Source organism: Polypterus senegalus, chromosome 4 (assembly GCF_016835505.1).
Source record: "Polypterus senegalus isolate Bchr_013 chromosome 4, ASM1683550v1, whole genome shotgun sequence".
In the NCBI taxonomy this organism is placed as follows: Eukaryota; Metazoa; Chordata; class Cladistia; order Polypteriformes; family Polypteridae; genus Polypterus; species Polypterus senegalus.
This window is the reverse complement of record NC_053157.1, coordinates 69,400,937-69,540,369: the sequence shown is the minus strand read 5'-3', so window position 1 is coordinate 69,540,369 and position 139,433 is coordinate 69,400,937. Positions and strand designations below refer to the sequence as shown.

The 139,433-nt window shown below is 37.9% G+C and overlaps 29 non-coding genes across 29 annotated transcripts; all 29 read right to left on the bottom strand.

The window, feature by feature from the left end:
• Positions 1-24,322: 24,322 nt before the first annotated feature.
• Positions 24,323-24,394, bottom strand: trnaf-gaa. Its single transcript has one exon. It is a non-coding gene; the product is annotated as a tRNA-Phe (tRNA).
• Positions 24,395-34,412: 10,018 nt separating this feature from the next.
• On the bottom strand, positions 34,413-34,485 carry trnaf-gaa. Its single transcript has one exon. It is a non-coding gene; the product is annotated as a tRNA-Phe (tRNA).
• Positions 34,486-35,364: 879 nt separating this feature from the next.
• Positions 35,365-35,437, bottom strand: trnaf-gaa. The gene has a single exon. It is a non-coding gene; the product is annotated as a tRNA-Phe (tRNA).
• Positions 35,438-36,314: 877 nt separating this feature from the next.
• trnaf-gaa lies at positions 36,315-36,387 on the bottom strand. Its single transcript has one exon. It is a non-coding gene; the product is annotated as a tRNA-Phe (tRNA).
• Positions 36,388-37,266: 879 nt separating this feature from the next.
• On the bottom strand, positions 37,267-37,339 carry trnaf-gaa. Its single transcript has one exon. It is a non-coding gene; the product is annotated as a tRNA-Phe (tRNA).
• Positions 37,340-38,217: 878 nt separating this feature from the next.
• Positions 38,218-38,290, bottom strand: trnaf-gaa. Its single transcript has one exon. It is a non-coding gene; the product is annotated as a tRNA-Phe (tRNA).
• Positions 38,291-39,169: 879 nt separating this feature from the next.
• On the bottom strand, positions 39,170-39,242 carry trnaf-gaa. Its single transcript has one exon. It is a non-coding gene; the product is annotated as a tRNA-Phe (tRNA).
• An 875-nt stretch (positions 39,243-40,117) lies between these two features.
• Positions 40,118-40,190, bottom strand: trnaf-gaa. The gene has a single exon. It is a non-coding gene; the product is annotated as a tRNA-Phe (tRNA).
• An 879-nt stretch (positions 40,191-41,069) lies between these two features.
• Positions 41,070-41,142, bottom strand: trnaf-gaa. The gene has a single exon. It is a non-coding gene; the product is annotated as a tRNA-Phe (tRNA).
• Positions 41,143-42,970: 1,828 nt separating this feature from the next.
• Positions 42,971-43,043, bottom strand: trnaf-gaa. Its single transcript has one exon. It is a non-coding gene; the product is annotated as a tRNA-Phe (tRNA).
• Positions 43,044-43,922: 879 nt separating this feature from the next.
• trnaf-gaa lies at positions 43,923-43,995 on the bottom strand. The gene has a single exon. It is a non-coding gene; the product is annotated as a tRNA-Phe (tRNA).
• Positions 43,996-44,873: 878 nt separating this feature from the next.
• trnaf-gaa lies at positions 44,874-44,946 on the bottom strand. Its single transcript has one exon. It is a non-coding gene; the product is annotated as a tRNA-Phe (tRNA).
• An 879-nt stretch (positions 44,947-45,825) lies between these two features.
• On the bottom strand, positions 45,826-45,896 carry trnaf-gaa. Its single transcript has one exon. It is a non-coding gene; the product is annotated as a tRNA-Phe (tRNA).
• Positions 45,897-46,775: 879 nt separating this feature from the next.
• Positions 46,776-46,848, bottom strand: trnaf-gaa. Its single transcript has one exon. It is a non-coding gene; the product is annotated as a tRNA-Phe (tRNA).
• An 878-nt stretch (positions 46,849-47,726) lies between these two features.
• trnaf-gaa lies at positions 47,727-47,799 on the bottom strand. Its single transcript has one exon. It is a non-coding gene; the product is annotated as a tRNA-Phe (tRNA).
• An 877-nt stretch (positions 47,800-48,676) lies between these two features.
• trnaf-gaa lies at positions 48,677-48,749 on the bottom strand. Its single transcript has one exon. It is a non-coding gene; the product is annotated as a tRNA-Phe (tRNA).
• An 880-nt stretch (positions 48,750-49,629) lies between these two features.
• trnaf-gaa lies at positions 49,630-49,702 on the bottom strand. The gene has a single exon. It is a non-coding gene; the product is annotated as a tRNA-Phe (tRNA).
• An 878-nt stretch (positions 49,703-50,580) lies between these two features.
• On the bottom strand, positions 50,581-50,653 carry trnaf-gaa. The gene has a single exon. It is a non-coding gene; the product is annotated as a tRNA-Phe (tRNA).
• An 879-nt stretch (positions 50,654-51,532) lies between these two features.
• On the bottom strand, positions 51,533-51,605 carry trnaf-gaa. Its single transcript has one exon. It is a non-coding gene; the product is annotated as a tRNA-Phe (tRNA).
• An 878-nt stretch (positions 51,606-52,483) lies between these two features.
• On the bottom strand, positions 52,484-52,556 carry trnaf-gaa. Its single transcript has one exon. It is a non-coding gene; the product is annotated as a tRNA-Phe (tRNA).
• Positions 52,557-54,380: 1,824 nt separating this feature from the next.
• trnaf-gaa lies at positions 54,381-54,453 on the bottom strand. Its single transcript has one exon. It is a non-coding gene; the product is annotated as a tRNA-Phe (tRNA).
• Positions 54,454-55,331: 878 nt separating this feature from the next.
• Positions 55,332-55,402, bottom strand: trnaf-gaa. Its single transcript has one exon. It is a non-coding gene; the product is annotated as a tRNA-Phe (tRNA).
• Positions 55,403-56,279: 877 nt separating this feature from the next.
• trnaf-gaa lies at positions 56,280-56,352 on the bottom strand. Its single transcript has one exon. It is a non-coding gene; the product is annotated as a tRNA-Phe (tRNA).
• An 879-nt stretch (positions 56,353-57,231) lies between these two features.
• Positions 57,232-57,304, bottom strand: trnaf-gaa. The gene has a single exon. It is a non-coding gene; the product is annotated as a tRNA-Phe (tRNA).
• A 4,157-nt stretch (positions 57,305-61,461) lies between these two features.
• trnaf-gaa lies at positions 61,462-61,534 on the bottom strand. The gene has a single exon. It is a non-coding gene; the product is annotated as a tRNA-Phe (tRNA).
• An 864-nt stretch (positions 61,535-62,398) lies between these two features.
• On the bottom strand, positions 62,399-62,471 carry trnaf-gaa. The gene has a single exon. It is a non-coding gene; the product is annotated as a tRNA-Phe (tRNA).
• An 878-nt stretch (positions 62,472-63,349) lies between these two features.
• On the bottom strand, positions 63,350-63,420 carry trnaf-gaa. Its single transcript has one exon. It is a non-coding gene; the product is annotated as a tRNA-Phe (tRNA).
• An 874-nt stretch (positions 63,421-64,294) lies between these two features.
• On the bottom strand, positions 64,295-64,366 carry trnaf-gaa. The gene has a single exon. It is a non-coding gene; the product is annotated as a tRNA-Phe (tRNA).
• Positions 64,367-65,241: 875 nt separating this feature from the next.
• trnaf-gaa lies at positions 65,242-65,314 on the bottom strand. Its single transcript has one exon. It is a non-coding gene; the product is annotated as a tRNA-Phe (tRNA).
• Positions 65,315-139,433: the final 74,119 nt, after the last annotated feature.

Genomic DNA, 139,433 nt, shown 5'->3' with positions numbered 1-139,433 from the left:
TGATCGAGTGGCATAGCGTGTTGGAGAAACTTGAAAGCTCACATTCACAAAATCGCACAGTGCCGGAAATAAAAAAGAAGTCACATATCAAAGTTGCCGTGAAAAGAAGAGTTGTAAGCCCACTGTCTGAGTGTCATATGAAAGTCTATTAGGGTACAGAGAAAAAAGGCACGCGGTGGGGAAAAAGCACGAAATGTCAACTTCAATCTCGACATTTCCACTTTAATCACGTAGTTTATTTTGTCATTTAGTAGAACATTATAAACTTCATCTTAAAATCGTTTAATTAACCAGTTTCTCAAATCACATCGTAATTAAAGTAGCACGTTAAATGCTTTGTTTTGTATTTGATCTTCTACTGTATGTGCTCTATGTGTGTGAATCACTACTTGCTTCTTAAACTGGCTCTCTTCCTCCAACTGGACACAGAATCCATTACATTCGTGATATTACAGCTCTCTGAATAACTAAAATACTGAGATGTATACGTGATATCATTTTCATGATGATAGGAGTTAAAGCACGTTATTAAACATGTGTTTCACTTCATGAAATAATTTATTGTCGAAATTTGTCGCTGCGTTTTTAGCTGTGTTGTTATTTTCTCTTTCTGTTTTATATTCAATATATATTGGCGTAGCCGCACTGCAGTCAGTGCTTTTCTTTCCCCAAGTAACCGATCGCCACACAATCAGCTCTGTAATAGACGTTAAGCCATCTGTAAGCTTAGCGCCGATTCTTCAAAACGCGTTAAAGAACATTGAAATATCTTCGTAGTACATGTTTAATTATTCTATCCTTCACGACACTCCCAGTGAAGAATATAGATTATTTAAATGAAGTTAAAGTTTTATCTGTATAATTTAACAAACATATTTTTCTGCATTTCACCTTAAAATGATATCGTCATCATATGTAAATACGCTTTATAAAGTGGCTCAGGTTGTGAGATATTATAACTGTAGTGCAAGTTTACAGTGGGGTGATTGTACTTATAAGTACAAACCGTTCTACAAGGAGCAATTGATTGAGTGCATTTAAAGTTCTTGGGATGAAACTGTTTCTGAGCCGCGAGGTCTGTACAGGAAAGGCTTTAAAACGTTTTTGCAGTGGCTGAGACAGCGTGTCCTTAAAGCTGTATACCGATAATTCTCTTTCCGATCAGCTGCTGCTGTGATTCATACTCAGATACAGTGATATAAATACTCTGAGTGGTGCAGTAAGAGAAATATGTAAAAAGATGATCCGCTGTGGCAACTCCTAACGGGAGGAGCTGAAAGAAGAAGAAGAAGAAGAAGAAGGAGAAGTGAGAGTAACAACGCTAAAGCAGTTATGGTATTTGGAATACTATGGCTGTTCCCTGAACCATTATATTGTTACGAGTTAATTACAATCAGATGCATTACACTAATAAACAATATGCGGTTAGTTTCTGTGTATTTATAAAGCCGCGTCATGAAAATAATGAGTAATCACACAGGAACAGTAGCACTGCTTTGACGCTGGGTGCCGCCAGTTTGCAAAACCGAGCGGAGAACTTGCGTACGACAAGGCATGAGGTACCGTGGAAAAGTGCGTGGCTTTACGCCAAGTGTAGGTTTTATACATCGCAATTTGAACGTGGAAAAGTTCTTACGCAACATTTCTGTGCGTACGCACTGTTTATACATGAGGCCCCTGGTGTGTCATTGTGGGTGAAGGTTTTCACTCTAACCCTTTTCCTAATCAGTGTCCAGTTTTCACTGCTAATTGACTCCTTTTCCCTTCATTTTAATAGCCCTGTTTTTAAGGTTTCAGTCCTCTGAATGGATTCGATTCTTTATTAAATGGCAGCCAAACAGAAATGAGACCTGAAACAAGCCAAACGATGACCAGCTAAACTGGGATTTCAAACTCCAACCAGTTTCACTCCAACCAGTTTCTTAATGAGAAGCCAGTATTGGCTGTTAATTAAAGTTGTTATTGAATATCATGACTTGTTGCTGCTCTTATTCTGCCACAGCAGACTGTTGATTTTGTGTTTTTTCTAAGACCACTGTCAAGATGTTTTGGTGACCTGAGCAGACCAACATGACCGAGACCTTCACCCTTCTTTATTTTCAGGTTAGCTGGTTATATGGCGGCTTGTTTTGTGTCTCATTATTGTTTGGCTGCTCATTAAGGAAAAAGAAACGACTAAGGGGTCTGAGTCACGTCAATTAAAACTAAGGCAAAACAAGTTAATCAGCAGCAGAAACAGCTTACTAATTAAAGAAGATGGTTAGAATGAAAACCTGCAGCCACTGTGACCCACCAGGACTGAAGCTGGAAAACCCTGTGTTACATGAAACCGATCCATGGTGCAAAAAAGGTTGACTTCTGATTTAAAGTATTGTTTTAAAAAACTATAAACACCATTTTGTTTTTTGTTGTGTCTGTCACATCTTTATGAATCCTGTTGACAAAACACTACTCCTTGTTGCTAGGGGTGTGGTTGCGGAGGTGGTTATCTTTGACGTTATTAATTTCATAGGGTTTTAAAGGTAAGCACAGACAGCCTGGTTTTATCCAAGTTTGTGGATAACTTGCTTAAAGGAATAATATCTCTATGATTTTTGAAGTTACTCTTTGGTTTTTGCTGTCACCTAAGACTTTGACCATAAAATACATTCCAGATTTGATGATAAATTTATTTTGACCTTTGCTTCTGACCCTTGCTTGGTTGTTGACTACAAATATAGCCTATCCATTTCCTTTACTTTTCTCTCAGCCTGCTTCAACTTTGCATAACAAAAACATGAAATAACTAACAGAGCCTCCTTACACAATACATATATGTATGGTGTAATTAAACATGCAAAGTTAGAGCTGCTGTAATTTGACATTAAGTTCAGATTTTGTGTTAAAATGTTTTATGTATTTTTGATTCTGTACACTAATCGTTTACAAATTTTTTGTATATATGTACAGAATGTGTGTAAGAGCCATTTTCCTAGTTATATAAGATTCATGAATATTTTACTAGATGACAATGGATAATCTATGGAAGGTTCGTAAAACCCCCATAAGTGGAATTGTATTGGTATATTCTTGCCATTTCTAATAGCTCTGAGTAAACATTCAGTTAGTGACAGCCTTGCCATGTGTAAGGTGCAGAGGCATACGGTTTTAAACCATGACAGTGCCTGAGGGCCTACGGGCTCTTTGAGTGTGTGAAATAACTCTAAAAAAACAATGCTTATTTGAATACTGTACGCTGTACGCTTAAGGCATACAGAAGAAGAAATTAAGAACCTTTAAGTATAGAAATAACTAAAGTTCCTCAAGAAAAGCTAAGTTTTGACAAGATACATTTTTCTTTTTTTTGCTTTTTATTCTACTCGTGTAGCTATTTTTTCTGTTATTCTTGTGTGGATTATTTGCTTTTAACTTTCACTAAATATTTTTAAAACAAACTTTTGGACTGAGAGATTTCTTTCGTTATGCGTTGTACCCATGCTTGATCTTGCCTTACACTTCGGCGGCTACAATGTGGTTATTTACAGTATGCAGAACCAGTTTTCAAAATTGTCACTGACCATGAATGCAGAGAAAGTTGTTTCTAAAATTTGATAAATTATATCTCATTTAAATTTGTAGCCTAATCAGTGTTTATGTAGTTTGCATTTTATGCTTGCATCTACATAAGTTTCCTTAGATTGGTCCCAAAATGTTAAGATTTATTTGTAGCTCAAAACCTAGGCTAATATGACTGAGCATTAATAAGCTGTAGAGATTGTTCTGTAATAGACAAGTGTCCAGTTGAATATTGGTTTCCGGTGAGTACCTGATACTACTGGGATCAGTTCAGCTCTCTACTACAAACCTGTAAAATAAGAAATTATATCAGAAAATCGAACCATTGAGAAAACTGCAGTATGAATGTTTAAATATGAACAATTATAAGAAATGTTTCTAAATTACAAATCCAGTATTATAGACAAAGTATGTGCTCATTATGGATAGACCAAATGATTCTTGAGTCAGCAGCACTTTCCTACTGAGTACATTTATAGTCTCAAATGACATAATATACATGTCTTTGGGATGTACAGTACATGGAATACTGGAATACCAAGAGGAAAACACATGTAAATGTACAACTTACTGCGAACAGCAGAAAGACATTGACCTGCCTGAGATTTAAACTTTTGTCTATTTACCTCACTAAACACTATATCATAAAAAACTTTTACAACACGAGATATTACTCTGTGGGTAATTTTGTATAATGTACTTTCTATGAAGTAGATCATACTTAGACTTTGTACAGTATATGGTAAAGCCCAAAGGTAAACGCATCAAAAGGTCAAACAGTGTGTGAAAATAAATGATTTTTAAAGTTTGCTTGTAATATAATTTGAATACTCAGATCATTTTAAGCTGTTACCCTTAACCCCTTTAAACAGGGCTCTGAGGTTAAAAACAATTTGTTGCCCAGAGCCTTGATGTTAAAGTTTGTGTGTCATTATGTCTATTGTCTACCCCATCTCCTTTCCTTATCCTAACCCCTTTAAACAGGTCCCTGAGGTTAAAAACAACATTGTTGCCCAGGGCCCTGATGTTAAAGTTTGTGTTTCTAATGTTGGATTGTCTTCCCCATCCCCTTCCCTTATTTTAACCCCTTTAAACAGGGCCCTGAGGTTAAAGATGGATTCATCACTCAGGTCCCTGATGTTAAAGTTTTGTTTCTTGTCTATTGTGTATTTGTAATATTTTGTAGTTATTGTATGTTAGTTTCTAGTGTTTTTTGATTTATATTTTTATGACAGGGAACCTATGATGGCCTTCAGGGGTAATAAAGACAAATATTTATTTTTAGTGTTTAGGGTTTTATTAAAAATAGTATTATAATTTTAGGGAGTTTAGTCTGCTGCTTTTGTTTTTTTATATCTATTTTGAAAAATATTTTTAGATGTCCATATTTATTACTAGTTTTAAATATTTTAGTTTTGATTAATGGGGGGAATTATTTATTATTTTAACTCTCTATTAAAAAACTGAAAATTTAAATAATTTATTTTAGTAATTTATTGGACACATTTTGTAACTTTTAGATGGATATTTTAGAACAGATTTATAGACTTATTTATTTAAATTATGATTTTTACAATTGGTAGGAAGGGTGGGGATTGTAAAATAAAAGATTTATAATTGGGGTGATGTGTGCCAATGCAATTCTGATGTAGCCTTCGGGCTATTATCCCCTACCCTAAACCTAACCTTTCTTTCAATAGTTAACAGTTCTTTACTGTTTTATGTAAATTTTATTACTGACAGAAACCACCAGCACTCCCATCATCTTCATGCAAGGAGTGGTGAAAAGAGTGCAAATGTGAGCTTTCTACTTAGTCAACTTAGTCATCACTTTACTTTTGTAATATGGGAATATGGGACTTCATTGCAAACCTATTTCAGAGCTTAGTGTACAACATTGTAAATAGAAACAAAACCGGAAAGCACTGTCAAAGGCGGGGAATGCAAAGCTACAAAATTTATGTCAAGAGAAATTTGTATTTTTTTATTTCTTAACAAATAATTATATTTGCTTTTTCATTCCTTTACATAATGAAAAATATCATATACAGTAATCCCTCCTTGATAGTGGGGGTTATGCTCCAGAACCCCCGCGATAGGTGAAAATCCGCAAAGTAGAAACCATATGTTTGTTTGGTATTTTTATATATTTTAAGCCCTTATAAACTCTCCCACACTGTTCACAGTATTAGAGCCCTCTAGACATGAAATAACACCCTTTAGTCAAAAGTTTAAACTGTGCTCCATGACAAGACAGAGATGACAGTTCTTTCTCACAATTAAAAGAATGTAAACATATCTTCTCTTCAAAGGAATGCGTGTCAGGAGCAGAGAATGTCAGAGAGAGAGAGAATGTGACAGAAATGCAAACAATCAAAAAATCAATACGTGCTGTTGGGCTTTTAAGTATGCGCACTGCGATAAAGCAGCCGCAAAGAAGAGAGCAATGTGAAGGTAGTCTTTCAGCATTTTTTAGAGTAGCATCCGTATCTTCTGTGCAAACAGCCCCTCTGCTCACAGCCCCTCCGTCAGGCACAGAGAATGTCAGAGAAAGTGAGAGAGACCGAGAAAAGCAAACAATCAAGCACCGCTCAGGAAGCACATCGTATATCATTGAGGAGTTTTATTTAATACGTAATACATGCTCTGATTGGGTAGCTTCTAAGCCATCCGCCAGTAGCGCCCCTGTATGAAATCAACAGGGCAAACAAACTGAGGAAGCATGTACTTTAAATTAAAAGACCAATTGTCCGCAGAAATCCGCGAACCAGTGAAAAATCTGTGATATACAGTATATTTAGATATGCTTACATTTAAAATCCGCGATGGAGTGAAGCTGCGAAAGTCGAAGCACGATATAGCGAGGGATCACTGTATCATATATCATAAAACACCAGGATAAATATGTGAATATATCTTACAAAATAATTTGTTTTAAATTGAGATTTGTATTATATCCATCCATCCATTATCCAACCCACTATATCCTAACTACAGGGTCACGGATGTCTGCTGGAGCCAATCCCGGCCAATACAGGGCGCAAGGCAGGAAACAAACCCTGGGCAGGGCGCCAGTCCACCGCAGGATTTGTATTATATTTGAAATATAATGAAATAGATACTGTATATTCCATAGTATCTTAACAAACACATTTCCAGATGTATGGTGTATGAGTTATACAATACACTGTGTCTCCAGAGCTATAATTCAGCCAGATCATTCACTTGAGCCAATGTCACATTACATGACTTAAAGTAGTTTGGTATGTCAAACTTGCTGATTGAAATCGCTGATCTTATTATTCATTCTAATGGCCATAAGGCCACACTGTCACTACTAAAGCAATGTAAACAGTCAGCAGTCGTTACGACTTTAGATCGTTTATGATATATATTAGTAGTTTACCTCTACACCAAACAAATTTTATTGTCACAATAGCAGCACTGATGTAAACAGAATACATTGTTGCTTCATGTTGAGTATTTTGTATTGCAGCCCTGGTAAGATCTTAGCAGATGCATCATTTCTTGACTTAATGTTTCTTTATAGAAATAGCTGCAGAACATTCTGAGACTTTTTGTGGTTAATTCTCCCTCTTGCCTTCTTTCACAAGTGGAATGCATTAGATTTCATACCATCTATCCATCCCACTATATCCTAACTACAGGGTCATGGGGGTCTGCTGGAGCCAATCCCAGCCAACACAGGGTTTAAGGCAGGAAACAAACCTCAGGCAGGGCGCCAGCCCACCACAAGGAACATGCAAACACACACCCCAAGGACAATTTAGGATCGCCAATGCACCTAACCTGCACATTATTGGACTGTGGGAGGAAACCCACGCAGACATGGGGAGAACATGCAAACTCCGCGCAGGGAGGACCCGGGAAGTGAACCCAAGTCTCTCTACTGTGAGGCAGCAGCACTATCACTGCGCCACCTCGCCACCTTGCCACCCTAGAGCTTATACCTCTTTTGCTATACCTATATTAGGCAGAAATTCTTTAAATTAATTAACAGTAGACTTCTAGACAGATAATTTCAACAGAACTTTTCATAAGTATTTGGCAAATAAAAGCTGTTTCATTTTACAAGCTTTCCTTTTTATTTTTTCAGCCTTTGCCATATAAGAATTAATCTTCTGCTCAAGTCTGGATCTCCAGCCTTTTACCTTAAATTAACATCAAACCTCAATAACAATAATTCAAAAGGTGAGTTTCCTTGTGGAAATGCTACAACAAGCCTCTCTCTGTTAAGAATAATTTGGATTTCTCTGTCTGATATCACAATCAAACAACAGTCTTTTAAGCATAATTCAAACAACAAGCATCAGTGGTCACTTTAAGGCACATTTGTCTATTTAGTTGGACAAGTCTGTATACATTTCTTCAACCAAAAACTAATCAACAGCAAAATGTCCTCATGTTCCTTTGTAAGTGTCAAGTGAAGCTCTCTGCCTGAGCTCGGCCTGGGCTCAACTTCTGCTATCAGTAACAGACTCAACACTGCCTAGAGATTGGCACATAATAAAAGCTTGAATACTACTCTGATCAAAGGGGATCCTCAGCAGCAGATTACAGCTGTAATGGAGTTGGGTATCAGACACACACAGAGTCCAGCATTGCAAAAAGACAGTGCACAAGCCAGATAAACTATATGTAAAAACAATATGTTTTACTCATTGATGAGAAAGAGTGCAGTAACTTTCAGCATACACATTTAATGCTAGCAGTACAGTAGAATGTTCAGTGAAACCAATAGACTGGAGCAACGGAACATAAAGCGTAATCTTCCTCCACATGCGCCAGTGAAAACTTCTCTATGGGCCCTGAACACTTCAGAAAAGGCATCACCTTTTCTGCTGAGAAGAGGTGATACTGATGTGCTGAGGAGACATGATGACATTCTGATGTCATCCTTGCAAACAAAAGAGAAGCAGCTGAGAGTTTTTTCTGTGGTGTGAGAGTTAATTAAAAATGCATTTTGCTCCTTAAAACTTTGTATTTTGGTTGCTGATAAGTAAAGATGCAGGAATTTTTAAATCTTTTTTTCCTTTTAGAAGGGTTTTTTCCTTTTTTTTTCACCCGCACAAGAGCCAAAGCAGCAGGGTGTTTGGGGGTGCGTTTGGAAAGGTTACTTATTACATGTACTTGTTCTTGTTTTAGTATTCATACTTGCATCAGCAAGACAGGGTAGTAAACAGTAGTTGACACCAACATCTCTTTAAGTAAATAAGTGGCATCATAGCGACAAATAGAAACAGTAATAGAAACAACGATTCCTTAGTGGGGAAAAAATGCAGTAACGGGAAAGGTTCTGCACATAGCACAAAGACAGACGACTAGTGTTAAAATGCTGATCATGCACAAAAGGCTGTAGGAGCAGACAGGATAGTAAGAAATGAACTAGCAGCAGATATTCATTAAGCAAGTTTTCTAGATTTGAACAGTTCTTATCGGTCTGGAAAGTAGGGCAATTAAGATGTTGACAGTGTAAGGGTTCATTATTACAAAGGACTTTCAAATGGTGCAAGTGGAGAGCTTTTAAAGAATAAGAGGAGCGCATGGTTAGGAGAGAAGTTAACGAAAAGTAAAGTTAACCTAACCTAATAGAAGAACATACAGCAAGCAGTTGAAGGGGAGAATATTACAGGAACTTGAGTGTCACAAGGTGTAAAATACCTGTAGTTATTTTATTTTTTTGGCTTAACTTTTGGCATTTAAGTTAAATCGTTTAAATTTAATACAAAAAAGTTGAGGAGTTTTAGTAACCAGTGTGCATCCCTAAGGTGCCGCGGGAGGAGACTCCAGACAGGTAGAGATAGGTGTGTCACGGTTACAAGGTGCAAGGTAAAGGTTACACACTCTATGTGGGCATCAAACCTAGAAATGGAAGTGTCAAACTGTTTTCCGGTCCTTGCAGAGCTGAATGGCATTTTTGAAGATTCTGAGGTGGTAGGTAGGCATGAGCAGCTCCAACGGACCACCTCAAATACAGTTACCAGAAAGAGAGGAGTAGTGATAGTTGGGGACTCAGTCATTAGGGGGACTAAAGCACAGGTTTGCTGCAGAGACAGTGTCTTGCATGGTGTGTTACCTTCTGGGTACATGGGTGAGACATCTCTGTGGAAGGGTAGATAAGCTCTTGGCCAGAGCGGGGGTGGTTGCAGTTGTCATTTTCCACATTGGAACAAATGATATACATAGGGGTAGTTTGTCTATTCTGTGACCTATATTTAAAGAGTTAGATGCTGTGCTGAGGAGCAGAACTGACAAGGTAGTCCTCTCTGAAGTTCTGCCTGTGCAACTCACCAGTCCAGGTAAAACTGAGGAGATTATAAGGCTTAACGCATGCCTCAGATCTTGGTGTAGGGTTGAAGGGTATAGGTTTATGGAGCATTGGAACTCCTTTTGGAACAGATGGGATCTATTTCTCTACGACGGGTAACATCTGAAGTGGAGGGGCACCAATATGTTTGGGAAGCATATGAGTGGGTTAGTTGACGATTGTTTAAACTAGGGTATAGAAGGGCAGGGACTTTAGGACAGGCCTTGTTTTAGAACTGTTCATGGAGGAGCAAACAGTAGTGTAAAAATAAAAATGCACATGAATGGAAATTTAAACCCAATATTTAAATGCAAAAGTAAAACAAGTAACACGTTAAAAATAGAGTGCCTTAGTACTGTAAGTATCAGAAAGCTAAATAACAAATATGGGAATAGTATAATATAGAGGGATACACATTTTTAGGAAGGACAGACCGAACAGCAAAAGAAGTGGAGTTGCTCTTTGTATCAAACAGAATTTCAATGCAAGTCCTATTCAGTTGGATGATGAGTCCCATCTAAGTGAGGCTTGGCTTCACCTGGAAAGCATTAAGGAAAGAGGTCTTCTTGTAGCTGGGTTTTACAGACCACCCAATGCAGACAGTAATTTCAATGTAGATCTTTTTGCCAATATTAAAAAAGCAAGTGTACAGGGGGATATTATAGTCATGAGGGACTTTTACTACCTGAATATTAACTAGGATAACCTTGCAAATAGTGGAGCACAAGAGCGAGATTTTTTTAGACGTATTCTGTGAATGTTTTGTAACACGGTATGTTAAAGTACCAACGCAAGGAGACGCCTGTCTGGATTTAGTATTTTGTAATAATCAGGATAGAATTAAGGGTGGAGAGGTGATGGAATCAATGGGGTCAAGTGAACATAATATAACACAGTTCTCAGTGTTTTGGAAGAGTGTATATGCAAAGACAAAAGCTGTGAAGTTTAACTTTGGTAGGGCACAATTTGAGCAGACGGGGAAAAATTTAAGGAGGATAGTCTGGGATAAGTTTAAGTGTGATGAAGTGGAACAGGCTTAAAAATGTTTTACATGTAATGCAGCAGAGGTATATACCCAAATGTGGAATTAGTAGGAAATTAAAAAAAAGCTCTGCAGGTTAGTAAAGAGTTAAAAGAGAAGCTGCAAAGGAAAAACAGATGTATATGCATATAAGAGTAATAAATTCAATGTGAATCGTAGGGCAGATGAGAACATTAGGGCAGCCATTAAGAAGAATATTAGGGAGGCTAAAAGACAGAGTGGAATATAGCAGATAAGGCAAAAGATGGCCCAAATAGATTCTTTCAATATATTAGTAGTAAAAGAACAGTCAAGGAGGAGGGGAAGAAAAAAAAACAGGTATAGTGAAGAGGAATTTAAAAAAATACAGTGAAATAGTGAATGCTCTAAACTGTCATTTTTCTGAGGTCTTCACTTGTGAGGAAGTAGATAACCTCCCAGAGGTAAAAGAAACAAGTAAGAAGATAATGCATGATTTAGATATTGTAGAGGGAGAAGTAGTGCTTAGATTAACTCTAGAATCTCTGAAACCTATGAAAAATCTCGTAATCCCTGCCCACCTTAAATTCCTTCACACCTCTCAATTAGCATCTTTTGTTTTGTAAAGCAGCAAGCAGCCTGCTATCCCACAAATGACGGAGCTCAGCTCAGGCAAAAAGCTCTCCCAGCTCAAGCCTTGTTTATCTCAGTGTGAGGTGCTTAGAGTTGTATAGGGTAAATAATACAGTATATCATTATTTGCAAATATGCATTTCATGTGTGTTCCATGTCTACAAAGATCTGTGTAAATGTAGGATGAAATGCGAGGCAGGAGTTGTTGACCACATAACTAAAAAAGAAACATTTTTCATATTTTAGTAATAATTGACAAAATGTAGACATGAAGTGTATAATGTGTGATTACTGAAGTCCAAATATCAAACACTTTCACAAATGGTACAAGTATAACAAAACAAGTGTGCTTTTATTCAAGTATATAACCGTACAAAAAGAAATCGGGTTAGGGTACAATACTGATCTGACCTCTTGTGTGGTGCAACGGTATGAATTACTGACTCATAAGCAAGAGGTTAAGGGATCGATTCCAAGCTTCTCCGTTTTGAGTAGTGAGCTGCTCTTATTTTTACTATTATAGAATAAAAACATACATTTGATTTGAGTCTGTAACAACCAGTGTAAATTTATAGTAACTTGTAAAGGTTAGCATTTTTTTTATTCAGTTTTACTCTCTCAGTCTCTGACACTGCTGTTTTCACAGAAACATGTGCTATAACAGAAGTGAACTCAAATGAGGATGAGGTTCTACTTTGGAGAAAGAGAACAGAAGAAACATCAACTCACACATAAGAACAATGCTGCTGCACCAGGCGTAAAGGAGAAAGATGGCACCGTTTGGATGCAGCAAGAGGTTGGGTGTTGCCCTGTAGGTCAAACTGCCGCGCATGTCCTTCAGAGAAAAAGTAGTGCTTACACAGATCGCCAAGGTATCGTGCAAAGTACTGTTTGTGATTATGTTTTGTGATGGTCTTTATATGAAAAACATGTATATGTTACTTATATAAAAGGCAGATCAAATGTTATTTACCTATTTAACTTGATTTATTTACTTTTCTTTTTACAGCGTTAAGTCACAAGTATACTGCAGAGCTTCCTGTGTTTGATCGACACGGGCATGCTGACAAAGTACATGTCTACTGAAGTGACTTTAACTGCAGGTGGAGGCTCTTGATGCACTTTACGCAACTGTTGTTATGGTTCTGCCATTGTCCTGAAACGGCTCTATAAGCTTTATGACCACAGTCTCGAAAAAACTTTCTCCAGTGGGATGACTGGGATCTTTTCCAAAATAAGGAGTGGCATTGCACATGTCTAGTGTTAAATAGGCTGAAATCACACAAATCTCTTGAACCAGTGTCCATGACACTGAAGCCTACGAAAATTATAATCCTGAGGCCGCTTAAATTCCTGTGCACCTCTCCATTAGTGTCATTTGTGTTGCAGATGTGTCGATCAGCATAAGAAGCAAGCATCCTGCTATCCATCCCCTCACAGTTCAAGTCGCAAAGAAGATTCATAAAGCTAAAATGTATTTATCTGGGTGTGAGGTGCCCAGAATTGTAGAGGGTAAATAATATATCGTTATTTGGAATACATACATTTCATGTGTGTTCTGTGTCTACAATAATCTATGTAAATGCAGGATGACAGGAAATGTGAAGACTGAAGACAAGTCCAAATACCAAATACACACAAATAAGTGCGCTTTTATTCAAGAATTTAACAAAAGAAAAAGAATTGGCTTAGGGTACAATGTAGATATGTCAGCTTGGTTGGTGCAGTGGTAACAACTGATGTCTCCTAATCAAGAGGTTGTGACTTTGATTGCTGAGTCCTCCAATTTCCATTTTGAGTAGTGAGCTGCTATTTTTATTACTATTACATAATAAAAACATACATTTGATTTGAATCTGTAACAGCTGGAGTAAATTTATGGTAGTGAGCTTTTTTTCAGTTTTATTCTCTCAGTCACATTCACACTCCTCCCCCCTGATCTGACACTATTAGTTTTCAAATAAAGATATGGTATAACAAACTTGTTTTGCTACACCACCTCTTTATTTGAAAACAGTTTCAGATCTTGTTTGTGAATGAGACTAGGACACGGAAAATTGTGGACGCGGGTGTGAGAGGTGTACGTGACTGGAAATAACTGTGGATGTGAGTGCTGTTTTGAGACAGTGAAACTGGAAATTCTCTGATGTGCAGGGATAAAAGCTGACACAGAAACGTAGGTGAATCATGCCTTCTTGGTATCCTGTTGTCACTTGAATTTTTTTTTATTCAGTTTTTTTCTTGAGTGTTCCTGCTCATGCTAAATTAGTATGCATCTTCTGGTTCATGCTGTCAAAGACATAGGTGTACAGTAATCCCTCGCTATATCGCGCTTCGACTTTCACGGCTTCACTCTATCGCGGATTTTAAATGTAAGCATATCTAAATATATATCACGGATTTTTCACTTTTAATCTATGGTACATGCTTCCTCAGTTTGTTTGCCCAGTTGATTTCATACAAGGGACGCTATTGGCGGATGGCTTAGAAGCTACCCAATCAGAGCATGTATTACATACAGTATTAACTAAAACTCCTCAATGATATAAGATATGCTTCCCGCGCGATGCTTCTGTTTGCTTTTCTCGTTCTCTCTCACCCTCTCTGACAATCTCTGTGCCTGACGGAGGGGGTGTGAGCAGAGGGGCTGTTTGCACAGAGGCTGTTTGCCTAGAGGATACGGACGCTCCTCTACAAAATGCCGCTTTATTGCGGTGCATCGGCATACTTAAAAGCACGTATTGACTTTTTGATTGCTTTTCTTATCTCTCTCTCTCTCTGACATTCTCTGCTCCTGACGGCGCTCCTTTGAAGAGAAGATATGTTTGCATTCTTTTAATTGTGAGAAAGAACTGCCATCTCTGTCTTGTCATGGAGCACAGTTTAAACTTTTGACTAAAGGGTGTTATTTCATGTCTAGATTAATGTTAACACTGTGGGAGAGTTTATAAGGGCTTAAAATATATAAAAATAACCATACAAACATATGGTTTCTACTTCGCGGATTTTCACGTATTGCGGGGGGGTCTGGAACGCAACCCCCGCGATCGAGGAGGGACTACTGTATATGAGATTTGGAATAATTCATTTTATGACCTGTATAATACATTTTGGAAAACATTGTGGCACTGACACAATGTTATATTAATTTGCATACCTTCATGCAGTTGTAGTCAGTGACCGTATTTGTTTTTTTTTCCTGATCTTGCCCAGTCTCCACATTTGGTGTATGGTGGTGTTTCTTATGTACTCCAGGACATACAGAGGAAAGAATACCTGTAGTACAGAGAGGTCAGTTCCACACTATATATAATCATCAAATTCAAATGTTAACAAGTTACCACACAGCCAAGGACCGTCCTTCCTGCATTTACGACATGTGTACCTGTTGCAATGTACACACCTCTCTATGCTGTGGTTCCTATTATATTGAAGGAGCATCCTTGGAACTGAAGCTTGTCGATGTTGCATCCCCTTTTCTTTTTCCATCGCCTTTGATTGTAAGAAGCAACGCCAAAGTTCCTCTGCAAGGTGAGCCAAGAACACTCTTCTTTTCTCAATGGACCCCGTTCATGCCTTGTACAGTATATGTGCGTTCATCGCTGCCTGGTCAAGTATGTTGTAAAACACAGCAAACTGCCACCTGCGTGTTCCAGTTTGCACTGAATAAGATGATGTCAATGCCGCACTGGGGGAAAAAAAGAAAGAGACAAATATATGTCACATTTTGGAGAAATCATTTTATGACCTGAATAGTACCAATCAGAAAACATTTTTGCACTAATGCAATATTATTTGAAAACTAACAGTGTCAGATCAGGTGTAAATTTATGGTACTTGTATAAGTTAGCTTATTTTTTTCAGTCACTGTACACCATTCACACCCACATCCATAGTTCATGCACAAGATCTGACAATGTTTTCAAATAAAGAGGTGGTATGGCAAAACTGCATGTTTTTGTATCTCCCAGCTGCTGTCATTCTGCCACCAAAAGTGGATTGCAACCCAGTGGTTGAGAAACACTGTCTTAGAGTACATCTTTTTATCTCATTTTGGAATGTGCTTAGACACATTGCATTAACAAATCTGGACCCTTTTCTGAAAAAAGTGTTGCCAAAACCAGTATGTACAGTGTTGTCAAACTCTTAAAGAACAAATTTCCTTTCTTTGTTTCTACACCCCCAACCTCAAAAAAACTTTTAAAAACTTCCAAACCCAAATAGCAAGTTTCACTATTGCAAATTCACAAATGAAATGTATCATATTCAAAAAGAAACTCAGCTGTTATGCTCATCATTACCTATTACTATTGCATTCAACAATTTATGACTCAAGATTCAGGAAGCTGGATAGTGGCAGTATGATTTACTTGGCCATATATGCATTTCATTTTACTGTGTACATCATATGCGACAATATGAGTTAAACTGATACCTTTTTATCCATGCGTAGCCATGTTTTTATGTAAAAGCCAACACTGTTGTCCACCTTCATATCCTCATTAACTTCACCATACAAATAAACTATCAGCATTAAGACATTTTTGAGGTAAAAAAAGCCTCAACAAAATAACTGATGGAACCAAGTCATGATTGCATAGAATGAAGTATGTTTTTTTTTTTTTGTATAGCTGATGAAGATACAGTTTTTTAGAATGTGATAGGAGAATGTGATAAAAGTATAGGAGGGTGCTTTTGGGGGAGTAAAAGCAATTAGTAACTTTTTTTTTTTTCTTTTTTTTTTTGAACAGATATTTATTAAAATCCACTGTGTACTGAGGCAGTACTAATTTTAGGCTTCAATGCTAACGGAGAGTCAATGTTCATTTCTAGCATTATTTTATAGTCTTGGTGTCATTTTAAAAATGTTAATTTATGTTATCTTAATTTTTTAAGTTTACCCTATACTGTTTCAGCTCCTGTTGCATGACGACAATTGTTGCTGTGCCAATGTGATGACATAAATATGGTAGTGGTCTCTTATGATTTCATCACTTGGATAAAACTTTATTGGTGCAATGTTTCTTATGTCATTTACCTTAACTTTCAAAGATCAATTAATGGAGCCAATTTCATGTTCTAATTTTTCTTCATCAGGCTTTTACTTTTGGTTCCTTCTCTTGAATACTGCACACTTTTCATTCTTTATTGCTTTGAACTTTGCGAGTCTGATTATGTCCTGTTACAGTTCTTCATTAATTATCTGCAGTTCTTTTTCCAGCTCAAAATAATCCTTAGGTACACTTACTTGCCTATAACTAGTCTAATCTTGATGTGTGCTGATAAAAGAAAACAACATACATGTGAGTACACTTTTAAAGGATTAAGTTGGTCAAGACAGTCAAACCATCAGTCTTTCTGTAGATTGCTGTGTCATGGTCCAAGCACTTGTGCCATGGTCAATACCAGATTCATCTTTGACTGTTGTCAGATAGTGACGGTGAATCTAATTACTGGTAGGAAGCCAACCAAAGAATTCAAGCCCTTATTATAATATAACAAAAAATTGTATGTTCATTTTAGCAAACATTTCATTGTTTGGGGTTTTTTTCTAATAAGCATATTTTCATAATGATAAATTGCAACTAATTATTATTAAAATGAATTTCTAGTGTTCAGTATCCATTAACACAATGTAGCAATCGGCTATGGGTGGGACACTAGTTCACTGCTGGATGGACACGCACACACACTAAGCTAATTTAAAGTGGTTTTACAACATAGCAATTTAGCTTTTTTCAGTTTTTTATTAAAATTGTAGCCTTATAGATTGCATACCATGCACACTATATCCAACTGGCGAAATTGTTCCCAGGATGCAGAAACTGCCTTAACAAGTGCTTTCAAGAACATGGTGATTTCCTCAAGTAGGCCACAGAGTATGGTTATTGCTAAGGTTAGGTATCGCCCATGATATTATTAAGCATATCATTTTATTCCACAGTCTTGACAAATATTTTCAACTGTCAGTCAATGTTCTTATGTGGTTTAGTTCACTCAATTATTTTTATTCAACATGACAGAAGTGCAACCAAGTTTAAGTGGATTATCATAGGAGCAGTCAACGAAGCAAAAGTCAATAACAAGTATCAAAAAATTAGAATTTCAAAGCCAAAGCAACAACCAGAAAATTAAGTCCAAGAACAAAACTAAAAGATCTGTCCACCCAAAACTTTTTTAGAAAGTTGTTTATTCTTTGTCATGCTTTGATTTTGCTTCTAGCTAATTTGGATAGTAAATGGTACTATCTTGTACTTGAATTATGGAGTTTTTGAGGTTGAGGATTCTGTTGCTGTCATTAGTTGCTAGAAATTCCTAATATGTCGAATAGGGGATTACTTCTTTATCCAATCTGTAGATACAAAAACCTTTCCTAAAAGTCTTCTGCAGAGTTTCATTCAATTTTGACTTCTCTGCTGTATATTTTGACGATGAATTTTGTCTCAAGCTTTGGATTTGGTTTTTCTTTTTGATTTCTCAGTTTTGATTCTTTTTTCTGTCTACGCACATTTCCAGGTTCACTTCTAAAGTTTACCTGCCAGTTTTCTCTCAGGACATTATTTTGGCTAAAGACTTTCCTTTATTAAATAAAGAATGCACATTGAAGTGGCAACATGATTATATTATTTCATTATTTAAATTCAGTCTAAGAACCTTTTGCTCTAACATTCTGTAGTTTTATTAGAGCTTCTGGCTCAGCTTTATATAAAGCAAAACCATCTGTTGGTAATTTGTCTAAAACAGAATTGTGTCTTTCATCATTAACATCTTTTACTGTCTAAACTAAAACTAAGACATTTTCTTTTCGGTTTCTTCTTTGGCACCTGGTGTAGCTATTAACATTTTCAAGCTGTTACTCGTGGCAATGGAATAAGATATTTGATTGATTTGAAACCTGTGGCATTAGTAGTTACAGACACAGCATCAAACCTTTGTATGATTATATAACAGTTATGCACTTCAATATTTATTGTATAATACTTTAGGATACTCTGGATGGGGAAGCCTAGCACCCCAGACTCTCTCTCCTCCATTTCAACTCACTCAATTTCATGTTAATATGACAGCCAGCAGAATGACTGCTTATATTTGGAGAGAGAGGTGCCAGCTACCTGGAGTAAGATTAAACTTTCTAGAAAAAGTCAGTCTTCTCTACAGTCTCTGGGAGGTTCAGTGAGGGGGTTTTAAATAGTTGAGACACCATATAGGATGGTTGAGAGTATGCTTTGTCAAAAAGAGACTTTATGGATCTCAAAGAGTAGACCATGAAAAGCAGGTGTGCTAGGTACTGTGATCAAGATCATTCGAAACGAATGTGACTTGTGGTCAGGGCTGGAGTAATGCACAGGCTTACCTGGGCTTATACCCAGAGGTTTAAGAGATAAAAAAAAAATCATGATTTCTTTTAATGTTTTGTAATGTATTTCCGAATGATGAACATAAAAAGGCGTAGCACTTTAATTTAAAAGAACTAATAAAACATCTGGTCTAACTTGATAGCTCTATGGGGGGCACAGTGAAAGTGATCTGAAGAGGCTCAGTTTTTTTGTGAATATAGTATGTAATAAAACGTTGTAATAGTACACAGTGCTTCAGTAATATCTTGTTGCTTTAACAGTTTTATTCTGCCAGTTTGTAGATACGTATGTGTTATATTCATTACAGCCATTAGTTTGTTCAAAACCACATCCTCACTCATTCTTGCAAAAATCCTTTTATACATTTGAATTAAAAAGGAAAAGTGACTCATATTAACAAAAAATCACGAGAAACATTATATGTGAATTTTTAAGTGACAAATAAAATATTTGTCGCTCATGGCAGTTCAAAACCTGTTAAACCTAAGAGACTTTTAAAAACAATGCAACTTACACATAATAAAAAAAATACAATTCTCTTGCCATAAGGACAGCCAACTGCATGGTCAGTGGTAAATCATAACTAAAGAAAGGAAAACTTCTGATAAAGCACAAATGGCGTAGTTAATAGCAAAATGCAAAACAGTGCTTTGCACAATTCATGAGAGTCTTGTTCCTTCAGCTGCAGTTTGAAACGAGTAATGTCATGCATAGTGATAATTTCTTTGCCAGCATGAAAAATAAATCACCCTTTCTGAAGTTTGTTGGTGATATAAATTGAAGACTTGGCACACAGCATTAATGGTCAGTTTGTTAAACTAATTTTGTATGGTGCCCAGCTGCTTGTATTTGTGAAATACTGCTTTGATAAATTTTAGTTTGCATAGTTGTTAAAAGAAATGATGTATAATGGTAGTTGGGGTGCTGGTGGCAGCCATTTATGACTTTTATGTTACATGGGGGCACTAAACTTGAGAACCATTGATCTAACTGACCAAAATATTAGCAAACTGTCCAATTCTTTCTCCTTTGAGCATCTTGAAATCAAAAAGTTGTATGTAGTTTGCAAAGTGGAATGCGTTTTGTTTTGTTTAGTTTTGGGCTCCACAATTTCTTTGTTTCATTTGTACATTTTATCTGTAATGTGTGGTGGTCGGCTGGGGGTGGTGCCCAGTCGCCATGCCTGGACGGACCAGGAGATGGACTGTGCCTTCCCAGAATCACAAGAGGGCAGCCTCCCTGCCTAGTATGTGGGCCACAGGGTTTGAGCATAGAAGCTCAACCCTATGAGGGCCCGTGGTCCCCGCCAGGAGGCGCCTGGACGATTGTACAGCCTCTGGGTGCTCAGACGGCACTTCCACCACACCAGGAAGTGCCTGAGAATGTCAATCATGCAGCACCTGGAGCATGTCCAGGTGAGAATAAAAGGGGCTGCCTCCCTCTAGTCGTGACCTGCAGTCGGGAGGAAGAGGATAGAGCTTGGTGGAGAGGAGTGGGGGCGGTGCAGGACCGTTGCAGGGCCCTCAAAGAGGGTATGTGGTGCAGGGGCACCGTGTGCTGTGTGGACATTTTAAAATAAACGTGTGCTTTTTGTAGACATTCAGGTGTCTGTCTGTGTCCGGGGCTTGCTTCCACAAATGTGAATGCTATTGTCTTGTTTTGTTTTGTTTTTTGTCCCATTATGTTATTTTTCCCCCACTTACCTGTTCTTTTACCAAATTGGGGTGGTGGTAGGGCATACTTAGCAGCCAAAATACTAGGAAAGTTTTTTATATACCCCAGTGCTGGATATTTGTCTTTGTTCACTTAAATAATACTTACACCTACATTACAGGGCTGAACTGCTATGTCTGTTTCATCTCAGTGTTCGATACATCATTGTGATATTCTATTTTTTTTTTTAACCCCTAAATGGATATTTTTGCATACGTAAGTAAATGTTATATAGCTTTATGTTTTTCCCTTATTCTTGATTTTTTTTTCAGTAATTCTGTTATCTGAGGTTATATAAACAACTGAATTATGCCTTCTGCTTGTAACAGTGAGAATAAGCAACAGTACAATTGGTGGCACTTTCGAGTGCAATCATTATTGATTCCTTGGGTGTCCTAAGGGACCTGCCTGCCACTATCATTCTACAGCCCTTTGGGGGCATTTACTGTATATGCTTTATACTCGGAACAACCCAAGGATACTCCAAAGGGAAAATGCTCCTATTATACTTTAATATGTTGCCCTGTTCACTTTTAATGATAAAGTCTAAATCCAAGCAAACTTACCGTGATATGCCACTCTGTCTATACTATGAATGCCTTTCCAATTTATATCCATCTTAGAAACATGACATGGGTCATGCAGTTATCACAGAAGAGAAGTATACAAAACAGCTGAGGTATCAGCTTGCATAGTTCTTGTTAGAAAAGTAAGTCAGATCTTGTCAGTTCTGCATGGAAACTTAGAATTCTTATCTCCTGCAGAAGAATTTGGGACCCTATGCACTTGCAAGTACTTACTGTCATTTTCTTTCAGCTGTCTACAATCTACACGGTATACTCAAATGTATTAAGTACATCGACCTCAAGCTAAGTCCCAACATGTGTGAACAGCTGCACATTGTGTCTATTGTGCACATTCTTTTAGTCTTCCTTTAAACTAGTGTTTTTGTTCTTGTTTTACCATTTTTAAAATTTGCTTCTGCCTTCTGCCTTTATCATCTGTAATGAGTGCACAGGAATGGACCAGGTAATAAACAGACAGGTCTTTCCATGACTTTATAATAGATAGGTAAATTCATTCAGATAATGTTCAAAAAGCCAGGTGGTCACAGCACATAGAAAACAGAAGACACCAGAAAGGAACTGAAGTGTACATATTTAGTAAGAAAATACCTCAAAGAAACTCTGATGTCTATAAGCAAAAACTAACTCAAAGCTCCTGGGCTGCAGCTAAACATGACAAGAACGGTGCCATTTCTGTATTGTGAAGTATTGTGTTTCAAAACTACAAATTAGGACATGAGTGCACACTAATCTGCTTTCAAAGGAAAAAATATGATGAGATTATGAACCGTGAAAGAAAGAGCTGGAGAGAGACAAGGGTAAATGTTTTTTTAAGAAAAAGTAAATAGTATGAATAGCAGAGCATGAAAGAAGCGGTCATTTGCTTCAATCTTAATTCTACCTTTCATTGAAACTGAATTCTTGTTTTTCTATTATAGGATATGAAAAACAGTATTTCTGCTTTTCCGAATGGCCAGTGGCATACTGGCTAAAGCAATGGTTTACACCTTTTTTCTATTACACCACAATAATAGTTTCAATGAATCAAGTAGGCCATGCACAAAAACAAATCACTGCATTCTTATGAGCAGAAATATTGAATGAAAAACATAGGAACAACAGCACCATTTATTTACGTAGCACATACTTGTTTAAAGATTGTAGGTGCTTTACAAGATGTCAAAGAAAAAGTGTCTCGATGCATGCTCAATAATCCAGGTAAGGAAATTCTAGAATGTTGATTCTGTTCATCTGGACATAGTTGTTTCCCCCGATAAGTTTCATTACTCATCCAAGTGACTTCCTCAGTCTCAGTTGACTGCAAGGTTCTCCAACCTTATAAACAGTACCTTGGCCTAATGACCAAAATAGCACCATTGACTAACAAAGGGCTGTGTGATCAATGATATGCAAATTGTCCATTGATCAATGGCTATGAGTGCCATTCACAGAGAGTTGGGGAATGGCTGCAATCACCACATTGTAAGATGGTGAAAGATGTACCCTTAGACCCCTTCCTCGGTTCAGAGATGGTCGTTCCTTTTTCACGTAAATGGCCTCCTTGACTCCTCACCCAAACCAGCATTCCTCCATGTCCAGGATATGCACATCTTCATCACTGAAAGAGTGACCACTGTCCTGTAGATGTAAATAGACTGTGGAGTCCTGGCCTGACGAGGTAGCCCTTCCTGGATTACTTTGAGCATTTTTTAGGTGTCTTCCCTGCTTTGACAAAAGTCCAGCAGGGATAACCACATTTACTCAGAGCCTTTTTGATATGATGTTCTTCTGCTTCCCTTGATTGTGGAGTATAAAAAAAATAATTAAAGGTCTGCAATGCTTGATAAACAAAACAAAATCTTCTAGGTTTCCAAGCACAGAAGCCCACCAAGGTCATGCTGGGAATTCAAACGAAAATTTTATAATATGAGAAAATATTGATTAATATGGGTGATGAAAGCAGGTTTTATATTCTTTCTTAGCGATAAAAGTCCTCAAACATTGTGACACACTACTTCAATTACTAATTCATTCAATCTCTGAAGGCTGAAGGCAGATCAGTTCCACTTGAAAGTGTAAGTTGGAATTTGTGTACGCTGGGACAAGAAGAACAGTGAACATTCATAAACCTCTGCTTCTATTATTATATTCCCAACTGCAACATCAGACTAAGATTACTAATGCACAATGTTAAAATAAGTCATTACTGAAGAACGGGATCGAACCAGGGACCTTTATATTTCCAATTTAATGCTCTACCAGATGAACCATTTCAGCCACCTCAAGTTGCTTCATGTATATGTGGAAGACATATTAAAAAATCGTTGCATTTGTCGACGACATGGTAAAAAATATCACGCTGTCCTGAAGTATAGCATTTCATTTGAATTTTTAAGGTTCAGTCTTCCTTCAAGTGCCGTTTAATATGGATCTGTGGCAAATGCATTAAAGCAGTTTTTCAGGGGATTTTAGTGCATCCATCGTAAGATTGTAAGTGTGCCACCTTTTTCTGTTACACAGCTACATACGGCCTGTTTACTCTATTAACAGATTTTCAAAACACATCTCAAAATCAAATGCTGCATTTCCAAATCCATATTCTGAATTAACATCGGCTAGGCTTAGTTCTTCAAGGTTGATATGGTGGTCTCCAGTATCCAACTGTTAACTCAAACATATGTAAGGGATGGTATTTTTCTCCTTCATGAAAGCCACCAAGGTGATGCCTGTGCATTCGTAATGGTACAAGTTTCATGTGAAGTTAAATTCATGTGAGATTACGCAGAAGATCCTCCTTTTCGTGTCCCATAGTCAGAATTTCAGAAAGACTTGTTTTGGAGTGAGAGAAAAATTTCATCATTAAAGCTAATATTGGTAAAGCTAGGTGTCGAAAATAGGTTTGGTATCTGCTGCTCATTCTGTTTGTCTCTTAAAGATAAAAGCATTTCCACTACTTTTGTGAACAATTCTGACACACGATTTCAATTGCTAACCAATCAAGTCTCTACAGCTGAAGGCAGACCGGTTCCACTCGAAGATGTTATTCGGAAATTGTTTACTCTGGGAGAAGCGGACGTGTGAACATTCATAAACCTTGGCTTCCGTTACTGTTTTTCCAACTGCAACATATGACTGGGACAAGTTGTATGCGCCCTGTTAAAACAGGTCTCTGCGAAACCGGGATCGAACCAGGGACCTTTAGATCTTCAGTCTAACGCTCTCCCAACTGAGCTATTTCGCCACGAGAATCACTCGCGACTTCGAGGTCTGTCGTTGCATTTGTCGACGACATGGTAAAAAATATCACGCTGTCCTGAAGTATAGCATTTCATTTGAATTTTTAAGGTTCAGTCTTCCTTCAAGTGCCGTTTAATATGGATCTGTGGCAAATGCATTAAAGCAGTTTTTCAGGGGATTTTAGTGCATCCATCGTAAGATTGTAAGTGTGCCACCTTTTTCTGTTACACAGCTACATACGGCCTGTTTACTCTATTAACAGATTTTCAAAACACATCTCAAAATCAAATGCTGCATTTCCAAATCCATATTCTGAATTAACATCGGCTAGGCTTAGTTCTTCAAGGTTGATATGGTGGTCTCCAGTATCCAACTGTTAACTCAAACATATGTAAGGGATGGTATTTTTCTCCTTCATGAAAGCCACCAAGGTGATGCCTGTGCATTCGTAATGGTACAAGTTTCATGTGAAGTTAAATTCATGTGAGATTACGAGAAGATCCTCCTTTTCGTGTCCCGCATAGTCAGAATTTCAGAAAGACTTGTTTTGGAGTGAGAGAAAAATTTCATCATTAAAGCTAATATTGGTAAAGCTAGGTGTCGAAAATAGGTTTGGTATCTGCTGCTCATTCTGTTTGTCTCTTAAAGATAAAAGCATTTCCACTACTTTTGTGAACAATTCTGACACACGATTTCAATTGCTAACCAATCAAGTCTCTACAGCCTTTAAAATAATTTCCAATTTTCATAGGCTAAAAGCTGGGTTAAATTGTTATTGTTCCTCTGGCCAAAGATTTAATTTTTACCTACTCCAACCGATTTTTCAACCAATAATCCTCGACGTAGCAGTTATTTTTGGGGAAATTTTACCGGGGAAGGGGAGAATTCATGAATTATTCGTTTTTTTCCAACAAATTGTTGGAAAAGTTAAACGTTTAAAATTCTCCCCGAAGCAAATTAAATTTTTTGTTCACTTCCATACCCTTTTTTAACGAACCCCTTTTTTAGTCTTTGTTTTTACCCTAAATTAAATCCACGCTTTTTAAAATTCATTTATTAGTTCCAAACTTAAAGGGTTTCCAAATAAATAAATTTTTTTAGGGTATTTTTCAGGATTGTAAGTTAAACTTTTTTAACACAGAATATTATTTTAAGATTTAAACAATTTTGGAATAATTTTAAAATTAAATCGGTGATAGTTCCAAGTTGAATGTGGTCTCCAGTTCTTTAACTCAAAAAATTTTGGATATTTCTATAAACACAAGTATTTATCTAAGGAAAAGTTTCATGAAGTTTCATGAAGATTAAATTAAAATTCTTTTCGTGACCAAGCAGAATTTCAAACTTGGGAAGGAAGAATTTCATATGAAAGAAATGGTAAACTGGTTAAATGTTATTGATCTTATCAGTTGTATCTAAATATAAAGCATTTCCATACTTTGAACAATCTGCCCCAAAGGCTTTAATCATTCTCGCTACAGGAAAAGGGTCCTTTAAATGTTAGTTAAATTTAATGGCATGCCGAACTTTTAAAATTCGTTCCATTAATTTATGGACTTATATCCTTCATTAATTGCCTTTTACCAGGACTCCTCTTAACTCAACGAGTTTTAAATCTGAATCAAAGTTTCCAGGTTCTGTTCATGTACACTTTTTTTAATATACGCTGTCTTCCATTCAATTAATTTAAATCTTAATTAAGCTTTCACTTTGAAATTCCAAGGTGGTTTTGGGGTTTAATGTTCCTAATTAAATGTTTTTTCCAAAACCATCAAATATGATTCAAAAATGTAATATGGAAAATTCATATTAATTAAATCTTTTAAATGTCTTCAGTTTCGAACTGTTTGTGGTTAGAAAAAGTATTCAAAATTTGTAAAAGTTAAATTTTAAACAAGTTTTTTTCCTTAAGGAAATTTAAAAAACATTTCAAATTCCTGCCAGAATTTAAATAAAATGTTTCCACAGGGGAAACCGTTAAAATAATTTGTTAATTTTTTGGAAAAGGCGATCCCTTTTGGTCTTTATAAGTTCCCCAACTTTTCTGAAAAATCATCCCCAAACGGGCCGGGATTTGTTCAAGGGTTTCCCTCCATGTCATTGGGGAATTTTCTTTGGGGCTTCAATTTCGTAAAAGATTTCCCTTCTGAAACATTTTTGAATTTTGGTTACCCCTTTAAACCGGGTTAAATGGTCTGTAAAAACATTACTTTTGATTTTCACCATGTAAAATTAAAGTTCCATTTTCAAAAAATACACGGCTTCTTTTACAGTTTTAAAATCTCAAAAATTTATTCAATCCATATTAATTAATGGTAGCTTTTTCAATTTTAAAGGGTTTCTTTTAAAATTGTTAACTATGTAAGGTTTTTTTCCTTCAGAACCCCTTCCCTTCATTAAATTTAAAAATTTTTGTGAATAATAATTGAATTAAAAATCCCTTGGCAAAAATTTGAAATGTTTTAAGAAAAAATTTATATTAAAAAATTTTAAAAGCTGAAAAAGGTTTGTACTGTCCAATTCTTTTTCCTTTAAAAAAACATTCCACTTTTGTAAATTTTTAATTTAAATTAAAACAATTCCCTACAGTAAAACCTTCTTAAAAATGTTATTAAGTTTATATGGGGAGTGTCCTTCATAAACTTCCTTTTTTCCGGAAAATTTGGGCAATTTTCTAAAACATCTCAACCGGGAGAACCGGGCCTTGTTCATCTTTCACTCTAATGGCAAAACATTTCCCGGTTGTTTGTTTCCCAACTAAATGTCTGGGTAAAATTACATTAAAAGGTTTCATTTTTAAGGATTTAATTCTTTTGTAAATTTTTTTCGGAATTTACTCCCCATTAAGTTTTAAATCCATCCTTTTAAATTAACTGCCTTTATCTAATTAAAAGTTTTAAATTTTAAAATAATGCGTTTAAATCTTTTTAATAACAATTTAGTTTAAGGTTTTGTTAGCCAATGTGTTTCCATTTGTGTAAGTTTTTTTCCCTTTTAAAAGAACAAGGTAAACCTCTTAGTTTAAAATTTATGATTAAATTTTTGAGATTAAAGACCTTTTTTTCCAAAGTTAAATTAGATGTTTTGAAAAAAATTTATCATTCCCTATATTGGAAAAAGGGTTCAAATAGGTTTGCTGTGCTCATCTTTTTCAAAAAAAATTCACTCTTGAATTCAACCGTTAAATTTGTAACTAATTTACGTGGGGGGAAAATTCCATTCGTAAGAATTTTTGGAAAAAATTTGGGGTTGAACTTTAAAACGGTTCCACTTTTCGAACAGGAAAATTTGCCCCGTTAACGCCTCCCAATTTACACCAGGCCCTTTAGTCTCAAGGTCTGGTTTTCCCCGGGAAATTAACTCCAAATTAGGTTTCGTTGTTTTTCCGACATTAAAGGTAAGTTGAAATTTTTTTTGGGGATTTCTTAATGCCGTTTTAGTTTGGGAAAATTTCTTTACAGTTTCGGGGATTTTCACCAATTTGATTGTAATTAAACCTTTCTGTAAAACAATCGGGTTATCTTTAATTTTCAACCTCATTTTTTCCAAATCCTTTCTTTTAAATAAGGTTATTTTCTTGATTTTGGGCCCCATTCAAAAAACAATTTAGTGTTTTTTCCCCAACAAACAAGTTCGTCATAATGACAATTTCATTGAAGTTAAATCAGGGAATTTCAAAACTTTTGGTTTAGAAAATTTAAAAACTTGTTTTGGGTGAAATTTCTTTTTAAAAAATAAAGTATGTGAAAATGGTTTTTTTCCCCTTATTTTTTCTCTAAAATAAAACTTCCACTACTTTTATGAATAATTTAATTTGGTAAAACAATTCCCTTAGGGCCGGTCTTTCAATTTTTATTTTTGCTCGGGAGCCGTTAACTTCAAAACCGGTCCGTATTTAACTAACTTTGTTTACCTGAAAACCCTTCAACCCGGGATCGACGGGTTTTATTTTAGCCTTTTCCCAAAATTTCCTTTTTAACGATCCATTGCATCTGATTGCTTTGCGGCGTAAAATACCCGGGGAAAAGTAAGCATTTAATTTTTAAGTGTTTCCCGGGTTTTAGGATCGGGCTTTCTTAAAATTTTTTTTTGGGGGATTTTAAAAATTTGTGCACCTTTTTTTTAAAACCTTCCCTTTTAATTAAATTGTAAAAAATTAAAATTATTTTATTCAATTAAGTGGTTTTTTCTTCAAGGTAAGGGGCTCCTATCCATTTATAATAAAGTTTTTTTCCTTAGAAACCAGAAGGTTCCTTCTTCAAAGTAAATTTATAATTAATTTATTGAGATTGAAAATTTTTTCTTCTAAATTTCAAAAGCCTTGTTGGGTGGAAATTTCCTAAATAATAGTTTAAAATTTTGAAAATGTTGACTTTCAATTCTCCAAAATAAAAGCAATTTTTGGAAAAAATTTACAAATTTTTTTTAAAATAAGTTCACAGTTGGAACCCTCCCTCGTTTTTAATAAATTGTAGGGGGATTAACACCTTCCTTTAATGTTTCCAACTGAACTTCCAGTTACGCCCTTTAACCCCGGGGGAAAGGCCCTTTGGTCTTAATTTTCCCCCCAAATTGAAACAATTTCCTTTAACGGGCCTGTTTGTTTGCCCAATTTAATTCTTTCATCATTGATTTTTTAATTAGTCTTCCACCCCGTTTAATTTTTTGAACATAAAAATTCAGTTTTATTCCATTTAAATTTAAGTTTCCTCCTTCCCCCTAAAAATTTTTTTTAAAATTTTAAAGGGATTTAAAAAATGTTGACCAATATTTAAAACTCGGTAGGCCCTTTTTCCAAAGGTTTTGGTGTCTCATTCAATTTAAATAATGTTAAAGATTCTTTAAAAGCCCCTTGGCCCAAGTTATTTAGTAAACTTTTTTAATTAAATTTTTTAAAAGATCTCCTTTGTGCCCCTTTTAATTTAAAGCCTTTTTGGGGGTAAGAAAAATTTACAAAAATATAATTGAAAGGATGTCAATATTTAAATCAGCCTTTTGTTGTTTTAAAAAAAATTTCTTTTGAAATTTTTCTGTTAATGGCCAACAATTAACTGGCAGGCCTTCCCTGAAATGTATTAAAATTTAACCGGGAAAGGGTTTCAAACCCTTTTTCCGGTTTTTTCAGTTAAGGGGCGCAAGTTATGCCCTTAAAACCAAGGCTCCGGTTGTTTACCCCCAACTTAATATTGCCAATAACTCATTTAACCAATCCTCCTTTTTCCCGGCTTTTTTTCCCTGTTTTAAGTAATTTTAATCTTCCCTTTGAATTTAAATTTGGTCTGTTAACAAACTTCCGGTCCTTTTAACAATTTAAATTAAGGATCTCTCATTCCAAACTGCAATTACTCTTTAGTTTTACCATTCATATTTTTATTTCCAACATTTCAAACAAAATTGGGCTTATTTATTCAAAAATCCAATATTAAAATAAATTCATTACTAATCAGTAGTTAAAGGATTTTTTTGTCCTTAAGAAACATTAAGGATTTTTCTTAGAAAAAAATTTTTTGTTAATCGTAATTTAAATTTTTTGGTATCTTTAAAGATTTTTCCCGGGTTAAAATTTGAACATTTTTGTAAAATTATAAAACTATTTGGAACTTGTCATTTGTTTTAAATTTTTCCTTTTTTTTTAAAATTAAAAATTTTCTTCTACAATCAACTCAATAATAAAAATTTCGAGTGTTAAAAAATTTCTCGGGAGGTCCCAAAATTTTTTTCCTTTTTAAAGGGGGCCCACAAAAGCTTTGAGGTCTTCACCAATCGGGATTTCCCCGGGCTACCGGGCCCCGGGATTTGGGTTAGTCTAACCCGGGTATGAAAATTTCTTTAACCAGTTTTATTAATCCTTAAAATTTAGATCATTTCTTTTGGGGTTTTTTTTTTTAAAGTCCTTTACATTAAACATTATTTTTATTTAGATTAAAATGACTTTTCAAAGTGATCACCTTTTCTAATCCCAATTAATTTTAAAATTTTTTCCTTAAACAATTTAATCTTTAAAAGGGTTTTAATTTTTTCCCGGGTTATGTGTCTACATTTTTAAGGGAAGAAAATTTTTCCTTTAAAAAAGATCCTCCTTTAATGGTAAATTTAGGTTAAGGGAAATTGGTTATTTCCCTTTTTTTAAATTTGGAATTTAAAAATTTGAACTTTGTATGGAAATCAATTAAAGCTAAAAAATTTAATAGGAAAATGTTTCGTGCTATTCTGTTTCTTAAGGAAAGCTTCCCACTTTTTGAAAATTGGTTAACTTTAACCACATTGACGGAGGGTTCCTAAAGTTTTAAAATTTTTGGGAAAGGGCTGTAACATTTCAAACCTTGGTCCTTACTTTTAAAATCAAAATTGGCCGGTACCCCTTTGCAGGCCTGCAAACCGGGTCCCGACTTTGATTTCATTAACTCTCCCCTTTGGCCCCAAAATTATAAAGGGGTCGTCTTTGGGTTTTATAAATTAAAATGCTTAAAGCATTTTTGATTTAAGTTATCTTTTCATTCCATTTTAAATAATAGCAAATGCTTCTTTTCAGATTTTTAAAACCATGGTAATTTTTCTTTTTTTCGTTACTCCAACCTTTAATTCAAAAAATTTTCCAATCCAATAAAAATTTAAATTTTTCCATTAAAGGGTTTTTGTAATTTAAGGGTAAATTCCCATGTTAAATATTGATTTTTGAAAGCCTTAGTGAAAAAATAAATTTAAATTGGTAAAATTGTATTAAGTTTTTTCCGTTATCTTTTTTAAAAAGTTTTTCAATTTTTTTTAAATTGAAAATTTCTTTAAAAATTTTAAACAGGTCAATAGTTTTCTCCTTAACTGTTCCCCGGGATTTAAACCCTTTAATTGTAAAATTTAAAATTTCCCTTTATCAATCATCCGGGACCGGCCCTGGAAATTTCTCCCCGTCTTTAAACTTTAACTTTGGCACCCCCGTTTTCGTCCAAATCCCCGGGAAAAGCCTAATGCTGCAAACGTCAAGTATTTCTAATAATTTTTTACATTTCCACATAGTGCAAATCGAGGGTTGTTCTTTTCAGTTTTAAACCCTCTTTATTAAATTGCATTTTAATTAAAAATCTTCATTCCCCTATTATTAAATCATTTAAGTTCATTTTGTTTTTTAATTCTATTCCAAATTTAGTTCAATTTGGCTCCAATTTTTTCCATTAAAAATTAAATTTAAGGATTTATTTTAAAAAAGGCCCCTTTTCTTCAAGTAAATTTTGAGTTTTTCCCTTTAACCACTATTTCCCCCTGTTCCATAGTAGACCAAGTTTTGTAAATTCATATAAATATTATTATTTGGATTAAAAGTTTTCTTTAAATTTTTAGTCAAATTAATTTTTCCCATGGAAAATTCCAAAATAATTTGGGTATTCTATGTGCCAAAGTTACTTATTTTTTATTATTTTACAATTGGGAACATTACAACCTTTCATTCTTTTTTTTTCACTAAGGAAGTTTCCCCGAAGGCTTCGTTTACCAAAGGGCTTGTTAAACCTTCCCAAAGTTCCCCAAATTTGGCAGTTTAGTTTAAAATTTCTGAAAAAATTTTAAAACCAGTATTTGGGTTTGGTATTCCCAAGGGATTAAAATAAAAGTCTTTTTAAATTTTGGGTTACTTTTTAGATTTTCCACATCTAATAAATGTTTTTTGAAAATTTTAAAAGTTAGCTTTTCTTCGTTTAATTACCTTAAAAATTTTAACATTTTAAAAGTTTTTTCTCAAAACTCAAGGTGATTCTGTCCCCGGGGTTCAATTCTAATTAAAATGTATTTTGTGATTTTCCAAAAAAATTTAACATTAAGGTTTTTTCAGGAAAAATCCCTCAATTTAATGTTCAAAATTTGGAATTTAAATTTTTTAAAGCATGGTTTTTTAAAAAAACATTTAAATTGGAAGAATTTGGATTAAAAAAGTCCCCTTCCCTTCCAAAGTAAAGCTTTTCATATTTTTGGAAAAATTTTCTAAAGAAACTAAATGTGTTCCTCTTTCCCATGAACATAGATAAAGGGGCCCGTTTAAAAAATTTTCTTAATTTTTTTTAACCCAAATTAAAAATTTTCCCTTTAAGGTTTGAAATAAACCTGGGGTTGCTTTTGCCCAAACCCCTTCCAAAATTTTCAACGACCTTTAAAGTTTTTGTTGGCTTTTTTAACAAAAAAACCCTTTAGTTTGATTTTAGGCTCTCAAATTTAGCCAAATTTTTTTCCAAAAAAGTGTTTTTCAGTTTAATTCGAATCAAATAATGCTTTTTCTTAATTTGACCATTTCTAGTCATTTTTAATTAAAAGGGTTTTTATTTTTCAACCTTTCATCATGGTTTTTTAAACCCTTTGTCCAAAAAATACCGTAGCTTATTAAGTTGAAAAATTTCTAATAATTTTAACTACCTTGTGATGGAAAATTTTTAAGTTGTTTGGTTAAAAAATTTCAAAAAAAATTTTGGAGTATTAAATTTGTTTGCGGGATCTTTTTATTTAAAGTAAATTTAAACTTTTGTGAAAAAATTTGAATCCTCTATTGTCCTAAGAAAAATTTCCCGGGTTTTCAAATTGTTAGTTTTAAAATTTTTAAAGTCTTGAAAAACATTTTCCAAGTTTTAACTGAGCAATCTGGTTGAAATTGAAACCGGCCCGTTTTTAACTTTAATTTCATAAATTCCCCTGAACGTTTGGAAATTGCCAGATTTGGCAAAATTTTCAAAACCTTCCGTAATTTTAACTGATTTGCTGGTTCCCCCCCTTTGGCGGACATGTAAAAATTCAGTTTTCCCTCTGGTTTAATGTGTGACATTTTTTAAATTATATGGTTCTTCTTTATTAAAAAATTAAATTTTGTTGCATTAAAATTTAATTTTATTATCGTTTAACCCCAAAATAATTCTTTAAACTTTAATTAAAATTTTAAAATTATCTTCAAAGTATTAGGGTTTCTTTGACACTCATTATATTTGTTTTCTTCAAAAACTCAAACTTGTTAATCAGAAAAAATTTTTAGGAAATTCTTAAAAGTTATTTGGTGCCAAGTCAATTTTTACTGTGATTTTTTTTTTAAAAAAAGAATTTTATAAGGCAATTTAAAGAAAATTTTAAAATTTTAATCTTTATTCCGTTGTTTTAAGAAACTTTTATTGGAAAATTCAAATTTACATTTAAAACAGGTTACAAAATAGGGAGATGTTCTGAAAGGGTAAAATTCTAAACTTGCGATTCACCGCATAGCATTTCATTTGAATTTTTAAGGTTCAGTCTTCCTTCAAGTGCCGTTTAATATGGATCTGTGGCAAATGCATTAAAGCAGTTTTTCAGGGGATTTTAGTGCATCCATCGTAAGATTGTAAGTGTGCCACCTTTTTCTGTTACACAGCTACATACGGCCTGTTTACTCTATTAACAGATTTTCAAAACACATCTCAAAATCAAATGCTGCATTTCCAAATCCATATTCTGAATTAACATCGGCTAGGCTTAGTTCTTCAAGGTTGATATGGTGGTCTCCAGTATCCAACTGTTAACTCAAACATATGTAAGGGATGGTATTTTTCTCCTTCATGAAAGCCACCAAGGTGATGCCTGTGCATTCGTAATGGTACAAGTTTCATGTGAAGTTAAATTCATGTGAGATTACGCAGAAGATCCTCCTTTTCGTGTCCCGCATAGTCAGAATTTCAGAAAGACTTGTTTTGGAGTGAGAGAAAAATTTCATCATTAAAGCTAATATTGGTAAAGCTAGGTGTCGAAAATAGGTTTGGTATCTGCTGCTCATTCTGTTTGTCTCTTAAAGATAAAAGCATTTCCACTACTTTTGTGAACAATTCTGACACACGATTTCAATTGCTAACCAATCAAGTCTCTACAGCTGAAGGCAGACCGGTTCCACTCAAGATGTTATTCGGAAATTGTTTACTCTGGGAGAAGCGGACGTGTGAACATTCATAAACCTTGGCTTCCGTTACTGTTTTTCCAACTGCAACATATGACTGGGACAAGTTGTACGCCCTGTTAAAACAGGTCTCTGCCGAAACCCGGGATCGAACCAGGGACCTTTAGATCTTCAGTCTAACGCTCTCCCAACTGAGCTATTTCGGCCACGAGAATCACTGCGCAACTTCGAGGTCTGTCGTTGCATTTGTCGACGACATGGTAAAAAATATCACGCTGTCCTGAAGTATAGCATTTCATTTGAATTTTTAAGGTTCAGTCTTCCTTCAAGTGCCGTTTAATATGGATCTGTGGCAAATGCATTAAAGCAGTTTTTCAGGGGATTTTAGTGCATCCATCGTAAGATTGTAAGTGTGCCACCTTTTTCTGTTACACAGCTACATACGGCCTGTTTACTCTATTAACAGATTTTCAAAACACATCTCAAAATCAAATGCTGCATTTCCAAATCCATATTCTGAATTAACATCGGCTAGGCTTAGTTCTTCAAGGTTGATATGGTGGTCTCCAGTATCCAACTGTTAACTCAAACATATGTAAGGGATGGTATTTTTCTCCTTCATGAAAGCCACCAAGGTGATGCCTGTGCATTCGTAATGGTACAAGTTTCATGTGAAGTTAAATTCATGTGAGATTACGCAGAAGATCCTCCTTTTCGTGTCCCGCATAGTCAGAATTTCAGAAAGACTTGTTTTGGAGTGAGAGAAAAATTTCATCATTAAAGCTAATATTGGTAAAGCTAGGTGTCGAAAATAGGTTTGGTATCTGCTGCTCATTCTGTTTGTCTCTTAAAGATAAAAGCATTTCCACTACTTTTGTGAACAATTCTGACACACGATTTCAATTGCTAACCAATCAAGTCTCTACAGCTGAAGGCAGACCGGTTCCACTCAAGATGTTATTCGGAAATTGTTTACTCTGGGAGAAGCGGACGTGTGAACATTCATAAACCTTGGCTTCCGTTACTGTTTTTCCAACTGCAACATATGACTGGGACAAGTTGTACGCCCTGTTAAAACAGGTCTCTGCCGAAACCCGGGATCGAACCAGGGACCTTTAGATCTTCAGTCTAACGCTCTCCCAACTGAGCTATTTCGGCCACGAGAATCACTGCAAACTTCGAGGTCTGTCGTTGCATTTGTCGACACATGGTAAAAAATATCACGCTGTCCTGAAGTATAGCATTTCATTTGAATTTTTAAGGTTCAGTCTTCCTTCAAGTGCCGTTTAATATGGATCTGTGGCAAATGCATTAAAGCAGTTTTTCAGGGGATTTTAGTGCATCCATCGTAAGATTGTAAGTGTGCCACCTTTTTCTGTTACACAGCTACATACGGCCTGTTTACTCTATTAACAGATTTTCAAAACACATCTCAAAATCAAATGCTGCATTTCCAAATCCATATTCTGAATTAACATCGGCTAGGCTTAGTTCTTCAAGGTTGATATGGTGGTCTCCAGTATCCAACTGTTAACTCAAACATATGTAAGGGATGGTATTTTTCTCCTTCATGAAAGCCACCAAGGTGATGCCTGTGCATTCGTAATGGTACAAGTTTCATGTGAAGTTAAATTCATGTGAGATTACGCAGAAGATCCTCCTTTTCGTGTCCCGCATAGTCAGAATTTCAGAAAGACTTGTTTTGGAGTGAGAGAAAAATTTCATCATTAAAGCTAATATTGGTAAAGCTAGGTGTCGAAAATAGGTTTGGTATCTGCTGCTCATTCTGTTTGTCTCTTAAAGATAAAAGCATTTCCACTACTTTTGTGAACAATTCTGACACACGATTTCAATTGCTAACCAATCAAGTCTCTACAGCTGAAGGCAGACCGGTTCCACTCAAGATGTTATTCGGAAATTGTTTACTCTGGGAGAAGCGGACGTGTGAACATTCATAAACCTTGGCTTCCGTTACTGTTTTTCCAACTGCAACATATGACTGGGACAAGTTGTACGCCCTGTTAAAACAGGTCTCTGCCGAAACCCGGGATCGAACCAGGGACCTTTAGATCTTCAGTCTAACGCTCTCCCAACTGAGCTATTTCGGCCACGAGAATCACTGCGCAACTTCGAGGTCTGTCGTTGCATTTGTCGACGACATGGTAAAAAATATCACGCTGTCCTGAAGTATAGCATTTCATTTGAATTTTTAAGGTTCAGTCTTCCTTCAAGTGCCGTTTAATATGGATCTGTGGCAAATGCATTAAAGCAGTTTTTCAGGGGATTTTAGTGCATCCATCGTAAGATTGTAAGTGTGCCACCTTTTTCTGTTACACAGCTACATACGGCCTGTTTACTCTATTAACAGATTTTCAAAACACATCTCAAAATCAAATGCTGCATTTCCAAATCCATATTCTGAATTAACATCGGCTAGGCTTAGTTCTTCAAGGTTGATATGGTGGTCTCCAGTATCCAACTGTTAACTCAAACATATGTAAGGGATGGTATTTTTCTCCTTCATGAAAGCCACCAAGGTGATGCCTGTGCATTCGTAATGGTACAAGTTTCATGTGAAGTTAAATTCATGTGAGATTACGCAGAAGATCCTCCTTTTCGTGTCCCGCATAGTCAGAATTTCAGAAAGACTTGTTTTGGAGTGAGAGAAAAATTTCATCATTAAAGCTAATATTGGTAAAGCTAGGTGTCGAAAATAGGTTTGGTATCTGCTGCTCATTCTGTTTGTCTCTTAAAGATAAAAGCATTTCCACTACTTTTGTGAACAATTCTGACACACGATTTCAATTGCTAACCAATCAAGTCTCTACAGCTGAAGGCAGACCGGTTCCACTCGAAGATGTTATTCGGAAATTGTTTACTCTGGGAGAAGCGGACGTGTGAACATTCATAAACCTTGGCTTCCGTTACTGTTTTTCCAACTGCAACATATGACTGGGACAAGTTGTACGCCTGTTAAAACAGGTCTCTGCCGAAACCCGGGATCGAACCAGGGACCTTTAGATCTTCAGTCTAACGCTCTCCCAACTGAGCTATTTCGGCCACGAGAATCACTGCGCAACTTCGAGGTCTGTCGTTGCATTTGTCGACGACATGGTAAAAAATATCACGCTGTCCTGAAGTATAGCATTTCATTTGAATTTTTAAGGTTCAGTCTTCCTTCAAGTGCCGTTTAATATGGATCTGTGGCAAATGCATTAAAGCAGTTTTTCAGGGGATTTTAGTGCATCCATCGTAAGATTGTAAGTGTGCCACCTTTTTCTGTTACACAGCTACATACGGCCTGTTTACTCTATTAACAGATTTTCAAAACACATCTCAAAATCAAATGCTGCATTTCCAAATCCATATTCTGAATTAACATCGGCTAGGCTTAGTTCTTCAAGGTTGATATGGTGGTCTCCAGTATCCAACTGTTAACTCAAACATATGTAAGGGATGGTATTTTTCTCCTTCATGAAAGCCACCAAGGTGATGCCTGTGCATTCGTAATGGTACAAGTTTCATGTGAAGTTAAATTCATGTGAGATTACGCAGAAGATCCTCCTTTTCGTGTCCCGCATAGTCAGAATTTCAGAAAGACTTGTTTTGGAGTGAGAGAAAAATTTCATCATTAAAGCTAATATTGGTAAAGCTAGGTGTCGAAAATAGGTTTGGTATCTGCTGCTCATTCTGTTTGTCTCTTAAAGATAAAAGCATTTCCACTACTTTTGTGAACAATTCTGACACACGATTTCAATTGCTAACCAATCAAGTCTCTACAGCTGAAGGCAGACCGGTTCCACTCAAGATGTTATTCGAAATTGTTTACTCTGGGAGAAGCGGACGTGTGAACATTCATAAACCTTGGCTTCCGTTACTGTTTTTCCAACTGCAACATATGACTGGGACAAGTTGTACGCCCTGTTAAAACAGGTCTCTGCCGAAACCCGGGATCGAACCAGGGACCTTTAGATCTTCAGTCTAACGCTCTCCCAACTGAGCTATTTCGGCCACGAGAATCACTGCGCAACTTCGAGGTCTGTCGTTGCATTTGTCGACGACATGGTAAAAAATATCACGCTGTCCTGAAGTATAGCATTTCATTTGAATTTTTAAGGTTCAGTCTTCCTTCAAGTGCCGTTTAATATGGATCTGTGGCAAATGCATTAAAGCAGTTTTTCAGGGGATTTTAGTGCATCCATCGTAAGATTGTAAGTGTGCCACCTTTTTCTGTTACACAGCTACATACGGCCTGTTTACTCTATTAACAGATTTTCAAAACACATCTCAAAATCAAATGCTGCATTTCCAAATCCATATTCTGAATTAACATCGGCTAGGCTTAGTTCTTCAAGGTTGATATGGTGGTCTCCAGTATCCAACTGTTAACTCAAACATATGTAAGGGATGGTATTTTTCTCCTTCATGAAAGCCACCAAGGTGATGCCTGTGCATTCGTAATGGTACAAGTTTCATGTGAAGTTAAATTCATGTGAGATTACGCAGAAGATCCTCCTTTTCGTGTCCCGCATAGTCAGAATTTCAGAAAGACTTGTTTTGGAGTGAGAGAAAAATTTCATCATTAAAGCTAATATTGGTAAAGCTAGGTGTCGAAAATAGGTTTGGTATCTGCTGCTCATTCTGTTTGTCTCTTAAAGATAAAAGCATTTCCACTACTTTTGTGAACAATTCTGACACACGATTTCAATTGCTAACCAATCAAGTCTCTACAGCTGAAGGCAGACCGGTTCCACTCAAGATGTTATTCGGAAATTGTTTACTCTGGGAGAAGCGGACGTGTGAACATTCATAAACCTTGGCTTCCGTTACTGTTTTTCCAACTGCAACATATGACTGGGACAAGTTGTACGCCCTGTTAAAACAGGTCTCTGCCGAAACCCGGGATCGAACCAGGGACCTTTAGATCTTCAGTCTAACGCTCTCCCAACTGAGCTATTTCGGCCACGAGAATCACTGCGCAACTTCGAGGTCTGTCGTTGCATTTGTCGACATGGTAAAAATATCACGCTGTCCTGAAGTATAGCATTTCATTTGAATTTTTAAGGTTCAGTCTTCCTTCAAGTGCCGTTTAATATGGATCTGTGGCAAATGCATTAAAGCAGTTTTTCAGGGGATTTTAGTGCATCCATCGTAAGATTGTAAGTGTGCCACCTTTTTCTGTTACACAGCTACATACGGCCTGTTTACTCTATTAACAGATTTTCAAAACACATCTCAAAATCAAATGCTGCATTTCCAAATCCATATTCTGAATTAACATCGGCTAGGCTTAGTTCTTCAAGGTTGATATGGTGGTCTCCAGTATCCAACTGTTAACTCAAACATATGTAAGGGATGGTATTTTTCTCCTTCATGAAAGCCACCAAGGTGATGCCTGTGCATTCGTAATGGTACAAGTTTCATGTGAAGTTAAATTCATGTGAGATTACGCAGAAGATCCTCCTTTTCGTGTCCCGCATAGTCAGAATTTCAGAAAGACTTGTTTTGGAGTGAGAGAAAAATTTCATCATTAAAGCTAATATTGGTAAAGCTAGGTGTCGAAAATAGGTTTGGTATCTGCTGCTCATTCTGTTTGTCTCTTAAAGATAAAAGCATTTCCACTACTTTTGTGAACAATTCTGACACACGATTTCAATTGCTAACCAATCAAGTCTCTACAGCTGAAGGCAGACCGGTTCCACTCGAGATGTTATTCGGAAATTGTTTACTCTGGGAGAAGCGGACGTGTGAACATTCATAAACCTTGGCTTCCGTTACTGTTTTTCCAACTGCAACATATGACTGGGACAAGTTGTACGCCCTGTTAAAACAGGTCTCTGCCGAAACCCGGGATCGAACCAGGGACCTTTAGATCTTCAGTCTAACGCTCTCCCAACTGAGCTATTTCGGCCACGAGAATCACTGCGCAACTTCGAGGTCTGTCGTTGCATTTGTCGACGACATGGTAAAAAATATCACGCTGTCCTGAAGTATAGCATTTCATTTGAATTTTTAAGGTTCAGTCTTCCTTCAAGTGCCGTTTAATATGGATCTGTGGCAAATGCATTAAAGCAGTTTTTCAGGGGATTTTAGTGCATCCATCGTAAGATTGTAAGTGTGCCACCTTTTTCTGTTACACAGCTACATACGGCCTGTTTACTCTATTAACAGATTTTCAAAACACATCTCAAAATCAAATGCTGCATTTCCAAATCCATATTCTGAATTAACATCGGCTAGGCTTAGTTCTTCAAGGTTGATATGGTGGTCTCCAGTATCCAACTGTTAACTCAAACATATGTAAGGGATGGTATTTTTCTCCTTCATGAAAGCCACCAAGGTGATGCCTGTGCATTCGTAATGGTACAAGTTTCATGTGAAGTTAAATTCATGTGAGATTACGCAGAAGATCCTCCTTTTCGTGTCCCGCATAGTCAGAATTTCAGAAAGACTTGTTTTGGAGTGAGAGAAAAATTTCATCATTAAAGCTAATATTGGTAAAGCTAGGTGTCGAAAATAGGTTTGGTATCTGCTGCTCATTCTGTTTGTCTCTTAAAGATAAAAGCATTTCCACTACTTTTGTGAACAATTCTGACACACGATTTCAATTGCTAACCAATCAAGTCTCTACAGCTGAAGGCAGACCGGTTCCACTCAAGATGTTATTCGGAAATTGTTTACTCTGGGAGAAGCGGACGTGTGAACATTCATAAACCTTGGCTTCCGTTACTGTTTTTCCAACTGCAACATATGACTGGGACAAGTTGTACGCCCTGTTAAAACAGGTCTCTGCCGAAACCCGGGATCGAACCAGGGACCTTTAGATCTTCAGTCTAACGCTCTCCCAACTGAGCTATTTCGGCCACGAGAATCACTGCGCAACTTCGAGGTCTGTCGTTGCATTTGTCGCGACATGGTAAAAAATATCACGCTGTCCTGAAGTATAGCATTTCATTTGAATTTTTAAGGTTCAGTCTTCCTTCAAGTGCCGTTTAATATGGATCTGTGGCAAATGCATTAAAGCAGTTTTTCAGGGGATTTTAGTGCATCCATCGTAAGATTGTAAGTGTGCCACCTTTTTCTGTTACACAGCTACATACGGCCTGTTTACTCTATTAACAGATTTTCAAAACACATCTCAAAATCAAATGCTGCATTTCCAAATCCATATTCTGAATTAACATCGGCTAGGCTTAGTTCTTCAAGGTTGATATGGTGGTCTCCAGTATCCAACTGTTAACTCAAACATATGTAAGGGATGGTATTTTTCTCCTTCATGAAAGCCACCAAGGTGATGCCTGTGCATTCGTAATGGTACAAGTTTCATGTGAAGTTAAATTCATGTGAGATTACGCAGAAGATCCTCCTTTTCGTGTCCCGCATAGTCAGAATTTCAGAAAGACTTGTTTTGGAGTGAGAGAAAAATTTCATCATTAAAGCTAATATTGGTAAAGCTAGGTGTCGAAAATAGGTTTGGTATCTGCTGCTCATTCTGTTTGTCTCTTAAAGATAAAAGCATTTCCACTACTTTTGTGAACAATTCTGACACACGATTTCAATTGCTAACCAATCAAGTCTCTACAGCTGAAGGCAGACCGGTTCCACTCAAGATGTTATTCGGAAATTGTTTACTCTGGGAGAAGCGGACGTGTGAACATTCATAAACCTTGGCTTCCGTTACTGTTTTTCCAACTGCAACATATGACTGGGACAAGTTGTACGCCCTGTTAAAACAGGTCTCTGCGAAACCCGGATCGAACCAGGGACCTTTAGATCTTCAGTCTAACGCTCTCCCAACTGAGCTATTTCGGCCACGAGAATCACTGCGCATTTCCGAGGTCTGTCGTTGCATTTGTCGACGACATGGTAAAAAATATCACGCTGTCCTGAAGTATAGCATTTCATTTGAATTTTTAAGGTTCAGTCTTCCTTCAAGTGCCGTTTAATATGGATCTGTGGCAAATGCATTAAAGCAGTTTTTCAGGGGATTTTAGTGCATCCATCGTAAGATTGTAAGTGTGCACCTTTTTCTGTTACACAGCTACATACGGCCTGTTTACTCTATTAACAGATTTTCAAAACACATCTCAAAATCAAATGCTGCATTTCCAAATCCATATTCTGAATTAACATCGGCTAGGCTTAGTTCTTCAAGGTTGATATGGTGGTCTCCAGTATCCAACTGTTAACTCAAACATATGTAAGGGATGGTATTTTTCTCCTTCATGAAAGCCACCAAGGTGATGCCTGTGCATTCGTAATGGTACAAGTTTCATGTGAAGTTAAATTCATGTGAGATTACATGAGAAGATCCTCCTTTTCGTGTCCCGCATAGTCAGAATTTCAGAAAGACTTGTTTTGGAGTGAGAGAAAAATTTCATCATTAAAGCTAATATTGGTAAAGCTAGGTGTCGAAAATAGGTTTGGTATCTGCTGCTCATTCTGTTTGTCTCTTAAAGATAAAAGCATTTCCACTACTTTTGTGAACAATTCTGACACACGATTTCAATTGCTAACCAATCAAGTCTCTACAGCTGAAGGCAGACCGGTTCCACTCAAGATGTTATTCGGAAATTGTTTACTCTGGGAGAAGCGGACGTGTGAACATTCATAAACCTTGGCTTCCGTTACTGTTTTTCCAACTGCAACATATGACTGGGACAAGTTGTACGCCCTGTTAAAACAGGTCTCTGCCGAAACCCGGGATCGAACCAGGGACCTTTAGATCTTCAGTCTAACGCTCTCCCAACTGAGCTATTTCGGCCACGAGAATCACTGCGCAACTTCGAGGTCTGTCGTTGCATTTGTCGACGACATGGTAAAAAATATCACGCTGTCCTGAAGTATAGCATTTCATTTGAATTTTTAAGGTTCAGTCTTCCTTCAAGTGCCGTTTAATATGGATCTGTGGCAAATGCATTAAAGCAGTTTTTCAGGGGATTTTAGTGCATCCATCGTAAGATTGTAAGTGTGCCACCTTTTTCTGTTACACAGCTACATACGGCCTGTTTACTCTATTAACAGATTTTCAAAACACATCTCAAAATCAAATGCTGCATTTCCAAATCCATATTCTGAATTAACATCGGCTAGGCTTAGTTCTTCAAGGTTGATATGGTGGTCTCCAGTATCCAACTGTTAACTCAAACATATGTAAGGGATGGTATTTTTCTCCTTCATGAAAGCCACCAAGGTGATGCCTGTGCATTCGTAATGGTACAAGTTTCATGTGAAGTTAAATTCATGTGAGATTACGCAGAAGATCCTCCTTTTCGTGTCCCGCATAGTCAGAATTTCAGAAAGACTTGTTTTGGAGTGAGAGAAAAATTTCATCATTAAAGCTAATATTGGTAAAGCTAGGTGTCGAAAATAGGTTTGGTATCTGCTGCTCATTCTGTTTGTCTCTTAAAGATAAAAGCATTTCCACTACTTTTGTGAACAATTCTGACACACGATTTCAATTGCTAACCAATCAAGTCTCTACAGCTGAAGGCAGACCGGTTCCACTCAAGATGTTATTCGGAAATTGTTTACTCTGGGAGAAGCGGACGTGTGAACATTCATAAACCTTGGCTTCCGTTACTGTTTTTCCAACTGCAACATATGACTGGGACAAGTTGTACGCCCTGTTAAAACAGGTCTCTGCCGAAACCCGGGATCGAACCAGGGACCTTTAGATCTTCAGTCTAACGCTCTCCCAACTGAGCTATTTCGGCCACGAGAATCACTGCGCAACTTCGAGGTCTGTCGTTGCATTTGTCGACGACATGGTAAAAAATATCACGCTGTCCTGAAGTATAGCATTTCATTTGAATTTTTAAGGTTCAGTCTTCCTTCAAGTGCCGTTTAATATGGATCTGTGGCAAATGCATTAAAGCAGTTTTTCAGGGGATTTTAGTGCATCCATCGTAAGATTGTAAGTGTGCCACCTTTTTCTGTTACACAGCTACATACGGCCTGTTTACTCTATTAACAGATTTTCAAAACACATCTCAAAATCAAATGCTGCATTTCCAAATCCATATTCTGAATTAACATCGGCTAGGCTTAGTTCTTCAAGGTTGATATGGTGGTCTCCAGTATCCAACTGTTAACTCAAACATATGTAAGGGATGGTATTTTTCTCCTTCATGAAAGCCACCAAGGTGATGCCTGTGCATTCGTAATGGTACAAGTTTCATGTGAAGTTAAATTCATGTGAGATTACGAGAAGATCCTCCTTTTCGTGTCCCGCATAGTCAGAATTTCAGAAAGACTTGTTTTGGAGTGAGAGAAAAATTTCATCATTAAAGCTAATATTGGTAAAGCTAGGTGTCGAAAATAGGTTTGGTATCTGCTGCTCATTCTGTTTGTCTCTTAAAGATAAAAGCATTTCCACTACTTTTGTGAACAATTCTGACACACGATTTCAATTGCTAACCAATCAAGTCTCTACAGCTGAAGGCAGACCGGTTCCACTCAATATGTTATTCGGAAATTGTTTACTCTGGGAGAAGCGGACGTGTGAACATTCATAAACCTTGGCTTCCGTTACTGTTTTTCCAACTGCAACATATGACTGGGACAAGTTGTACGCCCTGTTAAAACAGGTCTCTGCCGAAACCCGGGATCGAACCAGGGACCTTTAGATCTTCAGTCTAACGCTCTCCCAACTGAGCTATTTCGGCCACGAGAATCACTGCGCAACTTCGAGGTCTGTCGTTGCATTTGTCGACGACATGGTAAAAAATATCACGCTGTCCTGAAGTATAGCATTTCATTTGAATTTTTAAGGTTCAGTCTTCCTTCAAGTGCCGTTTAATATGGATCTGTGGCAAATGCATTAAAGCAGTTTTTCAGGGGATTTTAGTGCATCCATCGTAAGATTGTAAGTGTGCCACCTTTTTCTGTTACACAGCTACATACGGCCTGTTTACTCTATTAACAGATTTTCAAAACACATCTCAAAATCAAATGCTGCATTTCCAAATCCATATTCTGAATTAACATCGGCTAGGCTTAGTTCTTCAAGGTTGATATGGTGGTCTCCAGTATCCAACTGTTAACTCAAACATATGTAAGGGATGGTATTTTTCTCCTTCATGAAAGCCACCAAGGTGATGCCTGTGCATTCGTAATGGTACAAGTTTCATGTGAAGTTAAATTCATGTGAGATTACGCAGAAGATCCTCCTTTTCGTGTCCCGCATAGTCAGAATTTCAGAAAGACTTGTTTTGGAGTGAGAGAAAAATTTCATCATTAAAGCTAATATTGGTAAAGCTAGGTGTCGAAAATAGGTTTGGTATCTGCTGCTCATTCTGTTTGTCTCTTAAAGATAAAAGCATTTCCACTACTTTTGTGAACAATTCTGACACACGATTTCAATTGCTAACCAATCAAGTCTCTACAGCTGAAGGCAGACCGGTTCCACTCAAGATGTTATTCGGAAATTGTTTACTCTGGGAGAAGCGGACGTGTGAACATTCATAAACCTTGGCTTCCGTTACTGTTTTTCCAACTGCAACATATGACTGGGACAAGTTGTACGCCCTGTTAAAACAGGTCTCTGCCGAAACCGGATCGAACCAGGGACCTTTAGATCTTCAGTCTAACGCTCTCCCAACTGAGCTATTTCGGCCACGAGAATCACTGCGCAACTTCGAGGTCTGTCGTTGCATTTGTCGACGACATGGTAAAAAATATCACGCTGTCCTGAAGTATAGCATTTCATTTGAATTTTTAAGGTTCAGTCTTCCTTCAAGTGCCGTTTAATATGGATCTGTGGCAAATGCATTAAAGCAGTTTTTCAGGGGATTTTAGTGCATCCATCGTAAGATTGTAAGTGTGCCACCTTTTTCTGTTACACAGCTACATACGGCCTGTTTACTCTATTAACAGATTTTCAAAACACATCTCAAAATCAAATGCTGCATTTCCAAATCCATATTCTGAATTAACATCGGCTAGGCTTAGTTCTTCAAGGTTGATATGGTGGTCTCCAGTATCCAACTGTTAACTCAAACATATGTAAGGGATGGTATTTTTCTCCTTCATGAAAGCCACCAAGGTGATGCCTGTGCATTCGTAATGGTACAAGTTTCATGTGAAGTTAAATTCATGTGAGATTACGCAGAAGATCCTCCTTTTCGTGTCCCGCATAGTCAGAATTTCAGAAAGACTTGTTTTGGAGTGAGAGAAAAATTTCATCATTAAAGCTAATATTGGTAAAGCTAGGTGTCGAAAATAGGTTTGGTATCTGCTGCTCATTCTGTTTGTCTCTTAAAGATAAAAGCATTTCCACTACTTTTGTGAACAATTCTGACACACGATTTCAATTGCTAACCAATCAAGTCTCTACAGCTGAAGGCAGACCGGTTCCACTCAAGATGTTATTCGGAAATTGTTTACTCTGGGAGAAGCGGACGTGTGAACATTCATAAACCTTGGCTTCCGTTACTGTTTTTCCAACTGCAACATATGACTGGGACAAGTTGTACGCCCTGTTAAAACAGGTCTCTGCCGAAACCCGGGATCGAACCAGGGACCTTTAGATCTTCAGTCTAACGCTCTCCCAACTGAGCTATTTCGGCCACGAGAATCACTGCGCAACTTCGAGGTCTGTCGTTGCATTTGTCGACGACATGGTAAAAAATATCACGCTGTCCTGAAGTATAGCATTTCATTTGAATTTTTAAGGTTCAGTCTTCCTTCAAGTGCCGTTTAATATGGATCTGTGGCAAATGCATTAAAGCAGTTTTTCAGGGGATTTTAGTGCATCCATCGTAAGATTGTAAGTGTGCCACCTTTTTCTGTTACACAGCTACATACGGCCTGTTTACTCTATTAACAGATTTTCAAAACACATCTCAAAATCAAATGCTGCATTTCCAAATCCATATTCTGAATTAACATCGGCTAGGCTTAGTTCTTCAAGGTTGATATGGTGGTCTCCAGTATCCAACTGTTAACTCAAACATATGTAAGGGATGGTATTTTTCTCCTTCATGAAAGCCACCAAGGTGATGCCTGTGCATTCGTAATGGTACAAGTTTCATGTGAAGTTAAATTCATGTGAGATTACGCAGAAGATCCTCCTTTTCGTGTCCCGCATAGTCAGAATTTCAGAAAGACTTGTTTTGGAGTGAGAGAAAAATTTCATCATTAAAGCTAATATTGGTAAAGCTAGGTGTCGAAAATAGGTTTGGTATCTGCTGCTCATTCTGTTTGTCTCTTAAAGATAAAAGCATTTCCACTACTTTTGTGAACAATTCTGACACACGATTTCAATTGCTAACCAATCAATTTCTACAGCTGAAGGCAGACCGGTTCCACTCAAGATGTTATTCGGAAATTGTTTACTCTGGGAGAAGCGGACGTGTGAACATTCATAAACCTTGGCTTCCGTTACTGTTTTTCCAACTGCAACATATGACTGGGACAAGTTGTACGCCCTGTTAAAACAGGTCTCTGCCGAAACCCGGGATCGAACCAGGGACCTTTAGATCTTCAGTCTAACGCTCTCCCAACTGAGCTATTTCGGCCACGAGAATCACTGCGCAACTTCGAGGTCTGTCGTTGCATTTGTCGACGACATGGTAAAAAATATCACGCTGTCCTGAAGTATAGCATTTCATTTGAATTTTTAAGGTTCAGTCTTCCTTCAAGTGCCGTTTAATATGGATCTGTGGCAAATGCATTAAAGCAGTTTTTCAGGGGATTTTAGTGCATCCATCGTAAGATTGTAAGTGTGCCACCTTTTTCTGTTACACAGCTACATACGGCCTGTTTACTCTATTAACAGATTTTCAAAACACATCTCAAAATCAAATGCTGCATTTCCAAATCCATATTCTGAATTAACATCGGCTAGGCTTAGTTCTTCAAGGTTGATATGGTGGTCTCCAGTATCCAACTGTTAACTCAAACATATGTAAGGGATGGTATTTTTCTCCTTCATGAAAGCCACCAAGGTGATGCCTGTGCATTCGTAATGGTACAAGTTTCATGTGAAGTTAAATTCATGTGAGATTACAGAAGATCCTCCTTTTCGTGTCCCGCATAGTCAGAATTTCAGAAAGACTTGTTTTGGAGTGAGAGAAAAATTTCATCATTAAAGCTAATATTGGTAAAGCTAGGTGTCGAAAATAGGTTTGGTATCTGCTGCTCATTCTGTTTGTCTCTTAAAGATAAAAGCATTTCCACTACTTTTGTGAACAATTCTGACACACGATTTCAATTGCTAACCAATCAAGTCTCTACAGCTGAAGGCAGACCGGTTCCACTCAAGATGTTATTCGGAAATTGTTTACTCTGGGAGAAGCGGACGTGTGAACATTCATAAACCTTGGCTTCCGTTACTGTTTTTCCAACTGCAACATATGACTGGGACAAGTTGTACGCCCTGTTAAAACAGGTCTCTGCCGAAACCCGGGATCGAACCAGGGACCTTTAGATCTTCAGTCTAACGCTCTCCCAACTGAGCTATTTCGGCCACGAGAATCACTGCGCAACTTCGAGGTCTGTCGTTGCATTTGTCGACGACATGGTAAAAAATATCACGCTGTCCTGAAGTATAGCATTTCATTTGAATTTTTAAGGTTCAGTCTTCCTTCAAGTGCCGTTTAATATGGATCTGTGGCAAATGCATTAAAGCAGTTTTTCAGGGGATTTTAGTGCATCCATCGTAAGATTGTAAGTGTGCCACCTTTTTCTGTTACACAGCTACATACGGCCTGTTTACTCTATTAACAGATTTTCAAAACACATCTCAAAATCAAATGCTGCATTTCCAAATCCATATTCTGAATTAACATCGGCTAGGCTTAGTTCTTCAAGGTTGATATGGTGGTCTCCAGTATCCAACTGTTAACTCAAACATATGTAAGGGATGGTATTTTTCTCCTTCATGAAAGCCACCAAGGTGATGCCTGTGCATTCGTAATGGTACAAGTTTCATGTGAAGTTAAATTCATGTGAGATTACGCAGAAGATCCTCCTTTTCGTGTCCCGCATAGTCAGAATTTCAGAAAGACTTGTTTTGGAGTGAGAGAAAAATTTCATCATTAAAGCTAATATTGGTAAAGCTAGGTGTCGAAAATAGGTTTGGTATCTGCTGCTCATTCTGTTTGTCTCTTAAAGATAAAAGCATTTCCACTACTTTTGTGAACAATTCTGACACACGATTTCAATTGCTAACCAATCAAGTCTCTACAGCTGAAGGCAGACCGGTTCCACTCGAAGATGTTATTCGGAAATTGTTTACTCTGGGAGAAGCGGACGTGTGAACATTCATAAACCTTGGCTTCCGTTACTGTTTTTCCAACTGCAACATATGACTGGGACAAGTTGTACGCCCTGTTAAAACAGGTCTCTGCCGAAACCCGGGATCGAACCAGGGACCTTTAGATCTTCAGTCTAACGCTCTCCCAACTGAGCTATTTCGGCCACGAGAATCACTGCGCAACTTCGAGGTCTGTCGTTGCATTTGTCGACGACATGGTAAAAAATATCACGCTGTCCTGAAGTATAGCATTTCATTTGAATTTTTAAGGTTCAGTCTTCCTTCAAGTGCCGTTTAATATGGATCTGTGGCAAATGCATTAAAGCAGTTTTTCAGGGGATTTTAGTGCATCCATCGTAAGATTGTAAGTGTGCCACCTTTTTCTGTTACACAGCTACATACGGCCTGTTTACTCTATTAACAGATTTTCAAAACACATCTCAAAATCAAATGCTGCATTTCCAAATCCATATTCTGAATTAACATCGGCTAGGCTTAGTTCTTCAAGGTTGATATGGTGGTCTCCAGTATCCAACTGTTAACTCAAACATATGTAAGGGATGGTATTTTTCTCCTTCATGAAAGCCACCAAGGTGATGCCTGTGCATTCGTAATGGTACAAGTTTCATGTGAAGTTAAATTCATGTGAGATTACGCAGAAGATCCTCCTTTTCGTGTCCCGCATAGTCAGAATTTCAGAAAGACTTGTTTTGGAGTGAGAGAAAAATTTCATCATTAAAGCTAATATTGGTAAAGCTAGGTGTCGAAAATAGGTTTGGTATCTGCTGCTCATTCTGTTTGTCTCTTAAAGATAAAAGCATTTCCACTACTTTTGTGAACAATTCTGACACACGATTTCAATTGCTAACCAATCAAGTCTCTACAGCTGAAGGCAGACCGGTTCCACTCAAGATGTTATTCGAAATTGTTTACTCTGGGAGAAGCGGACGTGTGAACATTCATAAACCTTGGCTTCCGTTACTGTTTTTCCAACTGCAACATATGACTGGGACAAGTTGTACGCCCTGTTAAAACAGGTCTCTGCCGAAACCCGGGATCGAACCAGGGACCTTTAGATCTTCAGTCTAACGCTCTCCCAACTGAGCTATTTCGGCCACGAGAATCACTGCGCAACTTCGAGGTCTGTCGTTGCATTTGTCGACGACATGGTAAAAAATATCACGCTGTCCTGAAGTATAGCATTTCATTTGAATTTTTAAGGTTCAGTCTTCCTTCAAGTGCCGTTTAATATGGATCTGTGGCAAATGCATTAAAGCAGTTTTTCAGGGGATTTTAGTGCATCCATCGTAAGATTGTAAGTGTGCCACCTTTTTCTGTTACACAGCTACATACGGCCTGTTTACTCTATTAACAGATTTTCAAAACACATCTCAAAATCAAATGCTGCATTTCCAAATCCATATTCTGAATTAACATCGGCTAGGCTTAGTTCTTCAAGGTTGATATGGTGGTCTCCAGTATCCAACTGTTAACTCAAACATATGTAAGGGATGGTATTTTTCTCCTTCATGAAAGCCACCAAGGTGATGCCTGTGCATTCGTAATGGTACAAGTTTCATGTGAAGTTAAATTCATGTGAGATTACGCAGAAGATCCTCCTTTTCGTGTCCCGCATAGTCAGAATTTCAGAAAGACTTGTTTTGGAGTGAGAGAAAAATTTCATCATTAAAGCTAATATTGGTAAAGCTAGGTGTCGAAAATAGGTTTGGTATCTGCTGCTCATTCTGTTTGTCTCTTAAAGATAAAAGCATTTCCACTACTTTTGTGAACAATTCTGACACACGATTTCAATTGCTAACCAATCAAGTCTCTACAGCTGAAGGCAGACCGGTTCCACTCAAGATGTTATTCGGAAATTGTTTACTCTGGGAGAAGCGGACGTGTGAACATTCATAAACCTTGGCTTCCGTTACTGTTTTTCCAACTGCAACATATGACTGGGACAAGTTGTACGCCCTGTTAAAACAGGTCTCTGCCGAAACCCGGGATCGAACCAGGGACCTTTAGATCTTCAGTCTAACGCTCTCCCAACTGAGCTATTTCGGCCACGAGAATCACTGCGCAACTTCGAGGTCTGTCGTTGCATTTGTCGACGACATGGTAAAAAATATCACGCTGTCCTGAAGTATAGCATTTCATTTGAATTTTTAAGGTTCAGTCTTCCTTCAAGTGCCGTTTAATATGGATCTGTGGCAAATGCATTAAAGCAGTTTTTCAGGGGATTTTAGTGCATCCATCGTAAGATTGTAAGTGTGCCACCTTTTTCTGTTACACAGCTACATACGGCCTGTTTACTCTATTAACAGATTTTCAAAACACATCTCAAAATCAAATGCTGCATTTCCAAATCCATATTCTGAATTAACATCGGCTAGGCTTAGTTCTTCAAGGTTGATATGGTGGTCTCCAGTATCCAACTGTTAACTCAAACATATGTAAGGGATGGTATTTTTCTCCTTCATGAAAGCCACCAAGGTGATGCCTGTGCATTCGTAATGGTACAAGTTTCATGTGAAGTTAAATTCATGTGAGATTACGCAGAAGATCCTCCTTTTCGTGTCCCGCATAGTCAGAATTTCAGAAAGACTTGTTTTGGAGTGAGAGAAAAATTTCATCATTAAAGCTAATATTGGTAAAGCTAGGTGTCGAAAATAGGTTTGGTATCTGCTGCTCATTCTGTTTGTCTCTTAAAGATAAAAGCATTTCCACTACTTTTGTGAACAATTCTGACACACGATTTCAATTGCTAACCAATCAAGTCTCTACAGCTGAAGGCAGACCGGTTCCACTCAAGATGTTATTCGGAAATTGTTTACTCTGGGAGAAGCGGACGTGTGAACATTCATAAACCTTGGCTTCCGTTACTGTTTTTCCAACTGCAACATATGACTGGGACAAGTTGTACGCCCTGTTAAAACAGGTCTCTGCCAACTCGGGATCGAACCAGGGACCTTTAGATCTTCAGTCTAACGCTCTCCCAACTGAGCTATTTCGCCACGAGAATCACTCGCAACTTCGAGGTCTGTCGTTGCATTTGTCGACGACATGGTAAAAAATATCACGCTGTCCTGAAGTATAGCATTTCATTTGAATTTTTAAGGTTCAGTCTTCCTTCAAGTGCCGTTTAATATGGATCTGTGGCAAATGCATTAAAGCAGTTTTTCAGGGGATTTTAGTGCATCCATCGTAAGATTGTAAGTGTGCCACCTTTTTCTGTTACACAGCTACATACGGCCTGTTTACTCTATTAACAGATTTTCAAAACACATCTCAAAATCAAATGCTGCATTTCCAAATCCATATTCTGAATTAACATCGGCTAGGCTTAGTTCTTCAAGGTTGATATGGTGGTCTCCAGTATCCAACTGTTAACTCAAACATATGTAAGGGATGGTATTTTTCTCCTTCATGAAAGCCACCAAGGTGATGCCTGTGCATTCGTAATGGTACAAGTTTCATGTGAAGTTAAATTCATGTGAGATTACGCAGAAGATCCTCCTTTTCGTGTCCCGCATAGTCAGAATTTCAGAAAGACTTGTTTTGGAGTGAGAGAAAAATTTCATCATTAAAGCTAATATTGGTAAAGCTAGGTGTCGAAAATAGGTTTGGTATCTGCTGCTCATTCTGTTTGTCTCTTAAAGATAAAAGCATTTCCACTACTTTTGTGAACAATTCTGACACACGATTTCAATTGCTAACCAATCAAGTCTCTACAGCTGAAGGCAGACCGGTTCCACTCAAGATGTTATTCGGAAATTGTTTACTCTGGGAGAAGCGGACGTGTGAACATTCATAAACCTTGGCTTCCGTTACTGTTTTTCCAACTGCAACATATGACTGGGACAAGTTGTACGCCCTGTTAAAACAGGTCTCTGCGAAACCGATCGAACCAGGGACCTTTAGATCTTCAGTCTAACGCTCTCCCAACTGAGCTATTTCGGCCACGAGAATCACTGCGCAACTTCGAGGTCTGTCGTTGCATTTGTCGACGACATGGTAAAAAATATCACGCTGTCCTGAAGTATAGCATTTCATTTGAATTTTTAAGGTTCAGTCTTCCTTCAAGTGCCGTTTAATATGGATCTGTGGCAAATGCATTAAAGCAGTTTTTCAGGGGATTTTAGTGCATCCATCGTAAGATTGTAAGTGTGCCACCTTTTTCTGTTACACAGCTACATACGGCCTGTTTACTCTATTAACAGATTTTCAAAACACATCTCAAAATCAAATGCTGCATTTCCAAATCCATATTCTGAATTAACATCGGCTAGGCTTAGTTCTTCAAGGTTGATATGGTGGTCTCCAGTATCCAACTGTTAACTCAAACATATGTAAGGGATGGTATTTTTCTCCTTCATGAAAGCCACCAAGGTGATGCCTGTGCATTCGTAATGGTACAAGTTTCATGTGAAGTTAAATTCATGTGAGATTACGCAGAAGATCCTCCTTTTCGTGTCCCGCATAGTCAGAATTTCAGAAAGACTTGTTTTGGAGTGAGAGAAAAATTTCATCATTAAAGCTAATATTGGTAAAGCTAGGTGTCGAAAATAGGTTTGGTATCTGCTGCTCATTCTGTTTGTCTCTTAAAGATAAAAGCATTTCCACTACTTTTGTGAACAATTCTGACACACGATTTCAATTGCTAACCAATCAAGTCTCTACAGCTGAAGGCAGACCGGTTCCACTCAAGATGTTATTCGGAAATTGTTTACTCTGGGAGAAGCGGACGTGTGAACATTCATAAACCTTGGCTTCCGTTACTGTTTTTCCAACTGCAACATATGACTGGGACAAGTTGTACGCCCTGTTAAAACAGGTCTCTGCCGAAACCCGGGATCGAACCAGGGACCTTTAGATCTTCAGTCTAACGCTCTCCCAACTGAGCTATTTCGGCCACGAGAATCACTGTGCAACTTCGAGGTCTGTCGTTGCATTTGTCGACGACATGGTAAAAAATATCACGCTGTCCTGAAGTATAGCATTTCATTTGAATTTTTAAGGTTCAGTCTTCCTTCAAGTGCCGTTTAATATGGATCTGTGGCAAATGCATTAAAGCAGTTTTTCAGGGGATTTTAGTGCATCCATCGTAAGATTGTAAGTGTGCCACCTTTTTCTGTTACACAGCTACATACGGCCTGTTTACTCTATTAACAGATTTTCAAAACACATCTCAAAATCAAATGCTGCATTTCCAAATCCATATTCTGAATTAACATCGGCTAGGCTTAGTTCTTCAAGGTTGATATGGTGGTCTCCAGTATCCAACTGTTAACTCAAACATATGTAAGGGATGGTATTTTTCTCCTTCATGAAAGCCACCAAGGTGATGCCTGTGCATTCGTAATGGTACAAGTTTCATGTGAAGTTAAATTCATGTGAGATTACGCAGAAGATCCTCCTTTTCGTGTCCCGCATAGTCAGAATTTCAGAAAGACTTGTTTTGGAGTGAGAGAAAAATTTCATCATTAAAGCTAATATTGGTAAAGCTAGGTGTCGAAAATAGGTTTGGTATCTGCTGCTCATTCTGTTTGTCTCTTAAAGATAAAAGCATTTCCACTACTTTTGTGAACAATTCTGACACACGATTTCAATTGCTAACCAATCAAGTCTCTACAGCTGAAGGCAGACCGGTTCCACTCAAGATGTTATTCGGAAATTGTTTACTCTGGGAGAAGCGGACGTGTGAACATTCATAAACCTTGGCTTCCGTTACTGTTTTTCCAACTGCAACATATGACTGGGACAAGTTGTACGCCCTGTTAAAACAGGTCTCTGCGAAACCGGATCGAACCAGGGACCTTTAGATCTTCAGTCTAACGCTCTCCCAACTGAGCTATTTCGCCACGAGAATCACTGCAACTTCGAGGTCTGTCGTTGCATTTGTCGACGACATGGTAAAAAATATCACGCTGTCCTGAAGTATAGCATTTCATTTGAATTTTTAAGGTTCAGTCTTCCTTCAAGTGCCGTTTAATATGGATCTGTGGCAAATGCATTAAAGCAGTTTTTCAGGGGATTTTAGTGCATCCATCGTAAGATTGTAAGTGTGCCACCTTTTTCTGTTACACAGCTACATACGGCCTGTTTACTCTATTAACAGATTTTCAAAACACATCTCAAAATCAAATGCTGCATTTCCAAATCCATATTCTGAATTAACATCGGCTAGGCTTAGTTCTTCAAGGTTGATATGGTGGTCTCCAGTATCCAACTGTTAACTCAAACATATGTAAGGGATGGTATTTTTCTCCTTCATGAAAGCCACCAAGGTGATGCCTGTGCATTCGTAATGGTACAAGTTTCATGTGAAGTTAAATTCATGTGAGATTACGCAGAAGATCCTCCTTTTCGTGTCCCGCATAGTCAGAATTTCAGAAAGACTTGTTTTGGAGTGAGAGAAAAATTTCATCATTAAAGCTAATATTGGTAAAGCTAGGTGTCGAAAATAGGTTTGGTATCTGCTGCTCATTCTGTTTGTCTCTTAAAGATAAAAGCATTTCCACTACTTTTGTGAACAATTCTGACACACGATTTCAATTGCTAACCAATCAAGTCTCTACAGCTGAAGGCAGACCGGTTCCACTCGAAGATGTTATTCGGAAATTGTTTACTCTGGGAGAAGCGGACGTGTGAACATTCATAAACCTTGGCTTCCGTTACTGTTTTTCCAACTGCAACATATGACTGGGACAAGTTGTACGCCCTGTTAAAACAGGTCTCTGCCGAAACCCGGGATCGAACCAGGGACCTTTAGATCTTCAGTCTAACGCTCTCCCAACTGAGCTATTTCGGCCACGAGAATCACTGCGCAACTTCGAGGTCTGTCGTTGCATTTGTCGACGACATGGTAAAAAATATCACGCTGTCCTGAAGTATAGCATTTCATTTGAATTTTTAAGGTTCAGTCTTCCTTCAAGTGCCGTTTAATATGGATCTGTGGCAAATGCATTAAAGCAGTTTTTCAGGGGATTTTAGTGCATCCATCGTAAGATTGTAAGTGTGCCACCTTTTTCTGTTACACAGCTACATACGGCCTGTTTACTCTATTAACAGATTTTCAAAACACATCTCAAAATCAAATGCTGCATTTCCAAATCCATATTCTGAATTAACATCGGCTAGGCTTAGTTCTTCAAGGTTGATATGGTGGTCTCCAGTATCCAACTGTTAACTCAAACATATGTAAGGGATGGTATTTTTCTCCTTCATGAAAGCCACCAAGGTGATGCCTGTGCATTCGTAATGGTACAAGTTTCATGTGAAGTTAAATTCATGTGAGATTACGCAGAAGATCCTCCTTTTCGTGTCCCGCATAGTCAGAATTTCAGAAAGACTTGTTTTGGAGTGAGAGAAAAATTTCATCATTAAAGCTAATATTGGTAAAGCTAGGTGTCGAAAATAGGTTTGGTATCTGCTGCTCATTCTGTTTGTCTCTTAAAGATAAAAGCATTTCCACTACTTTTGTGAACAATTCTGACACACGATTTCAATTGCTAACCAATCAAGTCTCTACAGCTGAAGGCAGACCGGTTCCACTCAAGATGTTATTCGGAAATTGTTTACTCTGGGAGAAGCGGACGTGTGAACATTCATAAACCTTGGCTTCCGTTACTGTTTTTCCAACTGCAACATATGACTGGGACAAGTTGTACGCCCTGTTAAAACAGGTCTCTGCCGAAACCCGGGATCGAACCAGGGACCTTTAGATCTTCAGTCTAACGCTCTCCCAACTGAGCTATTTCGGCCACGAGAATCACTGCGCAACTTCGAGGTCTGTCGTTGCATTTGTCGACGACATGGTAAAAAATATCACGCTGTCCTGAAGTATAGCATTTCATTTGAATTTTTAAGGTTCAGTCTTCCTTCAAGTGCCGTTTAATATGGATCTGTGGCAAATGCATTAAAGCAGTTTTTCAGGGGATTTTAGTGCATCCATCGTAAGATTGTAAGTGTGCCACCTTTTTCTGTTACACAGCTACATACGGCCTGTTTACTCTATTAACAGATTTTCAAAACACATCTCAAAATCAAATGCTGCATTTCCAAATCAAAGCCACAAGGTGATGCCGGCTTTAATTACAGTTCATTGAGTAAATCCGTGAGATCATGAACTCCGTCTTAGTTGCCATGTCAATTCAGAAAGACTGTTTTGGAGTGAGAGAAATTTCATCTTAAGCTAATATTAGTGCTGGTTCAAAGTTTGGTATCTCATGCATTTGGTTGTCTCTTAAGTAGCATTTATATTTGTGAACAATTGCACACGTTTCATTCTACCATCATCTTAAGTGAAGGCACTTCATCGAAATGTATTCGAGAATTGTTACTCAAACCCGGGTGTAAATTCATACGGCTCCGTTCTGTTTAACTCAACATATGGCTGGCAGTTGTATGCCCTGTTAAACAGGCTCTGCAAACAGGAGACAGGATTTATCTTCTCTAGAGCTCTCCATGCTATTTCATAGAGAATCTCAACTTGATCTGTGTGCATTGTCCATTAAAAATATCCTGTGAAGTATAGATTTTTGTTTAATTCAGTCTTTTAAGTGTTTATATGTTGTGGAAAGATTGAACGTTTTTCAGATTTAGTCTCCTTTAAGATGAGTTCCACTTTTTGTTACACATATACGGCCTGTTACTCTATAACGATTTTCAAAACCTTCCTCAAATGTCATTTCAAATATTTCTGAAAATGGCTAGGCTTTCCAAGTTGAATAGTCTCTGTTCAACTGTAACCAAACTTGATGTATTTCCTTAGAAAGCCCAAGGTGATCCTGGCATTAGTTGTAAGTTTCTTGAATTGAACATGTAATTACGAGAAGATCTCCTTTATTTTACATAGTCAAATTCAGGCTTGTTGGAGTGAAGAAATTTCATCTTAAGTATTTGTACTAGGTGAAATAGGTTGTGCACTTATGTTTCAATTAAATTTCCATCTTGTAAGAATTTGACACCTTTTCAATGCTAACCAACATTTCTATTAAAGGCACACTTTCAAAATGTTAGATTTTAATCATATGCGGATTAACATTCATAAACCTTGGTTGTTGTTTCTCAAAACTGGGACAAGTTATGGTGTTAACTCCAAGGGTCCTGGACCTTTAATGTCATTAGAGTTAATGATTTTGATACGAGAATCACTGCGACCGGGAGTTTCATTTTTTGGGATGTAAAATTTCTCTAAAGTGAAATTAAAACTTTGTAAAGGTTGTTTCTCATCGTTTAATATTAGGAAAGCATTCCAACTTTGTACAATTTTACTTCATGTAAGTAATTTCATTTCGCAACTTCACTGAACTTATTAGGAGATTTTGAAGCATGTAAATCAAATCTTTCCTCGTTTAAACATCGCTGGAGTTCTTATTGTAGGGTCTCGTACAACGAACTCAAACCTTAGGATGTTTTTCTCCTAAAATCCACCAAGTATCCTTATGTTGGTCAGTTTCATGAGAAGTTAAATATAGCTTCAAGATCATTTATGTTTATTAGTCTTTCAGGACTTTTAGGTGAGAAATTCATCATTAAAGCTTTGGATTAGGTTAAAATTGATCTTGCTCATTTTTTTCTCTTAAAGATAAAGTTCCTATTTAGTAACAATTCTGCAAGATTCTTCAAAATCAATTTTACTCAACCAATCTTTTCCTTGAATTTTGGGATTGTTTCTCGAATGGGACTGAAATTCATAAAGTGGTTTTCTGTTTCCATGAAATGATGCCTGTGACAATTTGGCTTTGGGTTTTAAAATCATGAAGGATTGTTTAGGTCCCCATATAAATTTAGCAGTTATGAAAGAGTTAGTCATTCATATTTGTTAATGAAAAAATTATGTTTCCTAAGTTTCCTGATTTGTTTTTAAGTAATTTCAAGGGTTAATAGTCTGAGCAATCCATTTAACATTTTAAAGGATTGTGCCCTTTTTGAATGTACGTTGTTTCCTGGAAAGGGCTGTCTTTTAAACTGGCTTCGAAGTTTCAACCAAGTTTAAACCCTTAAACGGTCTCGCAAAGGGTTGACCGGAGCTTTAGAGTCTTCAGTCTCGCAACAAAAATTTGGGCGAATTCTCCATTAATTTATGTGTCCCAAGTAATATCATTTCTGAATGATTAAATTGTTTTTAGGATCTTCCTTCAATGCCGTAATGATTCAAATTTTTTGGAATGTAACCCAAGGGTTTATTAATTTTTTTCAAAACTAATTACTCTTTTCATTTTTAAATACAAAATAACTCATTTCAAATCAATTCTGAATTCGCAACCAATTTCAAGTTGATATGTGGCTATTATCAAGTTAACAAATTGTCCGGGATTATTCAAAAGTCATTTCTAAAAACCGGGGTTATGTAATGAAAGTTTGGGGAAACTTGCTTGAAATCTTTTGAAAGGATATATTTAAAATTTCCATTGATTAGAAAATTATTGAAAAATTTTTAAGCTGTTATTGTTTAAGAAAAGCTTTCCTCTTTTTTAATTCTTTCAATTTAAAAAATTCTCTCCTAGAGACTTCCCACATCAGCCAAAAAGGGGTTCTGGAAGTAAAGTTACTCGGAATTTTGAACTTACTCCGGTTTTAAAACCTTTTCAACTCCAAAAGGTGGACCGGGACCTTTTAAAAACCGCAATGACACCGAATCTTGGCCAGTCTCTGCTAGACGACGGGTAAATATCCGCTACCGAGTTGCTTTCTTTAATTTTAAAGTTCAATTTTCCCGTCTGAAGTCCTTTCATTTGATTGTAAATTGCTCTAAAGATGTTTAAGGATTTTGAGAAATCATTAAAGCATTTTAAGGCATTTTTTCCAAAATGGCTGTTTACTCTTTTGTTTCAACAATCATTACTATTTTAAAAACAATTCTGAATAAATCATTCTTTCAATTTATTGTTTCAGACTAGTTAATTTTCAGGGGTATTTTCCCTCAGAACAACTGTGATACTGTGGTGATGTCTTTCAGGCGAATATGGTGCATAAGATCTCATTTACATGTCAGCAAGTAATTTCAGAAATTTAAAAGGGAAATTTCCATAAAATTTCATAAGACTGTTTGAATAGGTAATTTCCATTCAATTTTTAAATAAAAATTTTTTACTGCTGTAATTTCTTCTAAAAAAAAATTTCACTACTGTGACAACTTCCACTCGAATTTTTGTAAATCTTTCTAGGAGAGGGTCCTGAAATGAAAGGTTTTTTTGGAGAATAGGAAATTCTAAACTTGGTTCTTGGTTCCAACTCAACCTGGAAAGTTGTACCCTTTAAACTGGCTTGCGTTAACAGATTACCAGGCCTTGATTTTCATCAAGTCCCAAGGAATTTAACCGGAAACCAACTGGTTTTTCATTTTTTTAATTATTTTCTTGAATATTAACTTAATTCGGTCTTTTCAATGCGTTAACCATTTTGGATTGATTCATAGCATTTTTCAGGGTTTTACATTCGTAAAATACATTTTTTTCAACTATCCCTTTAACCTATTGCAATTTCAAACCTTTTTAAATTTAATCTTTACCCATTTAATTAACTTTTAGTCTTCCAATTATTGTGTTCCATATAATGTTAACAATTTCAGAAAGACTTGTTTTGGAGTGAGAGAAAAATTTCATCATTAAAGCTAATATTGGTAAAGCTAGGTGTCGAAAATAGGTTTGGTATCTGCTGCTCATTCTGTTTGTCTCTTAAAGATAAAAGCATTTCCACTACTTTTGTGAACAATTCTGACACACGATTTCAATTGCTAACCAATCAAGTCTCTACAGCTGAAGGCAGACCGGTTCCACTCGAAGATGTTATTCGGAAATTGTTTACTCTGGGAGAAGCGGACGTGTGAACATTCATAAACCTTGGCTTCCGTTACTGTTTTTCCAACTGCAACATATGACTGGGACAAGTTGTACGCCCTGTTAAAACAGGTCTCTGCCGAAACCCGGGATCGAACCAGGGACCTTTAGATCTTCAGTCTAACGCTCTCCCAACTGAGCTATTTCGGCCACGAGAATCACTGCGCAACTTCGAGGTCTGTCGTTGCATTTGTCGACGACATGGTAAAAAATATCACGCTGTCCTGAAGTATAGCATTTCATTTGAATTTTTAAGGTTCAGTCTTCCTTCAAGTGCCGTTTAATATGGATCTGTGGCAAATGCATTAAAGCAGTTTTTCAGGGGATTTTAGTGCATCCATCGTAAGATTGTAAGTGTGCCACCTTTTTCTGTTACACAGCTACATACGGCCTGTTTACTCTATTAACAGATTTTCAAAACACATCTCAAAATCAAATGCTGCATTTCCAAATCCATATTCTGAATTAACATCGGCTAGGCTTAGTTCTTCAAGGTTGATATGGTGGTCTCCAGTATCCAACTGTTAACTCAAACATATGTAAGGGATGGTATTTTTCTCCTTCATGAAAGCCACCAAGGTGATGCCTGTGCATTCGTAATGGTACAAGTTTCATGTGAAGTTAAATTCATGTGAGATTACGCAGAAGATCCTCCTTTTCGTGTCCCGCATAGTCAGAATTTCAGAAAGACTTGTTTTGGAGTGAGAGAAAAATTTCATCATTAAAGCTAATATTGGTAAAGCTAGGTGTCGAAAATAGGTTTGGTATCTGCTGCTCATTCTGTTTGTCTCTTAAAGATAAAAGCATTTCCACTACTTTTGTGAACAATTCTGACACACGATTTCAATTGCTAACCAATCAAGTCTCTACAGCTGAAGGCAGACCGGTTCCACTCGAAGATGTTATTCGGAAATTGTTTACTCTGGGAGAAGCGGACGTGTGAACATTCATAAACCTTGGCTTCCGTTACTGTTTTTCCAACTGCAAGTTGTACGCCCTGTTAAAACAGGTCTCTGCCGAAACCCGGGATCGAACCAGGGACCTTTAGATCTTCAGTCTAACGCTCTCCCAACTGAGCTATTTCGGCCACGAGAATCAGTGCAACTTCGAGGTCTGTCGTTGCATTTGTCGACGACATGGTAAAAAATATCACGCTGTCCTGAAGTATAGCATTTCATTTGAATTTTTAAGGTTCAGTCTTCCTTCAAGTGCCGTTTAATATGGATCTGTGGCAAATGCATTAAAGCAGTTTTTCAGGGGATTTTAGTGCATCCATCGTAAGATTGTAAGTGTGCCACCTTTTTCTGTTACACAGCTACATACGGCCTGTTTACTCTATTAACAGATTTTCAAAACACATCTCAAAATCAAATGCTGCATTTCCAAATCCATATTCTGAATTAACATCGGCTAGGCTTAGTTCTTCAAGGTTGATATGGTGGTCTCCAGTATCCAACTGTTAACTCAAACATATGTAAGGGATGGTATTTTTCTCCTTCATGAAAGCCACCAAGGTGATGCCTGTGCATTCGTAATGGTACAAGTTTCATGTGAAGTTAAATTCATGTGAGATTACGCAGAAGATCCTCCTTTTCGTGTCCCGCATAGTCAGAATTTCAGAAAGACTTGTTTTGGAGTGAGAGAAAAATTTCATCATTAAAGCTAATATTGGTAAAGCTAGGTGTCGAAAATAGGTTTGGTATCTGCTGCTCATTCTGTTTGTCTCTTAAAGATAAAAGCATTTCCACTACTTTTGTGAACAATTCTGACACACGATTTCAATTGCTAACCAATCAAGTCTCTACAGCTGAAGGCAGACCGGTTCCACTCGAAGATGTTATTCGGAAATTGTTTACTCTGGGAGAAGCGGACGTGTGAACATTCATAAACCTTGGCTTCCGTTACTGTTTTTCCAACTGCAACATATGACTGGGACAAGTTGTACGCCCTGTTAAAACAGGTCTCTGCGAAACCGGGATCGAACCAGGGACCTTTAGATCTTCAGTCTAACGCTCTCCCAACTGAGCTATTTCGGCCACGAGAATCACTGCGCAACCGAGGTCTGTCGTTGCATTTGTCGACATGGTAAAAAATATCACGCTGTCCTGAAGTATAGCATTTCATTTGAATTTTTAAGGTTCAGTCTTCCTTCAAGTGCCGTTTAATATGGATCTGTGGCAAATGCATTAAAGCAGTTTTTCAGGGGATTTTAGTGCATCCATCGTAAGATTGTAAGTGTGCCACCTTTTTCTGTTACACAGCTACATACGGCCTGTTTACTCTATTAACAGATTTTCAAAACACATCTCAAAATCAAATGCTGCATTTCCAAATCCATATTCTGAATTAACATCGGCTAGGCTTAGTTCTTCAAGGTTGATATGGTGGTCTCCAGTATCCAACTGTTAACTCAAACATATGTAAGGGATGGTATTTTTCTCCTTCATGAAAGCCACCAAGGTGATGCCTGTGCATTCGTAATGGTACAAGTTTCATGTGAAGTTAAATTCATGTGAGATTACGCAGAAGATCCTCCTTTTCGTGTCCCGCATAGTCAGAATTTCAGAAAGACTTGTTTTGGAGTGAGAGAAAAATTTCATCATTAAAGCTAATATTGGTAAAGCTAGGTGTCGAAAATAGGTTTGGTATCTGCTGCTCATTCTGTTTGTCTCTTAAAGATAAAAGCATTTCCACTACTTTTGTGAACAATTCTGACACACGATTTCAATTGCTAACCAATCAAGTCTCTACAGCTGAAGGCAGACCGGTTCCACTCGAAGATGTTATTCGGAAATTGTTTACTCTGGGAGAAGCGGACGTGTGAACATTCATAAACCTTGGCTTCCGTTACTGTTTTTCCAACTGCAACATATGACTGGGACAAGTTATACGCCCTGTTAAAACAGGTCTCTGCGAAACCGGGATCGAACCAGGGACCTTTAGATCTTCAGTCTAACGCTCTCCCAACTGAGCTATTTCGCCACGAGAATCACTGCAACCGAGGTCTGTCGTTGCATTTGTCGACGACATGGTAAAAAATATCACGCTGTCCTGAAGTATAGCATTTCATTTGAATTTTTAAGGTTCAGTCTTCCTTCAAGTGCCGTTTAATATGGATCTGTGGCAAATGCATTAAAGCAGTTTTTCAGGGGATTTTAGTGCATCCATCGTAAGATTGTAAGTGTGCCACCTTTTTCTGTTACACAGCTACATACGGCCTGTTTACTCTATTAACAGATTTTCAAAACACATCTCAAAATCAAATGCTGCATTTCCAAATCCATATTCTGAATTAACATCGGCTAGGCTTAGTTCTTCAAGGTTGATATGGTGGTCTCCAGTATCCAACTGTTAACTCAAACATATGTAAGGGATGGTATTTTTCTCCTTCATGAAAGCCACCAAGGTGATGCCTGTGCATTCGTAATGGTACAAGTTTCATGTGAAGTTAAATTCATGTGAGATTACGCAGAAGATCCTCCTTTTCGTGTCCCGCATAGTCAGAATTTCAGAAAGACTTGTTTTGGAGTGAGAGAAAAATTTCATCATTAAAGCTAATATTGGTAAAGCTAGGTGTCGAAAATAGGTTTGGTATCTGCTGCTCATTCTGTTTGTCTCTTAAAGATAAAAGCATTTCCACTACTTTTGTGAACAATTCTGACACACGATTTCAATTGCTAACCAATCAAGTCTCTACAGCTGAAGGCAGACCGGTTCCACTCGAAGATGTTATTCGGAAATTGTTTACTCTGGGAGAAGCGGACGTGTGAACATTCATAAACCTTGGCTTCCGTTACTGTTTTTCCAACTGCAACATATGACTGGGACAAGTTGTACGCCCTGTTAAAACAGGTCTCTGCCGAAACCCGGGATCGAACCAGGGACCTTTAGATCTTCAGTCTAACGCTCTCCCAACTGAGCTATTTCGGCCACGAGAATCACTGCGCAACTTCGAGGTCTGTCGTTGCATTTGTCGACGACATGGTAAAAAATATCACGCTGTCCTGAAGTATAGCATTTCATTTGAATTTTTAAGGTTCAGTCTTCCTTCAAGTGCCGTTTAATATGGATCTGTGGCAAATGCATTAAAGCAGTTTTTCAGGGGATTTTAGTGCATCCATCGTAAGATTGTAAGTGTGCCACCTTTTTCTGTTACACAGCTACATACGGCCTGTTTACTCTATTAACAGATTTTCAAAACACATCTCAAAATCAAATGCTGCATTTCCAAATCCATATTCTGAATTAACATCGGCTAGGCTTAGTTCTTCAAGGTTGATATGGTGGTCTCCAGTATCCAACTGTTAACTCAAACATATGTAAGGGATGGTATTTTTCTCCTTCATGAAAGCCACCAAGGTGATGCCTGTGCATTCGTAATGGTACAAGTTTCATGTGAAGTTAAATTCATGTGAGATTACGCAGAAGATCCTCCTTTTCGTGTCCCGCATAGTCAGAATTTCAGAAAGACTTGTTTTGGAGTGAGAGAAAAATTTCATCATTAAAGCTAATATTGGTAAAGCTAGGTGTCGAAAATAGGTTTGGTATCTGCTGCTCATTCTGTTTGTCTCTTAAAGATAAAAGCATTTCCACTACTTTTGTGAACAATTCTGACACACGATTTCAATTTCCACTGAACGCACCGCAGGCGCTCTGAGCGCAAGATCCTTGCGCGCACTACTGTCAACTCCATGGCAGGATTCTGGAAAATATTATTTGGCAGACACAGACCAGATTTCAAGACCACGAAAAACTGATGTTTGTCACGCTCCTCGACCCCCAGATATTTCGGGAATACAAGAAAAATTTCCTGTATGCAGCCTTCTCCAGTTTAACACAAGAGCAACGGAGCAGTTTTTGATCTGTTTCGGCTAAAAACAATACTGACTGTAATGTATGCCATGGATGATTTTGCACGAAAATCTCCCACTGATCTCCTTGACTTCCTTCATCAGAACAATCTGAATGAGAGCATGGGGCAACTGTTCACATTGGTATATTTGGCGGTGACCATTCCCATGTACACTGCTTCTGTCGAGCGGACATTTTCAGCCCTAAAGCCAATTAAAACTTATGCCAGAAATACGACAGGACAGGTTTGACTTTCAGCATTACCTTCGATGGCGATAGAAAGGGACTTTTTGATGGAACTGAAGCGCACAGATAATCTGTACGACAGATTAATTGAACTGTTTTTGAGGAAAGAAAGGAGGATGGATTTTGTTTACAAATAATCCAAATTTTTGGTGAATAAAATGTTACGATTTTACTAAATAATATTGCAACTTTATGAGTTATTATTGGTGTTTTTTATGTGTGTCATGGCTATAGCTGCAGAAGAAAGGAACTTGTTCACCCCTGGTTTGTCTATTCAATAAAGGCATTTATTGTGGCTACAGGAGTTATCTATCTGCAATGCAGTGGCTCTTTATACTGTATTTCTGCATATTAAGATGGTTTTTATAACCATAAATTAGTTTTTGAGGGGCGGGTTGATTCAGACAGAGCACTACTGAAGGCCTAGGTGTGAGATGCACGGTACTCCACTGGACCAGATGATACGTAAATTTGATGAACATTACAACCTGAAAATAAACAAAACTGTAGAGAGGTTCAGATTATACTTCTCCCAGTGCGTCTCTATAAATCCTCCGTGCGGGAACATTATCATAATGGTACGTTTAGCACAAGTTAATACTGGGAATGCCTGTTAAACATCTTACATTCACGAGTAGTGATTTGCATAGTGAACACTTCGATGAATGAAACCTATTATCTTTACAACGGTTGACAAACACAGAATGTAACTTCATAACAACACGTCCTCCAAATACGAACCTGATTGAAAGAAATAATGATAATCAAATCCTTGATGACAGCAACACTCATAACAGTGACAAAACAATTACATTGACAATCAGGTTATGTTATTTTTAAAAGTTTCCTTTTCTTTTTTTCATAACTTCATTACCACACTACTTCTCTGCTGTGAAGCGCGGGTATTTTGCTATATGTATATATATGTGGATGTATGTATGTGTATATATATGAGGATGTATGTGTGTTGTGAAATATGACGGCCCAGACACACACAGGCAGACACCATTTCAATCATCACCCCACGTTTATTTACAATATATTACAAAAAGTCAAGTGCACTGCCACCAAACCCCCAGTTCCCCAAAGTCAATCACCACTGTCTTCACACACAAACACTCGGGCCTCTCCTCGCCTCCTCTGCCACGACCTCGTCCTCCTCCTCACCTGACTCCATCCTTGATTGCAGGGCGGCGGCTCCTTAAATAGGCGGCTGATTGCCGACCGCACCCAGCCACCTGTGACAGTATATATATATATATATATATATGTGTGTGTATGTGTGTGTATACAGTATATGTATGTGTGTATGTACTGTATATATGTAGATATGTACGTAAATGTATATATGTATATATATGTGCGTGTATGTATATATATATATATGTATGTGTACAGTGCATCCGGAAAGTATTCACAGCGTATCACTTTTTCCACATTTTGTTATGTTACCGCCTTATTCCAAAATGGATTCAATTCATTTTATTCCTCAGAATTCTACACACAACACCACATAATGACAAGGTGAAAAAAGTTTACTTGAGGTTTTTGCAAATGTATTAAAAATAAAAAAAATTGAGAAAGCACATGTACATAAGTATTCACAACCTTTGCCATGAAGCTCAAAATTGAGCTCAGGTGCATCCTGTTTCCCCTGATCATCCTTGAGATGTTTCTGCAGATTAATTGGAGTCCACCTGTGGTAAATTCATTTGATTGGACATGATTTGGAAAGGCACACACCTGTCTATATAAGGTCCCACAGTTGACAGTTCATGTCAGAGCAGAAACCAAGCATGAAGTCAAAGGAATTGTCTGTAGACCTTCGAGACAGGATTGTCTCAAGACACAAATCTGGGGAAGGTTACAGAAAAATTTCTGCTGCTTTAAAGGTCCTAGTGAGCACAGTGGCCTCCATCATCTGTAAGTGGAAGAAGTTCAAAACCACCAGGACTCTTCCTAGAGCTGGCCGGCAATCTAAACTGAGCGATCGGGGGAGAAGGGCCTTAGTCAGGGAAGTGACCAAGAACCCGATTTTCACTCTGTCAGAGCTCCAGAGGTCATCTGTGGAGAGAGGAGAACCTTCCAGAAGGACAACCATCTCTGCAGCAATCCACCAATCAGGCCTGTATGGTAGAGTGGCCTGACGGAAGCTACTCCTTAGTAAAAGGCACATGGCAGCCCGCCTGGAGTTTGCCAAAAGGCACCTGAAGGACTCTCAGACCATGAAAAACAAAATTCTCTGGTCTAATGAGACAAAGATTGAACTCTTTGGTGTGAATGCCAGGCGTCACGTTTGGAGGAAACCAGGCACCACTCATCACCAGGCCAATACCATCCCTACAGTGAAGCATGGTGGTGGCAGCATCATGCTGTGGGGATTTTTTTCAGCGGCAGGAACTGGGAGACTAGTTAGGATAAAGGGAAATATGACTGCAGCAATGTACAGAGACATCCTGGATGAAAACCTGCTCCAGAGCACTCTTGAACTCAGATTGGGGCGACGGTTCATCTTTCAGCAGGACAACGACCCTAAGCACACAGCCAAGATATCAAAGGAGTGGCTTCAGGACAACTCTGTTAATGTCCTTGAGTGTCCCAGCCAGATATATATACTAGCAAAATACCCGCGCTTTGCAGTGGAGAAGTAGTGTGTTAAAGAAGTAATGAAAAACAAAAGGAAACATTTTGAAAATAACGTAACATGATTGTCAATGTAATCAATGTAATTGTTTTGTAACTGTTATGAGTGTTGCTGTCATATATATATATATATACACATCTCTCTCTATATATATATATATATATATTATATATATATATACACACACACACACATATATACTGTACATACATACAAATATATATATACACACACACATATACATACACATATATATAAAATATACACACACATATATATATATCCATATCTCTGTCTATCTACTTTATATTTTATATATATCTAGATATATTTTATATATATCTATATCAATATATCTATATATATCTATATATATCTATATATCTCTATATATATCTATATATACTGTATATATCTATCTATCTATCTATCTATATATATAATATCTATATCTATATATATATACAGTATCTATATCTATATATCTATCCATCTATATAATCTATATATCTATCTATTTATATATCTATATCTATCTCTATATATATCTATATCTATATATATATATATATATATCTCCTTTGGGGTGCGAGCAGCTGTTGCTGAGGGTGCCAGAATCCATCAAGGAAGAAAAATTAAAAACATTATTTGTACAAAATCTTAATTTATCTAATCATTCCTAAATAATTAAATGGGCAGGCTATTTCGTATCAGTGAAATACGCTGCTTGTTAAAACGGATGACTCCTAATCTTACGTGCACTTAGTGCTGCGTGGGTATTATGAACTATCGTATCTGTTCAAGTTCTATTTAAATTTTAAATATAAGGAATTTTTATTTAGTCGACTAAAATATGTTTAGTAGGAATGTAAGTTAAATTTAGTTATCATGGCATAAATTTTTCTTCACCATAGAAATTTAAAGACTAAATTCAACTTCCATTCCTACCAAAGATATTTCTGGCGATTAAATAGAACCTACTTATATCCAAATTCGAGCTATTGAGCTGTCGCCTGCTGCCTGCCTGAATAAGTCACCCTCGCTTCGCTCTTACTTTTTTACTGTTCATTTAATCATGGGCAGTCGCAGAAAAATTATAACATGGAAGGAGGATTACACTGAGTATGGCTTTACCAAAACAATTATTGATGGCGAATAAAGTATCCATTATTCATAAAGCTTCAATTGGTGATCTGTTTTTCTGCGTTAACCTCCTATTTTTTCATACTTCTTCTCAAACCAAGGGGGTGCGAGGGTAAAATGAATCGGGAAGCGCTGATATATATTGTCATGCTTGGGTCACAGATTTGCACAGAGACACAGAAGGTCGTAGAAAAAAAAGAAGGATTTTTATTCAGACACCGCAAACACATGAGCTTGAAGGTGCTCCATGACAAGTCAGATATGACAGTTCCGCTAGGAGCAGAGAGAGATAAAAGCAAACAATCAATTCCAAAACTGACAGGTGCTGCGCAAGGCTTATAAGTCGGCGGAGTACCGCGTGAGGCTTGTATTACGCGTTATAGTGCAAGGATAAGGAGCAATGTGTAGTCAGTGTTTCAGGTTTTCCCAGGGGCGTTTGTCTCTATTTGAAGTGCGATAAGCCCTCCAGCTCACAATATATATATTGAATATATTGAAATAGTTTTACTGTCAAATAATGCAAACAGTACGCGGCACGTGTTTCGCCCTAACTCTGGTACGCAGGCGTACACACTCACTGAGCCCCGTCATGGGAATCGAACCTCGGACGTCAGCGCTAAAGGCGAAGGTTCTCATGTTGTGCCATGGCATGTGGTTTGTTTATTTGATAGTATGTAGATCGGGGTGTGTGTGTGTGTGTGTATATATATATATATATATATATATATATATATATACACAAAAGATAACTCCTGTAGCCACAATAAATGCCTTTATTGAATAGACAAACCAGGGATGAACAAGTTCCTTTCTACTGCTGCCAGAGCCGCGACACACATAAAAAACATCAATAATAAGTCATAAACTTTCAATATTATTTAGGAAAATCGCAACATTTTACTCACCAAAAATTCGGATTATTTGTAAACAAAATCCATCGTCCTCTCTTTCCTCAAAAACAGTTCAATTACTCTGTCGTACGGATTATCTGTGCGCTTCAGTTCCATCAAAACCTCACCTTCTATTGCCATCGAAGCTAATGCTGAAAGGCAAACCCACCCTGTTGTATTTCTGGCATAAGTTTCAATTCATTTTAGGGCAGAAAATGTCCGCTCGACAGAAGCAGTGTACACAGGAATGCTCACCGCCAAATATACCAATGTGAACAGCTGCCCCATGCTCTCATTCAGATTTTTCTGATGAAGGAAGTCAAGGAGATCAGTGGGAGATTTTCCTGCAAAATCTTCCATGGCATACATTGCAGTCAGTTCTGTTTTTAGCCAAGACAGACCAAAAAGCACTCCGTGGCTCTTGTGTTAAAGTGGAGAAGGCTGCATGCATGAATTTTTTCTTGTATTCCCGAAACTTCTGGGGCTCGAGGAGCGTGACAAACATCAGGTTTTCGTGGTCTTGAGATCTGGTCTGTGTCTGGCAAATAATATTGTCCAGAATCCTGCCATGGAGTTGGCCGTACTGCACGTGACAATCTTTTGCTCGGAGCGTTTGCGGTGCTTTCAGTGGCCTCGGAGAGTTCCTCATATCGGCTTCTATCCAATCAAAGGGTCTGAATACGTTGACGTTGCCGTACGCCTGCTAGAAGGCCGTACTGACACCAACTGAAAATCTGATTGGTTGAAGCAACAGGTTAATCGACATTTATTCTGTGTTAGAGTGCCTCCACAACAGATTGTGAAAGCCTCACTCCCTGGCAACAAATGACGGCTGAAATGTGATTGGTTAAATATTTTAATACAAAACTCCGCCTCCCACGGCTATCGAGCTGCATTCTATTACAGTATATGGAAAATAATACGTTCCAGTTATGACCATTACGTGTAGAATTTCAAAATGAAACCTGCCCAACTTTTGTAAGTAAGCTGTAAGGAATGACCCTGCCAAATTTCATCCTTCTACCTACACGGGAAGTTGGAGAATTAGTGATGAGTGAGTGAGTGAGTGAGGGCTTTGCCTTTTATTAGTATAGACTAGCAAAATACCCACGCTTCGCAGTAGCGAAGTACTGCCTTAAAATTTTTATTAAGAAGAAAATTAAACCTTTTTAAACTGAGGGAAAATATACCAATAATTATTTGTTAAGGATCTCTTTGTATACCACATTTTGAGTTCGGCCCTCCGGTTGTAATATGACCAAGCTGTGCGCTGAGCTTACTCTTGAGCATGCAACATACAGTTGGCCATGTGCACAGTAATCTTGTTTCAAATCTCACAGCTTGGATTGCTGCTGTCATAATCGGTTTGAGTTTCATGGTTTGTTTCAATTACGACAGTATTTGTAGGACTTTTGTTGAAGAGACATTCGCCATCTGTCAAGCGTTGTAATTATACAACCGGTTTCATCGATAAATTTACATCCAGCTTTTGAGAGTTTAAACATTCATAAACATCAAAGTGTCCACTACTGAAATCGTCACCTGTCAATCTAAGATGTTTAAGAGGCATTGGCGGTTGTGAAAAGGTGTAAAATATTTGGCCATTTTGGTACACTTGAAAGCGACAACCGAACAATTCACTGGCAGCCATTAACTCACATGCAGATGCATAGGTGAAGGGCTTAAGCATTTCACTCTTCTAGTGCTCCTGTGTAGAATAATCATCTCCTGTACCGTCATCAGTCCACACCTTGAACCTGTCCCAGTCATTCAATACATAAGACACAATGTTCCTCCGGATATCAAGAGTGAGCCTGATATGGCCGTGCAATATGTAACAACGAGAATGGAAAAGGCAGGTGCCATCTCCGGGCATGGAAACCACTCGGTAAGTGACAGTTCTTTGATCGATGGTGATCACCTCGATAGACATGTTAATGGGGCTACGGTTGGAATGATAAAGGAAATGGGTACCTGAACAATGTAAAGTAAGTCTAAAATACCTAAACAATAACTATAATCGTAATAAATGAACAATAAAACAGCGGAGAAGCTGTGGATTAAATAAAAAGGCTGTAGTTATCAGCAGGGAGACGTGAATCCCGTGGCAAAGCAAGGAAGGGAATGTAGAGACTGGAGCAATGGACGGCCTTATATAGGCAGGCAGCCAACAACGTGGGAGGCGTTGGGATGGGGGACCCAATGCCGCCTCACACGGTGACCGAGCTGCAAGCTATGAACGTATATATGTACGTAAGTAGGATTCAGTTAGCGTTGGGAACCTGCATACCAAATTTCTTGAAGATGGGCCCATAAGTAACAAAGTCCGTTGAAAAGTTCAATATGGCGGCCGACAGTGGCATCATACCACCGAAATAAGTACCAAATTTCAGCTTTCTACCTACACGGGAAGTTGGAGAATTAGTGACGTTGGAAAGTTCAATATGGCGGCTGACAGTGGCGTCATACCACCGAAATAAGTATGTACATTGGTTTCGGTTAGCGCAGGGAAGCCACCTACCAAATTTCGTGAAGATGGGGCCATGAATAAGACAGTTCAACATGGCGGACGTTGTTGACCGTTATGACCGTTACACGTAGAATTTCGAAATGAAACCTGCTTAACTTTTGTAAGTAAGCTGTAAGGAATGAGCCTGCCAAATTTCAGCCTTCTACCTACACGGGAAGTTTGAGAATTAGTGATGTTGGAAAGTTCAATATGGCGGCCGACAGTGGCGTCATACCACCGAAATAACCACGTACATTGGTTTTGGTTAGCGCAGGGAAGCCACCTACCAAATTTCGTGAAGATGGGGTCAGCCTTCTACCTACATGGGACGTTGGAAAATTATTGACGTTGGAAAGTTCAATATGGCGGCCGACAGTGGCGTCCTACCATCGAAATAAGTATGTACATCGGTTTCGGTTAGCGCAGGGAAGCCGCCTACCAAATTTCGTGAAGATGGGGCCATAAATAAGAAAGTTCAACATGGTGGACGTTGTGTTATCGACTGTTATGACCGTTACGTGTAGAATTTCGAAATGAAACCTGCTTAACGTTTGTAAGTAAGCTGTAAGAAATAAGCCTGCCAAATTTCAGCCTTCTACCTACACGGGAAGTTGGAGAATTAGTGATGAGTCAGTCAGTCAGTCAGTAAGGGCTTTGCCTTTTATTAGTATAGATATACACAATATATATAATACATCCATCTTCTAACCTGCTGAATCTGAATACAGGGTCACAGGGGTCTGCTGGAGCCAATTCCAGCCAACACAGGGCAGGAACCAATCCTGGGCAGGGTGCCAACTCACCACAGGACACACACAAACTAGGGCCAATTTAGAATCACCAATCCACCTAACCTGCACGTCTTTGGACTGTGGGAGGAAACCCACACAGACATGGGGAGAACATGCAAACTCCACAGAGGGAGGACCTGGGAAGCGAACCCAGGTCTCCTAACTGCGAGGCAGCAGCACTACCACTGCGCCACCGTGCCGCCATATTTAATACATATAATATATAATAATAAGTGGAACCTTGGTATACGTCCTTAATCTGTTCCAGACCCTTTGACTTATACCAAACAGGACGTATACCAAACTAATTTTTCCCATAAGAAATAATGGGAAAATGATTAATCTGTTCCCATGAAAAAAAAAAAATCCTATTGCTATTGGCATATTATACATTGATGGGGTTGTATAAAATAATTTAAACACTGATTAATACTAAAATACATAAATACAAAAGTAATTAGATGAAATAAATGAAAATTTTACCTCACTTTACTTTTTAATAACATCTTTGTTTTTCACAATCGTAGATACCGTCGTTCTCGGCAAACGTTATGCAACAGCCATGTCCTGGATACGCATGCCACCTTCATACTTTTCAACAATCAATTGAAATTTACATGAAAAAAACACAAAATCACGTTGTGACGAAGCAGGTTTGCTGTATGCTCCCATCTGCTGCCGGGGAGCCCTTGAATCCTACACCATCGGTAATGTGCCTCGCTGCTAACCTCATCGGTAACAACAAAGCAAGGGGATGGTGAAAAAGTGCAAAGTGCTTTTATTAAAACAATTAACAAAACAAGGTGTTCAAATAAAAGTGCAGTCTCCAAAGTTCCAATAAATAATCCATAAAATCAGAAGTGAAACGTGGAGGTTAAAAACAATAGAAAAAAGTCTTCTTAAAAACAACGAAGTTAAAAGCAGGAAGTATTCTTTAAAAAAAAAAAAAACAAGAAGCCCGGTGCCTGCTTCCCAACTGGGGAGTCACCCTACTTGCAGCTGACCTTCGGACTGCCTGCTTCAGCCACTTCATCCATGCGCGCTCTCGCTCGCTCTCTCTCTCGTCCATTCTTTCTTTTTACTCCCCTTCAAGCCAACTCGCGCTTCTGTTTATCAAGATAAGCAGCCCTCTCTCTCTCACTCACTCAACCTCCCGTCTTTTTTTTCTTTTTACTCCCCTTCTAGTTGACTCGCGCTTCTATTAATCAAGATAAGCAGCCCCAGGAACAATCATGAATGCGGACGGTCCCTCACAAGAGCACTTTGGTGAGAAACGCCCACATCGCTAATCGCCCTGACAACCTTCAGCCACATAACCACAACACCCCCTCACCAAGCTGCGAGCATGATGGTTATTTATTTTAAAGCTGGACTTTGACAGGAGCTGTGGACCCGCTATATCACACACGTGAAAGTTCACAGAGAGTTATAGCGCGGGTTGTTCACTGAATGCTAGTAACTGGCACACTAACGCTCGTGGGCAGTCATGGCTTTGTCTCGAGAGAGGTAAACAAGGTTAGCATGCGAGTCACATTCCAAACAAAGGTCGTATACCAAGCAAAATTTTTTGTGTCCAAACAGGACGTATACCAAGTTGGACTTATTCCAAAGCAGATGTATACCGAGGTACCACTGTATATATATATATAAGAGAGCATAGCACCATTTGGACCTTGCCCAGCCACACTCCATTGGCTCATCTAAATTCTGAAAGTTTGTGATGAGGTGTTCATGCTCACAGCACTTGTAGCACCGGGGGGTTGGAGGGAAGAAGTCTATGCACCAAACCTGTATAGCAGTTCTCAGACATCGCACTGGTACAGGCAGATTACAAGTTGGACATGGCATTTTTCACCCAGATGGTCCATCAAATCATACAATATATCTTTATCAGTAGATGAGTCTGGCTCTATTTAGTTTGATTCTGACAGCAGTCGTTGAGTTGTCTTGTGGTGATTGATCTGCCTCTTATATTGGGCTCTTCAGAGCCCTTGATAATTCTATGCTGCTTAATCACATTTCCTAATTCTTCTATGTCTTTCCATGTCTGCTGGAGGAACAACCTGGCAACACATTCAGACAGAATATTAATTAGGAAATCACAGGAGGTTATCTGAACTACTTGTGTACTGAAGTACTCGCTATTTTGTCCCTCAGAGCAAATGTCTGCTCTCTTACAGTGCATTCACAGACAAAGCACAACTCTCCGCATTTCATGGCATGGAAACTTGAGGTAACATTATAACGAGTAAGAATCTTTTTTTTTGATTACTGAGTAGCTGGCTGATAGTCTGTTATCCAAGTCACAGTAGACTTATTGAGTGTCTCTGGTCAAAAAAGGAGTCAGGATATGTACCCATTCTGACTATGGATACCGCCGCCAATTAGTAGTACACACGAAGACCAGTAAGTACGCTTTGAGGCACTTTTCTTAAGTGGAAAGAGTACCTAAGACTTTCTCCACCTGATGAGTGATCCCTGTAGCTCATCTTGCTGCTGCTTTAGTGAAATGTTGATTTTCAACATGTATCGGCACCTGTTATACTTGTTTCATAAGGTTTTGCGATCGGGTTGTGAAGTCTTTTGGATTGTTTAAACAACCATAAAAATTATGTCACTATGAAAAAACAAAACAGAGAACAAAATGAGGTTTGTGGTTCCAGAGAATGCCCTTGTTAATGTGAATGCCTGGTAGACCAAAGAAAAACCAAGAGTTTGCAATACATTATCACCAATATTAAAATGAGTACTGGCTGTTGTTTTTATTGCACATTTGCACTTTTGATTTGAAATGCTTCCCAGTCAAGGTCATGCAGCACATGCTAATAAAGAGGTATTTTGATGAATGGGATTTCCTCCAGAGTAAAACAGTAATGAAGATTCCAAAATAAGATAGGAAGCAACCGAGAAACTTACCTGGTCTGCCCAGGAGAGGCAACCTCAACTTCTGCCAGGCCCTAATGCAACCTGCTGGCTTCACCTGAAGCAAGCCTGAAAATAAGGAGCTGGCTAAACAACTATAAAAAACTCAAAATCTATAGAAAAAAACAAAAAGGAAAATGGTAAGCATCAAACTCTGGATTTTATAAACAGGGTAGGCAAAGAATTTTTATAAAAGTAATATTATTTTAAAAATGTCTTAAATGCACTCATGTAAAGTACATTTATATGCAAATATAGTTTAGCGCCAATGGGTTTAGACTGGCTGGGACAAGAATACCTGGAGAAGCTGGTTATAAAGACTATTTTAGTGTTAGAAGTTTACTGAGCTTGAACTGATAATTCATATAGCTGTTGAGTTAAAGATTATAGAACACAACTTTTTAACCTATTTTTTTTTATCACTAAAGATTTTCTTTTGCCTCTCGCTGATAAAGCAGAGCAATGTAGACAAATGGAATTGTAATTTAAATGTATTAATATTGTCACGCACGTGCGAGTAGGGGTCCGCGGAAGGACCTAAATGGTAGAGTGAAAGCACATGCCAGAGGAGACTGGCGGAGTACTAACCTCTCTCTCTTTTATTCTGCAGAAAGAAAGACGCACCACCGCCATGATCCTGCTATGATTTCCTGAACACGCATCACCACTTCCTCCCTCCCTCTGTCGAATCCTGAGGACATCATCAATCCCAGAATCCATCTCGGTTCCTTCCCAGCATGCATCACTTTTATTTTTCCGGTCCCTCATCATAAATCTTCCCCCATTCCGCCATTCAGGCAGTCTCTGTTAGATCTACATCTTATGTATCAACCTACTTTGACTCATCTTGTTGCAGTATACGGGGCCAGAAAACCCCAAACCTTTATAAGTGTTGTGTCTCTTTATTACAATATATTAATTGTTGTCATTTTCAATAGTATAGCTTTTCATGTTTCTCCATCCATCCATCCAATATCCAACCCGTTATATCCTAACTAAAGGTTCATGGGAGTCCGCTGGAGCCAATCCCAGGGTGCAAGGCAGGAAACAAACCCCGGGCTGGGCGCCAGCCCACAGCAGGGCACGCAAACACACACACACACACACACACTCTACAAGCACACACTGGGAACAATTTAGAATTGCCAATGCACCTAACCTGCATGTCTTTGGACTGTGGGAGGAAACCCACACAGACACAGGGAGAACATGCAAACTCCACACAGGTAGGACCCGGGAAGCGAACCCTATTTTATAATAAACATATCAAATTCACTTAAATCAGAATTCCACAACATCAAATATGCTAAAAACAGTATGGCGTTGGCTCAAGATTTATTTGAATAGCTGTACACAGGATTGTTCCCCTGTTTTCATACAGAGTTTGGATGCCAGTCCATGTCCTTCCACATCTTTTATAATACTGGTTGAATGACATCATGCATTACATCGTCTTCAGCCACATGGCTGGCACACATAGAAAAACATTAAATAAAATGATAGTGTGATGACACCGCAAAATAACGATAGAATAAGCAACAACACTAATAAAATAATATTTAATCCAAAAAATAAGCAGAATGATTCAGGACATTACCAACAGTGACAAAATTATGGTGCAAAAATATTCAATATTATCACAAAATAATAACATTTACATTCTGAAAGATTACTTTTTATTTCTGATGACTTCACATTAGACACAGTATCACCAGTGTTTAATCCATCCCACCAGGTCACCTTGAAGCAAAAGAAGCATGAATTCCAAGAAGTATCAGAATTTAGAAATTAAATGCATGATCTAGAGGCAGCAGTATTGACTTAGGACTATGATATTGTAGGAATTGCAGAGTAATGGCTAAATGAGAGTGATGGCTAAGAATATATTAGTGCCTGTCTTCCTTTTTCAACTTCAACCATTTGATCCTTGGCTCTGCCCTCATTCTTCTTCATCTCCAATGTCATCCTACAGACCACCATCCTATGGTGCCTAATTACACTTTCCCGTGCCACCACTTTGTAGTCTTCAGTCTCCTTCAGATTGACCCTCTAGCATAGGATATAATTGAACTGTGTGCATCTTCCTCCACTTTTGTACATCACCCTATGCTCCTCCCTTTTTTATTACAATACGTATTCACCACAGCCATGTCCATCCTTTTCACAAAATCCACTATTATCTGACCTACTTCATTCCTCTCCTTGATACTATACCTAACCATCATTACCTCATCTCCTCTGTTCCCTTCACCAATCTGAAATCTGCTCCAAACATCACTCTCTGTACCCTTGGGTACACTGTCCATCACTTCATCCAGCTCACTCCAGAAATCTTCTTCCTCATCCATCGCACACCCAACTTGCACGGCATATGCACTAACAACATTCTTCATCATACCTTAAATTTCCAGCTTCATAATCATTACTCTGCCTGACACTCTTTTCACCTCTAAAACACTCTTGACATACTGTTCCTTCAGAATAACCCCTACCCAATTTCTCCTCCCAATAACGCCATGATAGAACAATTTGAATCCAGCCGGCTTTACTCACCTTCTATTTAGTCTCTTGCACGTACAATATGAGGTGAGACACAAAAATAACTGGACTAAACTTAGGGCCATCCTGGAAAACTGTCTGGAGGTCAGCTGGACGTGAATCATAGAACTATATCCCCTCCTACACACCCCCTCAAACCGCCAACCAGCTAGGTTTATCCTATGAATAGCCCAGTCAGTATTTGCACAACAATCGCTACATGAGTTACTGCGATAATGTCGGGTGAAAAAATCAAATAAGCGAATCAACATCAAATTTCTCACAAATTTTCAATTTTCTTAAAGCAGTTTTTGACTGACAAAAATATTCTTGTCCTCAATCATCCTCCCTATTGTGCTTTTTACTTGTTCCCGAAAATCAAAAGTGATCTGAAGGGAACACATTTTACTTCAGTGGATGAAGTGAAGAAAAAAATGGCAAGCCTTTTGAGCAGCCTCAAGCAAGAAGACTTCCAGCATTGTTTCAATCAATGGAAGATACATATGGAGTGGTGAAGAGATCAGGAGGGTGGGTATATAGAAGGTGACAATATTTAGAATGCTGTAATTCATCAATGAATATGTTTTTTTTACCAATCCGGTTATTTTTGTGTCTCACCTTGTATATCAACCTTCCTTCTCTCCATCACATCAGGTAACTCTCTCCCCTTACCAGTCATACTGGCAACATTCAAAGTTCCTACCCCCTGTTCCACTCTCTTTATGTTCCTCCTCTCCACCTGCCTCTGGACACGTCCTCTCCCTCTTATTCTCCTTCTTCGGCCAATAGTAGCCCAATTTCCACCAAAACCCTGTACTGGTGGCGGCCGTTGTTAACCCGGGCCTCAACCAATCCGGTATGGAAAACTGTATTGTTGCCCGCATATTGATTTGGTAAAATTTTACACCAGATGCCCTTCCTGGCATAACGCTCCCCATTTATCCGGGCTTGGGACTGGCACAAAGAAACATACTGGTTTGGCATCCCCTGTGGTTAGGTTGTTGGTGGATAGTGAATAATAGTATGAAATTCAAAAGATGCCGATTTCAGGCAATGAGACTCAAAAGTATCCAAAGATTGCAGTTGCGTTTTCAAACTTGGTGTCAATTAAACACTTGGTGTCCATTCAATGTGGGCATTTGACTCTGGCAAAAAAGTTTCTTGTGTAGATTTACATTCTGCACATAAAAATCACATATAATTTTTCTCCAGGACTTCCACCTAACATACCCCCAACTCTTTGTTGGTAAATTTATAAATTGGCTTATTGATTTTACAGTTTTTATTTTACCACTTAGAATAAGTTCCATATAATACTTTAGTGTTAAAAAGTACTCAATTTGAGGAATAACACAAAAAGGTATGGATTGAGTGATTTTCCATAGATTCAAATGCAATAACAAGCAATACATTGATTTTTTAATGTGTGTGATAAGAAGAAAAAAAAAACAAGTATGTTGCTGACCTGGAAGTAATAGCACCTGTAAACACAGCAAACGTCACAAACAATTAATCTTCTCATTCAATGCATTTTTTATGGACTGATGTACAGTAAATCCTCATTCTGGGACTGATTACACAATTGGGTTGAGGCAGCTGTTGGCTGCATGAAACATTTTTTTCTTGATCCTATAATTTTCTGTTTTTCATTTATTATGTCCTTTTTTTCAACCTTTCATATCTTTTTTTAACAACTGGATTAGCCTGTACTTTTCATCTTTTGCCACATTACCCACTTTGTTATAAAATCCTTTTGTTATTTATGCTCATGAATGACTAACTGTCTCCTTTGCCAGACCCTCAGCTACTTAATAGAAAACAGATTATTACTGTTTTTACTTCATTTCAAAATAATACCTACCAGGTCCAAATTGTGTATTTTGCATCACAATTGTTCTTGACTATGAAGCAATCCTGGCACAGTCATATGACAAAATTATTTATTAGCTATTGTGTGTTTTTTTTTTCGGCAGTACTATAAACAAGTCTAGCAAAATAAAGATGATGTGTACAAGGAAGCGTAAACTTCAGTTGTTAAGGAGTAAATGCCTTATTTTTCCTGAATGGGGATAATATATAATTAAATTGTTGGCAAGTGAAAAACAATGTATGAATTTTGGCTGATATTATAAGCAAATTAACGAAGAAACACTTGTGAAAAGTGAAGAAGCATTACCTAAAACGCTATTTTATTTGGTGGAAAAGCTTGGTTTAACTTTCAGTGTTTTGTTGAGACTCAAGATATGTCCACTAAAAAAGAGAAGTGTAAAAAATCTTACTTCACTACTGATTATCACAAACAATGCTACTTTGTGCAGGGTATATACAGTAAAGAATGCTGGTAGAAGAAGACAATGTCTGTTCCATCTGTCTAATTTTGTACTCTTGCTCTCTACAAATCATAGCATAATAGGATCTGCTATCAATATCCTTCATCAGCAATATATTAACTAGCAAAATACCCGCGATTCGCAGCGGAGAAGTAGTGTGTTAAAGAAGTAATGAAAAAGAAAAGGAAACATTTTGAAAATAACGTAACAAGATTGTCAATGTAATTGTTTTGTATGAGTGTTGCTGTCATATATATTATATATATATATATACACACACACATAAAAAACATATATATACATATACAGTATACATATATATACATATACACACATACGTCCATATATATACATATATATATAGTGGGATGCAAAAGTTTGGGCAACCTTGTTAATAGTCATTATTTTCCTGTATAAATCGTTGGTTGTTACGATAAAAAATGTCAATTAAATATATCATATAGGAGACACACACGGTGATATTTGAGAAGTGAAATGAAGTTTATTGGATTTACAGAAAGTGTGCAATAATTGTTTAAACAAAATCAGGCAGGTGCATAAATTTGGGCACCACAAAAAAGAAATGAAATCAATATTTAGTAGATCCGCCTTTTGCAGAAATTACAGCCTCTAAACGCTTCCTGTAGGTTCCAATGAGAGTCTGGATTGTGGTTGAAGGTATTTTGGACCATTCCTCTTTACAAAACATCTCTAGTTCATTCAGGTTTAATGGCTTCCGAGCATGGACAGCTCTCTTTATCTCACACCACAGATTTTCAATTATATTCAGGTCTGGGGACTGAGATGGCCATTCCAGAACGTTGTACTTGTTCCTCTGCATGAATGCCTTAGTGGATTTTGAGCAGTGTTTCGGGTCATTGTCTTGTTGAAAGATCCAGCCCCGGCGCAGCTTCAGCTTTATCACTGATTCCTGGACATTGGTCTCCAGAATCTGCTGATACTGAGTGGAATCCATGCATCCGTCAACTTTGACAAGATTCCCAGTCCCTGCACTGGCCACACAGCCCCACAGCAAGATGGAACCACCACCATATTTTACTATAGGTAGCAGGTGTTTTTCTTGGAATGCTGTGTTCTTTTTCCTCCATACATAACACCCCTTGTTATGCCCAAATAACTCAATTTTAGTTTCATCAGTCCACAGCACCTTATTCCAAAATGAAGCTGGCTTGTCCAAATGTGCTTGAGCATACCTCAAGCGGCTCTGTTTGTGCTGTGGGCGGAGAAAAGGCTTCCTCTGCATCACTCTCACATACAGCATCTCCTTGTGTAAAGTGCGCCGAATGGTTGAACGATGCACAGTGACTCCATCTGCTGCAAGATGATGTTGTAGGTCTTTGGTGCTGGTCTGTGGGTTGACTCTGACTGTTCTCACCATTCGTCGCTTCTGTCTATCCAAAATCTTTCTTGGTCTGCCACTTGAGCCTTAACTTGAACTGAGCCTGTGGTCTTCCATTTCCTCAATATGTTCCTAACTGTGGAAACAGACAGCTTAAATCTCTGGGACAGCTTTCTGTATCCTTCCCCTAAACCATGATGGTGAACAATCTTTGTCTTCAGGTCATTTGAGAGTTGTTTTGTGACCCCCATGTTGCTACTCTTTAGAGAAAATTAAAGGAGGAGGGAAACTTACAATTGACCCCCTTAAATACTCTTTCTCATTATAGGATTCACCTGTGTATGTAGGTCAGGGGTCACTGAGCTTACCAAGCCAATTTGAGTTCCAATAATTAGCTCTAAAAGTTTTGGAATCAATAAAATGACAACGGTGCCCAAATTTATGCACCTGCCTGATTTTGTTTGAACAATCATTGCACACTTTCTGTAAATCCAATAAACTTCATTTCACTTCTCAAATATCACTGTGTGTGTCTCCTATATGATATACTAGCAAAATACCCGCCAGCGGAGAAGTAGTGTGTTAAAGTAATGAAAAGAAAAGGAAACATTTTGAAAATAACGTAACATGATTGTCAATGTAATTGTTTTGTCACTGTTGTGAGTGATGAGTGTTGCTGTCTATATATATATATATATATATATATATATATATATATATACATATACATATACACACACACATATAAACATATATATATACATATCTACATATACACACATAATATGCATACACACATATATATAAACATATATACATACATATCTACATATATACATATACACACACACACATATAAACATATATACATACATATCTACATATATACATATACACACACACACACACACACACACATATATATATATATATACAGTGGAACCTCGGTTCACGACCATAATTCGTTCCAGAACTTTGGTCGTAAACCGAGTTGGTCGTGAACCGAAGCAGTTTCCCCCATAGGATTGTATGTAAATACAATTAACCCATTCCAGACCGTACAAACTGTATGTAAATATGTAAAAATATGTAAAGATTAAGCACAAATATAGTTAATTACACCATAGAATCCACAGTGTAATAGTAAACTAATGTAAAAACATTGAATAACACTGACACAAAACACCCAGGCTCCCTAATCAGCTACACGAGCTGGCTCGCTTGCGCTCTATCTCTGTAGCACACACACCACCAAAGCCCCTCCCTACCTCGGGTACAGGAGCAGGCTGGCTCACGCGCTCTCTCTCTGTGTAGCGCGAGCGCACACACACACACACACACACACCTATCCGTCCCCCCAATCCCTTCCCTGTCAGCTGCCCGCGCTCTCTAATCTCTCTGTAGCACGTGCTCGCGCAGCATGTTTTTAAAATGAGTTTTAAGCACAGCAGAAAAAAAAACATTGCACAAATCCGAACTTCATTTAAAAACCAACTCACAAGCAACCAAAAAAGTAACATTGCAACAAATCACACGATGAAGTCCTCCATGTAAACAATTTTTAATGAGTTTTAAGCACAAGGAAAAAAGCGAACATTTGAAAAAAGAGAAATGTAACATCGCACCTAATCGCGCTATGAAAAACTCCATCTGTAAACCTTTCGTGAGTTTTAAGCACAAGGAAAAAAGCGAACATTTGAAAAAAGAGAAAAATAACATTGCAACAAATTGCATTATGAACTAAAAAATTTACTTTTGAAAAATCCGTAATACAAAAACCACCAAGAAAACTAACCTTGCATGAGTCGAGTTCTGGCATGAAGTGTTTTCCTTCAGGTGTTTTCTCTCTTGTGATTTCTTGAGTTTCTGGTGCTTTTAGCTGTTTAGCTGGTGGGAGTGAAAGCCTCATGCAGCCATTCCAAAAAGAAAGTTCTTGTGACCCTCCTGTTATTGCACCATGGCGTGTGGTTTGTCTATTTGGGCGTAGCAGTGTAATTCGGTTTTTGTTCAGCACTCTTTGGAACTGTTGCTTTTTGTCTGCGCACTGCGTCAGTTCACGTGAGCCGCTGAATATGGTTTATATGTCACTCACTGGCTTCTAATTGTTTTGCTGCCTTCTTAATTATATAATGTATGCTTTCTTCAGCGGTTTTTGGAGCTCTTCCTGGTTTTCTACGTACTGCGTGATTACGTGGGAGGCGTGATGATGTCACACGAAACTCCGCTCCCCACAGCTTTCGAGCTCAACTCCATTACAGTAAATAGAGAAAGATAGCTTCTAGTTATGACCATTATGCGTAGAATTTCGAAATGAAACCTGCCCAACTTTTGTAAGGAAGCTGTAAGGAATGAACCTGCCAAATTTCAGCCTTCTACATTCCAACCGTACCCCCATTAACATGTCTATCGAGGTGATCACCATCGATCAAAGAACTGTCACTTACCGAGTGGTTTCCATGCCCGGAGAAGGCACCTGCCTTTTCCATTCTCTTTGTTACATATTGCACGGCCATATCAGGCTCACTCTTGATATCCGGAGGAACATTGTGTCTTATGTATTGAATGACTGGGACAGGTTCAAGGTGTGGACTGATGACGGTACAGGAGATAATTATACTACACAGGAGCACTATAAGAGTGAAATGCTTAAGCCTTTCACCTATGGATCTGCATGTGAGTTGATGGCTGCCGTTGAATTGTTCGGTTGTCACTTTCAAGTGTACCGAAATGGCCAAATATTTTACACCTTTCCACAACCGCCAATGCCTCTTAAACCACTTAGATTCACAGGTAACAATTTCAGTAGTGGACACTTTGATGTTTATGAATGTTTAAACTCTTAAAACCTGGATGTGAAGTTATCGATGAAAGTATACTTACAACGCTTGACAGATGCTGAATGTCTATATATATATGATAACTCCTGTAGCCACAATAAATGCCTTTATTGATAGACAAACTAGGGGTGAACAAGTTCCTTTCTACTGCAGCCACAGCCACAACACACATAAAAAACATCAATAATAACTCATAAACTTGCAATATTATTTAGGAAAATTGCAGCATTTTACTCACTAAAAATTCGGATTATTTGTAAACAAAATCCATCCTCCTCTCTTTCCTCAAAAACAGTTAAATTATCCATGCGCTTCAATTCCATCAAAAAGTCCCTTTCTATCGCCATCGAAGCTAATGCTGAAAGTCAAACCTGCCCTGTTGTATTTCTGGCATAAGTTTTAATTGGCTTTAGGGCTGAAAATGTCCGCTCAGAAGCAGTGTACACGGGAATGGTCACCGCCAAATATACCAATGTGAACAGCTGCCCCATGCTCTCATTCAGATTTTTCTGATGAAGGAAGTCAAGGAGATCAGTGGGAGATTTTTCGTGCAAAATCATCCATGGCATACATTACAGTCAGTTCTGTTTTTAGCCGAGACAGATCAAAAAATGCTCTGTGTCTCTTGTGTTAAACTGGAGAAGGCTGCATGCGAGAGATTTTTCTTGTATTCCCGAAACTTCTGGGGCTCAAGGAGCGTGACAAACATCAGGTTTTCGTGGTCTTGAAATCTGGCCTGTGTCTGGCAAATAATATTGTCCAGAATCCTGCCATGGAGTTGGCCGTAGTGCGCGCGAGGATCTTGCGCTCTGAGTGTTTGCGGTGCATTCAGTGCCCTCGTAGAGTTCCTCATATCGGCTTCTATCCAATCAATGGGTCTGAATACGGTGACGTTGCCATACACCTGCTAAAGGGAACTACTGACACCAACTCAAAATGTGATTGGTTGAAGCAACAGGTTAATCGACATTTATTCTGTGTTAGAGTGCTTGCACAACGGATTGTGAAGAACTCTCTGCCTGGCAACAAGTGATGGCTGAAATGTGATTGGTTAAATGCTTTAATATGAAAATACATGCCTGGAAGCTGCACAACCATCGGAAAAGCTATGAAAGGAAGCAGATAGACTATTTGGAATTATTTAATAAGTATTCATGGACAAAATATAATTAACATCAGTTTGTGATTCAGATATTTTTCCTTATGAATGTGCTAAGCACAGTCCTTGACCCACGAATATTTACCTTATATGGACAGGCACTCAATTACGTGGAAGGCGTGATGATGCGAGACGTAACTCCGCCTCCCACAGCCATCGAGCTGCAGTCTATTACAGTACAGTGGAACCTCGGTTCACGTACAACTCGGTTCACGACCAAAAAGCTCGCCAAACTTTTGCCTCGGTTCACAACCACACACTCGGTATACGAACAAGCCAGTTTCCCTTGCCTGCCTGAGCTGAGCTGAGAGAGAGAGAGAGAGCGCAAGAGCGAGCGAGCACGTGCCTGCTGGGGAGGGGGAGGAGGAGATTGCTGCACTGTTTGCCTGCCTATCTGCAACCAATAAGTGCAAGCCAACTATCCCCCCAATTCCACGTGCCTGCTGGGGAGGGGGAGGAGGAGATTGCTGCACGTGTTTGCCTGCCTATCTGTAGGCTGTACGTGCTAGCGCACCATCCCCCCACTACAGGCAGCCTGTGAGAGAAAGAAAGAGAGAGAGAAAGCGAGCGAGCCGCTGCAAGAGCTCTGTTCATTGTTCTCCTTCCATTGGCTTCTAAGCAAGTGAAGAGTGGTTTGAAGAAAATTGAAATCGAAGTAAAGAAAGAAATTACAAGAGGTGGAAAAACTGTTTACCAGTTTACTCATTTACCAATCTGAGAACCCTCCTGCTTTCAAGCAGCACAATGTAAACAAAGCCAGACTGCCAGCAAACATGAAGGGTTGGGTCACAAGAATTTCTAACTTGTATAATTTAGAAAGGATATATTTTTATGGAGAGCAAAATATTATAAGTTATTTAAGGTTTGAGTTGATTTATTCTGGAATAATATTCTGTTGACTAAATAAAAATTCTTTATATTTAAAATTTAAATAGAACATGAACAGATACGATAGTTCATAATATCCAGGCAGACTTGCACGTAAGAGCGGGAGTCATCCTTTTTAACAAACAGCGTATTGCACTGATACGAAATAGCCTGCCCATTTAATTATTTAGGAATGGATAAATAAATTAAGATTTTGTACAAATAATGTTTTTCATTTTTCTTCCTTCATGGATTCTGGCACCCCCAGCAACAATTGCTTGCACCCCAAAGACTGTATATATGTGTATATACAGTATATGTATGTGTATGTATATACAGTGGAACCTCGGTTCACGAACGTCCCGGTTCACTTACAACTCAGTTCACGACCAAAAAGATCGCCAAACTTTTGCCTCGGTTCACAACCACACACTCGGTATACGAACAAGAAAGTTTCCCTTGCCTGTCTGAGTTGAGCTGAAAGAGAGAGAGAGAGAGGAAGAGCGAGCGAGCACGTGCCTGCTAGGGAGGGGGAGGAGGAGATTGCTGCACGTGTTTGCCTGCCTATCTGTAGGCTGCAAGCGAAACCATCCCCCTCCCCCCACAGGCAGCCTGAGAGAGAAAGAGAGCTGCCATGCTTTTTCATTTAAGCAAAGCCGCTCCTTGTTCATTGTTTTCAATAAGACGTGCACTCTCTTTGTGCTCTACAGTATTTCGTGTGCTTTTGCAGTTAACTATGGCTTCTAAGCAAGTGGAGAGTGGTCAGAAGAAAGTTTTGAAGAAAATTGAAATCGAAGTAAAGAAAGAAATTAAAAAAGGTGGAAAAACTGTTTACCAGTTTACTCATTTACCAATCGGAGAACCCTCGTGCTTTCAAGCAGCATAATGTAAACAAAGCCAGACTGCCAGTAATGTGGAGGGTCACAAGAACTTTCTTTTTGGAATGGCTGCATGAGGCTTTCACTCCCACCAGCTAAACAGCTAAAAGCACCAGAAACCCAAGAAATCACAAGAGAGAAAACACCTGAAGGAAAACACTTCATGCTAAAATTCGACTCATGCAAGGTTAGTTTTCTTGTGGTTTTTGTATTGCAGATTTTTCAAGTAAATTTTTCAGTTCATAACGCGATTTGTTGCAAATGTTCGCTTTTTTCCTTGTGCTTAAAACTCATGAAAGTGTTTACAAATGGAGTTTTTCATAGCGCGATTAGGTGCAATGTTACCTTTCTCTTTTTTCAAATGTTCCTTTTTTTCCGCTGTGCTTAGAACTCATTTTATAAAAAGTGTTTACAGTGATCAGGCTTTAAGTTTAATAGCGTGATCTCCTGCAATCTTACTTTTTTGGTTGCATGTGAGTTGGTTTTTAAATGCACTTCGGATTTGGTTGACGTTCCTTTTTTTTCTGCTGTGCTTAAAACTCATTTTTAAAAAAATGCTGCGCGAGCACCTGCTACAGAGAGATTAGAGAGTGCCAGCGAGCAAGCGCAGAGAGAGAGCGAGAACGCAGCTGACAGGGAAGGGATGGGGGTGGGTGGTGTGTGTGTGTGTGTGCGCGCGCTCATGCTACAGAGAGAGAGAGAGCATGAGCCAGGCTGCTCCTGTAGCTGAGGGAGGGGCTTTATTGGTGTGTGTGCTACAGAGATAGAGCGCGAGCGAGCCAGCTCGTGTAGCTGATCAGGGAGCCTGGGTGTTTTGTGTCAGTGTTATTCAATGTTTTTACATTAGTTTACTATTACACTGTGCATTCTATGGTGTAATTAACTATATTTGTGCTTAATCTTTACATATTTTTACATATTTACATACAGTTTGTACGGTCTGGAACGGATTAATTGTATTTACATACAATCCTATGGGGGAAACTGCTTCGGTTCACGACCAACTCGGTTTACGACCAAAGTTCTAGAACGAATTATGGTCGTGAACCGAGGTTCCACTGTATATGGAAGAAAAGAGGTTCCAGTTATGACCATTATGTGTAGAATTTCAAAATGAAACCAGCCCAACTTTTGTAAGTAAGCTGTAAGGAATGAGCTTGCCAAATTTCAGCCTTCTATCTACACGGGAAGTTGGAGAATTAGTGATGAGTGAGTCAGTCAGTGCGTGAGTGAGTGAGTCAGTCAGTCAGTGAGGGCTTTGCCTTTTATTAGTATAGATAATCAATCTTACACCATCAAATTTCTACTGCAAGAACCAGGATTTCCTGCACAATATCCATTCTTGAACTAAAACTTTTTAAAGTTTCCAGTTGGAAATTAGGAAAGGAATAACAGCATAAAGTGACAGTGGCTAGTGGGCTTTCCCTTTGAAACCATGTAATACTAGCATTTGCCTTATTTTTCATTACTATTACTTTCTACTGTTTAATTTTTGCTCATAGATAGATAGATAGATAGATAGATAGATAGATAGATAGATAGATAGATAGATAGATAGATAGATAGATGGATAGATGGATAGATGTACTTTATTTGTCCCCAATGGGAGGTTAAAACTTTACAGAGGCTACAAAGAGAGAAAGAATAAACATGCATAAAAAGTTCTGGTTTGGATACTGGAGGACTGCTGCAATCAGTAACAGGGCTATAGGTGGCAGTAAGATGGTCAGACCTGTCCAGATGTTCATTTCAAGGAGTTAACATTTGAACAAAGGAGGTCCCACTTGTTGTGTCCAAAAAAGGAACATGTCGTTAGATGATGGTATAGAATTACTCATCATTCTGTTGTTCAAAAATAAACATCAGCAGGATGATGCAACCACTCCTAGGCAGTTAACTGGACAAATTCAGTCATTTTTTAAAGGTCTGGATCACACTTTAATTGTAATTTTCTTGCATCTCTTTCATAACTCTCCTAATTTTACCACTCTGTCTGATCATATATATCATATACTATTATATCATATCATATACTACTAGTACTACTAATAGTAATCTTATTCTTTCGGCTACTTCCATTTGGGGTTGCCACAGTGGATCATCTTGTTCCATATCTTCCTGGCCTCTGCATCTTGCTCTGTCACACTCACAGGTACATCAGACTTTATATGGTCTTTAAAAGATTCAGTTATGGACGCAGACTGGATGGAGCGGAGGGGGGCGTTTCACTGCCCACCCAGCACACACGGCTGGTAATGCTGCAAGTGGTGACCCAGTTGTGGCAGAACGGAGGCTATTGAGGATGAATGGGGCGGCGGAGGTAACATTGTAGTGTGCCTCGGATGGCTGCCTGTTGAATTGGGGTTGGGCGATTCACTACCCAGATTTAGCCACACCGTGTTCATTCTCTGTGGGCAAACGCTGCAGGCACTGTAGTGGAGGTGACTGTGAAGTGGGCTGGTGATGAACCCCCCGTTGCCACCGCCCCCATTCATTCTCAATAGAAAGCTTGCTTGTACTGTTACGCACATAGAAAGAAGTTGTCTCTTGTCAATACATCAGACGCGTTGACTGGTGTCTTCCTGCTGTGATAGCGTGTACTATATAGCACTGTGCAGAAGAGCTCATTTTAAACTTTTGTCTTCACCCTTCAAGAATGTCTCTGAAACACAAATCTGATGCAAGTGCTGGTGATACAGTAAAGAAGAGAAAAACCATCACCATTGAAAATAAAGTAGAAATAATAAAAAGGTCGGGGAGGGGTGAAACTCCATCATTCATTGGCAGAGCACTTGGTTACAGTCGGTCAAAAATAGCATTTATTAAAATAATGTACCTGTTCCGACTTACATACAAATTCAACTTAAGTACAAACCTACAGTCCCTATCTTGTATGTAACCCAGGGACTGCCTGTATTTTTTAGCCTATACAGCTCTAGGTACCTGACTCCCTGATAGACAAGGATTGAGCTGGGAGAGAGTTTTGCTGTTTCTGCGGCGGTGGGAGAATAGGATAGCATGCTGCTTGGGCTTATTGACACATTTACAAGACAAAAGACACTGACGGAGAGGTGCGAGTGGATTTAAGGTGGGCCAGATGTATGTGTTTTTTCGTTGGTAATTCTAGTGTTAAAAGAGAAATTGGTCTGTATGATGCATATTGTAGTAAGTCCTTATTTTTCTTAGAAAAGATGGTAATTGATGCTTGGCAAACGTTTCAGTTAGAATTTTGCTGTCATATGCATCTTTAAACGTTGATAATAATAGTGGAACTGACTTATTTGAACATTTTTTTATAAATTTCCAATGAGTGGCCATCAGGGCTGGCTTCTTTCCCACTTTGAAGTGAGCTTATCATATCTAGTAATTCTGTAAGTGTCAGTGGTTTATCCAGTTCCACAACACTAAGAGTATCTATCTGTAATAATTCAAAAAACTCATTCGATTGTGTCTCATCTTCTTTAAACTGAGAAGAATATAAGGACTCCAAATATGTAAGTTATATTTTATAGTCAATAATTTTATCTCCATCTGTGTTGTTAATTGCTGTTATTGCATTACAGATTTCCTGCTTGTGGATTTGTTGGGCTTATTGGCCTTTTGCCCATGTTCATAATAATGTTGTGATTTAAAGATGAGCTGTTCCGTTTCTTTAGTCGTCAAGAGGTAAAATTCTGATTGCAAAACCTGTCTTTTCTATAAAGTGCCTCATTTGGTTACTTGCCGTATTCTAGATATATTCTGGTAATTTTGCTAATTAACTCAGATGCCTTTTTGGTTTCCAATTTATTTTTGTGAGAAAGATATGAAATAATCTGTCCTATTAAAAATGCCTTCAGAGTTTCCCAGAGTATACCTGCTGAGACCAGCTGCATTTGTCTCAAGAAAATAATAAATTTGCTTGGATTTGAATTCTGTACAGTTTTTATCTGCTAATGACACGGAGTTAAAACACTAACTACGAGATCAGTGTGTAGGGTGTGGTAATTTAAGCTCCATGATCACAGGGACGTGGTCAGAGATAACAATAGTGTTGTACTTGCAAGATGTGATAGTGGGCAAAAAATTATTGTCTATGAGGAAATAATTAATTCTTGAGTAACAATGATGTACGGGTGAGAAGGAGTATGCTCTTAGGTTAGGATTTAAAAACCTCCATGGGTCTGATAAGTTATGATCCATTACAAACTGTGCAATTAAGTTTGCAGTATTAGATGTTATTGCTGCTCTAGCTGGATTTAAAACACAAATAAAGTTTCTGGACATTATAATTTCACATTATAGATAAATGCAAATACATTTTGGAAGAAATTTCTATCATCCACTTAGGTGCATAGATATTAATCAAAATCACTTTAGTATTAGATAAATTGCCCATCACCATGATATATCACCCTTCAGAATCAGATATTACTTCTGGCACTACAAATGGAATAGTTTGGTGTAGTAAAATTCCCACACCCCTAGTTTTCTTTGTATACCTGAGGCCTGCATACCTGCATTAATGGTGCGTACGCACAGAAATGTTGCATAAGAACGTTTCCACGTTCAAATCGCGATGTATAAAATCTACACTTGGCGTAAATCCACGCACTTTTCCACGGTACCTCATACCCTGTCGTACGCAAGTTCCCCGCTCAGTTTTGCAGACTGGCGGCACCCAGTGTCAAAGCAGTGCTACTGTTCCTGTGTTGTTACCCTTTATTTCTTAGAACCACATTTCTGACGTGGCTTTATAAATACACTGAAACTAACCGCATATTGTTTATTAGTGTAATGCATCTGATTGTAGATTACCTGTAACAATATAATGGCCCAGAGAATAGCCATAGTATTCCAAATACCGTAACTACTTTATCATTGTTACTTTCACTGCACCATCTTCTTCTTTTTTTTTCTTCTTTCAGCTGCTCCCTTTAAGGGTTGCCACAGCGGACCATCTTTTTCCAAATTACTCTCATTGCACCACTCGGAGTATTTATATCACTGTATCTGAGTGGGGATTCACAGCAGTAGCTTATCAGATAGAGAATTATCGGTATACAGCATCAAGCACACGCTGCCAAAGCCACGGCACAAAGTTTCAAAGCTTACAGTTCAGAAACAGTTTCATCTCAAAAACTATAAATGCACTCAATCAATTGCTCCTTGTACAACTGTTTCTAGTTATAAGTACAATTACCCCACTGTAAACTTGCACTACTAGTTATATTACACAACCTGCGCCAACACAACCTTTATAAAGCGCGTATTTACATATGATGACAATATCATTTTTAAGATGAAATGCAGCAAAATATGCCGATTATATTATACAGATAAAACTTTAACTTCATTTAAATAATCTGTATTGTTAATAATTAAACATGTGAGGACACGGTGCCGCAGTGCTAGCAAATTCACGTATTGTTCCAGCCTCGCAATGTATATTTGCTGAGGCTGGTGCGACACTGGAAGGATAGATGGATAGAATAATTAAACATGTACTATGAAGATATTTCAATGTTCCTTAAAAGTTTTGAAGAATCGTCGTTGTAAGCTTACAGATGGCTTAACTTCTTTTATAGAGCTGATTGTGTGACGATTGGGTATTTGGGGAAAGAAAAGTAACGACAGGAATTGGAGGTTAGTACGTTTGAAACAGACAGTACTGCTACAATAAATTATTTCATTGAAGGTCATGCATGGCGCAACAGCATCTTGTGTGAGACATGAACAATCACTGCGCCATCGTGTTCTCATGTTTAATAACATGCTTTCATTCCAATCATCATGAAAATATCACGTATACATCTCAGTATTTTAATTATTCAGAGAGCTGTAATATCACCAATGTAATGGATTCTGTGTCCTGTCAGAGAAAGAGAAAGAATGGAAGCACGTAGTGATTCACACACATAGAGCACATTGAAGATCAAATACAAAACAAAGCATTTAACATGCTACTTCAGTTACAATGGGATTTGAGAAACTAGTAAATTAAATGAATTTAAGATGAAGTTTATGATGTTCTACTTTAATGACAAATAAACTACGTGATTAAAGTAGAAATTTCGAGATTAAAGTTGACGTTTCATGCTTTTTTCCCCACTGTGTGCCTATTTTTTTTTTTTTGTCTGTACCCTAATAAGCTCAGACGGTGGGCTACAACTTGCCTTTTCACGGCAACTTTGATACGTGACTTTTTTTATTTTGGCACTGTGTGACTTTGTGAACTTGAGCTTTCGAGTTTCTCCAACACGCTATTTCACTCGATCAACTTCCTTTTGTTGTTTATTCCACTGTTTAAATCAACAAATAGTATATTTTTCCTTTGCCTCCACTTGGTATTCGCTGAAATTCTTATATTTTCCCCCTGTGCTTTTCCCATTGTATTTTCACAGAACGCTGAGCTTAAGGGCTATTTATATTGATTTGCATATTCAAAGAGGTGTAATTCTGGGAGGAGTTGCTTGCACAAGCATTACTTTTCACGCTGACCGGGATTTATGGAGCGGAAGAACGTGGATGTTGGAGTACACACAGATTCATGCATCTGGATTTTTTCTGTGCGTAAGCACATTTCGGCTTTTGTGCTTACGTCATGTTATAGTGCAAATTCTACGCAAAGTGTTATGCATGAGGCCCCTGGTGTGAAACATTTGGCCAGACCACTCTCTTTGAAACCAAAACTGGTCCTTGCTTAATAAGCGAGTCTCCTTTAAAAATACATTCTTGGCATTTAGACCTGTTAAGTGAAAGAAAACTTTCTTTCTCTTTAATTCATGATTGAAACCCTTAACATTCCAGCTCACAAAATTCACTATTTGGTCATAGAAACATTGATTCTGTACTTTTGTTGATATTTTGTAGTTTTAGGTTAAGGTAGTACCACTTTTATTAGGTTTGACATGGATTTCTTATTCTTGCCAGGTGTTATAGCTATACAGCCTATTGTTATGTTTACACTTATGGTTATTGGGGTAGAAGGGATAAAAAAGAAATAGCATTGATTTCTCCCCCCACCCCTATCTTGCCTCTGCAAGTGAGGCAAACCACACTTTGTGAAGTCCCAGTCCTGACATGCCAAGGGACAGAGCATGTCTAGAGCAAAATGAAGCAGCCAGCTGAGAAGGCTAAAATTGACATATCTTGTGATGTTACAGTCCAAATACAATAACCCAAGGAAATGATCTTAACAGTCCCAATATAATAAACCGAGAGTATAATAAAAAAACAAAATTGTAAAAAGCTGGTTTCTTTGTCGTAACCAAAGGGTACATATAATTGATGTAAGAAACTTCAATATAATAATTAACTTTTAACAAAAAGTCAACAGCTGGATACCTTGTGATAGCTAAAGTGTATATATAATTAATAAATCAATATAATTACTGAAGCTTACACAAAAAAACTATCAATAGCTATTTACTTTTTCGTAATTATTTAGCCAAAATGTAGCCATAAACCATAAGTAGCCAAAATGTACACATAATTATTGAAAGAGATATAATATATATATTCATTATAATAATTGAAGCATAAAAAAAACATAAAAATAAAAAAGGAAAAGAATGGCCGAAAACGAAATAAAATATAATATATAATTACAGCAAATGTTGTATTACTAACAGTCCAGGTTTGTATTCTCATTTTGCAGCTGTTACTTTTTCATTCGTGGATGAAGCCGATTATTCAACTATTTCAATGCAATTCATAAATGTTTGGTTAACATCTTCAAGCTGAGCGGCAAGTACTCTAATTTTATTCTCTAACTTACTCGTATTTTCCTGTATTTTTTCATTGCATTTCTGAAAAGGTAGTAGTAAACTTATTACTTAAACATATCTCTTGGTATTTCATATCCTGGAGCTGTTTCTCATTTTTCTATTTTAGGTCCCTTTCTTTCTTTAAATCCATTATAATCTTATTGTCCTTCTTTATATTTTGCTTTAACTCATTTATGTCCTACTCAAGCGCAGAAATCATTGACTTCTTTATACCTAAATGTTCAGAATACACAAGCTTCAATCACAAAAATTACTTTAAACGCAAGCACTAACTTTTTGCCCAAAATAATCGGGTATCTGATATATTTATTAGCAATCTTGTGTTCAAAATTTTTTTTTTAATGTATAATATGGGGCGGCACGGTGGCGCAGTGGTAGCGCTGCTGCCTCGCAGTTAGGAGACCCGGGTTCACTTCCGAAGTCCTCCCTGCGTGGAGTTTGCATGTTCTCCCCGTGTCTGCGTGGGTTTCCTCCGGGCACTCCGGTTTCCTCCCACAATCCAAAGACATGCAGGTTAGGTGGATTGGTGATTCTAAATTGGCCCTCGTGTGTGCATGGTTTGTGTGTGTCCTGTGGTGGGTTGGCACCCTGCCCAGGATTGGTTCCTGCCTTGTTGGCTGGGATTGGCTCCAGCAGACCCCCGTGACCCTGTATTCGGATTCAGCAGGTTAGACAATGGATGGATGGATGTATAATGTGTGACTAACACAGAAATCTGATTACAATTCACAACTTGGACACAGATTAGGCAGAATGTTCCTCCCAATCAAACCATTCTAAGTGATTCCTTTAGTTTTTTGGTAGGACTGTATAGTTAATAGAGGTTTCCCTTTTAACACTAGAATTCCTGAAGCCTATGAAAAAACTCATAGTCCCGGCCCACCTTAAATTCCTTCGCACCTTTCCATCAGCGTCTTTTGTTTTGTAAATGTGTCGATCAGCACAAAAAGCAAGCAGACTGCTGTCCCATCCACCTACCGATGGAGCTCAACTAGGGCAAAAAGCTCTCCCAACTCAAGCCTTAGTTATCTCAGTGTGAGGTGCCTGGAGTTGTATAATGTAAATAATATATTGCTATTTGAAACACATGCATGTCATGTGTGTTCCGTGTCTACAACTATCTATGCAAGTGTAGGATGACAGGAAATGGCAGAAATGCAAGAAATGTTGAATACATAAGTAAAACACAAACTTTTTTCATTCTTTTATACTAACAACAACATTTTGACCTGGTGTATAATGTATGAAAACTGAAGTCCAAATATCAAATAATCACTTTCAGAAAAGGTACACGTATAACAAAACAAGTGTGCCTTTATTCAAGATTATAACCGAAGGAAAAGAAATTGGTTTAGGGTACAATGCTGATACGACTGCTTTGGTGGTATAGCAGTAAGATCCACTGACTCATGATCAAGAGGTTGCTGGTTCAATCCTAGCTACTTCCCTGAATTAAGGTTTTGAGTAGTGAGCTGCTCTTATTGTTACTATTTATACAATAAAAACATATATTTGATTTGAGTCTGTAACAGCCGGTGTAAATGTATGGTACTTGTAAAGTTTACTGTTTTTTTTTACTCAGTTATATTTTTCAATCATGTTCACACTCATCCAATCTGATACTGCTGTTTTCAAATAAAGACGTGCTATAACAGAGGTGAACTCAGATGAGGATGAGCAAGGCATGCCAAGCTTGCCAAGGTATTGTGCAAACTTCTGTTTGTGATCATGTTTTCTGATGGTCTTTATATTAAAAAACATTCATGTTACTTTTATAACAGCCACATCGAATGTTTGATCAACATACTGACAAAGTATACTGTATGTGTAATGCCACGAAAAGTGTGGTAGCAGCTTCCACCTGCAGCTATTGTCTCTTTAGTATGCAAGTGACTCTCAATGCTAGTGTTTAGATCTGAAAACAAAACTGAGTGCCATTATAAACAATTCTGCACATCTTCTCTCTGACACACTAATACGGAGGACTTTCAGCCCACTAATTATCCAGCAGAAGTGTGTCAAGAAATACTACTGGAGCTCCTTTACACCAACAGCAATATACCTGCATAATGCCTCACTGTGACTGTGGCAGACAAGTCAGAAGTTCTCTTTCTTTTAAATTTCCTTGCTTTATAGTCATTCAGGTGTGTTTATAGACCAAAGTGTGTGTCTGTATTTATGTATGTGTTTATTGACTTATCTATCTATCTATCTATCTATCTATCTATCTATCTATCTATCTATCTATCTATCTATCGGTAATCTATAAAACATACATTTCCCAAAAAAATAAAATAAATGAATAAAATGTATCTTTTCAACAGTTGTTCCTGGTATAAATTTTGAGCGGAGCATAGTCTCCATTGTGACTGTTCCAATATAAAATGTACACACAAAATAGAGTTTGTCATATCGTTAGAATAGCTTTGCAAAAATAGTTGTATAAAGAAAGCATTGTTGTTTTGTTTTTTGGATGTTGTATATAATACCTGATATTTCCATGATAAACCTTTAAAAATACAAAAATGTTGAAGATGACTTATATAAGATGAAGTTAAAATAAACTTCAAATACATGTGCTTTTCTAAAATAACGTTCTATGGTGAATATTCTTCCAAACACTTCTTCCATTCACCTCAAAAAAATGTCAATCAATAAGTGGAAAACATCTAAATAAACCTTAAAGAAAAGTTATATGTGACTGTGAGAAGGATCTGCCTACAATAAAATAACTGGATATTTATGTTAGCAAATAAATGACTCATATATTAATAAAGAAGGACAGACGTGGAACAATTCTATGTCAGGTGCAAAAGCCAATTCATTGAACTCCATGTTTACTAAATGTGTATTTAATTATTTCCATATTGTGCTTAAGTGTGTACTGCAGTAATAAAATTTATGGTTTTCTTTGATCTACATTTTTGGTTAAAACCCTGTTATATCCTAACAGCTGTAAAACATGCTAAAATTTCTTGGCTAGTTTACTACATCTGATAAGCTCTGATTTCTTCAGTTGACCATAAACTGTTTCTGTAAATTTTAAACTTAAAAGAAATATGAACTTTCATATTTTAATAAGAGACATTTTCACAGGACGACAGATGTTTTTGTTCTCACGCCTACCAAGTTAAATTCAGCCAATTATCTACTAAGTATTGTCCTCAGGGCCCAGGAGATCCATTGATTTTTAAATGAAAGAAATAATAAGCAGGTAGAATATACTAAAGCATGCTAGTAATTATAGTTAACCATGAAGTCATGAATATCAATGTAATGTTTTTTCTTAGCAAAACAATGACAGCAAAAATTGGAACAGCTGTATTAAACTTAAAACATCTCAGAACTATTTCAACTACTTAATTGTGAATAGAATACATTTTCTACATTGTACATTACAAACATAAGAGCAGTTGCGTAGTCTCATTAATTTGGTGTGGATAAACAGTGCACCTAAACAATGCCAGTGCTTGTGGCCCGATAAATGCATTTCCAACTAGTACAGCATTATGGCTCTCAGACTCACACTAGACAGAAGCTGGAAGTAATTTTAATAATCTAAGTGGCAAGGAAAAATAAATATTTCCAGTACTGAACTTTCCTGCTTCATTTGAGAAGTAAAATCTTATCTCCTCTTTCCCTTAAACTTCACTATGAACAGAAATAGGGCATTTCTTTAAATAGCGACCCATGACAGCTATCACAGAATTAATCAATTAGTAGATGATGTGGAATTATGCTTATTGTTCTACAAACTTTCTGGAATTCTGCTGTGGAATGAAGATGCACAGGTAAATTGTACTCTGTCATTATGTTTTATTTTACAAGCTGACTACTCAAGCTGCTAAGGAAAGATTATTTCTTATTTGAAATTTAGACTGAAAGTGCAGGAAATAAACTAAGGTCTATGCGAAATGTTTAAAGCATCACGGAGCCCATTCTCACATGCCAAGAATATGCTGTATTGTAAATGTTAGGTTGTGATACATTAGGATGATTTTAGTATCAATACTATTTTTCAGATATAGCCTCTCAGCCAATTGCATTCAAAGATTTTATGTTTATATTTACTCATTTTGTAGATGCTTTCTTTAAAAAAATATTTCCAAAATTTTGCGTAAATTTTATGTAAAGTACTTACAACTGACTTTAGTATGTGTCAATAGGCATGTGGTCCAAAAAAAGTTGTTCAACAGAAATAATCAATGACACTGCTACCTAACTATTCTAGAATCCCTGCCAGCTCTGCCAGTGAATTGTCCGCACAGTAAATTGGCTCTTCCCACATGAAAAAGATGTAGTAAGCATGTTAGGTTGATTGCCAATGTTATGTTGACTCCACATGAGATGAGATGTGAGTTTTCTTTGGGAATTGCCTGTTAGAGACTGGGCCCTTCAAGACTCACTATTGGAATAAGCAGGCTTTAGAAAATGAATGGATGCCCCAACAAACTACCCACTGGTAATCAAGCACATTCATCCAACATGGCCATGTTTTAGATTATCGAAGATACACTGAAGGATCAAGACAGCATTTTGTGCATACATTGGAAGAGTAATTGAAGTTCATACCGAATCTGAAATGAGAATGGAGAACTATCACCCCGCTAACCACTGTGTCACAATGCCTGAAAATTAACATATCAATCAATTAACAGCAATAAGTAGAACAAGAAAAAGCTGCCAACACCAATACTCTTAAAACTAGTACTGTTCTGGCTATTTTCTTTTGTGACTAGGTTAATCTTTTGTATTTTGGATGCCATTATTGAACGTTTTTGTATAATATTATGTTTGTTTTTTTTTTTGCTTTCTGTTGCTGCAGTATTGCTTATAGAAATTACCCCAGTTCCTAGTGATATGACCTGTGATCTGTGATGTCACCATAACAGCACTATTTAAGATGGTGGTACACTAGTCCTAATATATAACTTGTAGGGTTTGTTCTAAAATATTTTGAGGTTCAATTTTTTATTTCAAAATATTTTGAGGGACTTAATGACTTCATGTGTTTTTTGATTTGCAGTTCTGTTTAACAATTTTCGTTTTGATGCACTTAGGATTTTCCAGTGTTTTGGGCTCTGGCTCCTGCTAGGTTTACCTTAGATTTCTTCCTATCATCCCCTGGTCTTTTTTCATTTATAGCAGGGGTGGGCAATGTCGTTCCTGGAGGGCTGAAATGGCTGTAGGTTTTTGTTCCAACCCAGTTACTTAATAAGAAGCACTTATTGTTCACGAAACACTTCTGCTTCATTTTAGTTGACTCGCTCGTTAAGATTTTGAGCCCTTATTGCTTATTTTAGTTTTAAACAGCTGTAGTCTCCCTCCTTATCAGCAATAGGATGCAAATGACAAAAGAAACCAACAGTTTTCCATTTAGCTTGTTACCATTTACACCTGTATGTATTTCTCATGTACTGTTTGGTTTAATTAAATACATGGAAAGAAAGTGAAAAAGTATAGGATTGAGAATTACTCATCTGTTTTAGACTTCAAATTATTTGGATGATATCCTTAGACAGGAAAAACATCTTGGATATGAGAATGACCTGGCATGGCAGAGTTAAAGTACTATCAAGTCATGAAATTCAATTATTGGCAATGATTGTTTTCTAATTAAGCAACTGGGCTGGAAGAAAAACCTGCAGCCACTGCGGCCCTCTAGGACTGACTTTGCCCACCTCTGATCTAAAGCTTTGTTATTCGTCTATTTTTGCATCTTTGCTTAATATTTGACTATTTATATTCATGCTATTAATTCTATTATATTAAGTAAACTTGTAGGTGACCACAAAATTCAAAGTACTAACATATGTTGAGAAATCAGCAAAAATAATTCTAAAAGACAAATTACAAATTTTTTAGTGATTTTAAATCCTTTAATCGCCATATACAATTTCTTGTATTAGGAGTTTGTCATTTGTCACATACCCCAACTTACTCTCCAAACAGAGATATACTTTTTTGTAAATAAGATTACCGTTATTAGGTCATCGGTCTCACTGCCTGCTCAGGATTCATCTCTTCCCATAGTGTTTTCAGCCTGAGTGTGTCATCGTCTCTGTTGTCTGATTTGGCACAACGCCTGAATCCTACAAATTGCCCCCTGAACAGCACTGTCCCCTCTCAATTAGTTAAGAGGTTTTTTGATTCTGTCAGACCAAGTATTGTTACCTTAATAAATGCTAGCTTGATTTCTGATTGTGTTCCTGTTGTCTTGAAACACACTGTGGTGCAGAAACGTATTAGAAAAACAAAATAAGGACCCTCTAATGTGTCAAATTTCAAGCCAATTTCTAACCTGCCTTTTTTATCTAAAGTCTTAGAAAAAGTTGTCCTAACTCAAACATTTCTGGATGAAAATAGTATTCTGGAAAAATTCCAATCCAGATACAGATCTTCTTACAGCAGTGAAACATCCTTGTTAAAGGTTTACAGTGACCTCCTCCCAACTATTAATGCTGGTAATTCTGCCATTCTTGTACTGCTAGATCTTACCTCAGCTTTTCATATTGTGGATCTTACGATTCTTATATCCCACCTTGAACAGTATTTAGGCTTTCAAGGTAATGCCCTGAAATGGTTTAAATCTTATCTAAGCAATAGGAGCTTTTCTACTCATTTGGGTGAGTTCTCATCCTCTGTAGCCCCTCTTACTTGTGGGGTTCCGCAGGGTTCCATCCTTGGACCAGTTCTCTTTTTAATATGCATGTTACCTTTAGGCTCCATTGTTAACAAGTATGGCTTCTCTATGCTGATGACACTCAAATATATTTGCCACTAAAATTAAAGCGAGAAAATACAGACCCTCTATGCGTGCTTGAATTATATTAAATCCTGGATATCAATGCTTCTTCTTAAACTAAATGATAATAAAACTGTGATCATGGTGTCCAAAAGTTAAGAAAATCTGAGTGTCTTTGATATTGCTCTTGGACCCCTTGCCATATACGTATCATAAAGATTCAGTTAGGAGTGCAGGAGTGATCTTTGACAGCTCATTCAAACTCGACAAACAGATAAATTGTGAGGTTAAATTAAGCTTTTTCCAGCTGAGGCTTTAAGGTAAAGGCTTTTCTTTCTTTCAGTGATTTTGAAAAGGCCATCCAAGCTTTTATAACATCTCATTTGGACTATTGCAGTTCTTTCTAGGAAGGTGTTGGTCAGGCCCTGTTACAGCACCTACAGCTATTCCACACCTTTGCTGTTCGCTTATTGAATGGCCCTTCTAAGTGTGACCATATTTCACCAATACTGACCTTTCTTCATTGGCTTCTGGTCCGTTTCAGAATTGGTTTTAAAATCCTATTTCTTGTTTTCAAATGTTTGAATGGATCAGCCCCATCTTGCCTCGTGGAACTTCTTCACTTGTATGTACCAACAAGAGCCCTGCGGTCTACTAGTCATATGATCATAGTTGTGCTGAGGTTGAGGCTGAGGCAATGGAGGAATCAGGCGCTTGCAGTGGCTGCTCCTTTTCTCTCAAATGGCTCACCTTATTATATGAGGTCTGCTCCAACAAAGGCCATTTTTAAGTCATCATTAAAGTCTTATTTCTTCTTCCTGCCATTTAACCCAGTAAGAGGTGGACATTGTTTGTATATGTTGGCTCATGTACATTCATGATTATAAATATGTATGTATGGGTATTTTAAGTTAATCTTTTATGTAATGGTTGATTATTCTTGCAGTTTTGTGCTGTATACATACAGTATATTTGAACTGCTTCTTTTACCCTTTCTTGTACAGCATTTTGGTTCAGTTCTGGCTATTGTTGTAAATGTGCTTTAAAAATAAAAATTGCCTTGCCCTATCTTATAAAATGTTATTTTAATAAATAACACTAAGTGCAGATCTGAGACAATGGACTGCAAAGATGAAGTTGGTTTGCAACATTTATTACAAAAAGTTAAAGAATATATAAAATAAAGAACAACAATTGTAGGTTGTAACTGAACAATGGGGGACATGTATGTTTATGTTACATTTTTTTCACAAAACACAGTCATTTTCCTTTTTCCTCTCACATTATCTAAAAACAGATGCATATCTTCCATGTGTGAAAAAAGGATGATGACGGGTCTAAAGACATATTCCCTCTCGTCTTCTTCTGGAAATTCAGATAGCAAATCAAATTTCTGAAGGGCCTTCTCAATGTCGTCTTTGTCCATCGACAGTAATGCAGGGAGTGAGATGTGCCCCCTGAACATAGAAATGTTCTCGGCACACCACTTCTCTGCCTCAGTAAGATGCTGAAGGATTCTCCGTGTTGCTTTAATACATTTTATTAAAAAAAAATAAAAAATTAAATGGTCATCATAAAGCTTAGAGCTATTTCCTCCACATTTACAGGAATGTAAGAAAAAGGAAAGTAAAAAATAATGTACAGTATCTTCTGAATTAGTTATACATTATTAACATTACTGCTTTCGATCGCAGATTCTAACAAGTCTTCAATGTTTCTTACCATACACTATTCTTAACAAAGTATACAATGCTTTTCAAATGTTTTAAGGCTGTTAAGAGTTGTACTAGTACTATAGATGTAAAACAGGCTTTTCGTCTTTTGGACTTTGACTCCTACTGGTTAACAATTAACAGTAGGCATCTGAGACAAGAATTACAAGTTCTTTTATACATTTTATTCACTATACCATAGGCATTGCAAGCCAGCATCAACAAAATGTAATTCATCTTTATAATGGAAGTTTATAAAATGATGTGTATGTACCTGCTCATTGGTGCCCTGTGCTGGATGTTGGAAAAGGGAGGCTGATGTTTCTTCTAAAAGAAAAGATCTGGAATCTGCATAAACACAGTGCTATGGAATAAAATAGCAAGACATTTTTTTCACTTCAGATGTAGTGCAAGTCTTTATTCATCTTCTAATTGCTCAATAGAGTCTAAACCTGAAAACAGAAAAAAGAATATTTACCTAAGGAAATGTTAAAAAAGAAACAAAATTATAAGCAAAAAAATGACCCTGTCCTGGTTGTCCATTATTTCTGTACCTTCTAATTTTTTGTTTGATTCTTGGCCTTCATTTAGAAGGTGTTTGCTCGCTCAGTCCAATGTGAGAAGTTAGTTCAGTGATTTCAAAAAGAAGCACTAAGTTTATAATGGTAAGCATTTTGACTATTTGTCTTGATTTACAATATGGCTAAGTATATTTGCCACTTTACCGCAGAACTAAATTAAAGTTATTAAAGGAAATTTAAATTTCATTTACCCTTTGGGGCTGGAGTTCTCAAGCAACATTCTATACCAGCACTTCCTCAAAGCCGGCATGTCATTCTAACGAGGACTGAGCAGAGTCAAGTTGTTAAAAGGAGTTTAATGTTACAAAAATATTTATGCTAACCATTTTAAACATACATTTAAAATATCTGGATTTTAAAAGGTAGGCGTTTGTGGAACATCAAAACCACTGGGGACAGTATCCAATCATCCATCCATTATCCAACCCGCTATATCCTAACTACAGGGTCACGGGGGTCTGCTGGAGCCAATCCCAGCCAACACAGGGCGCATGGAAGGAAACAAACCCCAGGCAGGGTGCCAGTAGGGACAGTATGCTCATATTAAAAAAATACAAATATAATAAAATAAAATAAACATAACAAATACCCTGCACTAATTGTAGAAGGTGACAAAAATGGGAACCAACAACCAGATATAATCCTCCCTCTACAAATGCTACAATGAAAGAACAGAGTACTAAAGTTGAGACACAAAAACAAAACAAAAACAACAATGGAAATGGCCACGTGGGACACACTCTGTGTTACATGTAAATAGTGGAAAATGCAGGATTAGTTCAGGAGACCCAGGTTTGCTTCCTGGGTCCTCCCTGCATGGAGTTTGCATGTTCTCCCCGTGTCTGCATGGGTGTGTTCCAGTTTTCTCCCACAGTCCAAAGACATGCAGGTTAGGTGCATTGGTGATTCTAAATTGTCCTTGGTGTGTGGGTGTGTGTGTGTGTCCTGCAGTGGGCTGGTGCCCTGCCCGGGATTTGTTCCCTGCCTTGCGCCCTGTGTTGGCTGGGATTGGCTCCAGCAGACCCCCGTGACTCTGTAGTTAGGATATAGCAGGTTGGCTAATGGATGGATGGATAGTTCAGAAATCTAAATGCCAGTATTATTCGCAAGCATACACTACTGGCATAATTACCTGCATATTTGACAATGTGGCCTTCATGACTCTGAAGATGAGGCAGCAGGATGCTTTAGTCTATTTGCTTTTTACAAATGGGGCACTTGGACTTTTGATATTTAATCAATGTAATCAAAGTTGGTTTTATATTCTCTGCCTTTATGGAGAAATGTGACTGTGGAAATCAAGACAAAAATAATATGTAATACTAATTTGAAGGAAAACGCTATCGTGGTTTTATAAATAGTTACCGTAGATCCCGGAATACAGGCCGACCCGGTATATTAGCCGAACCCCTTCTCTACCTACTAAATTACATGTATTTGCCGATGACCGGTATTTATGCCGACCCCCTTCTCCAAGCAAAATTTTCTACATGTCCTTAAAAGTGTCTCTTCGGGTATATTTATAATGTTTATCGGCGAGAATTTGAGACTGCCGTCATTTTTGATATATAATATAATGAGCATAATTTACCAAAACACCAATAATTTTTCTAATGTACTAACTAAAAAGTTATAAATAGTGCCTAGCCTACTTCGATTAAGCTAGGAGCATGGCGGTGTGCATGGTCGCAGCGGCTCAGGGCTCTCCTTTTCAGTGCACTTTTTTGTTGTTTTTGTACTTTTTTTTTGTCCTTGTTTGTGCACGATCGGTTCGGCGAACATCCGCTACACCATTCAGAACCTTATAGACATCGGTGTCCAGTGGGCTCTCCGTGGATTGTTGTCGGGTCTAGGAGGCGACACAGACGGATGAGGGAAAGAAAGCAGAAGCGGGGCCGCAGATCCGGCGTTATGCTAAAGCTAAAAAACAACCATACAAGCCCTATACAGAACTTTATTCTGCACTGAAGGAGCTGCTTTTAATCTCATTGTAGATGCGTATAGTGACAATAACAGGAATTCTATTCTAGAAACAATTTCATACTGTACTCACCATTTAATTTGACATCTTTGGGCTGCAGGAAGGGAGGAGATATTTCCACACAATGTCCATCTTCGTTTCGATTGCGATCGCTTTCTTTTACCTTCCTTAGCAATTATGTGTCTTGCTTGCATGGTCTTAATGAATTATATATATAGGTAAATCACTGCAATCACGGAAATTACATCCACAAACACATGTATCTGGGCTCCGACTGACGCTACTAACGCTCTCGGATGTTTGTTTACAATCGCGCAAACGGATACACGTGACCGCATCCGTTTCGTAATACAAGATGTTGGTCGTAAATCAAAATAAAAAATTTCATTTTAAACTTCACGATAATTTATTATAAATTTTATTAATAAAATCAACAACTAAAACACTTTTTTGAATAAATTCTTTATTTAATTTAAAGTACCGGCATGCAAAGTTACTTCTTCATCTGAAAGATGGCTCTGTGGTTTCGTCATTTTTTACTTCCGTATTCATCGGCAAAACCGGCATTGCGCTGGAAATCTTCAATCTGAAATGATTCTCGTTGTATAAACCGACCCCCAAACTCCAAGCCAAAAATCTAGGACAAAATTCTCGGGTTATATAACGGGATCTACGGTAACTACAGAAAAATCAAGTTAAATAAGATATTTAACAAACGTTAATGACAACGATAAACATAAATGCCTTTCATATTGTACACTAACATTGCAGATACGCTACATAACATCTCATAAAAAAGTTAATATAGATTAAATAATATGGCAAATATTAAAAAAAGTAATACAAGAGGTAAAAAATAATTAAAATGATATGCTTAAAAATAGGATATGTCATTAATGACGATAAACACAGAATATTTGGATTCACTATATATAATCGTACATCTCATTAGTTCTGTTTAATGGATCTAAAGTCTCTTTAAATATACTGAGCTTTTTATTCTGTGAGTCCATACCTGGTTCTGTTGTGCCATTGTTCCTTGGCGGAAAACGTCTTCAGCTCATTTTCTTTTTCGAATTGGAAAAACTGTACAGCTGGTCTTCTCCTTCTCTTTCTACGGACTGTGGGAGGTTCTGGGGCAGACTTTGGAAGGCAGGAGGCATGGAAGGCCGAGTCTGCGACCTGCAGCCGGACCCTTCTCAATGTTTTGCTTATTCACGCAACCATTCAAATGGAAATGTGCCTCGTCTCTGCACATGACAGTGGCATCTTGATGAAAGGTTTGCATAATTTTCACGCAAAACTCTCTGCGGCTCTTCCAGTCTCTCTCAGTGAGTTCCTGCACTGCCATCATTTTGTATGGATGAATATTAAAGTCCTCATCCAAAATCCTCCTTAAAGATGTGTTGGAAATGCCTAAGGCAGAAGCATGTTTCCATGCTAAACATCTAGGAGACAGCAAAATTGATGCCCTTTCATCTTGGATGTTTTCAGGCATTCGTACAGTCCATGGATGGCCTGGAGATTTTCTGTTCAATGTTGTACCCATCTGTCTAGATTTAGTCACCCACTGAAGAATTGTTTGCTGATTTGGGACATTACCGTTAGGAGAAATACTGAAGTGCGTTCAGAAGGTGCGTTGCATAGTCAATGAGTGGGCCTCTCTGGCAGTGTCTTAAATTGGTTTGAATCCTACCTGGCAGGTAGAAAATTCTTTGTTAGTTGTGGTAATTACAACTCAAAGGCACATGATATCCTATATGGTGTTCCACAAGGCTCTATCCTGGGTCCGCTGCTCTTCTCAATCTACATGCTTCCGTTAACACAGATTTTCTGGAGGCACAACGTGAGTTACCACAGCTATGCTGATGACACACAGCTGCATTTATCAATAGCACCTGATGACTCAGACGCTGTTAATTCACTAACACAATGTCTTACTTGTGTTTCTAATTGGATGGATAGTAATTTTCTCAAGCTAAATAAAGAGAAAACAGAAATTTTAATGATTGGCAATAATGGAGACAATGAGATTATTAGAAATAAACTTGATGCATTAGGATTAACAGTCAAGACAGAGGTAAAGAACTTAGGGGTAACTGTTGACTGTAACCTAAATTTTAAATCGTATATTAATCAGATCACTAGGACAGCATTTTTTCACTTAAGAAACATAGCAAAAGTTAGACCTCTTATATCATTGAAAGATGCTGAGAAATTAGTTCACGCTTTTGTTTTCAGTCGTCTAGATTACTGTAATGCACTCCTCTCAGGACTACCCAAAAAAGACATAAATCATTTGCGATGAGTGCAGAATGCAGCTGGTAGAATCCTAACTGGGAAAAGAAAATCCGAGCACATTTCTCCAGTTTTGATGTCACTACTCTGATTACCTGTGTCATTCAGAATTGACTTTAAAATACTGCTTATGGTTTACAAAGCCTTAAATAATCTCGCTCCATCTTATATATCGGAATGTCTGACACCCTATATTCCAAATCGTAACCTTAGATCCTCAAATGAGTGTCTGCTTAGAATTCCAAGAGCAAAACTTAAAAGAAGTGGTGAGGCGGCCTTCTGCTGTTATGAACCTAAAATCTGGAATAGCCCGCCAATAGGAATTCGCCAGGCTGATACAGTGGAGCACTTTAAAAAAACACATTACTTTAACATGGCTTTCTGATAACTTCACCTTCATTTAATCCTGATACTCTGTATGTTCAATTCATTATAATAACTATTTATGGTGGCTCTAAAATCCATACTGACCCCTACTCTTTCTTCTGTTTCTTTTCCTGGTTTTCTGTGGTGGCGACCTGTGCATCACCACCTAATCAAAGCACAGTGATGTTCTACATTGATGGATTAAAAGCCAGAACTCTACGTGACCATCATCATCAAGTCCTTCCAAGAGAACCCTAAATACAAAGAAGACTGTTTCATTTATGTTAGGTAGAATGCCCAGAGGGGGCTGGTCGGTCTCGTGGCCTGAGACCCCTGCAGATTTTATTTTTTCTCTCCAGCCGTCTGGAGTTTTTTTGTTTTTCTGTCCTCCCTGGCTATCGGACCTTACTCTTATTCTATGTTAATTAGCGTTGTCTTATTCTAATTCTTACTTTGTCTTTTATTTATCTTTTCTTCATCATGTAAAGCACTTTGAGCTACATTATTTGTATGAAAATGTGCTATATAAATAAATGTTGTTGTTGTAGTGATGATGGATTCGTTGTTTTTGAAGAATGCTTCGACAGCGAAAGCACAGTGCACAAGGCATGTTCCCTATTGAAAACTACAAGAAATCGCCTATCAAAGGACTCTCACCCCAACCCACTTGGCTGCCTTTACCTCACGTGATGACCTTGAGAAATGTGGTACTGTATTTTGGCTCACCCTAGAACAAGCAGGAAACACTTCATTATTCTCTCAGAAAATGAAATAGATGACATTTGATCTTTAAATACCTCAGATTAGGTGAGGAGTTTGTTGAGACAATTGTAACATCATGCATCCCATATTGTGCACAATAAAGAAAATATTAGCCTCTTTATGCTTTACTTGATGATTCACTCTAGTTTATATAGAAAGCAGAAAAGCTTTTTAGCTGTATTGAAGCATTCATTACCTGAGGATTACAGTAAGTCTTTCTGAGAAACAGATAATGCAGCAGTTTCTGATGTCTCTTTGTAAAGCTAGTCTTCCCCTGATGTATACTTGTTTTTTATTCAGTGGCTGAACATTGACTGTAAAAATCCTGCTCAGAAGAGGTTGGCTGCCATGGAGCTTTGCCCTCACCTGGATACTACCTCTTTAACCATGGTTCTTAGCTCATATGGAAAAAGACACACTTATCCTTTAAGCTGCCTTGAGTCATTCACAGACAAAGGCCATTCAAAATGTGTTTGAGCGTTCTGCGAGAAAAGGAAGTCAGACAAAAGGATTTTGCTGTATAGGCTTTTAAAATGATCGATGTGCAGCGCAACATGCAGATCATGCAGTATGGCACGCAGCAGCAGCAGCAAGCCAGTTAATCAAGGAGGTAAAAAAAATGTATTTGTTTCCCATTATATCACTATATAAGAAAGGGTTTTGGAGGAGCGACTGCATCTCCTTAGTGTGTGTTCAGTCCCCCTCTTCACAATGCGAGAGGCAGAGATGCGAAGTGGCTGGCACATAGAGCGCCCTTTGGTGGGGGATTAACTCATTCACTAAAGCTTTGTTACTGTTAAATATCAAGAAATAAAAAATGAATGAGATGAAAATAACAATCTCTTTAAATTGTATATCCGGTTAACCAAACCCGGGGGTAGGCAAGCGAAGAGAGCAGGGGTCGGAGCCCCCTAGTAACTGAATATAACAAAGCAGTCTATCTTGAGAGACCGTTCTTTTTTTCTAAAATTATAAATTAGAATGCTGAAAATACAAGAGTTTTATTTTCAACTGACTGACTATTGATGTTCTTCATTCCATAAAAATAAATCAATTTTTACCAACAGAAGATGTTCTTCTAAACCCAGTTTGGAATGCCTTCGTAAAACCTCTAGTGAAATTTGCAATGCTTTTGCAGCATCTTTTTTAAACACAAATATGCAATATTAGATGTAACATAATACATCCCTCCAGAGTAATTCCTTAGCACACTCTTTTCTCGAAGAACTCTTGGCTTTGCCGGAAAGTGTTGCTATGTTATTAGCATAATAAATACTTTGGTTGATGTCATCAATGTGACAGCATAAAAGATCACCTTGGAAATTTCAGGTAGTTTGAGATTTGGATAACAACCTTGAAACTTCACATGTGCTTTTTGCTTTTTGATAGACAAATTAAGCGTGAACTTTGAATGTGTTTTAGGATTATGTTGTGTGATTTGGCAAAAGATTTCTTAGTCTTGTCAGAAACAAACTCAGTTAGTTTTTTCAGACACGTTTATTCTTTTAGTCTCCATTCGTTCCATCTGCTCTGCAGAACATAACAACGTTCTATCCAGAAGCCAAGACAAGTGGAAAGCGCAAGGCACTTGTGAAGTTATGTAATGTGACATTCCTAACCATAATGTGAGGCATGCTTCAGAAGTATTTGCAAAAGACTGTGATGTTGTAATGGCATGATATTGGAGGATCTGGTAGGAATAAATATTTCAACGTTTACACGTTAAGAAAGCTGTTTTCAATCATTGAACTGTTTCGTTACTTTATTAAACTATTTGTTGTATATAAGGCTGGATATTCAAAATATTTCATCCTCAAGACTTTATACCTCCAAACTGTATTGAATATAAACAATGGTTGTGTATTTGTATATATTGTTTATTTGTTTTTATAGTTGAAGAATGGCAATGGATAATGATAACTTGTCAGCCGGTGGTAATCATACTATTTTTGTTGTTTCTTTACTTTATTTGGGTTGTCTCCGGTACAGGGTTGTTTTAGCAGTAGAGTTTACTGTTGGCCTTTTTCACTCTTTCCAAAGTGCTGCACATTCATTGCTTTTACTGCCTGATGGAACGTAATATTTAATCATGACAAACCTGTGTCCTCTTAAGGAATTCATTACATGTTTTTTCCTTGTTGAGTCATGCCACTTGTGTTTTTGTAGATAACAAATGATAGCAGCTGTGTGTTTAACAGGCTAAGTTTTAAATCCTGAGTACTTGCTCAGATGTTTTGAAGAGTTTGGCAGTTATAAGTAATAACCATGGAAACAAACATTAGAAATAATAAAAACAATATAATATACAGAATCATACAGGTCTATGATGACAAATACACAACACGTCCTGACTCTTGTTGCTAGGGTAGCCTGACTGCAGGGGGCCTGAATTTTAATTGTATTGTTCTTATTATCCTTAAATGATTTTATGATTTGTGTAGAGATGGCCTTTGGTCTAAAATCATTCTGAGGTCTTGAACAAGGTTTATTGAAATTTAGCATAGTACGATTAGATTTCTAAAAGCACAGAGATATGGATAAGTGTTAATGACCATATAAACATAAACTAAAAAAATATTAGTTCCAGAGGTGTTCAATGCTTATTACACAAATGACATCATCTTAATATATATTATAAGGATTTATGTGCTTTGAATTTTTCCTAACTTGTTTATTTATAAAAGAATACCTTTTGCACACTATTGCCCACAATGGGATTACTGGTATATTTCCTTCATTATATACACTATATACATTAAAGATTAATTTGCACTTTGAACCCTTTATGCACCCTCTCATTTCTTTATCTTCTCAATAAAGTATTTTTTTTTCTTTTTAGTGAGTCTGCATGAATTTATTATTTGCCCTGTTTGTACAAGTTGACTGAAGTACACATTTAAGTAAAAATGAACAAACTCAGGGTGGCACAGTGGTGTGGTGGGTAGCGCTGCTGCCCTGCAGGTAGGAGACCCAGGTTCGCTTCCTGGGTCCTCCCTGTGTGGAGTTTGCATGTACTCCCCGTGTCTGTGTGGGTTCACTCTGGTCTCCTCCCAAAGACATGCAGGTTAGGTGCATTGGCATTTCTAAATTGATCCTTGTGTGTGCTGGCTTCCTGCCTTGTGCCCTGGGATTGGCTCCAGCAGACCCCTGTAGTTAGGATATAGTGGGTTGGATGGATGAAAAAACTCAGTGGAAAAAATACTTTACTAAAGTACACATTTACTTAAAGTATAAAAGCAGAAGTAGCTCTTTAACTGGGCATTTCTAATGCATATCTAAAACTGCCTTCCTTGTTATGCATTGCTGTGAAAACCAACTCTGTATATAAAAAAAAATTAAGACAAATAAATTGAAATGATTGTAACAATAGCAGAACACATCTGTTTATCTATTTGTGCTAGCTTCTAGTGTTTGATAAGTTTTCAAATACACAAACGCCAGAGTTGCAAACCCCTCTTTGAAATACGCTGCACAATTCCCTATTTAATCTGAGCAAAAATAGCTCTCAAAATTCTTTACATGAAGGCATGCTTTTTAGGGCTAAAGATCAGTGATCCACTGCTAAAAAGTCTTGTTCATGCTGCTGAGGTAGACAGGGGAGTTGAGCTTCAGTGCCATTTTGCACACTGCAAGAAAAAAATTCAGGACATCTTTGGTACCAGGTATATATGCTTCTAGCTGTCAGCTAATCTCCTGTATTTTGGTTTGCTTAATAGTGGAGCACAAAATGACCTGGGGCCTCATGTATAAACGGTGTGTACGCACAGAAATGTTGCGTAAGAACTTTTCCACGTTCAAATCGCTATGTATAAAACCTACACTTGGCGTAAAGCCACGCACTTTTCCACGGTACCTCATGCCTTGTCGTACGCAAGTTCTCCGCTCGGTTTTGCAGACTGGCGGCATCCAGCGTCAAACCAGTGCTACTGTTCTTGTGTGATTACTCATTATTTTCCTGACGCGGCTTTATAAATACACCGAAACTAACCGCATATTGTTTATTAGTGTAATGCATCTGATTGTAATTAACTTGTAACAATATAATGGTCCAGGGAATAGCCATAGTATTCCAAATACCATAACTGCTTTAGCGTTGTTACTCTCACTTCTCCTTCTTCTTCTTCTTTCAGCTCCTCCCGTTAGGAGTTGCCACAGCGGATCATCTTTTTCCATATTTCTCTCACTGCACCACTCGGAGTATTAATATCACTGTATCTGAGTGTGAATCACAGCAGCAGCTGATCGGAAAGAGAATTATCGGCATACGGCATTAAGCACACGCTGTCTCTGCCACGGCAAAACATTTCAAAGCCTTTCCTGTACAGACCTCGCGGTTCAAAACAGTTTCATCCCAAGAACTTTAAATGCAGCCAATCAAGTGCTCCTTGTAGAACTGTTTGTACTTATAAGTACAATCACACCACTGTAAACTTGCACTATAGTTATAATATCGCACAACCTGAGGCACTTTATAAAGCGCGTATTTACATATGATGACGATATAATTTTTAAGGTGAAATGCAGCAAAATATGTTTGTTAAATTATACAGATAAAACTTTAACTTCATTTAAATAATCTATATTCTTCACTGGGAGTGTCGTTAAGGATAGAATAATTAAACATGTACTACGAAGATATTTCAATGTTCTTTAAACGCGTTTGAAGAATCGGCGCTAAGCTTACAGATGACTTAACGTCTATTACAGAGCTGATTGTATGGCGATCGGTTACTTGGGGAAAGAAAAGCACTGACTGCAGTGACGGCTACGCCAATATATATTGAATATAAAACAGAAAGATAAAATAACAACACAGCTAAAAACGCAGCGACAAATTTCGGCAAAAGTTAAATGCTTGTGTCATAAGCACGAGGCGGCTAGTGTCTGCAACATACATGGCCATCCACCGTGAATGACATTGGTGGGCGAAGGAGCCACAGATTCTTCCTCTGCCCAGTTCCACCACAAGCTTAGAGCCACCCCTGAGTACTGCTGCAATAAATTATTTCATCGAAGTGAAACATGTTTAATAACGTGCTTTAACTCCTATCATCATGAAAATGACATCACGTATACATCTCAGTATTTTAGTTATTCAGAGAGCTGTAATATCACGAATGTAATGGACTCTGTGTCCAGTTGGAGGAAGAGAGCCGGTTTAAGAAGCAAGTAGTGATTCACACACATAGAGCACATACGAGTAAAAGATCAAATACAAAACAAAGCATTTAACGTGCTACTTTAATTACGATGTGATTTTAGAAACTGGTTAATTAAACGATTTTAAGATGAATTTTATGATGTTCTACTTTAATGACAAAATAAACTACGTGATTAAAGTGGAAATGTCGAGATTGAAGTGGACATTTCGTGCTTTTTCCCCACTGTGTGCCTTTTTTCTCTGTACCCTAATAAGCTTTCATATGACACTCAGACAGTGGGCTTACAACTCGCTTTCCACGCGACTTTGATATGTGACTTCTTTTTTATTTCCGGCACTGTGTGATTTTGTGGATGTGAGCTTTCAAATTTCTCCAACACGCTATGTCACTCGATCAACTTCCTTTTGTTGATTATACCACGGTTTATTTGAACAAATAGTATGTTTTTCCTTTGCCTCCACTTGGTATTCACTGAAATTCTTATGTTTCCCTCAATGCTTTTCCCATTGTCTTTTCACAGAAGGCTGCGCTTAAGGGCGATTTATATTGATTTGCATATTCAAATAGGCGTAATTCTGGGAGGATTTGGGGCGTTACATAATGCGCATGCACGAGCGTTAGTTTTCACGCTGATCGGGATTTATGTAGCGAAGAACGTGGAAGTTGGAGTACGCACAGATTCCTGCATCTGGATTTTTCTGTGCGTAAGCACATTTCGGCTTTTGTGCTTACGCCATGTTATAGTGCGAGTTCTACGCACAGCGTTATACATGAGGCCCCTGGATACACTGTAGTTGATTCTTCAGATGACATTGGGTGTAAGTAATAAAGGATAAATTAAGAATTCCTTTTTTGTAGATCCTATAAAATACTTTACTTAAACCAAAAGCTGAACTCTTCTAACTAACATCCAAAATGTTATAACATTAGGTATACCATTGCATTCTGTGTCAGAGGTGTGGTAGCCTAATTTTAAGGTATCCTCCTGTGTGAGGAGGTAGCCTAGTGTAAAGATACTTGAATATGAACCAGCAGCTGGTAATTTGCTTCTCGTACTACCACCTCAACATTCATGAGATATTTGTGTGCTCATTTAAATTTCAGTGTATATTGTTTAACTGAAAAACTTAAATGGCAAGCAGAAAAACACTTACTAAGTTTGTGCGTACCTTCATCACTTGTCCAGCATTTACTGAACTTGGGGAGAAGGGTTGATGAGGGAAAAAGTGTGGATCAGAAAGCATCTGTTGAAAATACTTATTAAGTCTTCTATGTTGGTCATCCACCAAAGGTATGCAGAATTTGCAGGAGAAACAAATGTGGTCAAGCTTAGTTTTGAGAAGGGTAATTATAAAAATGAGGTATTTTGATTGAGGAACATTGCTGGCCTTGGCAAATGGGCTTATTACCTTCACATACTCAGCAAGAAATGCCAGTTAAGCAGGAGTGAACCTGTCACACAAAGTAAAGATTAACATACTTCTAAAAAGTAACTTGGTATGATTTTAATTGGGTTTTATCTATACATCATGTAGGTTTTGTGAGAAGTATATGATTAAATGAGATTGTAAATAACATATACTGTATTAGAACACTTAGTGTGCTGTACTTGGATCTGATAGTGCCTTCTCCTTGCTCCCTCATAATCCTAATGATTCTCTCCACTGCCATGAAGAAAGAATTCCATCTTGTCTAGTTTGGTTGTAGGAGCTAAAGTTTTCATTGTGCCTTGATGATCACTACAGCTTTGGTTGACTTAGCATTTTTCTTTCAAAGAGCTCAGCACTTTAAAAATGATATGAGAGAGATAATCTTTTAGACTGCATCTGTATCTGTAGCTCAGACATTCACTGTAGCCATCAAGTTGAGAAGTTGGCAGGAACAGTGATGGTGCATTGGCAGTTGACATTCCAAGCCATCATCCTCCTTAACCATGGCTCCAACTTCTAAAATCCCTATATACACACCTGCCTCCCCTTTCTCTTCTTAACTGTTCTCTCCTGCTTTCTCATCCACATGTGCTATTAGATCTTGGATGTGCCTGCATTATTATTATTGTCATCAAGGCTACCATACATCCTGAATGCTTTTATAAAATTGGAGCCCATTATCAGTGGTTGTTTGAATAAGCTTCTCTTATGTGTCATACCTTGTGTATATGTCATTCAGGACACCACCAAGGGCAGCAAAGGTGTGGGATCCCTTTAGCTGTTTGTAGACCAGAGTAGAAGAACATCTCTACCTAGTGTCAGGATTTATTCAGTGTGCAGTAACATGAATGAAACACTGCCTTGCAGCAGTCAGTTATCATTGCAATGAATTGCATCTCACTCTGGCTGTCTTTAGACTGTTCTTTATTTCTTGGGCTGCCTTATCGGCTTTGTATTTTTCCTGGGTCATGTAAGAGCACAGTGCCATCTGGTTGAAGATGATGCAGCAGTATGGTAAAACCTGCCATCTCACAATACTAAATGGATGCAAGCCTTGAATAAAAAGTTAAGGATAGAGGATGGATGGGCATCCTGGCTAGGACGAGGGAGTCTGCCTTCTGGGACCATGTGTTTCCAACATTACAAATAATTAATGAGAAAGATCCTAATCAGAGGGAAAGCTAGGTTCAAAACTGAAAGTCAAAAACAGAGAAATATCAAAGCCAAACCATAAACCAAAAATCTTTGACAAGGGACAGAGTTTTAATTCAGAATACCAGTAATCATAGTTCAAAGTAAGGTAGCATTTTAAATTTGGTCCAGTCTCAGATACTCATGAATATTTTAGCGTGATCTTTATATTGGTGCGTTGATGATGTCACCAGCTGCACAGCCCGAGTGCTTTGTGGGAAATTCAAGCGGAAACAGAAAACAAAAGGCATCGGAAAAGATGGTTAAAAATATATAATTTCTAAATCAACGCTCTAAACAAAATTCTAATTTTAGAAATTGATTCTTTGGGTGTTAAAACCCCTAAAATGAAGCCAAGATAAACATTTCAGCTTCAGAGAAACCCAAGAAAAAATAAAAGAAGTCCCAAGTGTAGGAGACAGTTATAACACTGAGTGGCAGCATCCTTCTGGCATGGCTCCCATTTGGACACACACAGGGCTTCATGGGAATTGTAATTCTAAAGGTCTAGCCTGACCCGGGTGTGCTTCTGGGTTGCATTATTGTAACACTGGAAGTACTCCAGGATGAAGCTTTATAGTAGTTCCAGGGGAATTAGGGTCAAGAGCTTAGGTGGATGAAGGTCATCTGGAGAGCGAAGTTGAGATAAAGGAGGCAGTTGTATTGCAGACTGTAATTTGTAGAAGGTGCAGTGTTTGTGAAAAGTACTAATTTCAGCTGAGGATTGTTGTGGTCAGTGCAATGTCTTGGGCTTTGTGTATATATATATATATATATATATATATATATATATATATATATATATATATATATATATATATATATATATATATATATATTTATATATATATATATATATATATATATATATACACTAGCTGTCCCCCGCGGCTCTGCCTGCGTAGTATTGAAATAGGACAATGAGGAGGGCTCTGCCCGGCTCCATACTCCTCTGTCTCAGATTAGTGCGAATATATCGTTCCTGCAAGTGAACTTTGATTCTTTGTGCAATGAGAGAAGTTTCAAAATCAATTGGCATGTCCAAGCAAATTATGGGAAAAAAACTGTTAAGTAGTTCTCTTGCTTGCCAGCTAAGTGGAGGTAAGGAATGCCCGAGGCTGGCAGCTCCGCCCCCTCACCTTGCTGCTGTGTGTCTGCCAGATTTGTGCAAATAAATCGATACCGCAAACAAACTATGATACATAGTGCAATGAGAGAAGTCGCAAAATCAACCATGTTCAATCAAATGTTCAATCAAATTATAGACAAAAACCCGATCTAAATCCGTTAAGTAGTTCTCTCATGAAAAACGGACAGAAATACAGGCAGAAGTTGGATTATATATATAATATATATATACAGTATATATATCTATATATATATATATATATACAGTATATTTATATATATATACATAGTGTATACAGTAGATATAAAACAGTACATATTAAGGCCATTGATATTATGAAATTAAAGCACATGGAGAAGCATTTAATGAATGAAATATGCTATTTGAATACATTATTATTAGTGGTAATAGTAGTATATCCCTGCTTAGAGGAGTCACTGTTGCTTTATCATTTTCGGTGTCATCACTGTTTTTTGAGATTTAAGTGCTGTTTCTATAATAAAAAAATCTTGTATCTAGTCAGAAGTTTTAGAAATGCTGTTTAGCTGGTTTATTGGGTATTCTAGTCTTAGCAGTTTGTAGTTTTTCTCTGTTGGCCTTGTTAATATTTGTATTATATTTGACTTAGACTTGTTTGACTATGAGACAACTAGAAGAAAATTCTCTTTACTGCATCTCTGAAACCTAAAATCTAAAAGAAAAGGCCTATAGGGAGAAAACTATTCGTTTTTGGACCATCTCTCAAAAAAGAATAGACATTAGGTATCCAGACAAAGCAGTGTGTTTTTCTTTTGCAAGAACACATGCTGTAAAATATAATGTGAGGGACTTAATTTGCCTTTCAGCACTTAAAGTGTAGTTTATAAATAAAAGTAATTTCATTCTGACATTTTTATTACCATGTGGGAAACAAGACTCTTTGAAAACGTTTAATCAAAATACAGTGAAATGAAAGTGATTCTAGGTTTAAGACGGGAAATATAGAAATGCACAGTAAAACATAATCTTACTCATAAGTCAAGATAAGTGAACATTTGACAGATTAATCTTGCAATTAAAATCTACAAAATCAGTCCATGTTAAAAAAAGTAATTTCACATAGAAATTGACCTTATCATAACTTAACTAATAACGAATTAAATAGGAATTAAATATAAAATACAATGTGTTTTCTGGTGTGATTTAAAGGAAATGTTCCCTGCATAGTGTAATTTATGTCTCCTTCAGTGAAAGGGGCATATTTAATAATTGTATGTGTGAATGTAATGTGATAAACTTGAATCCTTTTCAGAGTTAGTCCGAACCTTTAATTCAGTGCTACCAAGACAGACAGCAGGGCCCCGTATTCTAAACTGAAGTAAGCAGGTTTCATTTTTATTTTTTTTTTTTTTTATTTTTTTTTTATTAATTTTATTACAATCCATACATAACAATCAAGTTTTTACAAAAAGAAGAATTATGTTAAGAACAGATTGATCCCCACCCCTGAGAGAGAGAGCAAGCCAAACTGCGTAAAATTTAAGTCTTGTAAACTTACCTAAATTAATAAATTCTCTGTGCTTTATAAACTTATTTTAAAATATTACTGATTAGATCCTGCCATGTTTTGAAAAAAGTCTGTACAGATCCTCTAATTGAGTATTTGATTTTTTCCAATTTCAAATAGTATAACACATCGGTTTCCCACTGACTTAAAAGAGTAGAGTTTGGGTTCTTCCAGTTTATCAGACTAAGTCTGCGTGCCAACAGTGTAGTGAATGCAATCACAATTTGTTTGTCCTTCTCCACTTTAAGCCCCTCTGGAAGAACACCAAACACAGCTGTTAATGGGTTAGGAGGGATTGTGAGTCCAAGGCTGTCTGAAAGGTAATTAAAAATTTTGGTCCAGAATAATGTTAATTTGGTGCAGGCCCAGAACATGTGACCCAGTGAGGCTGGGACTTGATTGCAGCGTTCGCAGGTTGGATCTTGCCCTGGAAACATTTTGGAGAGTCTTAGGCGAGACAGATGTGCTCGATATATAATTATTCAATGAGTTGAATAATTGTATGCTTTGTGCATATGGAGCTCGAGTGAATTCTCTGCATTGCTATTTTCCACTCCTTTTTTGATATGTTAATTGAGAGATCTTTTTCCCAGTGTCCTCTTGGATCTTTCACAACGTTCACAGGTTGGATCATGCCCTGGAAACATTTTGGAGAGTTTTAGTCGAGACAGATGTTCATTTTCAGGTTTCATTTTTAGATGGATAGATACAGTGCAGTAGATTGTAGAAACTCAAAACATATTATATCAACAACTCACCTCAAACACAAAAAAATATGAAAGCTTTTACATTAAGGCATTATAAAGGCAAAGGTATAAAGGAGCCCCAGTAGTTTGTCTTGACACACTTCTGCTAAATAATTTGCTTGCTGAAAGTTCTTAGTGCTAGTGTGTCAGAGAGATGGCATGCAGCATTGTTCATAATGGCACTCAGTTTTAACTTCATTTTCTCCTCCGCTACTAATCTCCAACAGGTTGAGAGTGCATCCAATAAATAAGCCTGCCTTTTTAATTAAGTTTGTTGATTCGATGAGCAGTGGGATTGATCGTGTCACGCTTGTGCATTTGGGAGACATCTCAAGGGCTCAGTTGATGGTAATTACCTTCCAAACCAGCCGTTAGCGCTGTGTACTTATACCTTCTCTTTTTCTCCCTCTATAGATTGGAAGATTGACAGCCCTACCATCTTTAATGTCACTTCTGGTGCCTGACCTCCTGGATCTGCCCCTTCCTGCCAGAAGCACATAAGACCAGAAGTTTGTCTGTCTTAGCTTTGAACACGTGTCTGGAAAGATTTTATTTTGTTGGTTCTTTTTTTTTTTTTTTTGAAAACTCTTGTTTTCAACAGTATATGGGCACAACATGCCCAACCCTTTTTACTTGACCTTTAATAATACATTGCCATGTTTACAATGTAACCAGAATTACAGCATATTCAATCAGATTTTTTGGCTCATATTGTTTCTCTTTCAGTAGTGAATTATGCCAATAGTTTGAGCAAAATAAGTGTATTTGTGAATTTTATGTTTTTACAAATTTTATGGACTATAGGAAAAAAGTAAACTAAAAAATGACTGCACATTTGGCTTATTTCCACACCTGTTTCCATGTCAACTAAATATTGGACATAATCTTGAAGTCAGCCTAAAAACTTTTGATCTCTTTAATATAAATTATGCATGATATGCAACACAGTGTCAGTGTTTATGGTTATGTCTTCCTCTCTTAAAAGTGTGAGATCACATTTTACAGATGTATTGTTTTTACAGGACACTCTGTTTAATTCCCAAATTAGCTACAGCAGAAGAAATTGGAGTGTATGTGCTGCATGCTCATAATGCATGGTATGTGCTGCAAGGCAATATCAAAATGGCAAAGTAGCATTTAAATATATTGCAGCGAGTGGCTGGGGGTGGTACCCAGCTGGGTCGCCCGGAAGGACCAAAGGAGGGATTACGCCTCCTCCAGACCATGAGGGGACAACCGCCCTGGTGGCTATGGGGACCACGGGAAAGGAGAATGAAAGCTCAACCCGATAGGGGCCCGTGGTCACTGCCATGGGGCACCCAGATGCCTGAAGAGCCAGGGTCCTCAGCACTTCCGCCACACCCAGAAGTGCTGGGGGGTCGAAGACCATGGACACCTGGAGTGCTTCACACCGGGGAGTGCCGGCAGAAGCTCATTGGGAGGCACCTGAAGCATGTCTGGGTGAGGATAAAAGGGGCTGCCTCCCTCCATTCGATAGCTGGAGTCGGGTGGAAGAGGACGAAGCCCAGAGGAGAGGAGTAGAGGCGGCCACAAAGAGAGGCATATTCTTAAAAGGCCTGGACTGAGGGTGCATGGTGCAGGGGCGCTGAGTTGTGTGCGGTGTTGTAAATATTAGAAAATACGATTAAACGTGCGTTGGTTGGTGAACCATCGTGTCCGCCTGTCTGTGTCCGGGCCAGCTTCCACAATATACATGTGCAAATTTTGCTAAAAATGAAGATAAAGCTATTTGGTAAATGAATGTTATACATTAACTAGTATTAGACAAATTATTATAGTCATTATTATTATTACTATGAAAAAATATTAAAAGAGCTGATCCTTCTCATTTAAGTAAAAGGAAATTAAGAGGAGACATGATTGAAGTGTTTAAAATTATGAAATAAATTAGTACAGTGGATCGAGACTGTTACTTAAAAAGAATTCAACAAGAATACGGGAGCACAGTTGGAAACTAATTCAGGGTAAATTTTGCACCAGTAATAGGTAGATTTTCTACACACACAGAACCATAGACACATGGAATAAGTTACCAAGTTTTGTGGTAGACAATAGAATTTTAGGGACCTTCAGAACTAGGCTTGACATTATTTTATGAGAATTAAATGGATAAGTAGGACTGGTCAGCTTTGTTGGGCTGAATGTCCTATTTTTCTCTAAATTTTTTTAATGTTCTAAAATGAAGAAGTGCACGCTGATGATCACAATAAAAGACTGCACTGATTTTAATCAAACACAGCATTGTTTTGTCACTATGAATGCAGTTGTCCATGTATCAAAATATTTCACTGGCACCTAGTCATGAACAACAAGATGTCCAGAGTCTAATATATGTTGGGCCAAAGGCATAACCATCACAGGCTGTACTCAGCCTCTTTTAACTGTTTTTAATATTTTCATTTGTTTTTGTAACTCTTATATTATTTCTGTTGTTCAAATATGATTTATCCTGCTCTGTTTGTGATAGATTATGATCTGCCATTTTTCTGACTTGGCCTCATGTTTTCTTTTTTTTAAACTCTGCAATTTTATTATCACTAACAGCATTCACTTCTCATTTACATGTCTTTTGAAGATCAGTCAATAGCAGGAGAGAAAAGAAGAGAAAGTGAAGATCTGGCATGGATGGTTTGAATGAAGATATTAGCAACTATATTAAAAGCAACTAGTGAAGACCAAAGTTTTGGAGAGTCAGACCTACACACTGAAAGTTCTTTCCTTAATGTATTATTGAGGAGAACCTTGTTTTAATTGTTGAAAAATAAACAATAAAAACACACTAACTCAAGCACTAAATTGTTCTTATGAATTTGAAGTTTTGAACTGTGTAAAAATGACATTTTATTATTTTGTATCTAATTGTTCATTTTGGACTACTATTTTTAATGATGCATTTTGTTATTTTTTTATTGCTGCCATTTTGGGAATTATTTTCTTTAGAGTGTCCATATTGTTGTTAGCAACAAAGCACCAACAGGAAGCTGCGTCATATTTTGTCATCATCTGAATGCTGTTTAAGATGGATGTATTCTTATCCTGGCATCCAAGATTGTAGATTCTGTGAAAAGCCTTTTTGTGGTTATAGCTAGCATTTACAGTAAATCATTCTAGTTGGTCAGGATTATTTGTGTTTAGGGACTAAGACTTGGGTCTGTATACTGAGCTGTGGCATTTCGGATCTTTTGGAGTTGTTTGGCTTCAGTCTCTCTAGTTTGTGTTTTACAGCAACGTATTTCTCATCATCTGGTCCATTCTTAATTCTGTCTGTGGCATGCATTTGTCATCATTGGTAGCACACGTCTGTGCTGGTGCTGTGGCTTCTGTTATATCTACCATGTAACTAAAGAATTTCATGTAGTGGTTAGTGCTGCAGTGTCACTTTTTCTGCCTCCAAATCATGTGACTGCTTGTTGACTGATCGGAGTTTGCATGTTCGCCTAATACATACAAACATTTTCTTTCAGTTCATGTACTTTTGCACGGACATCTCCAAGACATGAAGGCTAGTTTAACTGGTTTTGGCCTTGTTTGAATGTGTGTGTACATTAAATGGGTCATGCAATGTAATAATGTCCTGTCCAAGGAGAATTTGCTGCTTTGTGCCACATTATTTCTAGGATTGGGCCTAGCCCTCTGCAACCCTGAAACTGAGTTTTCAGGTTTAAGAATATTGTGTTTTGTTTACAGGATCATGGCCCTCTGATCTATATTTCTGAATGAGTCATATTTTCCGTATTGATCCTGGATATCTATTTAGTCAAATAATTGGGTTAATATATAAAACATCCTTTTTGTTTCTCGTTATTTAAATATTGCAGATTGCAGTCTTGCCTGTAAAACGTCTAACCTTCAAGTTCAAATTTATTGTCAAGTGTATATGGTATGGTGAACATTTTACATACATATCTTTTCAGGAAAGTGACAGCAATGCAATTTTAATAAAAAAAAATACATACGGCAAAAATAAAATTGCAATCATAGAATACAACATGTATATTCAATACATTCAAGGCAAAAAGAACAAAGAAATAAAGGTATAAGTCAAAATAAAAACTTTTGACACTTTTCTCTGATTTCTTCATTCTATCCTACTTCTTGAACTTGTCTTCTTCCTTCTGCCAGCAGAACTCTTTTACAAGATCACTGGCCTCTTTTAACTTTGATTCCTGGAGTATTTCTGGGGGCTTCTCTGAGGCACTTCCATTAATAGAAAACCCCTGGGGGTCATCTATTCAGAGCTCTCTGTGGTCACATGGTCCACAAAACCCTGAAGGGGCTTTACTACCACCCTACTGCTGCTCCCATTTAGAGGGGTGTAGAATGAATAAACGTTAATTGTGCACCCCCTGTCCTTTATTTATACTCTGACTAATGAAGTAAAAATTTAAGAAACTATCTTGAATTTGTCCTTATCCGGCATCATTGACTGCAATTACTTATGTATATGTTAACCCAACACAATTTGAATTTCTTATTACAAATAGCTATAAAGAACAGGGTGACAATAGCAATGATATAATCAATAGCAATTATCTCTGCCTAAATAAACTGAAAAAGAATTAGTATTAATATCCCATTTTACTGGATTGAACACTGCAATAACTGTGAAAAAGCAATCAAGATTTTAATACAGTTTTCCCATATATTATATCTGAATCTTGCCCATTTCTAAAATTTTCTGTGTGTTGGGATATTACTGTAGTGTTTTGGGATATTACTGTAAATAATAATGCAGGTCTATAAGAAGTTGCTATTTACTTTCTTTTTCCAAGACAATGTAAAATAATCTGACAGTCTTCCGTTAACAACAGTACTTCTGAGGAGTAAATTTAATTTTTTTTCACCATTAAAGTATAGCCAGATAAAAGTTGCCATCTGCCACTTAATTGTTTAGTTATTTTCCAGCTGTTGACTCCTGCATTATGTTCAGTTAAATTCATGTCCAAATGACTTCCAGATGTCCATTAAGCATGAAACGAAGCTAGTTTTATTGCTATACCCCACATCCTGTAGCCTGTCTTAAATGTGGCTTGAATTAGATATCATGCACAGTAACAGATAACGTTGGAAATGTTTTGTAAATCCCCATATTTTGAGTTTGTTTGAATGCAAAAATATTATTTACTTCTTTTTCCAAAAAGCTGTAATGTTTCAGATACCACACACTGTAAAGGATGACTTAAAATAGATTTTTATACACCAGTTCTGCATGGTAGAAGTGCACTATACAGCAAGAGAAATATAATTTAACTATGACTACAGGAATATGCTCATATCATGAACCAGCATATACTGTAAGTACATATAGCATTACACCGAGTATTAGCTTTGTGATATACTATAAAGGACATACCCTGTATGTGATCATTTTTAAGTTAATTGTAACAATAACAACTGAAGCACAATATAGATTCTAGTGTGAATTTATTCTTTTTCTTCTGTTTTACCTGTGCCATCAATTGTCAAGGTTTATTGTGGACCTTGATTTAGTGTGCCTCCTGCCTTTGACTCTATCCATCTTGTATTACTAGGTCACACTGGTGCTGCTGGGAAGCAACACCCATTATACGTACAGTCATTTTGTAAAAGGAGGGTTGGGGAAATACGACAGGTACTTTTACCCAACCTAATTTACCATTATTTTCATATTCATTATGGCCAGGAAGAGTTGGGGAGCACACAATAAATGTTGGGGACCCAGCCTAGCAATCCCATTTAATGAAAGTAAAACAAAAATGCTGTCATGAAAACAAACAGAACCAAAATTTGGCCAATCCAGCCTCTCAATATTACCTCGGTTGCTTCAGATAGCTCAGTAGCTCCTTCCACTTTGATGCCTTGGTCCAAAATGACATGCCCCTCTCTGGAGTTGCCTCATTTTACATGGTCGATAGAGAGCCTTCTCCAGGTTCTGTAAGTGGGGTCAATTTTCGCTGGGTTTCTTCTTGGTACTGAAGTTTAGCAGCAGTGCCTCCTCTCAGTTCATAGTGGCATTGCTTACTTTACTTAATCCCTGAAGGTGATCCTTAGGTGCATATGCGTGACAAAAGTATACAGGCATCTTTTTCCAGGTGACTCACAAGATTAGTTGTTATATCTTTTACAATTAGAGCACTGGCATGTTAGAATCACACAGTAAGGCAGAGGTATGGTTTAGGTTAGTGGCCTTCTTATTTAAATTCTAGTGTTGAAGCTACTATACCACAGTGCCTTCTCCTGATCTTGCCTTTGCCTTACAGATACTGAAGTGTTTACCTTTTTAATAGCTAATGAGACAGGAACCATCCGCAGTTTTATGGGTTGGTATTTTAATTTTGGTGTAGACACAATAAGAGGGATATTTACTTTAAAAGTAATGAACAATGTTGCTCAAAAATAGTGCATTAGCTAACCAATCACTCATCTTTTTGTCAGTCAGCCATTGCACCATAACATTTACATTTATTTATTTGGCGAGCGGCACGGTGGCGCAGTGGTAGCACTGCTGCCTCGCAGTTAGGAGACCTGGGTTCGCTTCCCAGGTCCTCCCTGCGTGGAGTTTGCATGTTCTCCCCGTGTCTGTGTGGGTTTCCTCCGGGCGCTCCGGTTTCCTCCCGCAATCCAAAGACATGCCGGTTAGGTGGATTGGCGATTCTAAATTGGCCCTAGTGTGTGCTTGGTGTGTGGGTGTGTTTGTGTGTGTCCTGCGGTGGGTTGGCACCCTGCCTGGGATTGGTTCCTGCCCTGTGTTGGCTGGGATTGGCTCCAGCAGACCCCCGTGACCCTGTATTCGGATTCAGCGGGTTAGAAAATGGATGGATTATTTGGCTGATGATTTTATCCAAAGCGACTTACAACATTTAAGATTCAGTTGGTTACATTTCTGTTTTCTTTCCATTCGGAGTACAGGCAGGTGAAGTGACTTGCCCAGCTACAGTACTTTGAGAAGTGTGGATTTTATTACGATGGGTCTTTCAATTCACAGAAACCTAAAGCTATTTGGAACATCTCTGTGTAGGCCATGTTTTTGTTTGTCAATTTCCAACCTTTTTCGGAGCTTGAAATTTGAAGATGGACAATGACATTCTGCTGACCCTACTGTATAGTAAAAGGGGCAAAAAAAAGAGCAATACTTCTTAATAATCAGTAATTTTTTGAAAATTTTATTTCCATATCGTTAGGTATAAATCTGTTGGCTGTTAATTTGTCAAAATTTACGGGGAGGCTGTCATTCATGCTAACTGAAGAACAAGAAAAGCAAAGTTTGTTCATACCTGATGAGGGCTCAATGTGACACCACCCAAAACTTCTGTTAGAAGATTACAATTTGTAAATTAAACTTTTTATGCATTGCAAGGGAGTGTTAGCTATGGCACTATGGCCATGTGGCATGATTACGTGAGGGTGATCTGGCTCGCAGAAAAAAAAAAAAGTATACTGAAAATCATAACATCAAGAAGATGACACTAGTTGCCATGGTCAGAGTATGCAAAATCTTAAAATCGGGAACAAAATTAGAGGCATAATAATAATATATTTAGAGGAAATTCACCTTTGTAACAATGCAGAGAGAGAACAATGCTGTGAGGTGACAAAAAAGTTAAGAAGTGCAATGTAAGACTTTATGTATAAATTGTCAAAACAATGCAAATTTCATATACACAGAGCAATAAGATGTTTCCAGCACAGTTCCCAATATCAACCCCAATTTAGGTGACCTAATTTAAAAACACAGTATTTCTTTGTCCTATATTTTTGAAGTTTTCAAACAAGGATGAAATTAAATGATGCAGACACTGCACTCAGCACCTTGTTGCTTACAGTGCCTTGTACGATATTTAATCACTAGTCACATCCTGTGGTTGTCAATGTACTTTCTAGTCTGATAGTGGTTATTTAGCCATTTACTCTTCTTCATCGTTTTCCTCCTCATCTTCTCCCACTTCTATGTGGTCCCAATGTGCTTGGTGAACCTTCTCCAAACAGCTCAGCCAAGTACTGCCACGCCAGTCAAACCCTTTTCGTTCAACTTTTCTTTTACTTTAACCATCCACCTCCACTTCAGCCTTCCTTATTTTCTCTTCCCTGTACTTAACATTTCCATCACACTTTTGCCCACATATTTATTTTTTCTCCTTATCACATGTCTGAAACAATTTCATCCTACTCTCCTGTACTTTCTTAGATATCTCCCACATTTGTTGTATCTCTGATTGTCTCATTTCTTATTCTGTCCTCTTTTGTAACTCCATACATCCATCTCAACATTCTCATGTCTACCACTTTCAACTTCATCTCCTGTCTGCCCTTTACTGCCCATGTTTCAGCTCCACACATCATTGCTGGTCTTACCACTGTCTTAAAATCCTTACCTTTGACCTTTGCATTAGTTCTCCGATCACACAATACTCCTAATACATGCTTCTACCACTGAACCTATGTATTTAAACGCTGTCATCAGTCAAAGGAAACACGGTAGACAAAAGAAATGTCCCAAACTGGATTGTTCTGTTTAATTCCTTTAACAACCTAAAGCAAACCCAGGTGTTCGTTTGGCATGTGAAATAAAAAAACTTTTCAAGGTAGAACTACATGTAGCCCTTTGGCATCTGTCAGTTGCCTCTTTTGAGCCAGTCAGTTTGTGTTGAAGCTTCATGCTTTGGCATGCTCAGTCCACAAATACATGGCACCTTTCTAGTGCGCCTTGGCTTTTTAGCAGTCACACCAGGAGGGGTGGCCTAAGTTGCAGCCCCTGTGCTTATTCTTGGCACTGTGGAGGGAAGGGAAGACGGTATAACGACAGCACTTCCTATTGTCCCAGAGTGGTGTTACATACTTCAGACGAGCCAAGAAGGTGATCCTCCGACATGCATACATGACAGCGTATCCATTCTTTTCAATAGCTCTTCTTGCAGGCTAACTTCTAAATCATGATCATAAGTAATCCTCAGATTTTCTGTCTCCTTCCTATTTATCCTTTCTCTCATATGTCTCCGCTACTCCTTTTTCTCTCATGCATCTCCAGGTTATTTAACATGGCACTCTATCATAAGCCTTTCCAAATTAAAAAACACCATATACAAATCTTTGTTTTTTTCTCAATGCTTCTGTATAAGCTGCCTCAATGCAAAGACTGCATCAGTTGTTCCTCTACCTAGAGTTAAACCAAAATGCTCCTCCCTTATAGTGGTCTCTTCTCAAACATTTCTTACTTTCCCAAATTTTAATTGTGTGTGACATCAACTTTATCCATCTATAGCTTCCACAATCTTAAATATCTCCCTATTTCTTATCGTATATATAGGTTGTCACAAGAACGACAAAGAGACATTGGAAAGGTTTGGGGCAGCCACCTGTATAATATTTCTCGCCTGCAAAATTTTGCAAAAAGAACAGACATGTTCACACGACTGAGTACAAAACAGAACTTGCTGCCTTAAAATGGCAGCCTTTAAATGTAAGTAGAGGAAGTGATGTCATCAGGGCCGGAACTGGCAGTGACGTAGTTGACTGCCCCAGAACCAGGCAGGACTTCCTGAGAATGGTCTGCAAGAATTGAGAGAGAATCAGTGCACTTCGCCGCCCCCTGGTTAGGCGTGGACTTACCTTTATTCAAGCCCTTTAGTTGTCTCCTAATCGCGCATGTTTGTCAGGGTACAATCTCACATATCCATTGTGAACGCTGGCCCGGACACAGACAGACGGACATCGCTTTTGCACCCAACACACTTTTATTTACAATATTTACATTTATATTTTAGGTTTTACTTTAGTGCACTTCTCAGTGCCTCTTGCACCATTCCCCCAAATGTCCAGGCCTCACAGTCCTTGTGCCTTTCTCCTGGCCACCTCCAATCCTCTCTCCAGCTCTGTCCACTTCCACCCGACATCCACCAATGACTGGAGGGAGGCGGCCCCTTAAATAGGAACCTGGATGGGCTCCAGCTGCTTCCCGGCACTCCTCTGAAGACACGCCCCAATGTGGCGGAAATGCCAGCTGCGCACCCGGTCCCCTGTCTTCTTCCCCCTAGCACTTCCTGGTGTGGCGGAAGTGCTGGGCTCCAGACTTCTACAGGCACTGGGGCGCCGCCTGGCAGTGGCCACGGGTCCCTACAGGGCTGGGCTTCCAAGCCCTTTACCCGAGGACCCCAACATAACCAGGGAGGACGCCCCCTCGCGGTCTGCAGGAGGCACAAGCCCTCCTCCGGTCCTCCTGGGCGTCCCGGCCGGGGCCACCATGTATGCACCCCACAAATAATCCTTTCAAGTCAACAGTACAGCCATAAAGAGAGAAAAGTTAGCTTCCAGCTACAAAAGAAAATGTATGAATTATGTTTTGGCAAAATATAGAGCAGCTTTCTGTGATGGTGTCAGAAACATTGTTGGCTGGTTTTGTTGTAAATTTTAGAGTTTATTAGAAAAATGTATGGCTAATGATAAAGCCAGAGACTATAAAGAGGGTGAACAGCATGGTGTTATGTGGTGGTTCATAAGTTATAACTTAATATGGAAACAAATGCTAAATGTAGCGAAACCTAAAACAGGAACCTTGAATTTACAGTAAAATGGTTTGCTTTAAACATCACTAATATCTATGGTCTTCTGCAAGCTAAAAGCACAATGTACATTTTGAGAAGATCCTTATCACACAAGTAGTTGGTAGCAGACTTCTACAATACAATACAGTTTACAATACAGTTTATTTTTGTATAGCCCAAAATCACACAGGAAGTGCCGCAATGGGCTTTAACAGGCCCTGCCCTTTGACAGCCCCCCAGCCTTGACTCTCTGAGAAGACAAGGAAAAACTCCCAATAAAACCTTGTAGGGAAAATGGAAGAAACCTCGGAAAGGCAGTTCAAAGAGAGACCCCTTTCCAGGTAGGTTGGGCGTGCAGTGGGTGTCAAAAGTAGGGGTCAATACAATACAATACACATAACAGAACAATTCCTTAATACAGCATAATAATAAAAATTTTAGAAGTACGGTTTAACAGTAGATGATATGACATAATTAGGTTTGGATATTTTTAGAGTCCTGGAGACCTCATCCATCTAGCTGCCTCCCATTGGCCATGCTGAAAAGTTGCTCCGATGAAAGGACCCTCTTTCCCATGATTCCTGTGATCCTCCATCAGGGATGACTTTACCATAGGCAGGCAAACAACTTGGCAGGTGGGCCGTGGCACCAATTGCCACATTTGGGTACCGAGAAAAGAAACAGAATAGGTGAGGGTTAGTATTCAAATATAATTATCATGTTACTTATGTTATAGTGCTAATGACTAACAACAGAGATGCAGTATGTACAGTTAATCAGCAGCTCTAGTCAGGATATGCTAAACTGAAGTAGTGAGTCTTCAGCCGGGATTTAAAGGCTGAGACTGAAGGGGCATCTCTTATGGAAGCAGGAAGACCATTCCACAGTTTAGGGGCCCTGTAACTAAAAGCTCGACCTCCCACTGTTATTTTATTAATCCTTGGAATCCTAAGCAGACCGGCATCTTGAGATCTTAATGTGCTCAGGTTTGTAAGTCATGATAAGTTCAGACAAGTAAGCGGACCTTGGCCATTTAATGCTTTATATGTTAAAAGGAGGATTTTGAAATCTGCCCTAAACTTAACTGGGAGCCAGTGTAAAGATTTAAGAACTGGGTTATGTGTTCATATTTTCTTGTTCTTGTAATAATTCTTGCAGCGCATTTTGGATTAACTGGAGGCTGTATAGAGAACAGTTTGAACAGCCAGTGAACACCGCATTGCAGTAGTCAATCCTACTAGAGATAAATGCATGAATTAATTTCTCACAATCCTGTTTATTTAGAAAGCCTTAATTTCCTAACATTTTTAAGATGGAAAAACATGTTTTGGACGACTTTGTAATATGTGCTTTAAATGACATGCTAGAGTCAAAGATAACTCCTAGATTGCGGGCTGATTCAGTAAAATTAATTGGGATTCCAACTGAGTTAAATGACGACAAAATATTGCTGTGATCAGCGTCATTCCCTCCAACAATTAACATCTCTGTTTTATCTGTATTTAAAGACAAGTAGTTCTCATTCATCCATTCCTTTAATTCACTAACACAACTAATTAAAGACAACATCGGAGAAACTTCATTTGATTTAAATGAAAGGTATAACTGGGTGTCATCTGCATACGAGTGAAAATTAACATTATGTTTCCTAATGAGAGATCCCAGTGGAAGCATGTAAAGTGAAAACAGTAAAGGTCCCAGTACTGAGCCCTGGGACACCATATTGAACTTCTGTGTATAATGATGGAGTACTGTCTGCACATTTCTGTACATACTGGAATCGATTTGATAAATAAGAACTGAACCAAGCGAGCACGGGCCTGTAAGCCCAACATCGTTTTCTAGCCTGTGCAGTAAAATAGAATGGTCAATGGTGTCAAATGCTGCACTTAAGTCCAACAACATAATTACAGTGGAATTTCCTTCATCAGAGGATATCAGAATGTCATTTACAACCCGTGTTAGTGCCGTTTCTGTACTATGACCAGTCGAAAGCCAGACTGGAATTTCTCAAATAAATTGTAATGCGTAAGGTGTGACTGAAGCTGACTGGCGACTACTTTTCTAGTATTTTAGAGAGAAATGGTAAATTTGAAATAGGCCTATAGTTATTTAGTATGTGTGGGTCTAGGTCTGACTTTTTAAGTAAAGGTTTAATGACTGACACTTTTAGTGCATCAGGTATGTGCCATGCAGTAATGAACTATTGATAATGGTTAGAATAGGCTGCAAGAACATCCATTGCACTTTTACTAGTTTTGTTGGCACTGGATCTAGGGAACAAGTAGTGGGCTTCATTTTAGTAATTAAAGTTAAGACTTCCTGTGAGTTACAGGATTAAAATTATTAAAGTGCTGAATGCAATGTGCAGGGTCTGCTAAGCTAGTATTTGGTTTGTACTGTGATGCTGAGATCTGGGATCTTATATTTTTAATTTTCTCATTGAAGAAGTTCATAAAGTCTGTACTGCTAATATCTGTTGGTATTTTGCACTGTTGATCTGAATTCCCATTTGTTAATTTAGCCACTGCTCTAAAAGTACCCTAGGATTTTTATTATTGCTATCTATTAATGTAGAATAGTATTCTGAGCGAGCTTTAAAGAGGGCTTTTTATATTTATTAACACTCTCTGTCCATGCAATTTGAAAGACATGTAGCTTTGTTGTTCTCCATCTGCGCTCCAGTTTTCGACACTCTAATTTAAGAGCTCGAGTATTTTCATTAAACCAGGGAGAGTTTCTATGTGCTTTGATCACTTTTGTTTTAGGGGAGCCACTGTGTCCAGAGCATCTCTCAAGGTCACATTATAATGTGATATTAGCTGATCTAAATTGTTTTCCACGTTTACATTTGATGTTAACTGATCTAAATGGTTTTCCACAATTACACTCGACTTACTCAAGGTATCTATAAATTTTGAAGCAGAATTACAATCTAGATGTCGCACTGTCTTTGTTTTAATCTGCGAGTGCTGGCATGGGCAGAACTAAATCAAATAAATTAAGAAGTGATCGGAAATAACTACATTTAATGGAGTAATATTTAAATTTTGAATTTCAACTTTGTAAGTTATAATTAAATCTAATGTATGGTTATGATTATGAGTTGGACCTTTGACAATCTGACAAAATCCTACTGAATTTAACAAATAAGTAAAACATTTGCTAAAAGTGTCAGTTTCCACATCAATGTGTACATTAAAATCCCCATCAGAACTACGTGATCATAATTTATAGCCAAATCAGACAGAAGGTTGCTAAATTCAGTCATGAACAATGAATATGGCCCTGGTGGTCTGTAGACTAGCACTATAATTGTGTTGGAATCTGTTTTAATATTTAAAATGAATGCCTCAAAGGATGTAAAGTTGCCTAAATTTTTAGGAGTGATTTGCATTTTGTTACAATGAATTATTCCAAGGCCTCCTCCTCGACCAGAATCTCTAGACTTATGAAGGAACAGTATCCATCTGGTGACGCCTCAGCTAGGGAACAGTGTCACATTTACTAAGCCAGGTTTCAGTAAGAAGACACAGATCAGATTTTGTACTTAATATATATCATTTACCAAAACAGCTTTAGTGCCAAGAGAGCGAATGTTCAATAAACAGCATTTAAAACTGCATGGTTCTTTCTGAACTGCTGATATATTTTTGTTTTAATTTGAATTAAATTTCTATTACAGATGCCCCTGGTGGAGTGTCTGGTTTTATCCCTTGGTCTAATTATACACCTTATTTTTGGTTATCAATTAATTTATGGTTTGTATCAAGACTAAATTTACTGGATGCCCCACAACAGGGATTATGGGTAACAGCTTCAGGAAAATAACAGGTGGGATAAAGAACAGCCTGTGATTTAAGATCACATGACTGCGGCCTGGATGGTGCTCTAATCAGTCAACCAGGCAGTTTTGCTGCCATATTTTGGGATAATACATAAGATCCCTCCAGTTAGGATGAAGACCATCTCTTCTGAAAAATCCAGGCCTTTCCCAAAAATCATCCCAATTGTTCACAAATGCTATGCTTTTATTTGCACACCAGGTTTCTAGCCAGCAGTGAAAGGAATGCAATCTGCTATAAATCACATCCCTCTATATAATCTTGGTAAGGGACCAGATACAATTAAATTCCGACATTTTGTTTTAGCTTTGGTGCATAGAGAGATGAAGTTCGCTTTAATACCTCAGATTGCTGTAAATAAATATCATTAGTGCCGACATGCAGCAATAAGGTAGATACTTCATCGTCGCAACACGGTCCAATGCGGCCTTTATGCCAGAAATCTTGGCCCCTGCAAGGCACTTAACATTAACTGCTGGTTTAACATAGTTTGGAATTCTAACATTCCGCACTATGGAATCGCCGATTATGAGCACTTTATTATTCTCAGTTTCCACAGGCGCGCTGCGGAGAGCTGAGAACCTGTTCTGGGTCCGAATTGGTGACCTGGGTGCTGGGGGACTAAATTTTGGATTCTTAGACCCCGTCTTACTGTTACCCACTCGCCCTGTGGCTGAATTGGTGCTGCTGATTTCGGCCTCGCACTGACTACAGTGGGACCTGGAGAGACTGAAGCCAATCAGATGTAGCCGAATTGTCTAAACAAACCGAGTCGATCCAATTTTCGGTTTGCCTAATCGCTATCAGATTCCTAACGCGGTCCTCCAATTTGCGTATTTTCCCGACCAACTCTAAATTAACTAAACATTTTTGGCAGGTGAAGCTATCTGCACTGTCGGCCGGAAAACCTGAGCTGTACATACTGCAGGACACACAACATATAAACGTGCCCTCGATGGGCAGAGAGCAGATAGAACTTACATTAAATGTTGAAGTCATCTTTGCCGTTTTATAGGTGCTTCGGCGCTTTCCGTGTTCAGCTGAATCACCGTCGCTTTAAGTTTCCACCACCCGCTGAGCGATCGACTTTAATTTCTCACTGCCGGTTATTTCTACTGGTCAGCTGCCGGCTTTACCTCAGGTGAACTTGCTCGGGTGCTTTCGAAGGGCTACGTGCCTGTGGGAGACGCCGCTGCTCTGCTCTCTGCTTCCGCTCGCTGATCCGCTCTCTGCTTCCGCTTGCTGATCCGCTCTCTTCTTCCGCTCGCTGATCCGCTCTCTGCTTCTGCTCGCTGATCCTCTCTCTGCTTCCGACATAACAGTCTTCTAAAACTGTGTGATTAAGCAAGTTACACAACGTAAGGGAGATAGCTGTGTTGAAGTGTATCCAGGGTCCATGGTGGATCACATCAGGTGCAGATAGTTTTAAAAATAGTGCAGCTCAGACATCATAAGTATGTGTATAGAAGCAATGAGAAGTCATAGACCATTCAATGGGGGAATGTACTGATTAGCCATTCATGTGTAGAAGATTTATTGGTTCAGCCATCCTTCATTGAGGTTACATTGAGAGATGGAAGAAAACAGAAAAACAAGGAAGAAAACTGAGGAAAAGAAAGATGAGAAGGAAGCAAAATTAAGAAGGAATTAAGTAGTCAGGGTGTCCCTCAGGAATGATGCTCCAAGAATGGGTCACTTCTCTTAAGCATAGGAGCAGGAGTGGCCGGAGTTCTCCAAGGGCTTCTCTTTGTGGACGCCAAGGGATAGTGGCAGGATGAAGGAGTAGGGCTCTAAGCATCCCAGTGGCTACTGATATACAGTAGGTGGCTGGAATGAGAGTCAATTAAGGAATGCATTCACCAGTGTCTCAACCCTGCCAAGCATGTCTGAGGGGAGAGCAGAGTGAGACGAGAGAATAAGAGAAAGAAACACTGAGAGAAAGAAGAAAGATCTATTCTGACTATGGTTTTATGTTTGGATGTATTTATTTGACTTATTTATTGATTTTTCATTTTCTCACAAAGTCAACGTTTTTACAGATTATTTATTGAAGATTATTTTGACCATTGCCTTTTTCAAACATGTTGCCTATTTTTTGTCTTGTTGCAGACTACAAGCCTGTTGCTTTAGGCCTCCAATTTGGTCTAGTACTTATCTGCATATCCTTCAAAAAATGCAAGAGAAAACTCTCATGATGGGAGGATCTACAGGAGTGTGTAAGGACTGTGTCAATAGCAGAGAGTGGCTGCACATTGCTTGATGGCCAACAGTAAACAAGATACT